The 111309-nt window shown below is 33.5% G+C and overlaps 17 protein-coding genes and 4 non-coding genes across 21 annotated transcripts; 12 read left to right on the top strand and 9 right to left on the bottom strand.

Moving 5' to 3' along the window:
- Positions 1-4324: 4324 nt before the first annotated feature.
- LOC122579868 (probable methyltransferase PMT5) lies at positions 4325-8148 on the top strand. The gene is made up of 8 exons (XM_043752130.1): positions 4325-4862; positions 4944-5079; positions 5179-5419; positions 5549-5753; positions 5838-6001; positions 6125-6428; positions 7408-7540; positions 7656-8148. The coding sequence occupies exons 1-8, from the start codon at positions 4351-4353 to the stop codon at positions 7803-7805; spliced, it is 1845 nt and encodes a 614-aa protein (XP_043608065.1). The 5' UTR covers positions 4325-4350; the 3' UTR covers positions 7806-8148.
- A 140-nt stretch (positions 8149-8288) lies between these two features.
- Positions 8289-9883, bottom strand: LOC122610821 (putative pentatricopeptide repeat-containing protein At1g26500). Its single transcript, XM_043783777.1, has one exon. The coding sequence runs from the start codon at positions 9881-9883 to the stop codon at positions 8384-8386; it is 1500 nt and encodes a 499-aa protein (XP_043639712.1). The 3' UTR covers positions 8289-8383.
- Positions 9884-11031: 1148 nt separating this feature from the next.
- Positions 11032-13678, bottom strand: LOC122579525. The gene is made up of 5 exons (XM_043751708.1): positions 13255-13678; positions 12776-12848; positions 11685-11736; positions 11496-11565; positions 11032-11278 (listed from the first exon to the last, which is right to left on the bottom strand). The coding sequence occupies exons 1-5, from the start codon at positions 13372-13374 to the stop codon at positions 11192-11194; spliced, it is 402 nt and encodes a 133-aa protein (XP_043607643.1). The 5' UTR covers positions 13375-13678; the 3' UTR covers positions 11032-11191.
- A 1989-nt stretch (positions 13679-15667) lies between these two features.
- Positions 15668-18674, top strand: LOC122578556 (PLASMODESMATA CALLOSE-BINDING PROTEIN 4-like). Its single transcript, XM_043750536.1, has 4 exons — positions 15668-15899; positions 16558-16800; positions 16885-16918; positions 18185-18674. The coding sequence occupies exons 1-4, from the start codon at positions 15845-15847 to the stop codon at positions 18531-18533; spliced, it is 681 nt and encodes a 226-aa protein (XP_043606471.1). The 5' UTR covers positions 15668-15844; the 3' UTR covers positions 18534-18674.
- A 930-nt stretch (positions 18675-19604) lies between these two features.
- LOC122578653 (uncharacterized hydrolase YugF-like) lies at positions 19605-25620 on the bottom strand. The gene is made up of 10 exons (XM_043750661.1): positions 25206-25620; positions 22479-22573; positions 22017-22114; positions 21869-21918; positions 21544-21639; positions 21162-21251; positions 20413-20505; positions 20232-20327; positions 20064-20129; positions 19605-19974 (listed from the first exon to the last, which is right to left on the bottom strand). The coding sequence occupies exons 1-10, from the start codon at positions 25389-25391 to the stop codon at positions 19798-19800; spliced, it is 1047 nt and encodes a 348-aa protein (XP_043606596.1). The 5' UTR covers positions 25392-25620; the 3' UTR covers positions 19605-19797.
- Positions 25621-27781: 2161 nt separating this feature from the next.
- Positions 27782-33057, top strand: LOC122578155 (erlin-2-B). Its single transcript, XM_043750053.1, has 9 exons — positions 27782-27982; positions 29736-29859; positions 29972-30039; positions 30143-30202; positions 30292-30450; positions 30747-30893; positions 31812-32026; positions 32117-32225; positions 32632-33057. The coding sequence occupies exons 1-9, from the start codon at positions 27860-27862 to the stop codon at positions 32710-32712; spliced, it is 1086 nt and encodes a 361-aa protein (XP_043605988.1). The 5' UTR covers positions 27782-27859; the 3' UTR covers positions 32713-33057.
- Positions 33058-35041: 1984 nt separating this feature from the next.
- Positions 35042-35115, bottom strand: TRNAN-GUU. The gene has a single exon. It is a non-coding gene; the product is annotated as a tRNA-Asn (tRNA).
- Positions 35116-35905: 790 nt separating this feature from the next.
- On the top strand, positions 35906-37356 carry LOC122610820. Its single transcript, XM_043783775.1, has 3 exons — positions 35906-36722; positions 36838-36894; positions 37132-37356. Exons 1-3 carry the CDS (start codon positions 35906-35908, stop codon positions 37164-37166), a joined length of 909 nt encoding a protein of 302 aa, XP_043639710.1. The 3' UTR covers positions 37167-37356.
- Positions 37357-38711: 1355 nt separating this feature from the next.
- LOC122578563 (probable inactive purple acid phosphatase 1) lies at positions 38712-43217 on the top strand. Its single transcript, XM_043750544.1, has 13 exons — positions 38712-38797; positions 38964-39143; positions 39764-39855; positions 39945-40011; positions 40091-40213; positions 40297-40389; positions 40547-40676; positions 40829-40910; positions 41110-41242; positions 41322-41527; positions 41656-41781; positions 41870-42179; positions 42623-43217. Exons 1-13 carry the CDS (start codon positions 38795-38797, stop codon positions 42926-42928), a joined length of 1851 nt encoding a protein of 616 aa, XP_043606479.1. The 5' UTR covers positions 38712-38794; the 3' UTR covers positions 42929-43217.
- A 1294-nt stretch (positions 43218-44511) lies between these two features.
- LOC122578267 (LRR receptor-like serine/threonine-protein kinase RPK2) lies at positions 44512-47996 on the top strand. The gene is made up of 2 exons (XM_043750187.1): positions 44512-44906; positions 45702-47996. Exons 1-2 carry the CDS (start codon positions 44690-44692, stop codon positions 47825-47827), a joined length of 2343 nt encoding a protein of 780 aa, XP_043606122.1. The 5' UTR covers positions 44512-44689; the 3' UTR covers positions 47828-47996.
- Positions 47997-48080: 84 nt separating this feature from the next.
- On the top strand, positions 48081-52343 carry LOC122578268 (ABC transporter G family member STR-like). The gene is made up of 5 exons (XM_043750188.1): positions 48081-48641; positions 49362-49765; positions 49849-50028; positions 50274-50542; positions 50627-52343. The coding sequence occupies exons 1-5, from the start codon at positions 48611-48613 to the stop codon at positions 52206-52208; spliced, it is 2466 nt and encodes an 821-aa protein (XP_043606123.1). The 5' UTR covers positions 48081-48610; the 3' UTR covers positions 52209-52343.
- Positions 52344-53018: 675 nt separating this feature from the next.
- TRNAC-GCA lies at positions 53019-53090 on the top strand. The gene has a single exon. It is a non-coding gene; the product is annotated as a tRNA-Cys (tRNA).
- A 669-nt stretch (positions 53091-53759) lies between these two features.
- On the bottom strand, positions 53760-56374 carry LOC122579034 (ninja-family protein AFP3). The gene is made up of 2 exons (XM_043751118.1): positions 55587-56374; positions 53760-54396 (listed from the first exon to the last, which is right to left on the bottom strand). The coding sequence occupies exons 1-2, from the start codon at positions 56155-56157 to the stop codon at positions 54023-54025; spliced, it is 945 nt and encodes a 314-aa protein (XP_043607053.1). The 5' UTR covers positions 56158-56374; the 3' UTR covers positions 53760-54022.
- Positions 56375-69452: 13078 nt separating this feature from the next.
- TRNAT-CGU lies at positions 69453-69524 on the bottom strand. The gene has a single exon. It is a non-coding gene; the product is annotated as a tRNA-Thr (tRNA).
- Positions 69525-74931: 5407 nt separating this feature from the next.
- Positions 74932-76492, top strand: LOC122578934 (protein SPIRAL1-like 2). The gene is made up of 3 exons (XM_043750985.1): positions 74932-75038; positions 75616-75916; positions 76121-76492. The coding sequence occupies exons 2-3, from the start codon at positions 75650-75652 to the stop codon at positions 76199-76201; spliced, it is 348 nt and encodes a 115-aa protein (XP_043606920.1). The 5' UTR covers positions 74932-75038; positions 75616-75649; the 3' UTR covers positions 76202-76492.
- Positions 76493-78419: 1927 nt separating this feature from the next.
- On the top strand, positions 78420-81489 carry LOC122580222. The gene is made up of 5 exons (XM_043752498.1): positions 78420-78766; positions 80144-80208; positions 80326-80501; positions 80591-80699; positions 80825-81489. Exons 1-5 carry the CDS (start codon positions 78466-78468, stop codon positions 81119-81121), a joined length of 948 nt encoding a protein of 315 aa, XP_043608433.1. The 5' UTR covers positions 78420-78465; the 3' UTR covers positions 81122-81489.
- A 1146-nt stretch (positions 81490-82635) lies between these two features.
- Positions 82636-89323, bottom strand: LOC122611111 (fructokinase-like 2, chloroplastic). Its single transcript, XM_043784078.1, has 6 exons — positions 89216-89323; positions 88312-88628; positions 87326-87954; positions 83769-84240; positions 83462-83682; positions 82636-82985 (listed from the first exon to the last, which is right to left on the bottom strand). Exons 1-6 carry the CDS (start codon positions 89257-89259, stop codon positions 82803-82805), a joined length of 1866 nt encoding a protein of 621 aa, XP_043640013.1. The 5' UTR covers positions 89260-89323; the 3' UTR covers positions 82636-82802.
- Positions 89324-89399: 76 nt separating this feature from the next.
- On the top strand, positions 89400-92074 carry LOC122611112 (folate synthesis bifunctional protein, mitochondrial). Its single transcript, XM_043784079.1, has 4 exons — positions 89400-89424; positions 89754-89816; positions 90255-90371; positions 90468-92074. The coding sequence occupies exons 3-4, from the start codon at positions 90305-90307 to the stop codon at positions 91922-91924; spliced, it is 1524 nt and encodes a 507-aa protein (XP_043640014.1). The 5' UTR covers positions 89400-89424; positions 89754-89816; positions 90255-90304; the 3' UTR covers positions 91925-92074.
- Positions 92075-92289: 215 nt separating this feature from the next.
- On the bottom strand, positions 92290-95107 carry LOC122579750 (peptidyl-prolyl cis-trans isomerase E). Its single transcript, XM_043751979.1, has 3 exons — positions 94970-95107; positions 94606-94869; positions 92290-92700 (listed from the first exon to the last, which is right to left on the bottom strand). Exons 1-3 carry the CDS (start codon positions 95004-95006, stop codon positions 92486-92488), a joined length of 516 nt encoding a protein of 171 aa, XP_043607914.1. The 5' UTR covers positions 95007-95107; the 3' UTR covers positions 92290-92485.
- Positions 95108-96370: 1263 nt separating this feature from the next.
- TRNAD-GUC lies at positions 96371-96442 on the bottom strand. Its single transcript has one exon. It is a non-coding gene; the product is annotated as a tRNA-Asp (tRNA).
- A 9887-nt stretch (positions 96443-106329) lies between these two features.
- On the top strand, positions 106330-108430 carry LOC122580418 (protein CRABS CLAW). Its single transcript, XM_043752684.1, has 7 exons — positions 106330-106457; positions 106735-106884; positions 107301-107412; positions 107567-107615; positions 107729-107804; positions 107990-108046; positions 108367-108430. The coding sequence occupies exons 1-7, from the start codon at positions 106338-106340 to the stop codon at positions 108391-108393; spliced, it is 591 nt and encodes a 196-aa protein (XP_043608619.1). The 5' UTR covers positions 106330-106337; the 3' UTR covers positions 108394-108430.
- Positions 108431-111309: the final 2879 nt, after the last annotated feature.

Genomic DNA, 111309 nt, shown 5'->3' with positions numbered 1-111309 from the left:
GGCCTTTGTGCAGAGGACGGCTCTTGTGGACGGCCTCTGCAGGACACAAGAGCCGTGCTCCTCTGTAATTTTTTTACATTTTTTTACCGAGGCTTCGTTTGACCTTTCCGGGACCTGAAACTCATACAATAGACTTATATTAACATTCTAAGGAGGTTCAATTTGTGATTTTTCAGATTTGAGAACTTTGATTTTGGCGTAAATTGGCTTAAATTTTCTAAGTATAAAATTGTCTAGCTTGTTTAACATGAGTTTTCAAATGATTGTATGCCTTTCGAGTTAATATGGTTTGGGGCGTTTCAAGTTGGTATCAGAGCCGAGGTTTAAGGGATTTAGGTATTTTATTATTACACGGATACCTAGACTTAAACCATAGATGTGACTTGACCTTATGTGCATAGGTTGGTTTCTAGTGACATATGGATGTATTTAGCGCAGTTCACTTGAGGTGTTATAATAAGTAATCATGATAATGACTGCAGCATTATTATGATCACATATTATAATAGCTCAAGTTAAGTCCGTTGAATATGGAAGTATGTTAGTGTGAAGCCATAGGTTGGAGACCTTATCTGATAATGTGAATTGTTTTATGTTTTTACTAGTTGATATCTAAGTATGATAGAATATTAGCTTTGCATGCTAACTGGTTTATTGAATGGTTAGAATTGAAAATTTGAGATTGGTTTAGGAGTTTAATATATTGTTTGATGATAGTAAAGAAGAAGACATGATAAATACATGATAAACGTGAAAAGTATGCGAATGTGATAGAGCATAAGTTTTGTTTGAATAATAGGCCATGAAGTCGTAAAAGTGAAAAGCTGAAGTGATTTATAAGTTTAAGAGATGGTTTGTCGCTTATAAAGAAAAAGTATGTTGAATAGTTGATGAATGTTGAATGTATGCGAATGAAGTGTGATGTTATTTTGTGTAAGACCATGGGGTAGTGAGACCCGTGGCATCATTATTGTGTTAAGAAGGCCATACGAGATATGGCGATGAAAATCAGTTGTGCGATGATATGATGTGATTTAAATTGGTTGATTAATGTTATGAAGGCACATAATGTGTGTTAATATAAGATTGTAGAGTTGGAGACTCATAGTCTAATTAAATTTGCGTAGATGATATGTTGAAGGATCATGCGAAGTATAATAAAAAGTAATTGAGTAGTAACATGTTTAAATTGGCAAGTCTAATGTAATGAATGCATGTTACATATTGGTATAAAGTCGTAGAAATTAGAAATTCTAATATAACGATGATTATTTATGTGTATGATAAAAGACCATACAAAGTATGGTGAATGTGATTTTGACTTTGATTGACCTGTTTTTATTGAATGAGTATTTGACTACTTGATGCATGATGATAGAAGTTAAGTTGGATTTGGCATAGTGAGAACATGAAGATAATATGGTAACAATGAATTCGTAATTGATAAGTATGGTAGTTATAAGAGTTAGAAACCTAATCGGAAATCCTTCGAGCCAAATCGTTTTTCTTTTCCTTCACAAGCGCGTAGTGCAATGCTTGAGAATAGATTAGTTAAGTGTGAACGATACCGAAATTTGTGGGAGGAGAAGGCGACCTAGTTGAATATCCTTATTTGAGTGAATGTAATTGTCTTTGGCGGTAGAAAGGAAACAGTCGACTTTTATTGGTGCTTTCGCCCATACGTATTGATAATCGTTGCATGATAGTCTAGTCTCATGTGTTTGGATCATCGACGCCGAATGGAAACCATGGTCTATGGAAAATGTTCTTATTGTTCAGGAAATTCCTCAATGTCTTTTCCATTGATTTTTATTCGTTCTAGTCATTTCCGAGTGGTATAATTATCCTTTTTGACGAAATCAAAGATGGCATTATGTGCGTGTGTTTATCTTTCGTGACTTCAAAGAGGTAACAGTCGAAGAAGAGTACCGTCGACAAGAATCATGTCCTACTTGATCTTCTTATTACTTTAAGATGAATTTTCGTTCCTTTTAATCATCAACTTAAGACGAGCGAGGAAGATGTTTCCGGAAATGCTATCTATACTTGTTTTGAGAAGTTTGAAATTGTAGTTATGCTCTTCGATTTTATCCATGATTTTGCAAATTTTTATGAGTCTTAAAGTATTTTCTTTTCGTGACAACTGCCGAGTAAAATGATTAACTCTTTCGAAAGATTATGTCTACGAAGTTTGGTGTCGCCCGAAGAGATTGTTGCAATGAGAACCTAAGCAAACGAGGAGTCAGATTACATGAAATATTTTCTAAAGAATTTTGCGAATTCACTAGATGTCATGAATGAACTCAGAATCCTCTCTTTAACGAATCCTCTCTTTAACTTAATGATCTTTGGATTAAAATATGAGACATATGACTTTTGATTTTAATCGAAATGTTCAAAAATTTTCAATTTGGCCACTTAAGTTTAGAGGACATCACAAAATTTTATCGTGTTAGAATATGGGTGGTAACACTGGTGGTACGATGATACTCCAGTCATCCGTAATAATTTTTACCAATTTTCAGCATAACCCCATAAAGTTTTTGTTTTTTAAATTTTGTCCACATCAAAGTTTTCGATTTTATTTCCTTGACATTAAATATTTTGGATTCTCATATTAACTTTAACACAATTACGATTTTACTTTTTAATGGTTTTAATTATATAATTACTTTCATAATCGTTAACGATGCATTTAAAGCATTAATATAGTTATTGTATATGTTTTTATATATCTTTTTTTTTTCTATTTTTATTGCTACATGTTTAGTCGTATTTTTTGGGGGTTCGGAAATTTAACGTAAATTTGAATCCAATACTTTATCGTGTAAAATGCATATTCCGTAACAACACACGCGAAATAACTAATTAATTTCTAAAATGGCTTCTTGATAAATTTAGTACTAATGATTACGTAGAATTACTTTCAACATCAGAAAAAACACATACGTTATCAACTTATCATTATCCCGTCGACCACCAACTCCAATAAAGGGAAAAAAAGTGCAAAAGCATTAGACAAAAATATTCCCATCATTTTAAGTACATTTCTTAAAAGAAAGTTACACTTTACAATTCTAAATATCTGTTTATAAGCTCTTTCTGTAATACGATTGAATTAAATAATTAAGAATATAATAAAATAAATGTTATGTATTTCTTAAAAATATTTAGGCATCGTTTGGTCTTCTAATGTATGAAATTTGATAAAATGAACTTTGAATATATATATAATGCGAGAACGTCTAAATTTCATTTTACCAAAACTTAATACATATTATAACCAGACGATATGTAACATTTTTAAGACTAAATGCTGCTAAATGAGAGAGATTGGAAAATATTACGGAGTCGTGTACGGACTAGAGCCAAGTGTATCCGGTTTTCTATTTAGATGATACAGATATCAAAGTTCACTGCTTAGCTAACTAATCTAGCCGCACGAAGCTCATAGGTATTTTAAGTCACTCTTAATCCAAAGAAAACTGAATAACATATCTGCCTAAAAACACGTTAATTATCGATAAAAGCTACTTACTTCAAAGATTGAAACTAATTATACCAATATTAAGGACATATCTAAAGGAGGCTTTTGTAAAGTTTTTTATAAAGCATTATATTATTTTATAAAGCTTTTGTTATATAATTTTATAAAGCTTTTGTACAAGTTTTTTTGCCGTTAGAGTGAAAAGCTTTATTGCAATAGCTCGAGAGATTTCTAAGTCATTGCTTGATATTCTCTCTTCATTGTTTTTATAATAAACAATATTTAAAAGATTTTTTTTTTTACGTTTATCATTAGAACCATCATTTAATAAAAGTGTTTAAAAAAAACTTTAATTAATAACTTGACCATTAAAGATGTTTTGATATTGAATTTCCTTCCCATTCAATCATCACTGGTTTGTTTTTTTTTTTAACAGCAATCACTGATTGTATACTTATGTAGGATAGCATAAGATTTGTTGTTGTAAAAGAGGTAAAAAAAAGAAAAAGAAAAAAAAAAAGAGATAAATACGAGTAAATAAGAAAAGAAAAGAAAGATAACTATATCAACTGTAATTCCTGTTTTCTCTTTCTATAAAAGCTGCTCACTTTCTTTCTCTCTCTACTCGTCAATGGTGAATCATTCTTCTTAACTGTAAGTATCTATAGCTTCTCCAAATATTATATTTATATACTAGATCCATCTATATTTAAACTAATTTTCTAATTCTGTTTCTTTTCTTATATCTTCAGGTTGATCCAAATACATATAATTTAAGCTGGAATTCTGTTACATTTGGAAATTTAACTGTCTTTTTTTTTTTTTATAAGTTATTATGTTATAATCTACATTAAGCTTCAGTTATGAGAATCCCATTGTTTAACAAACTTCTGCTATTTTCGTCAGGCCATAAACCGCCACGAAATTGGCTACTGTTGTGTCTAGTTAGTGTCTGTATGCTTATCGCATTATTCGGTTCGTCGTCTTATGGCGGTTTGGACTATAGTGTTAATAGTAATGCAGAACCAAGAGTGTATACTAAGTATAGAAGATTAAAAGAGCAAGTAGAAAGTGATTATACAGAGTTAAAGAGTTCTAAGAATGGTGTAAAGGGGATTAAGTTATGTGGGAAAGAATTAGAGCATTATGTACCTTGTTATAATGTGTCTGCAAATTTGTTATTTGGGTTTAAAGACGGTGAAGAGTTTGATCGACATTGTGAAGTATCGATGATGGATGAGTTGTATTGTTTGGTTCGTCCTCCACGGGACTATAAGACTCCATTGAGTTGGCCTGTTGGTAGAGATGTGATTTGGAATGGTAATGTTAAGATTAGTAAAGATCAGTTTCTTTCTTCTGGAAGTATGACGAAAAGGTAATTTCTTTTTTAGTTAAGACTTAAGAGGTTGATTGGGTATGAGTTGTTGTTTATTTCTTTTATATTGATGTTTTTAAGGTTAATGCTGCTTGAAGAGAACCAGATTTCTTTCAATTCGGATGATGGGTTGATTTTTGATGGTGTTAAAGATCATTCGCGACAAGTTGCAGAGATGATTGGATTAGGGAGTGATGCAGAATTTTGGCAAGCTGGTGTAAGATTTGTTTCATTTTGTATATCTATTTTTGCATTATATGGTTCGACTTGAATTACTGATCTTCGGGTCTGATTTAGTTTGTATTGTTATCAACAGGTGAGAACAGTGCTTGATATTGGTTGTGGTTTTGGCAGTTTTGGTGCTCATTTGTTATCACTGAAAGTAATGGCTCTCTGTATGGCTGCTTATGAGTTAACTGGTAGCCAAGTTCAGTTGTCTCTTGAAAGAGGCCTTCCAGCAATTATTGGCAATTTCATTACAAGAAAACTTCCGTTTCCAGCGTTGTCATATGACATGATTCACTGTGCACAGTGCGGTGTTCTATGGGACAAAAAAGGTAGTTATTATATATATGCGATTAACTTTAACTGGTTTTCAGATTTAAAGCTAGTTATGTTCCTTTGATTATAGAAAGTCATGTGCTTTCATTCGACTAAACTTTGTATTAATGTTTTTTATAAATCAGATGGAATGTTTCTTATTGAAGCTAACCGGATACTAAAGCCCGGAGGCTACTTTGTATTACATGGAACTTCCTTAAGTACCAATAAAGGAAGCATGCCTAGCCCTATTGAAGAATTCACTCGGAAGATCTGTTGGACATTGATGGCTCAGCAAGAAGAAACTTTCATCTGGCAGAAGACTACGGATGCTCAATGCTACTCTTCTAGGTAATACTACTTATCCCAGAATTCGACTCTGTGGCATATTTGTCAAAATTTGTTTTCGTGACGTTTATTTGCTTTTAATTGTAGCACACAGGGTGCCATTCCTCTTTGTAAAGATGAACATGAGGATATTCAATCGTATTATCAGCCACTTGCATCTTGTTTAGTGGGAACAGCCAGCAAACGCTGGTTTCCCATTCAGAACAGATCTTCTGATTACAGAATAAGCCCTGCTGATTTGGAAATTCATGGAAAGTACTGTTCTTTTGCAACTTTAGCCTTTTATTTTGATTTTCTAAGTTGCCTCTTGTTCAATGCTTTCTAAATTCATGGAAATCCAGTAGTAAATTACTGATACTTGTTTGTTTCTGCAGGCATTCAACAGCATGAGTTCTATGAAGACTTTGAATCTTCAAGATCAGCTTTAAGAAATTATTGGTCTTTGCTTACACCTTTGATTTTTTCCGATCATCCTAAAAGGCCTGGTGATGAAGATCCATCACCTCCTTATAATATGATTAGGAACGTGATGGATATGAATGCACGTTACGGGGGTATGAACTCTGCATTTCTGGAAGCAGGAAAAGCAGCATGGGTGATGAATGTCGTGCCAGTTGAGGCTCGTAATACACTTCCTCTGATACTTGATCAAGGTTTTGCGGGCGTGCTACATGACTGGTAAGAAACTTAATATTACCCCCTTTGAAACTATTAACAGCCAGATTAATTAATATAACTAACATTCAAATTGTTACTACTCTTGTGGTCCTTCAATAATTTGATCAAATATAGTATATTATTTTTTTTCCCAAAAATGATAAAGTTGCAGATTAAAGTTAAACCCCTAAAAGAAATGTATCACGGCTCTTGTGAATGGGGGAAACATACAAATTCAGATATAAATAATCATGATTGTAAACATTTCAAATTGGACCATATATTCGTTTTAATATAATACTCAAAAGATCGATTTGAAGGACCCAAACCTGTCCGCCCTGTTTTATGGCAAAAAAACAAAACAAATAAAATTATCACAATGCCATGTGATAGTCTGCAGAATTTCCAATTCTTGATGAACTAGAAGTTAGGATGTGCAGCTGAAAATGTTTCTTTTACTACATAAATGAATGGAAATCTTTCAACTTACCCACTAAACTCATGTATGTCATTTAATGGTTGATTTTTATGGAAAGTATACCTTTTCTAAAGAATAAAATAAAAAATGGCATTCTTCTAACTTACCCGAAAACGTCACGTTTGTTACCTCCTCCACTCAGTTTTACTGCCGGCCAACAAAAAAAGTAGTTATTAATAGATAAGTTTCAATGCGATAGTTGGTTAATAAAATAAATCTACTTTATATTCAAGTAAAGTTATATCGACTTTTTTTAAAGGGAACCTTTGAAAAGAGGCCGAGACTTGTTTAAGGATAAACAAATATGCTAAGATGGACGATAAAATGAGACGGATTGTTTATAATGTAAAATAGTACGAGTAACATGGTAGGTTAGGCGGTAATATTTCGTATTTGGCACTATTTTGCCAATTTTAGGATCAGACAAATTCAACTTCTAGTCATGTATTTGTTCTTAAATATTGCAATAACGCAAACGTTTGATCTATATTCTCATTTTTTTTTGCGTTTTTTCAAACGTAGGCGTGAACCCTTTCCTACTTACCCAAGGACATATGACATGCTTCACGCAAATGGCCTCCTATCGCACCTTATATCTGAGGAATGCAGCATTACAAACTTACTTCTGGAAATGGACCGTATTCTACGCCCTGAGGTAAATTTTCATTTTTCTTTTAATCTCAAGTTCTTCATTGAACAGCTAATCCAAGCATACTTGTATCGTATAATCTTTCAGTACTCATAACGGGATCATATCTGTTTCTTGTCAGGGATGGGTTGTTCTTTTGGATAAATTAGGTCCCATAGAAGATACACGTATGCTTGCTACACAAATACGATGGGAAGCAAGGGTAGTTGATCTTGAGAATGACAGTGACCAAAGGTTACTAGTTTGCCAAAAGCCATTTGTAAGAAAATGATCACTTTCAACTACCTAAGGCTTGATTAATCTTCACCGTGAACCGTTCTTCTGTATAGAACTCTGGTAATTAGTCAACATAATTCACACAATAATGTCCGCGCTCTCACTATATACATCAATGGCGATGCCAGATTTCCAAGGATGTTCTATACACCCAAATTGGGTTTCTTGAGATTGAGAATCAAAAGGAAGTGTTAAAGCTGTAAATTACACAAGAGTTTTTGTTGCCACATATCCTTAGTTCTTTTTCTTATTCATGTTCTTTTGTCTTTGCAAAGGAATTGCAGCAATTCTTTCAAACTCATTTGCTTGTTTCTTTATTAAATTTTGGTAATTGGAAATTGGAACAATGTCTTCGACCTGCAGTTACTAAAATATGTGCTGCAGATAATTAGTCTCATTTCATGATGTCTCTTTTCTTGACCCTCAACTTCTCTCAATTTCCTTGACCTTAAAGTCTTCATTGTAACAAGAGAACTAATACTAAAATAAGTACTCGTATATCATATTATATCATGTCAATGTGATTCTGTGACGAAGTCACACAATAATCTTTGAATTAAATTAGATTTTACGTCACCTCTCTCTCCTTCTATCTCTAGTAGACATTTTCTCACCATATCTTTGAAATATGTCTCCCAAATCAAACAAACCAACTTCTCTCAATTTCTTTGACATTACCTCAAACATAACAACACCTTCTTCATTCGAATAGTAATGCAAGAATCTATTGTAGTCAAATCTAGGTACCTCAAGTCCTTGATTTGTCACTCTCTCGACATACTTGGTTGCTTCTAACGACTTTCCTGCCTTAACCAACCCTCCTATGAAAATAGTATCAAAATTGATTAAAGGGTCATCACCCTTTCTCCCTCTTTTGCCTAAATGTCCTTGCAACAACATTACATAAGTATGCATTGTAGGTTCACAACCTCTCCTAATCATCTCCCTAAATACTTGTGTTGCTTCACTTGCCCTTTTCAACCTCAAAAGCCCCTTAATCAAACCATGATAAACATTAATGTCAGGCTTCTCCATCCCTTCCACAAGCTCATACGCTTCACGAATCCTGGCTTTGCTCAAAAACCCATAAATCAACGAACCAAATATCACCGAATCCGGTTCTATCCCTCTCCCACACATCTCATCAAACATTGCCCTTGCTTGACCAAGCTTGTCCCTTTTACACATCCAACCAATCACAAGCCTATAAGTCGAAACCCCCAACTCATCAATCCGATTAACTCTAACCGATTGAAAAAGCTTCATGGCTTCATCAAACAGGTTCGCCTTAAAAAAGGCATCCATCATTTTCTCAACACCATCAATCTCAACCTCAAAACCTTCATCCACCATCAAATTCCAAATCTTTGAAGCTTCAACTAAGTCACCCACATCACAAAAACCACAAATCAAATACTTATAAGTAACCCCATTTGGTTTTACAAAATCATTCAACTTAAAAACAATCCATTTAGCTTCATCAACAAGTTTACTCCTACTCAAACACTCAACAACCTTATCCAAAGTCCTCAAATCATACCCATATCCAAATTCATTCATTAAATGAAAAAAGTCAACACATTTCTTCATCTCCCTAGCAGAAGCCAAAGTTTTGATCACAACCATATAAGTCTTGTCACTAACCAAACGGCGTTGACCAAATTCTTTAGTCAACTCCCATAAAATGTCAATGTTTCTTGCTTTACCAACAACATCAAGCATTTTGTTAATGGTGATGGGTGTGTGATTGAAGTTCTGCGTTTGTGTAAATTTGTGAAATTTGTAAATGGGTTTCCATGAATATGGAAATTTGTTGCAGATTTGAAGGAAAAATTCATGGGTGAGATGGAAGTTGCAATTCGAGAGGGATTTGTGAAGTCTTGATTCCGGCGAGTCTTGTTGTTGGTAGAGGATGGTGGAGACACGGAGGAGATGGGTGGGGTTTATTGGTGTTATGGGGTTGAGTGCAGCGGCGGGTGGCGGAGGAGAGGGTGTGATATGATCGGCGACGACAACGGTGGAGTAAAAGAGGCGGAGTCGGTGGCGGAGGACATGATACTGAATTCGCATCATTTTTTGGGGGTTTAAGATATTTTTTGGGGGTTTTGTAAACATTATTTATTTACTTTAGATGCAATTAGGGGGTGTTTGGCATGGTCCGAATAAAAACTTCACCTGTATTATCTACTCGTAAATATTAAGAGAAAAATGACTACCAACCTAGTGCAACTTGCACTAGGTTTCGAGTTTGAGGCAGCATCGGAGTAAGGTTTCGAGTTTGAGGCAGCATCGGAGTTTTACCATTAATTTGTCATCATGTTTACGAGTGGACAAGTAATGAATATAGCTCCGTCCGGCTGGATTGGGCCAGCTGGCGACAGTCATTAGCCATCGGGTTACCTTGAACGGTATTCGGGCTATGCATCTTATTAGGTCGCTTAGAAAAAAACAAAACAAATTCTCTATGGTGAAACATTAAGGCACTAAAATTATAATATACTTAACTAAGAATTAAAATTTTAATATTTAATTTGAAATTTGGTTATATTATCTGGTCGATAATTACACAGATATAAATAAACGTAATTTTGGGACCTCCAAATTTTGGAGTCAATGTCATATCGATACAAGAGTTGTTATGATTTCTTCTCTAAAAGTGACAGAGAACTCGAAAAATGCATAAGCCAAACCAGCTGAACAATAATAGGTCAATACTGTACTTATATTAGTATTTATGTGTGTTTTTCTTGAAGAACCTTAGTTAAATTGGGACCCTCTTGCGGAAGCAGCAATATAGGAAGATGAAAGAAAGCCCTTGCGACCATTTTCTGGACATCATCTGGACAAGTTATCACGGTCTGCTACAATTACACTGTAGAATACATTGTCACTTGAGACCATTTTCTGGACATTTGACCTATTATTCACGATGTTATTAACAGATATACACAACCACTACATAGATGTCGATAAACAATGCTTAGACGATCATAAAGAAACTTGATTGATGTATTTTTTCTTATAAAAATTACTAGTTTCTGCCGAGGATTGTATTCAAGAATCAAGGGACACGACTTAAGCCAAGCCAAACATATACTATCTTGCCAGACATTTTACTTTATAGGTCAGGTATCATATGTATTGGATGTAGTAGAATTGTAATTAGTAAATATACTCGATACGAAAGTTAGACACTTGTCCAGGTCCATTGCAAGCCATGGTACAAAAAAATGCATTTCAAGCATAATAGGATCATATGATATGATAAAGATAGCAAAATTCAAGATCCCAAACAAGTCTCTATATAGGATCCTAACTCTAATAGAAGTCGAGGAACAACTTGATGAGAGAAGATGTCTATTTACAGAGGGTAAGTTGTGTTCAAGATTCTTCCTTCGTAAAATAACTTGGTGGCAAACTAAATTCTTCGACTTGATTCAAGATACCGATCTCCTCATCATCCGGCTTCTGCATATTGGTGAAAGAGATGCATGATGAGATACATTTTCACTTTTCCAGTCAATGAAAGTAAAAATGATGAAGTTATCCTTGTGCTTTTCAAATATATTTTACCAGTTTGGTATCAATGCTAGATCTCAGAAAATTGGACAATTTGCAGAGAAAATCAACTGCAGATTAAATTTGGTGAGGGAATAATGCACATATTCATGAGCACCAAACTTACCAGCATTTCCAAGTTATAAAAACGATCTAGCATCTGTAGGACATCTGATGCAGAAAACTGCCTATTGAAGCTGCAGTGGAGATATGAATAACACCGTAAAGAAACTTCGTGATGATTGAGGCATTTTTCTATTTTCACATAAACTGTACTAGCGTCTAGCGGACTAGCAAAGATAGGGAAGAAACGAACCTTCTCCGCATATATTCTGTTAGCCCATAAAGAACAAAGTGGCGGTGTATTCCTGAAGCAAAGAAAAGTATTAAGGCCATAATCTTGAAGCGATCGAAAAATACTGAATGTTAAATGGTAACAGGAACCAGATAAATGTCTTCTAAATTCGATTGCAATGCAACCAGATGCTCAAATATGATAATCCACATTGACTTTTATATGATATGGAAAATCAGCCAAGTCTGCCCACTTCATAACTTTTAAATCTATATCACATACAAAAACCTAATACAATGTGGTGGGGGCCAAAAAATATACACATTACTTGGTAAAACAATCAAGCTTTAATTGCATATAAAAGCAATTATACAAATAAATTAGATTCAAAGATGTCAAAGGCGTGGCTTCCTAAGGGCTTTCAAACTTGATCAATAAGTGCTAAAAATAAAGATCATAATTGACAATTCGAGTATTAGACTATTAGCTATTAACTTTTTAGGTATCCAACACAACACACTTTTGACCATATTGCTAGTCCCCCACAATTTCTCCCTCTATTATACCATATAGTCTGAAGACTTCTTCATCAATTAGTACAATGATACACTACCTATAACCCCTGAAGTGACAGTGTTGGTAAAGATATACAAGATTAAGATATAAAACACACAATCCTCTATGACCATTACACTTCTACGCCATATATATTCACTATTTAGCTTTGGCATTTCGGTCATGCTTGTCCTTATTTACATAGATAAAGATCTCTCCTTATATGCGTACAATTAAAAGAGAAACTTTAAAAGTCATTATAACCAATCCCTGAATCAGTTATACAATTCAGGCTTTCCATGAGTTTACAAGACTTGAACAACCCAAAAAAGAGAGTAGCCAAGTAAACATGCAGACAACATAACATGCAACTTCATTCCCTACATTTATTACAAAAACGAAAAAAGTGAACTTTTAAAAGAAATTAATTTCAATGTTACTCGATATTATATACATTAGCAAAACAACTAGCATTGATTTTGCATAACATTATGTATCTCAGAACAATCAGACCAAAAGTTGAGCCTTTCTCGAATAGTCAAACTGATAAAAATTACCTCGCAATTTCACAGGTGGATAAATTTCAAGAGCTTCTAGTAATTTAAGCTCCAAATCAACCTGTGATTGCTCCTAATATACGAAGAAAAAAAGCCAAAAAATAAAAATAAAAATCAGAGCATAGTAAGGTGAACAAAAACTATAAAGCTCAAATATTGTTGAACACAAGTATACAGCTACACTACACCGTATAATCTGGAAATATATAATCATCTAGTACTACACACCTTAATAAAAACAAACAAATGAGATATATATATAGAAATGATACATACATAAATAAACGATTGTATGCATAGCACAGTTGTACACTGGCCAAAAGTTAGCCGTTTACATATTACTCCCATAATATACAAGTGAGTTAGAAAAATGAAAAATACGCATATACAATTATACATAAAACTAAACACATACACATGTGTCAATGTATAATTGCATATATAAACACACATACAAATATAGAAAAAAGGGAAAGCACCTTGCGAAGAGAAGAAGCAGAAGAATTGGGAGGTTTGCAAGGAGAATGAACCGACAAACCATCTTGTTCTTCTTCTTTACCCCCACTTTTCTTATTATTATTATTTGCCCCACCATTCATCCTTTTTTTTTTTTTTTTTACTTTATAAATTACAGGAAGCTAAATATTTAATGGGTGTATATATTATCAGTATGAATACATATAGATATAGATAGATCACGTAAAAAAGGAAAGAAATTTATAAAGATTATAATGACCAAATTGAAATTGAAAGATAGTAGTAATATTTTGGGGGTTAGGGTTTGTTTTCATGTGTTCAATTTTCCAGGTAGGGATGGACTTTTGGTGTTTGATCTAGATTTACTTCGCTACTTTTCATCTGGGTTTGTTGTTGGGCTAACTTTTTTTTAGTGGGTTTCTGTCAATGGATCTGTTGGGTTTTAATGTTTTTATACCCTATGATTATTTCTTTCTAAATTTTTCTAAAATCATACAATATGACAAGTGTATCCTATTTAATTTTTTCATAATGTTATATTTTCATTTTTCACAAGTCATTAATCTATATTTTAAGAAATTTTTAGGCTTAGGAACATGTCACAAACATGTCAAATGTCACTACCTTGTCTTCTCGTGAGTTGTGACATTGGTATCATGATTTCTTTACTGTCATAAGTGCATCTTTTTGGAGTTCATCATAGAGACTAGGGAGGAAATGATAAAGATTAGAGAGTGGGTTGGGATGGTCGCCGCGTGATACCATTGGGCAAGTTTGTCACAATGGCGACATGGTGAAAACGAGGTGTGAAGTGTGAGCTAGGGCCAAGGACCATTTCAATCAATTGAAAAAAAAAATAGTGTTGTTTTTATTGAGTTTTGTTTTACTAATTGTTGGAAAGGTAAGGAAGATGTGTCATTTACTACTAGTGTGTCATGAAGTGTATGAATAAAAAAAAAATGATGTGGCGACCATGAAAAGGTTAGAAGATATTCATTGTTCGGGGAGCCCAATATATAGCAAAACGAAAAAGTGATGATATTCTTTATATGGACTTTGTACCGTATAATATTAAACTTATACTTAAAAAGCCTTTGGCCTCAAACCCTCGTTGTAAGTTATAGCCCCCCACCCCACCCCCCAACAAAAAAAACCACCCTTAAACATAAGTTCAAATCTAAAGATACATAATCCCATAAAAACTCAAGGCTTTTAATATGTGAAGGCCTTAAGCAACTGCCTAACCGATGTATTTGTAAAGCCGACCATGAATATGCATTATTTATAAAATCCAGTTTCTAGGATGCAAAACTCAAATCCATTTTAGAACACAACATTATGATTAGCTGATGACGTTTAAACAGGGTCTATGATGTTCGTGTTTTTGAATCGTGATGCATCGTAATCTATCTATGTACAAATACAAATTAAAGAATGTATGTCAAAAACACATGCCATAAGGTCCATGCAACAATTGTGTTATGGAAGATACACAAATACGTATTCATTATTCATTAGGGATATGACGATTGACGAATGGCTATGAGGATCCTAGAATTGATTAGCATTACATGCATCGCATCTATCATCTATCTCGTTTATGAGAGAGTTATTGTCATGCTAAAAAACATAAGGTTTTGGATATCCAATTCTTGCTTGTGTGTTATGCAAATGGATTACTTTTTGGTATAGGCTTAAACCTTTTGAAGGTTATGAACCAGATCATCTTTTTGGCTTAGGTTGCTATCATACAAATTAAAGTAATTAATGAATGAAAAAAACGTAACTTTACTTATATTGTAAAATTACTAAAAAAAGGTATATAGGTTGATAAAAAAAAACCAATAAAAGTGACTTCAATACAAGTTTTATAATGGTACCTCGTCTAAAGTCTGAACGCTAAGCCTACTATTCAAAATATTAAAACCCTGCATAAAAACAATTACATAGTCAATAAAAACTGTTGAGTATTATCGGATCTCATATAAAGTATGTAATACATAATTTTAAAGCTTTTAGGATTATTGCAAAAGAAAACAAAATTGATATCTATAATTCTATATCTATTTATATTACATAATAAAAAAATTACACCCCTTGTTAAAAGTTACACAGAGAACATTATCTAAAATACCCGTCCTCATAAAACAAAACATCAATTTTTATTTGTTATCATTCACACACATGAAACTTTCTCTTTATATTTATCTCTTTCTTTCATTTACAGCCATTAATGATATTTACCACAACACGCGGATACCATCTATATTTATAGTTAGATGAATAACTTACTTTGGTTGAATTATGTGATAAAATATGTTTAAATAGATTTGTTATATAGTTTAGTCGATCGTAATCGTATAATAATAAAAATTTAGTCTGTTTGAAAAGTAAAATAGCCGACAATAGTTGTAGAATATTATACCTCGGCCTCAGCCACCGTCGATCTGGCTTAGAACCCTCCATTCTCGTACGCCTGTCTTTCTCCTTTCCCACTCTACACATATACATACATACACACAAACACTTTCTCTTTCTCTATCCTAATTAACCATTTTACAACTTGCTACAATTATCATTTATCAATCAAACATGGGTTATCTTGCTATTTTCATGCTGGTTTTCTTGGCTGTTGCTGGTTATTCAAGTAAGCTTTTTTTTTTTTTTCCTTCTCATCTGGGTGTTGTTTTTTGGACCTTTTCAACTTGGGTTCTCTTAAAGTTCATCTTTTTTACCTTTAAATTTTACTACTTTATGTATACTTTTTTCTTCTTCTCAAGAAAAAATAGGTTTAGCTTATAGTTGTGCTCACAAGATTTCATTCTTAAGCTTTATTTTAAGCGAATGAGCTATTTTTATCACTTTCTACTGTCTTTTCTCAAGTGGGTTTCTTTTAGATTTTTAATTTATGATAAAAGTTCAAGGCTTTTATGCTTATGTATACAGGACTTTTTATCCAAAACAACACTAGGAATTAAAGTATGTACCAAGATTTAAAATTTCTCTTTTTCCAAATGGGAATTTGTTCTTTTTCCTTTCCCACTTTTTGTTTAGATTTCTCTTTTGGATCTTTATCTTTTTAGATGTTATTTTAAAGCAAGGTGCAACTTCTAGATTACGTGACGTGATGATAATTAATATATTTATTTTGGATTTGGGCTATGGTTAACACTCAAAAAAATAATAAAAATGTTCGCAATATTCTGTTTTTGTTATTCTCTTAGTTGGGTCTTGTAAAACTCTCATTTTGATCTCTTATATTTGATCCATTTCATGTGTATTTTGTTGTTGGTTTATAAAAACAGATGCAGCTTATTGTGTATGTAACACAGCACTGAGTGATCCAGTGCTTCAAAGGAACATTGATTATGCTTGTGGTAATGGTGCTGATTGTAGTCAAATAAATCCAAATGGGGCTTGTTTCAATCCGAACACTGTAAAAGATCATTGCAATTATGCTGTTAATAATTATTATCAAAAGAAAGGTCAAGTTCAAGGAAGTTGTGATTTTTCAGGCACTGCTAGTCCAACCCAAACACTCCCTTCAGGTAAACATGACTCCATTTGAATTTCTCATTTTACGCTTGTAAGATTTCTCATTTTGTACGTGCGTGTATTTTGATGGTTTACAGGTGTAAATTCTGCTTGTTTTTCTGGGAACCCTAGGTATGATCTCACTTGCCATTTTTATTGGATCTTGTCTTTGTCCGCATTTTCATAACTGATACCTGGTTAAGGGGCTGTTTGGGGTTGCTTATCTTTAGGTGATTATCTTGACTTATATTAGTGTTTGTTATCACTTATCTGCCATAAAAATAAACAATAATCTGGAATGCACATAATTAGTATTCCCATATACCGGCTAAGTTTCTTAAAGATTTGATACTTATTGCTGTTTTGGCCTTTTGGGTGTTGATTAATTTTGCAATAATTTGGTGCATAACTTTAAAGGTAAATGCTTTTTACAAGTATTTTTACACTGATGGAATTATGGAATTGCAAAATCCAAGAGAAAAACTGTGGTAACCTGTACGATAGGCGTTCTTAGCAGATTTTGATCCCAAGAAGCTCATTTTATTTGATCTTGTCGGTAGTTGTGGTTTGGGTTTTAGGTGGACCTCTCACTTGGCTTGAAAGTGAACTCTCTATATTGGTGTCAAAAGATTGTGGCTAATAAGTGTATGCTAGATTCAACATGATAATGATTAACCTCTCTTTCCTACCTAAAGAGAGTTAGGTTTTTGTCAACCTGATGCTGACTTATACTTTTATGATCTATCAAGTGTGTTGATGTACTGATAATGAAATCTATCAGGACATCTTGCAAATAAATTGCCTGTTGATATAATTGCTATTTGTAGATAGTACTGTTACTCCTTACAATGTTTTGCAAGTTTCTATTCTTGTCAAGTTAATTATGTTCGGGTCATTTATCCTATGGGACATGATAGACAAAATCTGTTCTTTGAAACCATAAATCAACAAGAAAGATTTAAGTAGTTACATCATCTGTTTAAACATCATCTTCTCATGGTTTTCTGATGAATAATGCATCAAAAGCTAATTGTATTTGCCTATTTGGAAACGATTGAGACTTGAGAGCATACTTTAGTTTAGAAAGATAAAGTTGTACCATCTACTTTCTTGACCATATTTCGTGACTTATACAAGTATGAAGGTATAGTTTATATAAATATTTTATGTGATGGCTACAATTTTTTGGTGATTCTTGCTGGTATAGTTTTTACAGAATTGCAGCAGTCAACTTTTTGAAATCTGATTATCCACTGTTGATGTTTTTTTGTCTAAAATTGTCAGGTCTTTACATGCACATGCTCTTTTGCCTTCTTTCTCAAAGTGGTTGATTTGAAATGTCTGTGGACAATGATCTGAAAAATTATTAACATTCTTCTTCGGGTTTTAACATTGCAGCCCTACAACTCCGACCCCACCAGGAACCGGAACTGGGACTCCTCCAGGAACCGGTATTGCTACCCCGCCTCCAGGAACCGGAACTCCAGGCACCGGGACTGGAACAGGAACTCCGGGGACTGGGAATGGAACAGGGACCGGAACTCCAGGTACTGGGACTGGAACTGGAACTCCAGGTTCTGGGACTGGAACTGGAACTGGAACTGGGATCAATGTAAACCCACCGTTTGGAATGGGACCTACAACTGGCTTTGACAACAGTGGCTGCATGTCTATTCACAAAATTACCAACCTTTTCAATCTTGCAACCCTTTTGGTTTCTGGGTTGATCTGGTCCAGGCTTATCTAAACAGGGCTTATATACGACCTGTGGATGAGACATTCATGTTGTAAAGTAGTGTTGTATTAATTATATCGGTTGTATCCTATGATGTATGAACCCCCCTTTTTTTAGTATGAGATAGAAGATGCATTCATTACCTTTTTAATATATACTAATAGTAATAGACATTGGGATCTAATTCCTTTCTCTTCGGGAGCATTAGATTCCTTTTAAGATCGGCTATACTTTCTTTTCTGAGCTAGTTACCTGAATATCAAAGAATATACAACTTGTAATGTGTGTGTTATATTCATTCTAGAGAGAAATGATGTGTAATTGGTTTTTGTGTCTTTGGGGAAATGAGTTACGTGTACTTTATGCTAGTTGAAAACCATAAGCTGAAATTGCAATGTCCCTCATATGGACCAGAATGTTCATCATTTGCAGTGAATATGATGATGAAAATGTACTGATGTAGTATATAACTTACTGATCGTAGACGTAGCTAATAGTGTCAACTAAAGATGTTGAATTATGTCTAAGTCGATGTAAAATAGTTGCTATTTCTTGGGTTCATGATGGTCACGTGTGACTCTTTTTTGATTAGGAATATTTTCTAATCCAAAAGATTATACCCTCAAGAAACGCAACTATTTTCTGATTACGGATATTTCTAGATTACAAACGATAAGACTCGTAAAGACGTATATCAAGTTGGATGCCCCAAAAATATTTCTCGTTATTTGCTAATTTATTTGATTCCAATAAAACCACGTGTACAAACAAGGGATCTAACAATCAATATTGGAAGATAAAAGAATTTCTTTTTCATACACTAGCAGTGGAACTTGCACAACCTCAGAGGACGGTTGTGATTTTATACGACTGCTGCAGTGAAAAGAGGAATGACAGACCAAAACTCTACAAATTGACATACCTACAGCGAGTGAAAATTTCAAATTTTGGGTAACGAAATTGATAAAACAGTTACAATGTTTTCACACAGATTGATTATAAAGTCATCCGTTTGAGTAGTCAGCTGAACTGTTTGCGTATATATCTAATGTCGATCAAATATATCTTGGTACAAGGTTCAACTCTACAAGTATTTGCTAGCAATTAAAGGTAGGGTTGAATGATTTACCACAACTTTAAGGATCTGAAAAATGATTAAAACACAACACAGATTCTCTTATTTACAGGATCCCAAATTAATATCTATTGCTTCAACAAGATCAGAACGAAGCATATCTAGCATGCTATGAAAAGCTTCAGCTTAAACGCGAAAATACTAGTCAAGTTGACCGACCAATGCCTTCTCTTCCTGCTTCAACAACAATGGAGGAGTGCGTGTCTCAATGAAATCTTTGATCAACTTTGTCACGGCATCTGGTTTTTCAACATGTGGGATATGACCGCATTTTGGTATTTGGCGAATTATGGCATTCGGAAGTTCACAATGTAATTGCTGCAAGATATTGTACACAACTTGGGCCATATGTAATTTTGTCATAATAAGTAGGGAGTTAATGAAATTTGAGGCCACTAGGGACTAACCACTGCAAGTTTGCTGTCAATTATTTGATCATCTTCTCCCCATATTATGAGCGTTTTCTTCATAACCTAGAGTGCAACCATGAATATAAACAATCATATGTTACTAATTCAATTTCAATATAATGCAAATTTTAGAGAAATGTTTATATATCAAGAAATAAAATGAACCTTATAAATCTGGGCAGTGACGTTGTATCCCCCGCTATTCATAAAATCGACCGTTGCTTCCTCCCACCAAGGTAAAAGACAATGTAATCGTCCGATCTAGAGCAATAACAAAAAGGAGTATCATTTTTGTTACATGAAAGAGGTACTAACTGTAGAAACTGTTCAAAGTGAACGAACTTACTCGAGTCCAATCTAAGCATGTACTGAATGGGAGAGATGTAAACGTCAGGTTAGTAGCAAAAATACGCAACGGGAGGCTCTTTAACAAAGATACCTGGTCAAATTCGTCATATAGTTAACTTAAACAAGTCATGTCATTCACAGAGAGTATTTGGAACAAAAATTCTAAATAGTAGAAGTGAGTTTCAGCATTAAAAATTGTTTCAAATTTCCTTATAGTTATTGCTGATTAGGAAGGGTTTTTTTTCCTTTCCGCCATGGTTTTGGTTTCTTGCTAGTCTTGTAACTCAAGCCTATACACCATACTATAATGTAAGGAAAGACATTTCAGCATTTGGCACACACTTGATATCCAATTGGTTCATTGTGAAACTTCTTTTTAAGATTACTGAAAATTCTTCATGGGTGTCATGGTTTCATCCACCCGACTTATCCATCTTGCAACCTCTCATAATTGTTTTATAATTTGATCATTCATGTACCTTAAACCTTGAGATATTTTTGTTTAGCCACTTATTTTATATATTTATATTTATATTTATTGGCCTTACAGACACTCCTTATGTTTCTAAGCAGCATACACTTGGACTTTCGGGTTCCAACTGAAACTATACCCAGTTTGATCTTCCAAAATTGGAGTATAACTTTCTAATAGAGGGAGTATTATAAATCCTAAACAATAATTTGACCATGGAGCAAGACATGAGGGACAATTATTGTAAGTAAAAAAATTCATATGAGCATACTCACACCAGCATAAGCTACAAATTTTGGTAACCTAGATAGGCTTCCTGTGCCTTCTGCATAAACACTTGCATCAATCAAGATCAACTTATCAACCTGTAAAGAACAAACACCCTAATCAAAAAAAAAAAAAAATGAAATACTTTCAGTGCAATACATAATATTTGGAAACGGGTAAACTAAAACAGATTAGCTTATTAGAAAACGGGTGAAATTCTTTCAAGGCATAATTTAATACATAGAACCTCTAAATCATTTTAGTCAATACATAATATTGTTTCTGACACATTGTTTCAGGCCAACTTGACCCATCTTGACACATACAAAAAAGTAGACCTGCTCATTTTACCAAATGTTTTATGCCATATATCCACCACTCAGTACTTACAGCTTCTGGATGATAGGTAGCAAAGTCAATGGCAACCGCTGCTCCAAGACTTGGTCCGACTAGCAACATAGGCCTTCCAATGTAGGATTTCCAGAACTAATCAATAAAGAGAAACCAGTCATCATATGAAACTATTCCATTGTTTCTTGACCCACAATTTCAGTTTTAGTATTTCGCATACCATATGAATGGGCCACAAAATGAAAACAAAGAATGCTCAGAGTCTCAGACAGAACAACTTATATGCATATCCAAATTTCAAGACTTAACAGGGCAACACAAAGCGTAGATCTGGAGAACATTTTGTTGGCAAGTTGCTGCATACCTGATAGAGGTGATCACGCTTGGATTCTACATTACATAGTGGAAGCTTTTCTGATGTAACCAGAAAATGATAACAAGAAAAACAAAGTTAACCAGAAAGTTTATATATGATCCAGTATTAGAAAATAGAAAAAAGAGTATAAGGCAACCCAAGTCAGAGAAACCCCATCCTAGAATATCAATTGCCCAGGTCTCATAGCCAGCCTGCTCAAGAAGTGGAAGTGTGTATCTCCATTCTAAACAAGAACTGAAGAATAAGAGTTAAGGTGTTAATAAAACTGGACCTTTTGACTCAACAAGTCTAATAAAATGCTAGATAACGATTATTAGAATTTATGATCTATATTGAGATGAATACATATATCTAAAGTGCCTTTCAAAGCCCAAAAGCCATGGAAAGAATGACTCACAAGAACAACCATGCTTAAATATGAAACACAGCTTGAAAATTTTGCCAAAAAGGGAGTTTTATAACTTTCAAAGATACTCTGATATGGGATTTCTTGTAAATTTCATTGGACAGTAAAACAACATGCGTGATGCTACTAAACTTTTACATTATTGATAAGTTGAAGTTGTATTTAACATATACAAAGTCAATAGCTGGGTACCTGTCAAATCCATGAAGTAGAACAAGCGGATTGGTCGTGTTTTGTATTATTGGCTTCACACAACTACTCATTATACAGTCGTTTGAGATACTAAGCTGCAAATAATACCAACAGCAACACAACATCTATCTATCAGACTTGGAATATAATTTTCGCTAGCCAAAATGATTAAAAATAGAAAAATTAAATTGAAAAAGAAAAAAATTAAATGATGTCCATTGACAGACTAGTAGAGCTGATTGGAGAGAACTCATGATATTTGAAAGTAATAAAATAAATAAATAAGTTCCATATAAGGCTATAATTATAAAAGAGAAGAAGCAGAGATATGATCACTTGGCATTGTATTCTATAGTTAAAACTTAAAGGGTTCTTTAATCTTGGAGGTAACACTGGCCTTCACATATAGCACATTGTAATTATATGTTACTGAGCTAATATATGGCAAGTTTTTATAACATATATCAGCTAAATAGATTGCGGACAGATGGCACAAAAAGTACGAAAGTTTTTGAAATTGCCCTTTTAACGTACTAAACTAGTTGTTTGTTAATTAAATGTACTCAACTTGGATTTGTCACCCTATAAAAGGGTCCTTGACCTGCATTGACCCAAAATTGGCGACAATCAGTGCAAATTGACCCACATTTGGGTTGTGATTGGCAGACAAAAAGGCAAAGAGGAGTTCTGAGTTCCTGACGACGTGCATCTACCGGTGGTTTGATGTGATGGCTATAAACTCATGACCAGGCTATATGCTCAACATGCCACAGTGGAGCAAGAATTATTGTTGAGTGGGTTCATTACCAAATTTATCAAGGCATATAGATAAAATCAGGGGGTTCAAATAAATTTTTACATGAAAATTTCATGAAATTACACTAGAATTATGGAGAAAAGATTTATTCAACAGGTTCAAGTACACCATATATCTAGCCTCGCCCATGTCAACAATTCAAAAAGTCTTTTTTGGATGTCAATATGAAGTTTGATTCCTCATATTAACAGAAGCAAACAATTAAAATAGTACACTGGACCCCAAGTGGGAATTAAAGACACTTTAGTATATTTTCATTTTGGGTGCCCTTATTAGTTCACTAGACTTATGCCCACGCAATGCGGCGGCGTTGGGGTAGTGATGGCGAAGGTGGTGGTGGTGACGGTGATGGGGGCGGCAATGGGGACGGTGATGTGGGCGACGATGGTGAATGTAAAAGTAGTTGATGTTGAAGGTGGTATTGTAGTTATTTTAAGTGTTGGGGGATCTATACTGTAAATTATTTCATTAAGGGTATTATAGGTATATATAAGATGAAGATGTGTTAAATTAGTGAATAGAGAAGAAGGGTATTTTGGGTTTTTCAAAGGTAGAAATATTAAGGAAAAATAAGGGTGATTTATTTTATTAGATAGTATATATCTACTAATATACTAAAGGAGAAGTAACAATGTCATAAGAAAAGCTTATGTGTCAACAATCTAGCCTAGCCAACAATGCTTTTCTTATATCATGCTTTACAAAGGAGAAGTAACAATGACATAAGAAAAGATCCCATATATCGGCTTTCTTATGTTTAAAGGTTTTTCTTTGGTTAGAGTTATCCCGGGATGACAAACTATGTTTGGCTCTTTGTGATGGTTCTAACCGAGTTTTGCCCGTCACGACGTCACCCGTTCCAGCCATTTCTCTGGCCCACATAAAATTACTTGATAGTGTGACAAAACAGATACGAGTATGAAGTACCTATCTATATATCTATTTATTGATCTACCTACTATTGTATATTAATAAGGGGATATCAAAATTGATGTAACAAACCATATGTCATTCGATTGGAGTGTCCATACCGATCTTTTATAATTAGTTTAAGTGTAGCATTAATACTATTTTCATTTACATACTTCAATACTTATGTTTATATATAAACATTCTCATCATTCAATAAGTGTAATCTGTAGCAATTAATTATACTATCATAACATTATTACATTATCTAAAATTTGGTTACAACGTTGTTAGCCTTAATTTTGTAAGCTCTAAGTAACACGCAAATAAATAACCTAGTAATATATTATAGAAAAATCCTTGAAATATTAGCAGAAATTTATTATTATTATTATAATTAGTGTATTAAACAGAGCCAACAAAGTACCCTATTAACATGAGAAACGCATTTTTCCAAATAATCAGGCTATGGTACATCATTGTCTAGAAACCAACATAATTCATCTACTCCTTTTTGGTATACAAGCATTACAAAATTGTCAAAAATAATATAAAATTTACCTCCACCTAAAAACAAATTCAATATAAAAAAATTTTCAAAGTAAAAAACTTTAAGATAGATATCCATCATTGAAACACTTCCAAATTAGTTAGATGTGATAAAAACACTCCCAAATTAGTAAAAAAAAAAAAAAAAGAGTGACGTGTTAAAAGTCAAAGGCAATGGGACCTATTTTCTTTCCCCCACAACAAAAAAATACGAACACACATGTAATAAACAAACAAAAGTGAGGAGTTAGTGAGGATAGACAGAGAATGATGATGATATCGTTTCAAACTTTCAATATAAATAAAAGGTTATGAAACGGCCACGGGTATAACCCGGTTAGGTCAAGCGGGTTACCCTGATAACCCGAACTAAGAAAAACTTCATTCATTTTATATTTTTAGATAGATATAGATAGGTAATGAGAAAAAAAGGGAATATATATTAGATTAACCTCCACAGGTAGTCTTTGAATTCTTGAAGCTAATTTTCTGGCAAATGGGTCTTTCACTTTATTAACTTCTTTGGGCAGAAACTCCGGGAAAACCTCCGCCGAGACTCTGAACACCGGCAGCCGTCGCGCATGAGAGGTGTGGCAGGTGGGTGAGAAAGATGTGGAAATGGGGGTGGCGGTGAACATTATGTTTTTAGCCAGACAGGAAAAAGGTGGGGATTCTATATGTATATGTTAATGACAAGTGATACAGACGTCAATATGTAATTAAAATAATAAGGTCCACCACCACCACCACCACCACCACCGAGAAGTTGTTAGTTTTGTATCTTAATGCAGGAGGAGGTGGAGCATCATCTTACTGCCATTTGCTGCCCTGCCACAACCTTTGTCTTTTTTTTTCTTTGCTACTTTTCCTTGTTGTATACCACGTATATATATGGAGCGTTACAATTCGACAAAAGAATAAATGAATAATACGGTGAAGAACCATGATAGTCTGAACCCATATTTATCATCTATCATTTCTGATATAATAATTAATAATAACTAAAATATTATAAGATTTTTTATTAAATGATTGGGACTATGAGAACTAATATTATATACATTAAACACCAGAAGGGTTGAATATATAAACACTCTCATTATAAATGGAGAGCAATTAACCATAACTTAAGCTTAATGAAAGAATCACACATAACACACATAAATCCCTCCTTAAATTCGTGTGTCTTCCTTTTCAGATCCGTGCATCACCTTACAGACTTACAACGGAATCATCATTTCATTATCACTCAATCATAATCATATTGTTTTGAGAACCCGAAATCAATAGCAATTATATTTAATGCTCTTACAGGTTCCACATGACGATCGGGGATGTTTTATCACTCGAATCGAATCATGTTTATTACAACATAATATTTGCAAGGGCGGGCAAACTATTAAAAATGTATCAACTAAGCTAGTCCATATAAAAAAAAATTAAATTTTTACTAAATCTCCTTTTTAAATTCTTTTATGAGTAATCCTCTTATTTAGTTTAATTTGAGAAGAATAAGTGGTGAATATAGGGTTGTTTCTTATCTATAATCACTCACATACCAATTTTTTAATATTTGTTGTATAATAAATAATGAGTCGAGTCTCATGAATTTAATAAATTAAAATATTGATATATGATGAGTTCGTCATCTAAGCTTAAACGATGGACAGTCCCATATTTACTTTCCTCATGTATTATATAGAAATATAGATAATTACCGGTAATTAACTAGCCTAAATCTCACGCATTGCAGCAAAATTGTTATAAAGTGGTCGTTATAAAGAGATGGTGATATAATGTTTTTTGTGAAGAATCAACGTAATGAAATTTTACTTTGTTAAAAGAGTACAAATGATAATTTATTGATGTATTGTATAGAGGATAGTTTAGACAAATCATTCATCTCCAAAGTCAAAACATGTAATATATCAACGGAGTTGTTTTTTTTTTTTTTCTTTTTATATGAAGTAGTAGATATAATGTTTTTGAGATAATAAGATAATTAGATCGAAGGAGAAAAATTTTATAGCAAAGTTAACCTTATAAAACAATGAACTAATATAGTAATATATGAATCTGCATTCACATTTTGCACAACTTGTGCGTTTTGGAGATATTTCTGTTAAAATGAAGTCATATCTTTTATTTATATTCGAGAATATGTAGTAGGGCCATCTCTGGAAGTTTATAGATCCAGACCGAGCATGAAAAAGGGTCCGTAAGCTAGGCGTAAGAAATTATATTATAAACCATATTCTTTAAAAACAACAGTAAAAGTTACATCAATAATATTAACAAAAGTTAATGTTAATAAAAATTAAAAAAACAACGCAAAATTATACTATTAAAATAACATATCGTTATATCTGAAATTTTTTCTTCATCTACCATTTAGTATTTCATATTCTCGTAATCTCATTTATATAATATCTATTTTTATTTGTCATAATATGATATGATAGTAACAAAAATGATATAACATTATTTATAGTGTAGGTGACTTATCAGCCTTGGAAAATCACTCAAGTTTAAGTCTCATTTAATATATATGTCGGAGTAGATTAATAGAGGTATTTCAAGAGTTTTGAGTTATATCTAAGTCATGTAACTCATGTCTGTAATTTAATTATTGAATATAAGGTTTCATAAAAAATATATAATATTTATATAATTAAAAAATCAAGAGTTGGAAAATGGTTAATCAACCTAACCAAATAGCCTAATAACCCTCGTAATTATGAGATGATAACATTTAAAAAAATCGAGCATTTATCATTTTCCTAAATCATTTACACAGTTTTTTACATGAGTGAGTGTAGCACCCGGAAAAAAATACATCAAAACCGGAATTACTTTGACCCGAACGATACATATAGTTCACTAGGTTACGTTATACGCGGTAATTCTCAAAAACCCAAATAGCCTCACCAAAGTAACCCGAAAATTCGATTAACCTTCCCGAGTGTTATTTATAAAATTCCAAAATTAGAAATAGAAAAAATATATAAAGTACGGCATAATTTATTCCTTTCTTTCACATCACATTACCAGAGTAACCACCTCTAAAAGCTAGGCAGTTGACGAGAGTCAGAGACATCAGTAAACGATGGACGCCGGAACTCAACCGCCACCACGGCGACCGCCGATGGAACCACTCCGTCAACAAGGAAGCGGAGACTTCACCGCCATTATCACTGTCCTATTTGCCTTCATCGTTATCTGCTCATTGGTAAACACACACAGTCACACACACACACAATATCATTAATTGTTTGTTTATTTATTTAGTCAATGATTTTGTTAATCGTTAATTCTTAGGGTTTTAATTTATACTACTGATCGTGCTTGAAATTAATTATTTATATACAAATCGTATATCTATAATCGGATACATTCGTGCGGATTACCGAGCTTTAGGTTTACTTAATTACAACTGTTAATATGTGATAACTTGATGCGTTTATATTTACTTATAGAGTTAAGTAATGTATCCAACTTGTGACGTTGTATATCGTTCCGTTTATCTGGGTGGTTACCTTTTCATTAGGTAATAGCTGTTTTTTGCTAGTCATATAATTTGCCAAGTCATCAAAACCGGTGCCGCGTCAGTGTTTTACAAGCTATAAAAGGTCAAATACATACAATAACAATGAATTATAAGTTTAATACTCACAACGGAAGGTTTTGAAGTTGTGTACATTCAGTTGCAAATGTTTAGTTACTTTGTAGTGTTTTATAAGGGTACTTTATAAGCTTTAACCAAACCAGTAGTACATGTTTGGAGCAACTTTGCGAAAAGAAATCCGAGAAGTTTAAGTGTATGGTTTGGACTTTGGAGTATATCTAATTTCCAGGTCCTTTAACAAAATTTATACCGTTTAAATGTATTCGCTCGAACCTTTAGTAATTTGTATTTTTTATTATCTGGGATGGGTAGTTGAGGGTAATTCATATTTTCAGTGTATAATGCTTCCCATTGAATGCTGTAGATCAATTCATCTTTTTATGTAAATGGAATCCTTCTTTGGGTAAACACATTAAATGCTTACTTAATTGGGTAAGCCTCCTTTGACGGATCCAATCTTAACGCCCAAGATGCTTCTAACCAGAAAAATGAATGCTTGTACTTGAGAAGCTTGTGGTCCAGTGAGTTCTACTTACTGGCTGCCTGGCGTAGGCCATTATATTGAACCAGACAAAAAATATTAATAGTAAGGAAAGAAATGGAAAAATCTTCAGGCTCGGCCTCCTGTCCATAGATTTGATTAGGAGCTTTCGGGGTCCTATGGCTTTACTAGTTATCAGATAGATATTGGAGGTGGGATTATTGTCTTTGTCTTACTCACTATGTTTTCATAAATAAGACCAAAATCGTGAATTTAGGGGTAAAAAAACATGCATCTTATTTACTAGTGTAAATAAGTTTCTCATAGTTCACATTTTTCAAGCTGGAATGCAAGATTGTTTTCAAGCTGACAAACTTCAAGTGCCTTCCCTTTATGGAAAATATTTCTTAACATAGATAGCATGGTGCTAGGATATATATATATATATACTTGACCTACCTCTGCAGAGGCTTATGACGATTAGCAATCAGCAAACTGAAGCGTTGCTTCTTTCCTATAGAACAAGATACACCATTTTCCAGTTTATGTTGCACATGTACGGATTTTATAAGCTTCAATATTGCTTTTGGTAATGCTTATTATCGCAGAAGTCAGTTCGTTTTTGCAACTCAGTTTCATGTGTCGGTATTCTAGGTCCCTGTTATCTAATCGTCGAATCGTCATTCATTTTGCACTAGTTTGGGATAAAAAGCTTGTTCCTGTATTAGTATAATATGCTTATTTTGCTGACCATGTAATTTCTAAGCAATGACAATATAACATTATTATTTTAAGATTTAAATGGTGAAAAAAAGTGCGAGTTATGACAATACTAATTTATTCTACTCAATGCATCTTTGTTTCTTATATTTACAGGTTCTGCTTCCGTCTTCATCACCAAACTTAAAGAACAGCTTGACAATCTTACATCAAGTTCCTGAAGGTCATGTTGGGGTTTACTGGCTAGGGGGTGCCCTCCAGAAGACAACTACCACTCCAGGTTTGTTAGCAGTACTTTGGAAGTGATGTTTTTTCACACAATGAAGCAGCCTCGCTTTTTTCTTTTTCTTTTAACATATATGTATAACTTTGTTGTACTATGTCATATACAGGCTTTCATGTGAAGCTACCTCTGATAACTCATTACGAGCCTGTCCAAGTGACCCTTCAGACAGATCTGGTTAGATTTTTTTTGTGTTTTTATTTATTCTAAATATGATGAAGAATAGTTGCGTTACTGAACTACCTAATCTTGGACTATGGTCCTTAATGATAATATATAGGTTAGGGATATTCCTTGTGGGACAAAAGGGGGTGTTATGATCAACTTCGACAGGATTGAGGTAAACATAAATAATAATACTGACATTACTGCTTTATGAGTTATAATTCAAAGTACTTCATTTATATATGATTTATTTTTGGCTTATAGGTTGTTAACCGCCTAAAAAAGGAAGCTGTATATGAGACCCTTCTCAACTATGGTGTAGAGTATGACCATACTTGGATATATGACAAAATTCATCACGAGATCAATCAATTTTGTAGCGTTCACTCCCTTCAAGAAGTTTATATAGATATGTTTGATCAGGTATTAGTGTGATTCTATTAGTAAGCCGTTATATCATATAAGTGAGAGGTTACACTGATACACACATGGTAAAAGAAAATATATATATATATATATATGGTTTTTATTTATTTTGTGTATGCTTATCTAGAAGAGGCATATCCGCAGCTGTGAAGCATTTACTATGATGGAAGTTGTGTTTTCGTTGCAGTGTATAACAAACTAAAAATTATTAGTTTCATAAGCTGTTCTTTTCTTTGTTTTGTCATTGATGCAAGTTTTTTGCATATATAAAACAGAAAGTTTAAAATTTTCAGATTGATGAAACAATGAAAGATGCTCTTCAAGCCGATTGTACGCGCTATGCACCAGGTATCGAAATTATCAGTGTTCGTGTAACAAAGCCTAGAATCCCAGAAAGTGTAAGGAGGAATTTTGAACAGATGGAAGAAGAACGCACTAAGGTACATCACCTTTCCCTTATGTGATTCTTAATGTGCTTTATCTTCTTTAAGTCTTTTATTATAATATGCATACTTACCCACTTTATCAATATAATAAGGATCGCTTGATTCAGTTACTCTAGATGTGGCAATTTTAACCAATATATATAGAAAAGTGAAAGGTCCATTTGGGTTATGATATATTGCCAATGAGTCAGACATGTGAAAAGTATAGCTTAAAAGAGAATGGTCAAATAAATTGAATGGGTCAAAAGTAGCTCGATGTGTATAGGCAATTCATAAAACCTTTTAAGTCAGTTTAATGAAAAAGTTGGATTACTGGAGTTATATGATTACTTTTTCTTTTTGACACACTAATTATTCATATAATGTTGAAGTTTTTGAACAGAAAGTGTTTCATGTCAAACCAACGACCCTTTTAACCTTTTCGACCGAAGCCCCTTTAATTCATTTTACAACCAGCCCATACCCCCCCCCCCCCCCCCTTCTTTATTTTCGCTTTTAGATTCACAACATTTGACCCAGCATATGGTATCAATTGAAACTGCAAACCACTTGTTCTTTGTGTACATGCTATTGAAATAAAAACCCCCCAGCTATCCCATTTTTCCACCTTTAGTACCAGATTACAACATTTTGACCCAACACATGGTAGTATTAGTTCAAACCACTAATCATGTATCTAAATGCTATTGAAATAAAAATAAGGAATCTTGTGGGCTCGGATTAGTACTGTAAATATTTCTGTCATGATCAAGATGACAATCGGGTAATGTTACTATATAACATTTTTAAAAGAGAGACAGTTTATTCTTCATGGGATATCTGAAACTGGAATCATTGTGGTTTTTGTACAAACTACGAAGAAGTACGAGTTATCTATGCATATTTTAATGACTTATTAGTGACCATATATAGGTATTGGTATCAGTGGAGAGGCAAAGAGTTGCTGAAAAGGAGGCAGAGACACAAAAGAAGATAGCTATTACCGAAGCCGAGAAGAATGCTTATGTTAGCAAGATTGTGATGGAACAGAAGTTGATGGAAAAAGACAGTTTGAGAAGGCAAGAAGAAATTTCTAATACAATGTATCTTGCTCGTGAAAAGAGTTTGGCCGATGCCAAATACTACCAGTGAGTTCTACCATTCTTGTATATTTCACATTTTCACACTATTACTTATAAGTTTATTAAGTATGCAAGATATTCTCTTTTCATGTACAGGACCATGAAAGAGGCTGAAGCAAATAAGTTGAAACTTACACCCCAATTTTTGGAGCTTAAGTTCATTGAGGCAATTTCCAATAACACCAAAATGTTCTTCGGAAACAAGGTTATATATTTTCTCTCTTTGGAAATTAGGTTATTTATTACATTTATATGATATAAGAAACCAAGCAACTCAATAGTAAATGTCATGACACTCGGCAGACACATGTTAATACAACCATATGCTTAGTAAATGTAGTATCTGTTGAAGTTAATATTAAAAATCTATACCATCAATCCATCATTACAAACCTTTCTTAATAAAGTTATTTAGGAGGTATGCTCTAAATATACATTCAAATGCGGGCTCTTCCCTTGTTTGCTAATTATTTTTCCTCATTTGAGATAAAACAATAACCTACCTCTCTCTCTCTCTCTCTCTCTCTCTCTCACACACACACACACACACACAAACACAAACACAAACACAAACGGAGTTTGAGCATTGTACTTTAAATGTAACCTTACAGGTACCTAACATGGTGTTGGATCAAAGGTTACTTGGAAACTTTCTGAAAGAAATGGAAGGAAAAAGGAACTTGGAAGCATAGGCTATAATTTTGTTACTTTTTGCCAATGGTTGATACAGTGGCATTACAGAAGCAAAAGAGTTAGAAACTTGAAAGAAACCCAACTACATTTCCACTTCGGATTGTTTTGTTTTTGTACTTCTGCAGCTTCAAGGAATACCTATTATTTCTATTTTGAGATGTCCAGAAAAATTCACGTTGGTGATTAATTTCTGCAACCGTTGGTCTTTACTCGTTAGCAAGGATTTACTAGCTATAGTTGCCTATCACTGTTTCCATGTCGATTGTAAAAACTAACATGTTAGCCGCTCCTATGGATTGAATGGTCAAATATATGGTTTGTGCAAACATGCAAGGTTTATATCCTTTTGGAATTTTCTTGGTTTAGGAAGGAGAATATACAACAGAATGGTTACCTTATAATTTAAAAGGGACATTGTAATGAATTTATCCTAGTTTATTTATACCCACTTTTGATACGGGTAATTGGGTAAGTAAACAATGTGACATATCGCTTTACAGGAAGAAAAATTAAATGTCGATATGTCACTTCAAAGCTGGATTGTCATCTATATCTATATATCTATACATTATGAAATATTCCCCATCATTTTTTCAACTAAATAGTTGATAACTATAAAATGTCTATCTTTTTTTGTTTTATTATTTTAAACAATTCTAATTAAATGAAATTAATTACAATAAATAAATATATATATATATATATATATACTATTAAAATAACTACACTTACACCATTAACATCAATTACTTGCACATTAATAACAACACTGTTACCGTCACCACCACCACACCGTCGCATCGTGCAGACATATGACTAGTTGCGCATTTGGTATGGACCTTTGGTGTATGATTCTCGTTTAGCCAGGGTTGAGAGGTCCCAGAGTCCCCGTGCGGAGACTTTTCTCCATATTCCTACTTCTATTTTGAAATTAACTTTTTTTTGAACAACGAGTTATTAGTTACCATTTGAGACACCAAAATGACATTTAATTGGGCAGTATGCGAAGCTCGAACCACACATACCTAGGATGAAACCCAAGATTCTCAAAAATAGCCTAATAATCCACTTACACAAATGTAGAAAGTGGGATTTGAACCCTGATGTATTTCCTTAAAGATAGCCCAATAATATGGATATTATGAGCAATTTATCAGTAGAAAGGAAAATATGTTAATGTCAAAATAGTCAATGAGTTGATGTTTCATCGGTAAGATATTGTGTACATATTTTAGTGAAGGTAATTGATGGAACTTATTTATTTAAAAAATATTAATGAAATAAACATTCATAATCGTTGACGATAATTTGTCAGTTTTTCAAAGATTATATGGTTAGTGAAATGTTCATCTCAAAGCTAAATTTTTTGTGAAAACTAAAAAACTGAACAAGACACACTGTGATTTGAATATAACACAATGCGTTTTAATTGTGTTTTCTAAAAACACAAATGTGTTTTTATTGTGTAATTTAAAAACACATTGTGTTAAGTTTTAACTCACAGTGTGTTTTTGATAAAAACGTGTGAAAATCAGAAAACTGTTCAAACACCGTGATATAAACTTAACACAATGTGTTTTCTAAAAAAATAATAAAATTAAAAGCACATTGTATTAAATTCAGATCACAATGTATTTTGACAAATTTTCTAATTTTCACAAAAAATTTAGTTTTCAAATAATCACACCCCTATATGGTTAATCTAAGTATCATTATTGATCTATTGAAAGACAACTAACTAAAGTCGAATAAAATAAGGTTTCTTAATAAACGAATTTTCATCAGCTAAATTTTAATATAAATCACATATAACATGTATGAGGTGCACAATACATCTATATTTATATTATCTAATAAAATAAATCATTTTTTTTTTCTTTAAATTTTCTGTCTTTGAAAACCAAAAATATCTCTCTATTTTATTTACTACTCCATCTAATCTAATATATATATATAATACAATTAATGAAATAATTTACAATATATATTCATAAACACTTAAAATAACTACATTTCCACCTTTAACATCAATTACTTTTACATTCACCATGATCGCCGTTCTCACCGTCGCCTCACCGTCTTCCCTGTTGCCGCCCCTACCACCGTCACCACCACCTCCGCCATCACTACTCCCACCACTGCCGCATTGCGCGATCATAATTCTAGTTAAGGTTAGTATAAACATGCGCGTGTTAAAAAGTTTATTCATAAATGAAACATATGTGTATTACTGTGTCTTACATATTTTTTTAATCGTTATATTCACATTGTAATCCTTTTTAATTTTGTGTTATGAGTTAACTAAAGTTCTTTAAAAAAAAAACAAATCGCTAGAAGGAGGGCTTCAACCTCCGACCTTGTGGTTAACAGCCACACGCTCTAACCAACTGAGCTATTCCAGATTCTTGTTTGTTCTTCTGTTCTCTAATTCTTTGAACCACTAAATGTATGTTTAAGTTGTCAAAAAGGGTTGTCTCTTAGTCTCTAACCGCGAGTTAGTTATTTGGTTATGCATTTCTATTTGGTTGATGGAATACGAGCATAATGCCCGCGCATCACTGCGGCTAAAAGGTAATGACAATATAAAAGGGAGGCGGTGGTGGAGATCGAGCGAGGCGGTGGAGAAGGAGAGCGACGACGAAAGGTGTTTGAAGATCGATGAGAGTGTGTAATAATTAGAGAGAAAGAGAGAAAATGGGGTATATAATGGTTTTATATTTAATTAGGGGTATTTTGGGAAGAAAAAAAATGATGAAATTTAAAAAATCCAATACTATTTATAAGGGAGTATAGATAAGAATATAAAAGATGAAATTCTACTTTTGTATTTAAACTTTACAAAAATTTTGTGAAATAATTTACTTCTATAAATATAATAACAATTTTACTAAATCTTATTAGAAACAAATTAAGTATAAAGAAACTATACTTTTGTTATACTTTACAAGATAAAAATAAAAGAGAATATTGAGTATATGTCTATTCAAGTGTTACTATATATTAGTTTTGAAATCATGCATACTACTGTAATACTAAATAAAGGTAAAAACCCATGATTAGCATTGCATCCACTTTTCAAAAATCTTGAAAAACTTTCAATCCCACCGAAAGAAACCCACCTTTTTTTCACTCATTTAAATCTTTTAGCACTATTTTACTTGCACAAATTAAGTTTCACCCAAAACTCCAATAATGTCTACTAAAACAAGCTCATGGGCATTTCCATGGCTTCTTCTCAACATATTTCTTATTCTTCACATAGTACTCTCATCCCACATACCACCAATAGTCCCTACATGCAGGGACAAATGTGGAAATTTGACTATCAAGTATCCATTTGGGTCGGATTTCGGTTGTGGGCATCCAGACTTTGCCAGATACATAAAATGTACCTCAGGTGAGCTCTGGTTCTCTTCTGGAACCGGAGCTTACACGGTCTCAAACATAGACTACACCACTTCCACCCTTGTCCTTACTGACCTTTTCATGTCAACATGTTCTTCCATGCAAAATTCTGGGAGCTTTCGCTTGGATCGGGCCAGCCCGTTTAGATTATCATCACAAGATATATTTATTTTACTAGGGTGCTCAAGGACATCTCCGGTGTTTGACCCAAATGAGGATTTGTGTGACACGGGTTCGGGCTTGCATCTTTGTAGGGGATTGTATTCTTGTGAAGGGATAAGTGGTATTGGATTGGAGCCAAATGGGCCTGTGTCTAGCTGTTGTGTTTATCAGCCCATTATTCAATATGGGTCAGGATATGGGCTGGACCTACCAAAACTACAATGCTCGTCTTATGCATCGATGTACGGGTTTGGTGGGGATGAGACGGATCCGATGAAATGGCAATTTGGTATATCTTTGGAATATAATGACTCGTATTATACAAAAACGTGTAAGGAGTGTGAGGCGAGTGGTGGTTTTTGTGGGTTCGCTGGTTATAAACAGTCTTTTTCTTGCATTTGTCGTGGTGGTGGAAATTCTACCACCAATTGCTATGGCCGAGGTAAATATAACTTTTTCTATACATTGCATACAAGTGTTAATAATGTTTTCTTTGTTTAATGACTTTGGCTAGCAATGAATCATATATTGTTTTTATTTGGATTTGATGTGGTTAGCTTATGCGTGGAGTGGGGCATGGAGACACAAAATTCAAACCAAAATAACATTTGGAGGTAAAATCAACGACCTTTTTACATCTCGTGGTTCAATAGTTTCAAGTTAGTAAAAAAAAAAGAAAAAGTTCTTTTTGTGTCATTTTATATGTTTGAAGCTCGAGTTACTTTGTCAAACATGTCAACAAAATATAAGTTTCGATTTGCAACTCTAAAAATAAGCACTTGTAATTTTAGCTACCAATTACATGCAACATATCCTATGTTTCTAAATTTGAATTTCTCTTCTTTTTGCAGGAAGTTTACTCTTTGGGTTGTTACTTCTCCTTTGAAATTTTTAGGAAATTGGTTATTTTATTTTGTTGGTTCAAGAAAGACAAATGTTTTGGGAGCTAAAACTCTTATAAATCAACAACAAATGAGTTTTTTTTTTTCATCACAATATGTACTTTAGAGTACTTTATATATTTGGATTTCCGTATGCTATATATAGTAGAGTATGGACTATGGTCGATAGATTCATAATTTCATATAATGTGTTTCAAAGTACTTGGTGTAACAGAATATACAGTATACTTATTTAGGAGTAGTATGAATGATGAATGAATATTTTTGTATCAACTGTATTTAGCATATTCATTTTGTAATATCTACATAAGCAACATTAGTTGATGGATCAGGTTCGCAATCATCTAGGATGACCTTTGTCTTCCAAATGCTTGTTTTGGACACTACCTCTCCCAGCCTTGTTACTTGACAAAATGATGTGAGGATCTATTTTGTGGTTAATAATTCATTCTTGGAAAAATATACCATCCGTCTATTTCCATTATATATGCCGAATACATACAGTTTACTAACATGTCTTTCCCTATTATATTTTTGTTTTTAGATGGGGTAAAAGATATATAAGGATGTTTGTATAGATGGAGATAAAATTATAGGATTTGAAAGATTTATAAAAATGTATAAAAATCTGTAAAAATATGATTTGACAAGTCAAAAACTCTTAAAAAAGTCCTTAGCATTGGAAATAACCTAAGGTCAATTATTAATGTATAACACTTTAAAACGCATTATTAATAGCCTAGAAAGACTATGAACAATGAATTTTATTTTATTTATTGCTGTTCAAAAAAAAGAAACTTAAAAATATAAATATTGGATTTTGCGTAGTGGTATAAATAATCTGCATCTTATCACTTTGTAGTCTCCATCTCATTTTTGAACATTTATATGGTTAAAGTCCTCCTTTTCCTATAATACTATGGTATCTTTTTTGGATGATTTGGTGCCGGAATTTTCGTTTTAAAATAATTATATCTATAACATTTTCATTATCATTTTGCTTTACGGAACGTGGGAAATCATCAATGTTTTAAAATACCGGTAAATACCGGCCGGTATTATCGATACCGGAGACTACGTTGGTATTTTAAGTCCGATATTTTTTCGGTATTTTCACTATTCAATACCGGCCGGTATTTTTAAAAATTAAATTTTGATTTTTTTAAAAAATTATTTTTATGATACTTTAATGTTATTTTTTGTTATTTGTGAACTTTAAAACCTATATTTTGTTATGAAATACATATTTGGTATTATTTTTGAGTAAATTATAATTGCATTTCGACTATTTTTGTTAAATTGTAAGAAGTTTTATAGGATTTTTACACAAAAAATATAATAAATTAAAAATAGTCGTACCGGCCGGTATTTCCAATAATACCGGAAAATTTTTTCACGCCGGTATAACTAAAATACCGGTTTTTAAAACATTAGAAATGATTAAAGTTGCTCTGCTCTGCAAGTTGACCTCCTTTTTTTTTATTTGTTTATTTTAGCTTGTATTTACTTACACTTCCCCTATTCATCATCACACCCTCTCTCTCTATATATATATATGAGCCCATTCTTATATAGAGTTCATTAATGGACTAATCACACCTCAAACATTATAATGGTATTCCCTTAACTTGTTACTTTATTTCTTTCTCAATTTTAAGTTCCGTGTTTAATTTCATTATCTGGGTAATAAACAAGATCCATTCTTCTTATTAATTAATTTATCTTGTGTTGTAAAGATTATATATATTTTTTAGCTAATTATATGTAAATTTTGCTTTTAGGGAAAAGGGAGTATGCAAATTATTTTGTTAAGATTGGGAATAGCTTTATGGGGTCTGTATATCATTGGAAGTGTGTCATCACATGATCAACCATTTTCAAAGATTTCAATACATGAGACTGTTTTTGCTCTTAATGATGCTGCTTATGCTAAAGCATCTCCTTTGGTTCTTGGATTAAAGGTAACTGTAGATATTATTTAATGTTTGATTAGTCTATCCATTCAATTTATAAAGTTATCTTTTTTGAACGGAATTTATAAAGTTATACTATTCGAATTATTATGATCGTATAGTTAGGATACATGTTTGGTTTCTTGTATATATTGTGTAGCCTAATTTGATTAGTGCAAGTTATTTTACCATGTATTCTTGAACTTTACATCCTCTGATATGCGAGATGATATGTACACAACAACTTCTTGCCATATACGATAATTGTATACTGATAGTTGAAGACTGGGCACTTGGGCAGAATGTAATATGTCACTAGTATATGTTGCGTATGGCCTTGTTTGGTACATACTACATATTCCCTCCCTTTTGCTATGTATGTATCTGACCTCATGTAATGTTGACATCCACGTCATAAAATAGACATGTGACCGGGTGAAGTTTAATATGTCCAAAAGGAAGTTTGTAAGTATGTACATACAATAGCAAACTAGCAAAGGCTGTAAAGTTTAATTCGCTGCTAAATAATTTGCCTTTTTGTTAATTATATACATAAGGTGTTAATTTTTGTATTCCTGTCAATTAATTTTATTTTGTGTGTGAATGTTGATGCTTAAACTATGTTCCAGGGTCAAACCTCTGAATGGTTGACTTTAACATTGCACAATCCAAACCCATCAGTTGATGACTGGGTTGGAGTATTCTCGCCTGCCAATTTCAGGTAGTTAACATGTAGCAATGGTTTTCTCAACATATATTTAGTGTTTTACCCGAATGTTTTCTTAAAGCTCTTATTTTCACTGTTTTTAGTGCTTCAACGTGCACCCCTGGCAGTTCGATGGTGGCTCCACCATTATTATGTACTTCACCTATTAAGGTTTGTTGATTTTCATGCCTTCATTGCTTGTGTATTGAGAAAGTGCTATGGTTAAACGAAATGTCGTTTCTTTTATTAGTTCCAGTATGCCAATTATAGCACTCCTAACTACAAAGACACAGGAAAAGCATCATTGAAGTTTCGATTGATAAACCAAAGATCTGACTTCTCTTTTGGATTGTTTTCTGGTGGATTATCAAAGGTTCGCTTTTGCTATCATTCCTCTTTTATTCCAAGTTTCTCCTCTAAATCCCTAACTAGTGGTTTAAATTGCTTGTGTAACAGCCAAAACTTGTGGCAGTTTCAAACTCGGTTGCTTTTGCAAGTCCAAATGCACCAAATTACCCTCGTTTAGCACAAGGAAAGACTTGGAATGAAGTAAGTTTACTTTCACATCACCTTATGTTTTGGTTCGTTTACTATAGAAAATAGCATATTGGTAATCACCTTACAGAGTGTGTAGTGTACATTCAAATAGTTCTTTAAGACATTTGTCCCAACATGTAAAATGTATAAATTCTTATATGCATTTTAGATGACTGTAACATGGACGAGTGGATATGGAATTGATGCAGCGGAACCTTTTGTTGAATGGGGTCGTAAAGGCGAGGAGAAGCAACGTTCTTTTGCTTCGACACTGACTATTGACAGAAGCAACCTGTGTGGTATGTAAATCATCTGCATACGTAAAACCTGATGTTACTTTGATCCCCTAAACTACAATGTTAAGAATGGAAAAAGCAATTTCTATTTCCTTACAATTCTTTTTTGAGAAATAAATTTATGCTTGATCTGATTAGGTTATGATCGCATGCAGGAGCACCTGCACGAACTGTTGGTTGGCGTGATCCTGGATTCATTCATACGGGATTCTTGAAAGATCTGTGGCCCAACTCAATGTATGTTATACAATGTTTCCTGTTTAATGTCAAAAATGGAACATTCTTGAAATAGCAACAATGGACATTTAAGTAACTTTGGGTTAAGAAGTTATCAAAAACGAAACATTGCACTTCTGATGGGACACAAAAACGGGAATTTGCAACTTTCACAGGATGTATCTGTATCAACTCCTTTTTGTCAATCTTCATCGTGCAGGTACACCTACAAACTAGGCCACAAGCTTTTGAACGGTTCGGTTATTTGGAGCACAGTTAACCAGTTCAGATCATCTCCATACCCTGGTCAAGCCTCTTTACAACGTGTGATCATTTTTGGAGATATGGGAAAGGTAGGTTACTGTTTCAAAATTTTAGTTTAGCTGTTTTCTGATTATTTGGTTAATCTTAGTACGATGTTAATTTATGAAGGATGAAGCTGATGGGTCAAACGACTACAATAATTATCAACACGGTTCACTTAACACAACCAAACAACTTATTGGAGACTTGAAGAGCTATGACATAGTCTTCCACATTGGAGATATCTGTTATGCCAATGGGTATCTCTCACAATGGGATCAATTTACTGAACAAGTGGAGCCAATTGCCTCTGCAGTACCTTATATGATAGCTAGGTATGTTTTCTTATGATCAATGATATGATTCTTGCTTAAAAACCCAGAAAACCGAGCATGGTATTTGGACATTTCAGTTTTTAGAAACCATAGTTCAGACCACTGTAATATTCCAAAATGTTTGGCAGTGGTAATCACGAGCGTGACTGGCCCAACTCAGGGTCTTATTATGAGAACAACGATTCAGGAGGAGAATGTGGTGTTTTGGCTGAGACTATGTTTTATGTTCCTGCTGAAAACCGAGCTAAATTTTGGTGAGCTATGTTAAGTATTTTCGGGTACAGAAAATTCTATGTAATCCTAAAACTTTAGTGTAATAAAAACTGAGTTGGTTTGCTATAGGTACTCTACAGATTATGGAATGTTCAGATTTTGTATTGCTGATACCGAACATGACTGGAGAGAGGAAACTGAACAGTATAAGTTCATTGAGCAGTGTTTTGCATCTGTAGATAGACAAAAGCAACCGTGGCTTATATTTCTTGCACATCGTGTGCTCGGTTACTCATCTACTTCGTTCTATGCCACGGATGGAGCTTTTGGGGAACCTATGGGGAGAGAGAGTCTTCAAAAGCTCTGGCAGAAGTACAAAGTTGATATAGCCATTTATGGTCACGCACACAATTATGAAAGAACTTGTCCTATTTATGAGGTACTTCAGTTTTGCACACGAATAAATCTAATTAACTTGAATACAATTCTAGTTATCGTCTTAGATACTTTATTGGACAGAAAAAAGGAGCAATTGGAGTTTTACCATTAGTAGTTGGTTTTTCATTGCAAATAACCACCATTTTGTGAAAATGCCAAAAGACACGATAGAAATTATATGTAAAAAGACCCTCGTACTGTTTCATCAAAGTGCAGTGTTCTTTTTGTATTTTCACGTCAAAAACCACAGAACAATGGTTTGAAAAGTTGAGCACTTTAGGCATAATTGTCAGCTAAGACATTTAAAGCCAAAATTAGCAATGTTTCCGAGGTTCGGAAACTTGGGTAAAGCTACCTGGTTGTCATGAAGCCCTTTGTTAGAAAAATCTTAATACAGGGCAAAACCGTAATTTAAACATTATTTAAATCCGTTTCTATGATCAGAATACTTGTACGAGTAACGAGAAGCACACTTACAAGGGAAGCTTGAACGGGACAATCCATGTGGTGGCAGGAGGTGGAGGAGCAAGTCTTTCGAATTTCGCCAACATTAACACTACTTGGAGTCTAGTGAAAGATGTCGATTATGGGTTCTTAAAACTCACAGCTTTTGACCATTCTAACCTTCTGTTCGAATACAAGAAGAGCAGTAATGGTAACGTTCACGACTCCTTTACAATATCTAGAGATTACAAAGATATCTTGGCCTGCACAGTTGATAGTTGCCCAACCAAAACTCTGGCAACTTAGCCTCAAACTTATGCTTCAACGGACATTTGACTTCAAATTACTACCTTATCTGTTTAATTATGTTTTTTGAGTGTACAATTCTCAGTTGGCCTCTATTTTTCCGAGCACAAGCTTTATATAAAGCGATCTTTTAAAGTATGGCATTTGATTGTACCTGTGGATCCAGTATAGTATGATGAAGAGATAGAATGATTTAAAGCTAGACTAGTTGCATAATGTTAAAACATTCGGTTGACATTTTGATTCTTAATTTGAGTGTTTGGAAACAAACTGTTATAGCTTTTTGATATTATTTTCCTCTTCCCAAGTAGACTTACGTGCTGTTTTTTTTTTTACTTAATAGACTTAATAATTAAAAATTTAATGTATTTAATCGGATTTCATATTCTTTTTTTGACTTAATAAATAAAAATAACCGTCAATTATTTATTTTTAGCTTAATACATTTAGACATTGAAAATCATATAATAAATTTCAGTCACATATTTTTCCCTTCATTTATTTTCTTTCACCGTCACCATCACAACAACTTGGCTCAATTTCCATATCCTAATCTTTTGGCTCAATTTCCATACCCTAATCTTTTTAAAAAAAATTATGGGATCATGATTCTTTTTATATACTGATGATACATGGAAATAAAAACCAATCGGATGATAAGTTGCGTCGCTAAGTCTTTTTGTATAAAAATGTAACACTTAAAAAACTATATTCACATACCTTGAAGTCATAATATTATTGTGCATCACCAATTTGACTTGCCAAGTAAAGAGTCACAAGTGTGAGAAAACTAAAAGTACTGAATGTAGATGATATAAATATGCATGTTTCTCGTTATCCAAAACAAAATGTTTAGTTGATTTAAATAGGGATTAATACTTCAAAATGTAAGCAGCTTTACATAGTTTGTCATTGTATATATGAAACTTAATCATGTGCATTATATGTAATGAACTTTCAAACCATATGTATTGTATATATATTCGGGGTATATGTGTCAATCACATAAGCTGCCACTTGTAAGTTTTTGATTAGTCGAATACATATAATGCACAAGATTTAAAAGTTCATTACATACAATGCATAGGTAAAGTCCGATACACATTATGATAATTCGAGTGAAGTTGTTTACATTTTGAACTACTAATCCCATTTAAGTATTGATCTTTTTTTTCAAAGGATTAATATTTTAAAATATAAACAACTTTACATGAATTATCATAGTATATATCGAAGTTTGATTATCTGCATTGTATATTACAAATTCTCAAATCATGTTCATTGTATGTGTGACAATCACATACAACAAATGTACATTTTCTCAAAGACTAAAAAAAGTACGAGTAGTAGACTAAAAAGTGAAGAAGTCATTCAACAAATGTGATCCCACAACTGTACACGTCACTTTAGGAAACCCACATGGACTACTACTGACTTGTCAACAAGCTAATTATTCATAGGTTGCTCCTTCTTCACCACTGATATAAAATCCACACATGGCCGCCATGTTGACTCTTGACTGTCTAACATCACACTCTGTGGGTCCCAGCCCTGACCCTACAACACCGACTATAGTTATTTCTATCACACACACCCATAACAGAAGAACCAAAACACCATAAAATTCAAACTATCAAAAATTTCTCCCAAGCAGAAGTCTTTATCAATTGTATTTAATTTCCAACACACAAATATCATTAAGTTTACATTCTTATATCTGGGCTTCCATATATTAAGAAAATCAAGTGGGGTGTGTCTGCAATGGCAAGAATTGTTCTCATTTTGTTATCCTTGTGTATAGTTTCTGCAAAAGCTGGCGACTTTTTAGAGAAAAGTCAACTCTTGGAGCTGAAAAAGGCCATTTTTGACCCACATAATATGCTTTCAAGCTGGAAATCAGAAAGCACAAATCAGTGTTCTTGGTATGGAGTCACGTGCAACTCACGTGGCAGGGTTTCTGAGTTAAGAATCTCAGGAGGTAACTTTGCTCATTCTGGCTCTTGCTTTAGTAATAAATACTCTCATTTTGCATTGCATGGTTTTGGGATTGTTAGGAATTGTTCCGTGTTAGAAAAAGGTAAATTTATAGGTGGGAAACTGTTGAATGTGTTTGGGAATTTTTCAGAACTTAGGGTTTTATCATTGCCATTTAATCGGTTTAGAGGTGCTTTGCCAAGTTCGATTTTCGGGTTAAAGAATCTTGAAGTGATTGATTTTGAAGGGAATTTGATCACTGCAAATTTATCTGTGATAAATTTTACTAGTTTGAAGAATTTGCAAGTTGTTAATATTGGGTTCAATAGGTTATTTGGAGAAATTTCTAGTACATTGTCAGAATGTAAGGATCTAAGTGTTTTGAATCTTGCTGGAAATAGGCTTGGAGGGTTTGTTCCTGATTTTCTTGGGAATTTTGTGAAGTTAAAAGTTATTAATTTCTCCTTAAATCGATTTACCGGGTCATTACAGGGTGATTTTTGGAGGAGGTGTGATTTTCTTGAGCATGTTGATTTTTCGGGCAATTTCTTGAATGGCAAGATTCCTAAAAGTTTCGGGAAGTGCAAGAATATAAAAACAATGTTGCTCTTTTCTAATAGATTTTTTGGTGGTCTTCCTTTTGAGCTTGGGAACCTTCGTGTGCTTGAAATTTTAGATGTTTCTAGAAACAGTCTTGTGGGTGTTATCCCCTCAAGTATCGGGAAATGTGTTAAGCTATCGGTTCTTGTTTTGTCTTCCGACTTTATAGACGATCATAAAGATGGTAACTTTTTTTCAGGCTCAATTCCTTCGGAAGTTACAATGTTGCCTACTTTGAAGCTAATTTGGGCACCAAGTTCGAATCTTGATGGTGAGTTTCCTAAAATCTGGGGAAAATGTCGAAGTTTAAGCATGGTGAATTTAGCTGCTAATCATCTGAAAGGAGAAATCTCGGGTGTTTTTGAAAATTGCCAGAATGTTTATTTTCTTAATGTTAGCTCGAACAGAATCAGTGGAGTTCTTGATGGAAATCTTCTGGTCCGTTGTATGACAGTGTTTGATGTTAGCAGAAATCTCATGTTTGGATCCATTCCTGAATTCAAGAATATTCCTTGTGGGAGTTTAAACAACTTGGAACAATTTGATCAAGGCGATGTTTATCTCTTCCATTTTGCTCATAAAACTCGAGTTGAAAGTCGTCTTCCCTTATCCCAATTTACGATTGCTATGATCCATGATTTTAGTGACAATAATTTCACAGGCTCAGTCCCATTGCTTCCCATAGTATCCAGATTAAGATCACATGAAAAAAAGGTGAAGCAGATCGATTATGCATTTCAAGCCGGTGGAAACAAGCTCTCAAGAGGTTTATTTCGTGATAATCCGTCGATAAACTGCAGTGATTTAAAGGGATTATTCATAAATGTGAGCAACAACATCATATCTGGTGGAATTTCCTCAAATGTTGGTGTGAACTGGGAATGCCTGAAGTTCTTGGATGCATCAAAGAACAAGATTTCAGGTCATATTCCTAAGAGTCTTGTTCATCTTAGAAACCTGACGGTTCTTCTTCTCAACAACAACAGATTATCTGGGGAAATCCCTTCTGGTTTTTTCAATCTTGAGTCTCGTCTGAAGTTCAACTTTTCTTTCAATAATTTTTCTGGATCAATAAAGATAGATCGTGATGCGGTGAACTGTAAAAGCATTATTGGTAACCCTTTACTTCATCGTTGCCAGTACTTTGCTTTGTCATCTATCCCACCACAAGAACCATGGCCTGTGGGTTTTGAGTCGCTAAACAGCACAGTATCATCAGATTCTGGTGGAAAAAAGAAGGGTATGAGTTCTTTTGAGCTAATACTGATTATAGTTCCATCAATCATTGTCGTGATTCTGGTAGCTCTTGTTATTGTTTATCTGTACTTTAGAAAAAGGAAACCAACATCAGAGGTTGCCTTAACCTCGCTTCCTTCTCGTCCTCCTGCTCGTCCTCATGGTCAACAGGAACCAGTTGTGGTTTTCAAGGAGATAGGGGTACGGTTGACTTTAGACTCCGTCGTTGAAGCAACCGGAAATTTTACTTCAAGAAACTGTATTGGTAGTGGTGGTTTTGGATCGACTTACCGGGCAGAGATCTCTTCTGGAACCACCGTAGCTGTAAAACGACTTACAGTTGAAATGTGCCAAGGGGTTCCTCAGTTCAACGCTGAAATTCGGAGTCTCGGAAGAATCCGGCATCCCAATCTTGTTACTTTAATTGGATATTATGCTAGTACATCGGAGATGTTCCTTATCTACAACTATCTTCCTGGAGGAAATTTGGAAAGGTTCATCCTTGAAAGACCTGCTAGGGATAAGGGATTGAAAGTTCTTCACAAGATTGCTCTCGATGTCGCTAATGCGCTTTACTTTTTGCATGATCAATGTAGGCCACGAATAATCCACCGTGATGTTAAGCCGAGTAACATTCTACTAGACGAAAATTTCAATGCGTACTTGGCAGATTTTGGGTTAGCTCGTCTTCTAGATGACTTTGAGACGCACGTAACCACAGGTGTTGCCGGAACGTTTGGATACGTGGCACCAGAATACGCATTGACATGCCGGGCATCTGAAAAGGCAGATGTGTACAGCTATGGAGTAGTGCTTCTTGAGTTGATATCCGACAAGAGAGCTTTAGACAAGTCTTTTTCGACTCAGAGAAATGGTTACACCATAGTCTCATGGGCGTTAATGCTTCGGCGAGAAGGGCGGCAAAAGGAGGTTTTCTCTGCCGGATTATGGGAAGCAGGTCCAGAAGACGTTCTTTTGGAGTTGTTGCACTTGGGGTTGCTTTGCAGTGCAGATTCCGTCACTGGGAGACCTACCATGAGACAAGTCGTTCGGAAACTGAGGCAAATTCAACCTGCTAGCGATTGTTGACTTACTGGTTCTTCATTTATGTTAGTTTTTAGTGCATATCTGATGAGTTAGTGCAACATTTATTAGTAATTTCTCAAATTTTAGTAATTTTGGCGTGTAAATGATAGAGTGTACTGATATGAAATCATCTATATGAAATTCAATGTGTAAATGGTTATGATTTCATTGATTTATCTGAATCTTGAAGTCAACTCCAATTCTGACCTTAAGTTTGGAGACTTTGGACTAAGCAAACTTATCAGGGTCCAAAATTCATGTCAACGGAATGATCGCAAAAGGATAGTCTGTGGTATTAGTCACATCATGCCTGTCTAATTATATGTCAACTTTAATCATGGACAGTTATATGGCTCCTGAAGTCTTCAGGCACCGTATCTATGCTTAGACATTCAACGTTGCTACTAGACTACACTGGGTAATTCGTCCTGTACTGAAAGTTGTCATAATGGATCTAAAATAGATAGCAAATAAAAGGTGTTCGAGCATTATCTATTTGAGCTTTCCTGCAGATGCTTAAAGGGAACCCCACCACTGTCTAACTTTGAGCGGTGTGTAAAAGCAGAGCTTGCAGCTGAAAGGGCTTGGTCTAATCTTCGACCTAAAAGTTACAGTTCTGAGCTAGAAGATCTTAAAGAGGCTGAAAGAGTTAAAAAGACAAATGACATATGAACAAACATTTTTTAATTAATAATTTCTCAGTTCTGAAAACCTCTCTGTATGTGGTATCCTGCTCTGAGTATATTCATGTCAAACGATTGTCAGCATTGATGAAAGACGCGAACAATGAGCACGTGTCTTGAAAATCATGCAACAGGTTTTTTCCTCTCTTCTCTTCTTCCTTGCAACTCCAGTGTATTTTCACTTTCCTGCAACGATACACTTTCCTTGTACATTGCTAATTATAACTTCTTTTCTCCTGAAATCCATGTTTAATGATTGTTAACCTATCACTTGTTTTTCACACTAGAGATACATTTGATTACTTTTATGCCATGTATTCCCACTTTGTTGCAAACTGTCTTAAATAATACAGTAGAAACATTCAAATAGATTCTTGATACAATTCTGAGTAAATGAGTTATACTTCTATCTCTGATGGGTCAAATGGGAAAAACAGAAAAATAAGTAAAGTAAAAACTGGCCAAACTGGTTGAAAGTCCATCAAAGTGCACTCACCATTCATAAAATTTAAATCATTTGATTCAGATATTTTAGATTCTTATGTTAACATATAATTTTTGTTATTGTATGCAATGCAATAACTGTTTATCATTGAATTATAATAAAAGTTTAAAGTCAAACTACGAGTTTTTTAGAGCCAAATTGTTTCCAGGTTCGGGTCACAGAAACCGTCTTTATGTAAAACCAGATGTCTTAGATTTATCACATGAAACAAAATCCAGCCATGTCTTACGGCACTATCAAAGAAATGTATCTTAAGCTTTGCCGCCTTCCAAATCAGTTTTGTCTTTACTTCCAGCATCTATTCTCTTGTAGTTATAAATCTATCATTCTCTATTCTTGAATTTGAAAGCTTTAAAGAAACAAAACAAGTCGAAAAGACTGTTTCTTTCCAAGATGGGGACGAGATATGCTAGAACTGATAGCAATCGGAGCCTTGAGACGCTGCTCGATTTGGACAAAACGAAAGCCAAGTCCATCAAGGGTGTGGGCCAAACAACTCACAAACTTGAACCAGGCCATGGCCTTGAGTTCAGCAACCTATCATATAGTGTGATGAAGAAGCAGAAGAAAGATGGTGTTTGGATTACAAAAGAAGCTTATCTTTTACATGATATATCGGGACAGGCCGTGAGAGGTGAAATTATGGCAATCATGGGTCCTAGTGGTGCTGGAAAGTCAACCTTTCTTGATGCACTGGCGGGCCGGATTGCTCAAGGAAGCCTTGAAGGATCCGTCCGGATTGATGGCAAGCCGGTAAATACCCACTTTATAAGGACCGGATGAGTATTTAATTTGGATCTTGTATTTCTTACTTAAGTTTGTTTTAATTGGTACAGGTAACAGCTAGCTACATGAAGATGGTATCGTCTTATGTTATGCAAGACGATCAACTCTTTGCTATGTTGACAGTTTTCGAGACGTTCATGTTTGCTGCAGAAGTTCGTCTTCCACCTTCGTTATCCCGATTGGAGAAGAAAAAGCGGGTCATCGAGTTGCTGGACCAGCTGGGCTTAACTGTATGAAATCTCCATACCTCTTTTTTTCTTAATAAAAAAAAGTTTGTTTTGACTTTTGATTATATGGTATCTATTTTTGAGTGAAGATATTTAACACATACAGTTTGATACACAGTTTCATGTCAGTCCAAATTTAATTATTATCAATATACACTAATTATATTCAGACACCATGATTGAGAGAACTAGTATATTGCTTAACGTATTTTATTTGTTATAAACTGACCTATGTTTGATAAATGTAGAGCACTGCACATACATATATTGGTGATGAAGGAAGAAGAGGTGTTTCCGGCGGGGAGAGGCGTAGGGTGTCGATTGGGATCGACATAATCCACAAACCGTCACTTTTGTTTCTGGATGAACCGACATCAGGGCTTGATTCTACTAGTGCATTTAGTGTTGTTGAGAAAGTTAAGGATATAGCTCGTAGTGGGAGCATAGTTCTTATGACGATCCATCAGCCTTCATTTCGGATTCAAATGCTTCTTGATCGGATCACAGTTTTAGCAAGGCAAGCGATATTTCCCTTCATTTAAACTGTTGGTTTTCTTCTTCTTCTAGATCCGCTGATGTGAATTATCGATGGGTGTGACAGGGGGAGGTTGATATATCTAGGTAGCCCGAATGGGTTATCTGCACATCTTGAGGGATTCCAAAGACCCGTGCCTGAAAATGAAAACAATCTTGAATACCTCTTAGATGTGATCAAGGAATACGATGAGTCCACCATTGGTCTCGACCCTCTCGTGATGTACCAACGTGACGGGCTCAAGCCAGATCCGGTAGCTCAGACTCCGGTTCCCAAGCCGAAAGCAACACCTAAAGGTCCACATGGAAAAACTCCAAACAACCAAAAACACATCGCCCTTCGAAGCATTCAGTTTCAGAGTGGCAACACAACCTCTGGAGCCAATTCCAATACATTTGATTATCATGAGAATGAGTCTGATGACGAGTTTGATAACTCTCGGGAGCGTAAAGTCGCCCACACCCCGATGCACATGCAAAGCGGAGTGTATCATCCACGTTTAGCTTCACAATTCTACAAAGATTTCTCCGTATGGTTATACCACGGTGTGAAAGGTACTCCACAACGTGCACCATCATGGACTCCTGCAAGGGGTATGATCACCCCTGGCCAGACTCCAGTCGGAGTTACACCAAGCATAAACCGCCACCGTATCAAGACTCCTCAAGTATTCAGCCCGGCTTCAGAGTCATACGTATCATATGAAAACGCTTTAGAACCGGAGGTTCTTGATAAGCCTGACCTGGGACCGAAGTTTGCAAACCCGTGGATACGTGAAGTAATGGTCCTCTCATGGCGAACTGGACTAAATGTGATTCGGACCCCTGAACTGTTTCTTTCTCGTGAGATCGTATTAACTGTTATGGGTCTCATTCTAGCTTCTCTATTCGAGAAACTAAACGATTATGACTTTAAAACAATCAACCGTCTTCTAAACTTCTACATTTTCGCAGTTTGTCTTGTTTTCTTTTCATCCAACGACGCTGTCCCTACTTTCATCCAAGAACGGTTCATATTCATCCGCGAGACTTCCCACAACGCATATCGTGCATCCTCTTATGTCATAGCATCTCTCATCGTTTACCTTCCCTTTTTTGCAATCCAAGGGTTCACATTCGCCGCCATCACACAATTCATCCTCAGACTACACAGCAACCTGTTCCACTTTTGGGTCATACTATACTCGTCGCTCATCACCACAAACGCCTACGTTATGCTTGTGAGCGCACTAGTACCGAGTTACATCACTGGCTACGCAGTGGTCATAGCCACCACGGCTCTCTTTTTCTTGACTTGTGGTTTCTTCTTGAAAGCGTCACACATACCCCCCTATTGGCTGTGGCTCCATTACATATCGGCTATCAAGTATCCTTTCGAGGCATTGTTGGTGAACGAGTTCAAAAGCAACCACTGTTACACGGGAGACTTCTCGGAGCTATCACCAGGTCCCCTCGGTGAAGTCAAGATTAAAGACCCCTCAAAGCTCGGGCCCGGTTGTTTGTTGAGGGGAGAAGACGTGTTGAAATCGATGGATATAAAATGGGAAAACGTATGGTACGATATCGGGATCCTGTTGGCTTGGGGAGTCTTGTATCGGCTGTTGTTCTACGTTGTTCTCAGATTCTATTCCAAGAACGAGAGGAAGTGATCGAGAACTTCATGTTTTATAGTTTTATCTATATCTATTATATATATATATATAACACGTTAATTAACTAACGTGAGGTAACGATATTGTTTTATCTACTTATTAAATAAAAAATACATAGAAGATGTTTGTTTAGTTTTACATGTTTTTCTTCTCTTATAAGTGGTAGCCCACTATATTTAGGATTGCATAAGCATACTTAATTAAAACCAGTTCTTGTGTACTACTGAGGTTCTTAATAACATATTGTAGATTTTTTACTTAAATGGTTGAAAATTATAATTATGGAGATTCCTTTTATAACTTAAATGCATGAAAATGTAATATTTTTATTTATGTTAAATTGAAGTTTGATTTCTTTGTAAACCGAAGTTTCTTATAGACCTACATCGTGTTTCAAAAATAAACTTAATTTAAAAGATGTACATGCACTTATATTAAAACTATAGTATTTCCTTAAAGAAAAAAGGATCATTTATAACACATTGTAGTTTTTTCAATTAAATGGTGAAATGTTTAAAATATTGAGAAGATTTATTTTTAAAAGTTAAAAAGTTTGAAAGCATAATATTTTTGTTTAAGTTAAGCATTGGGTGAGATTGTTCTTTTCATGTAAAGCTATAAATGTATATTAATTTCTTTGTTTATAGAAAAGAAAAATGTAAATTAATGTTAAAATTGATTCTATTATTCAGTAAAAAGTACTCGTATGTTATAACTTCTCCTTATATTAAGATTACTACAAATTCATCGTTACAGTTGGAGTATTATAAACGTATTAATTAAGAGCAATCGAAAATATAACAATAAGGGTCCATAGCTCAGTGGTAGAGCATTTGACTGCAGATCAAGAGGTCACCGGTTCGAACCCGGTTGGGCCCTTTTCAATTATTTTTTTTTCCCCAAACTTGTGCAACAATTTTTTTTTTGAAAGGTACTCGTGTAATATCTACATACTCATTCTTTATTCTGGCAACGGTATCCAAAACGACTTATAATAAACATGGTTTGGGGGCTTGAATAAAATTAAATAATACTCGTAACCAAATTATCTATTTAATAATGTTGTTAATTTGTTATGATATTTCTTTTATTACTTTTCAAAATTTAATAAGCTATTATCGACACCGCATATCAATTGATTCTCTAGGATTCATATTCATGCGATAGGGTTGGGTATTGTAAAACAAGTACTCGTATTAAAGTAAAACAAATAAGACAAGATCTTAACCCTTAAATCATTGTTAAATTGATGCACGAAAATTCACAAAACAATTTATGTACGATAATTTTCATGATGCACGGTAATTATCACTGAAGAAAAACCTATTGTTTTATTTATTTTACTTTAATAATTGTTTTATTTTACCTAAAACCTTCATACTATATTACTAACCATCATACTTTTAATATTTTTGATAGCAAGAACTATCCACCAACAAAAACTGTTAAAAACACGCCAACAAAAGAAAATTAATACTCGTAATAAGAAGGGAAAGAAATTGTATACCGATTTGTGGTCGAAAGTGTGATGTATGAACACATACAAAACAAAGGAAATGTTAATTTTCATTCTCAACATCAATAAACTAACAAGCTCCGTATATTTGCGGATGGATGGATTATTCATCATCCAAGCCTCTCGAGCTCTCTCACTTTGCATTCATATATCCATCGATCATCCATAATAATACAGTAATTAATAACACTATACAAACAAACATGTTACTCGTAATAGAAAACAGTGATCAAGGAATCAAGATTCCAATAATGGCAGCTCGATCCGATCGATCAATAAACATCATCACCATCCTTCATGATAATGAGGGACTAGCTTTAACTACAATGTGTTTCAAAGGGTGAGCAATGTCGGTTCCACCAGCATGTTTCACAAACTCCGCCGGTGACAAAAAGCTTCCATGACAAACACACATTATCTTCACTTTTTCGCCCTTGCCATACTTGTATAAAATTCCTTCGATCACCCTTCCATCAGGACCATCTCCTTGAGTGAAAACACAAGGCATCTCCTCTACTGAATCCGACCCAATCTCTTTCATCCGAGTCTTATCTTGGCTCTCTCGCTCCATACCAATTGGTGATTCGTTTTTTCTTGACAAACCACTACTAATCTTGTTCTTTCGTTCTTGTAGCAACGTGCTTGTTTGGCCAACACTGCCACTTGATCCTGAATTGGTTCTAACACTAATTAGCTAAACTTCAAGTACTACGAATACAAAACCAACATATCTCGAAAACACACTAAAATGTTACTAATAAGCTCACATACTTCATGGACTACTTATACTCGTAGTTTGTCATGGCAAAACAAAGACATAGTTAACAAAATTCCAACTTAATTCAATCAATCTAAACCCTGGAAAAATTGACAACTTATTAACCCAACAATTAATATTTTAGGACAACATATATAAATAAGCTCATAACATGTCACGAAATAAACACACCTTGTATATATTGTACTAGTCCTAATACCCGTACGATGTATGGTAGATATATGGATTATTTTTTTGAAAGGCAGCAATGGATAAATGGCTAACATCCCCTACGCGGATGCGCCCATGCCGGTTCGACTCCTGGCAATGCCCTAAAGTGTTTGCTCTCCATGTGTTAGATGGGTATAGCATTGCTAATGCCCCTCACCACATTTGCATGCGACAGGATTCAAACCTGTGACCCCCAGGAAGAAACCACATTGTGGAAAACCCCCATATCATAAAGAAATTTGAATATGTCACATACATGATTCGTGAGTATAAAATAAAATGTGTTTAAAGTAAACCGATGATTGAAGCTAAATTATAATAAACAGTAATGATAAATATCAGAGTATATGTTTAGTTAAAGTTTTAGATTTTCCTTAAATTTTAACAATCACATTAAAATTGAAACTTGTAAGCATAGTAGATGACAACAAATAGCCCTGTGATTTCGGATATGAGAAATACAAAGAGACAATTTTATTAATGAAAATACGATAAATCAAATAAGGTTATAACGTGTTTTGTATCTATAAGCCGAGAGGTAGAGTTTAATTATAACTTTTAATAAAATAAATAAATAAAAAGGTCACGTATCAATCAAAGATTACGCGACGTGTCGTTTTAAAAACATCTCAATCCTATTTTAATTTATCGGTAGATTAATGAAAGTACAAACACCATTGCATAAAGTATGAGAAACCAACCCGAAAACAAAATGTGTCCATACCAAATATTGTTAGTCCACCGTCCAAAAATACTTGTCTACATGCAACCTCTTTCGATAAAAGATATATTTAAATTATAAAATAAGTGTCGCGCTGTAATAAGTGCGTTATATTAAAACGGACGGAGGGACGAAAGAGTATTTCAGTACCTTGACGTTGACGACTTCTAGCGTCAAACTCTGACCATTTATCAGACCCGAAACAAGGTCCAGGAGAAGACCCAACCCGACCCATAGCTGCCACATAATCATCTCGCTCACCTTTAGTCACATTTCTTTGTTTCTCCGAACGACGTCGTTTCGCTGCAAGCCTTCTCAAGCTCTGAAGATCTTTTCTTTTTCTCCATTCTTCCTCTGTTTCCACCGGCAAAGAAGAAGTCCGTACAAGACCCGAATAAGCCCGACCTGGACCCGAACCAGGATTCTTTAAACTATCCAAAACGTCTTCGTTTCTTACCACAGGCAAAATTGTAGCAATTGATGATGACCTTATCAATTTGCTATTACCTCCTTTATCTACACCAAATCTTCCACCTAATGACAACCCGAGATTCAGTTCAATTTCATCACCCGAACCCGGATCCTCATCCGGGTAGGAACTTCTCGGGGCTCCGATTCCGGATATGGGTATTGTAAATCTTTGTAATAAATCTCTTGGGCATCTGTTTTTTGCTTGTAAAGATAGATTTTCCATCTCATTACTTGTTTTTTCTTCACTCATAATTTTTTTTCCAAGAAATAAATAAAGATCGGATTTTTATTCAAGTGTAATCAGATTGAAGTAATTGATGATCTGATTTTAAAAAAAACAGATGGAGAAACTTCATTTTAAGTTGCATATTGTTTGAGCTTGGAATTGGGATTAAAAATGATAAGAGATTGAAAAGAGAAGGACTAAAAGTGAAAAACAGTAAAACACCGGAACAATGGTGAATTAATTTAAGATATAGGAGAGAGATTTTGTGGGAGAAAAAACAGAGAAAGAGATAGCAAATCAGGAAGAGATTCGTGGGGAAGGGAAATGAAAACACAGGACAATCAAAGAAGAGGTTTTATCAAGTTTACCATATGGGTCCTTCATGTTATCTATGATTGTGTTTGCTTGATTCATGATTTGTTATATTGGCATTGTTTGTTGGATCTTATTAGAGTTGTTGAAACTCCATGCTTGTTTACGACGACACTAAGAATTCAAGTGTTCAGTTTGAGTCGAGAAAGAATATGTCTTTGGTTTTTAAGGAATTCAAATACATAAACAATTTTTGTTATAATTAATATTTTATTTTAAAAAACGTATAATTATAAATTTTGAAAACTTTACATTATAATCAAGAGGATATTTCGATACTTGTTTAGGTTTGATAAATTATTTGACTCCTTAATCAAGATATCAACTACGCCGCAAGTTGCAAATACATTTCTACGTGATAATGTGTTCATGTAGGTTAGTTTGTAAGGCCTAGCATACATATTGACTACATCTATGGTTCATTAGGGAAATGCCAACAAGGTAATGGGTTGTTTTGTTCATTTTTGAATTTACAAGGATGACCTTTGGAAACCTAACAGTAGTATCAATGAATGGACAATAATACCCTTTTGAAGGTAGGCAGGGACATTAAGAAAGGACATGTGGCAGAGACAAGAGAGTAGTGGTGACACGTTGGGTCTTGATTGATCATCACAAACTTTAAAATCATTGATGATCGTTTCATTTAATATTTGTTACTTGTGTTGTACATAAGTTATATTTCGTATACTATATGTGAATAAGTAAATCAAATATATGTCTCGGTACAAATAAAACGATAATACAAAACGTCAAAATATATATTTTATAAGTAAATAATAAAAATCATCGGCATCTCTTATTATTTTAATCATTATCACCAATAAAAATTATAAAACATATTGATCTCTTCTATTTTAAGAAATTCAGCATTTTTTTATACTCAAAATACTCTTATTTCTTAATCTTAATTCTCTTATACACCTGATCTATACTTTTATATCATTTAATAAATAAAACAACTCTCTCTTTAAATGTTATGAAGTAATTATCTATAATACCATTAATGATTAAATTACAATATCAGTCTTATCCAAAATATCTCAATTAACCTTTTACACCAATTACCTTTACATCAATTATCTACACCACTCGACGTCACCTCCACCACCAACAGTCGCCTCCACCACCACACCTTGTCGCCACAACCACTGCCGCATTGCGCGGGTACCGTGCTAGTCACCAATAAAAACAAGACTCAATCTTGAATGGTATCTAAAAGAGGGAAGAAAAAAAATAAAAGTATCAACATTTGAAAAGTCATATGCATTTTTTAATATTTAATCAAAAAGACTCAGGGGGTGTTTGGTATGAGAGAATCATAGAGAATGGAAATGTAATAGAAAATGAAAATAGTGAGAAAGAAAATGAGTATTTGGAGAAAAGAATGAATTCCGTTGTTTGGTACCCACAGAGAATGAATATATATATATAAAATAAAATTTTAAATAATAATACATTTATTACATATAACATCTTCAAAAAAAAAAAAAAAAATTTTTCATTCTCACCCATTCTCTACAATTTGTAGAGAATGGAGAGAATGAAATTGATTCTCTTTTCTCCTTTCTCATTCCCTTTCTTCGTCGCAAACAAACAGGGAAAATCTTTCTCATTCCCTTTCTCTCATTTTCATTCTACCATACCAAACACCCCCTCAATCTCTGAGCGGAGTACGGGGGAGCTAAGATGTATAGAATCTTATCTATACCCAAACATAGAGGGACTAGTCCTTATAGAAACAGTTCTACCTTTTGGTAAAGGTAAAACTGTTTACAACTTACTTTTCCCGTATCCTCCTTAAAATTTGGGTAAAATCTTTGTTTTGTTGTTGTTGATTAAATGATAAAAAGATGCAGATTTTCATATGCTAACATTTTCTATTTTCTTTGTTAACAAAAGAATGGGTTTTGACATAAATACTAGGTAAACAAAATTTTGAAACCGAATAATGTTATTAATGATTTCAAACTTAAATGATAATCTTTTATTAATTTTGTTTTAACTTATAACAAAGGTACAAGATAGACAAGGTGAACAAATCTTTCACTCTTACTCTAAATTCTAGATTGAGCATATATGCCTCTGTGTTATGAGTTCCGAGTCATATTACGCAATGCGGCGGTGATGGTGGTGGCAGCGACAAGTAGCAGCGGCAATGATGGTGAATTTAAAAGTAATTGATGTTATAGAAGGTAGTGTAGTTATTTTAAGGATGCATAGATTTATATTGTAAATTAATTTATTAATTGTATTATAGGTATATTAGGTAAAGATGTTTAAATTAATGAACAAATAACAGACATATTTTATAGACTTTAATTCTTTAATTGAGATTTAAAAAAAAAAGAGTTGCTCTTTTATATAGTGTTATAGATAAGTTGTAGTGTATGCAAGTAAATTCTCTTTAAATAATCACTAAATATACTTGATTCTTATTAACTATACATCTGTTAAGTATTATTATTATGTTAATCTACATATGTGTATAAAGTTATAAAAAAAAATCATCATAAGTGTATAATATTATACTTAAAATAAGTTAAGTATATTAAATGTACTTTTTGTCCTTGAAGTCGGTAGCTTTTGCATTTTTCATCCTTAACGTTTAAAAGTTACAGTTTTAACCTTAAAGTTGGCAACATTTTGCAATCAAGGTCCTTCCCCTAGACGGCGTTCATTTTTTGCCGTTAATGTACGCACGTGCTTAACACGTGAGGGCATTAATGTCATTTTCTTGTTACACCTGAGGGACTAAAAGTGAAAATTGTGACATATTTAGGGACGAAAGTTACAAAAAGTCTAATCTTTTTCATTATATCAATCCATAGATAGATAGTTAGATAGAAGTCATGTAGATATATCGAAATCTGAAAATAAAAATTCAAAAAATTGGACGACCATATTGTCATCGGAGTAAAAGAGAGCAGATAATTGCGGTGGTGACTTCGAATTCGAAAAGAAGAGCAGGTAGTTTATTTCTTATACATAAAGTGTCTTAGTTTGAATTTCAGCCACAATCACAAACTCACAGCCGACACAAGCCGGAAAACCATACCTAATCTATATCTAAATCTTATATATATGTGTGTGTGTGTGTGTGTGTGTGAAGAAGCATATATCTAAAATGAAAGTGTTTTGTTGGTAGGTTTTGTTTTGATCTGAGGTGGTGGCAGTAGGTTATGAGTTTTGATAACACATAAGATGATAGGGAAAGAAGTGGCGGCATCGCGGTGGCGGGACGCTGCTGTTGGTGCTACTCCAACAACTGGGAGGGGGTGTTTGGTGGTGATGGTTGATGTGGTGGCCGACTGTTTTACAGCGAGGTTCAACACAACGGTTTTTCCGGTGAAGTAGGTGGCTGTATGTATATATTATCTTTTGGGTTTCAAATCTTTTGATTTTTGATAAAAAAAAATTTAGAAAAGAAGCGGAAGTTAATAAAGAAATATCAAATATGTATGTGGATGTTTAAATAAAAAAGATTTGGAAGTTAATAAGAAAATATGTATTTATATGGTATGTATCATAATTTATTGATGATGGTGGTTTTGGTGGTGCTGTGTGTTGCATGAACAAAAACCTGAAAAAGATGAAAGGAAAAAGTAATAGGAATTTTATAAGAATATCAAGGTTTGTGTTTTTAGAGAAATTACACGTTTTTGCAATTTTCGTCACTAAACATGTCATGTTATTCACTTTTAGTCCCTCATGTGTAACAACGAAATGACATTAATACTCTCACGTGTTTAGCAAGTGCGTACGTTAATGGCAAATAAAAAGAACGGCGTCTAGGGGAAAGACCTTGATTGCAAAATGTTGCCAACTTTAAGGTTAAAATTGTTATTTTTAAACGTTAAGGACGAAAAGTGTAAAAGCTGCCAACTTCATAGACGAATAGTGTAATTTACTCTAAATTATATTTTAAAAATATAAGTTAACAGAAAGTCCGAAAGTCATTGAATACTAGTGATCACCGTCCGCATGGCAAGACACTCAAATTATACTCACAAGACGGGGGTTCGATTGCCTTATGATTTGACATCTCTGATGTTTACAACTAGGCCCGCACTGGGTTGGACCTGTTAAACGATAAGCTTTCGTCGTTAGACCACCTAAGCCAATGTTGGTGCTGGCTGTTGAAAAGAAACAATACTCTTATATTTATTTTATGGAGTTTTTTTTATCTAAATTATATTTTCGGTTAATTAAGTGGTTTTCGCTTATTCTAAGATGTTCAATGAAGTCCAAATTAATATTGTCCTCCAGTTTTGGACAAATGCTTTATCATTGTGTGTTTCTGTTACACATAAATTTAAAAAGACTCAACAACTTGTTTACGTTTATAAAGAAGACATTTGACTAAAATTAATTAAAATAAATTACACTTTTCGTCCCTGAAGTTGACACGTTTTTTACTTTTCGTCCCTTAACTGAAAAATTACAATTTTGACCTTAAAGTTGGCAGATTTTTTCAATCATCGTCCCTCGCCAAACGTCGTTAAGTTTCAGCCGTTAAGTCGGACACGTGCAAAACACGTGAGGGACTGAAACTGCAAAAAATGACAAGTTCAGGGACGAAAACTGAAATTTAGTTTTCTGTTGTCATCATCTTCATCTTCTCCGGCTAACTTTCGTCGAAAAATTCGTCAGAAAACTTAAAATGCCGATATCTCACTAGTTTCTTCGAATTAGACCACGAAACCACCACCAAACTTCTCAAAATTAATTTCCGCACGAATGATAACCAAAAGATTTGAGTTGCAAGGGCTTGTTAGGCCTCCTGGTCCTTTCGTCCCTCTTTGCTCCCTCTTTGTATATATTTCTAATTTTTCGATCTTATGTCTTTGCCTCATTAACAAAAACCGAACCCACATGAACGTCTCTCCCCATTTTGTACTTTTCTTTTTGGTGCAGGGCTTATGAAATAATAAATGAGGCACACCATTGGTATCTCAGTGAGGAGCACGTACACTTAATCTAACATGGACTTATTTGCGAAAACATAAATATTGCATTCTTGGAACAAGCTAAATCGTACAGAAATATTGCTCAAAATCCATGTTATGGGTATTTTGAGTTTTCCGGCAAGTGTTGAATCTGAAATCTTTTGGTTAGGATTCGTGCGAAAATTAATTTTGAAAAGTTTGGTGGTGGTTTCGTGGTCTAATTCGAAGAAACGAGTTAGATATCGGCATTTTAAGTTTTCCGGCAAATTTTCCGACGAAAGTCAGCCGGAGAAGATGAAGATGATGACAACAGAAAAGTAAATTTCAGTTTTTGTCCCTGAACTTGTCATTTTTTGCAGTTTCGGTCTTTCACGTGTTTTGCACATGTCCGACTTAACGGCTGAAACTTAACGACGTTTGGCGAGGGACGATGATTGAAAAAATCTGCCAACTTTAAAGTCAAAATTGTATTTTTTTCACTTAAGGGATGAAAAGTAAAAAACGTGACAACTTCAGGGACGAAAAGTGTAATTTACTCAATTAATTATTTCCAATTGTTGAAGTACGTGTCTCCAAGAAATAAGGACAAGTCTCCTTTTTGCCAAACTATGCAATATACAAATGAAAAGTTGTCCTCTAACAGTGACTTTTTTATTTTCTGGTATAAAACACGTGTAAACAACCCATTCAGGGGAGCAATGACATAGACGACGTGTTAAATTACCAATACTATTCAAAACCAAGCCTCTACTGACACCTTGCTTCTTTCATTTATCGCCTTGTCCTACCTCTCTACGTCTTTTTCCTTTTCCTTTTTCTAGCTAGTACTCTATTCTTTCTAAACTAACTAATTATTTTTCTGTTTCAAAATAAATATCTATTTTTCTACATTAAACTGTAAACACTTTACTATAAAATAACGTTAACACACCAATTTTGTTTTTCATAACTATTAGAATTTTTTTTTTTTTATTAAAGTAGATCTGTAAATATAAGAAAAAAAACAAGAGAAATATATATCTTAATCTTGCCATTATAAATATGCAACAATTAAATGTCTACTATCTAAATATATATGTTATTTTTTTTATATAGATATAGATACTTATTTTGTGGTAAAATAATTATATTTATTCCTTTTTTCTCAAAATAGCACTAGTATAATTTGAATGATAAAATTTACTAAACCAATCCAGCAGTTATAAAATAATATTCCAACATAGTGATTATTCACATTCATATTTCAATCTAGGACTTACTCATCTTCAATGAAGTACTCGAACAAAAAATCATTAATGAGAGCATATACCTTTTGTTAAAAACATATGTATAGTTGTCGTTTTAAGAATGGTTAGGTATTGGGTCATTCGACACGAGGGTCTCTTATCATGATGCATACTTCTTGGCCATTGTTTGCTTTTACACATATCTTACTTTTGACGATTCAGATTGATACCCATCAGAATTTCCAAACTTTAGTGTTTTTTTTTCCAAACGTTTATACGAGATATGACATCAGGAAAATCTCATCGTATAATAGTGAAGCCTTACATGTATCTTAACGAGATGTTGACTATGGACCGTTACAAGTATTCGAATGGAAAAACCACAAGACCTATCATCTTTAAGGATCGAACTCAATATCGTAGGTAGGACCGAAAATGTTGGGCTAGCAGCCTTACAATCATTGGCCAAACTTTAGTGTGTTAATTTTTTCAACTTTTCAAGAGTTTTGTTACATCTTATCGGGGATGGTTCTGTATTACAATAATGTAGGTTTTAGGACCTTTGTTAGAATCAAATATGTATACTAGTCATCAGATCATATTGTTGCAAAATTACATTATTATTTTGGAAAAAAAAAAAAAAAAACAAGTTGACAAACAATAAGCATATTTATAAAACTCATAAGAGTGAGTTTTTGATCATCTATCTTCATATTAAAAGATATAGCACTCTTTTATATAAAAAAAAAATAGATAAACTTTAAGTAATTTAACTTGGACAACTTTTATAAGAATGTATATATAGGTTTTAGGTAAAATAAAACAAATATTAATGTATATCTAATACTATCTTATAAAGCATTTTGTCATTTTTTTCAAATCTCAAATAAGTAATTGAACTACCTAAATTACCATTATTTTTTATACACTAATTTAAACATCTATCTAATGTACCTATAATACCTTTAAATCTCAGCAATTCATTTTTCTCTCTCCTCAAATCTCAACCACTTATTTTTTTTTCTCTTCATCATAAATCATTTTATTTTTCTGATTCATTCAAAATCTTTATCTCAAATAGTGTATATCGATAAATTATAAAAATTGTATGAGTGTTCTTAAAATTACATGCTCTTTCATTAGAGATTTCATTCGATATACTTTCGACGATTTTATAAATCTGAGGGCAGAGCCCGAACGGTTAAAGCATTTGGCCATCGTACTCTATGACTTGACTTATCACCCCACCATCTCACTGCCGCAACACGCAGACACTATCCCTCGTATAATAAATAGTAATAAATTTATAGTCATTTTTTTAACTCAAAAAGGTTTAATAATTTGAACCGATGTTAAGATGTGGCCCGTGTGGAGATGTGGCCATCAAAGATATAGGGCCTTCTATTTTATACTCTTTTGTCAGTTTGTGTATGTATTGCCGTATTGCTTTAGCTATTTATTCTGCCCACGCAAATAACCCAATTACCCAACAGAAAGGCCCAGCTTTTCTATTTACGAAGCTTTTAAAAAACAAGGCTTTTGTACAAGGGTCTTGGACACGACAAAGAAACAAAATGGCTAGGTGACATTTTGTTTTTCGGTAGTTCATTATTATTAATTTATTATTATTATTTTGGTTTTATCGTTAAAGCATAACGGTTGGCACTTCAATACTTCTTTGTAAAATAAACTCCTCTTCACCCTCTTTAATTTTAAAAACCTGAAATGACATATTTATCCTCTATCTTAATACATATTTATTTTTATTTTATAATCTGTGACTAAAATGCCTTTAAAAAAGTTCAACCTCTATCTCTTCTCACGCAAAAACATATAGCAAAAATCCAAACTCAAAATTCGTCTCACTCCTCCCCCTTTCATATCCCACGCAATAATTCATCACATCTCCGACCGCAATGAAATTACTTTTATGTCAATAACCACACCATCATCGTCGCCATTACCGCCGCTACATCGCGCCGGGACCAATATATTAGATTTTAATGATATTACCTTGATATGTTGTTTGCAATATTATGTTATATTATTTAACTTATATTTACATATCTCATTTGGAGTTTCAAATAAGCACACACATAAATAGCAAGATACATTATGTTTTTATGCACTTAATTTCTTAAATACCAGGAAGAGTATGAACTGAACAGAAAAATTTAACATAACGTTTAGAAGTGAAATTGTGATAAGTTTGTGTCGGGAGAGTCACAAAGAAGTTTGTGTGACATATATTTAAGAAGTTTATGTGAAAATGCATATTTTATAATGAACAACTTTAGTATGTTCCCATGAAAAGAAAAAGAAAAGATATTATTATAGCTACCAAATAATTTTTCTTTTATTTATTTTTTCAATAAAAGAATCTGATAAAAACATTAATAAGTGTAAATGAATTACTGAAAAAGTAATGGGCTGTCTTGTAACATGTGTAAATGTGAATGATTAGGTTTCTCTTTCTTACTTTGATTAACTAAAAAAGTATTTATTATATTTATTGTAAGACAAATATAAATCATCTTATTTATTTATTTATTAAGTCAAAAAAAAACTTTTATAATTTTATACTTTCGATACTTTTGCAAATCAATGTCATCTTATACATTTATTATAGGTTTATTTACTGAAATGGTACCTGGACTATCCACCATATTACTAATTTCATACCTATAACTTTAAAATTACTCTCATCATACCCCAACTTATCAATTTTTCACTCGGACGATACCTGACTTGACGGGCGTCTGTTTGACCGTTAAAGTAGGGTATGACTACCGTAAATTTTAAAGTTTTAGGTATGAAACCAGTAATATGATGGATAGTCCAGGTATCATTTATGTAACCATTATTATTATTATTATTATTATTATTATTATTATTATTATTATTATTATTATTATTATTATTATTATTATTATTATTATTATGGTTGTTATTGTTGTTTTTTTAATTACACAAAGTACATTGGTATATTTTTATAAATATTTATATTTATTTTATAAAAAAAACTTTATTTTTATAAAAAAAAATTATTGTAAATATTTATTTTTTATTAAAAACTATTAATATATCAAATACTATTATTTATAAAAAATAAAATTAATAAAATAATATTTTATTTTATAAAAGATCATTTTTAGTACAGAGTTTTTACTTTTATAAAAAAAAAATTTCAATTTTTTTTTTAAAGCGGTAAACCGGAAAAATATCATAATTTCTTGTATTGCATTAGTACCTGTACAACTACTATGTAAGGTTTGAATCAGTTTAAAACAAATTTAATCAACTCCATGTGATGGTATCCATTCAAGACTTAAAGTACATTTATCAATGCTTTACATGAAATTAATGTACTGCTTCCGATTAACTTTTTTTTTATATATAAAAAATAAATAAATATGAAACAAATAAAATCATCATGGATCTATAATTTGATAGATTAATAGTTTTTAATAAAAAATAAATATTTACAATAGTTTTTTTAAAAAAATAAAGTATTCTTTTATAAAATAAAAGTAAATATTTACAAAAAGAAATATCAATGTACTTTTTAAAATTATTTATTCCTAAATAATACTTTGTGTAATTAAAAAAAACAACAACAACAACCATGATAATAATAATAACAATAATAATAATAGTAATAATAATAATAATAATAATAATAATAATAATAATAATAATAATAATAATAGTAAAAACATCACTTACATTAGAAATTAATAGGATTTACAAGAAATAATAATAATAATAATGATAATAATAATAATAATAATAATAATAATAATAATAATAATAATAATAATAATAATAATGGTTAATTACATAAATAACACATGGACTATCCACTATATTACTGGTTTCATACCTAAAACTTTAAAATTTACGATAGTCATACCCCAACTTAACGGTCAAACTGACGCCCGTCAGGTTAGGTATCATCCGTGTGGAGAATTGATAAGTTGAGGTATGATGAGAGTAATTTTAAAGTTATAGGTATGAAATCAGTAATATGGTGGATAGTCCAGGTACCATTTCAGTAAATAACCCTTTATTATATTTATATATATGTGAAGTTTGAATTTTTATTTGTTAATATTAAATATAATAAAATACTTAAAATTTGAAGGAAAAAAAAGACTCTTATTGTATTTACTAGTAAAATTAGGCCCCGCTTCGTGGGGATTCAACTATCCAGTTGAAACACCTGTTATTCTAGTGAAAGTAAGTTGAATATTTAATCGTTTAATCAAAAAGCATTATGTCATTGATAGGTTTATTAAAGAATGAAAAAAGTTTATAAGTTTAAAAGTTTCGTGGCAGGAATAGAAAAATTTGACGAAAATTAAAGAAATAAAAGTTATATGGTGAAAAGTAAGATAATGAAACTTTCGTGGCAAAAATTAGAAAAATAAAAGTATAAAAAGTTAAATAAAACAAAACTTTTGTGCGAAAAAGTAAAAAAGCGAAAGTGATGTGGCAAAAGTAAGGGCGAAAACTTTAGTAAATTTATGTGATAAGAAGTAAATCACAAATGCATTCAACTAGTACCACTAACGAAGAACACACATGCCACCAATATCAAAATAACATATATATATATATATATAAAGGAATTAAATCATCAAGATCTCGACACAATGATAATTAAAATCAACTCTTTGAATTAAAAAATATAACAATAACATCATTCGTCTAGTTTCATCAAGGTGGATGATTAAACGTTTAGTCACTCATGATCAATTCAAAATAATGATTAAAATGAAAGAAAAACATGATGTACCAATCGTTTGAGAAATTGAAATTGCAAGACAATAAAAGTAGATACGATCTAGATAAGTGCTCGTGAATCTTCAATGAATCGATTGAAGAATATCTTGCTCTTGATCCTTGAAAAATCCCTTATAGAACAACTCCTAGAAAGAGTTTTGATAAGTTGGGAATTAGGCTTTGTTTTCTATTTATACTTCTCAAAATCTGGTGCAAAAATCGTCCCAGGGCTTCAGCTCCCGTGCACCCACTGCGGCGCAATGGGATGTGCATTCCCTCACTGCGTCGCAGTGAGGAACCTCGGCTTGATTTCTTCTTTAGGTTACTGCGGTGCAGTGGGCTGTGATGTCCCTCACTGCGGCGCAGTCCTATTCCACGGTCTCGTTTGTCCCTAATGTAACTACGACGCAGTGGGCTCATGCTTTCCCCACTGCGGTGCAGTCAAGACCTGATGATCAAAAACACCCTTTTTACTTGTGACTTTACTCCAACTTTCTATCTTCTCAACCTTGAACAACTCTCAAACTCACAGATCAACTTCTTGGCCTCAGAAATCATCTGAAAATGTGCCAAATGATCACGTAACCTATTTAGCACCTGAAAACACTAACAAACACCATAAACGCGCCAAATGCACATAAAATCAACTAAAAACACTTAATAAAATGACCAATAACGATGTGGGTGATAGGTATAAATTGGTCACATCAATGCTAAATTACTTTGAAGGAGGATTTGCAAATCCACCATATTGGATGATTATGCCAGACACTGGTTACTCATTGCTTCAAGGTATAATATGGTGGTTGTTTTTTGAGCAAAGAAGGAGATACAACGTGCTTACTGCTTTTTACTAGCCCACCAAGTTCACAACCACATAATATTTGTGTATTTGCACGCTTCAATGGTAATCATTTCGTGAGACTGATGTTACAAGGAGATTTTTTGATACCTCTTATGCATCCACAATGGTCTAGTCACGCATTTGATCGGGCATGAGAAAGCCTTTTTTTGCATAGACAAAATGTGTACAACCAGATTAAATTTTCTAGACGTAATTCAGTAGGTGTGAGAATTTGTATTAATATTAATTAAGAAAATAATATAAAATATTTTCTTATCTATTATTATTTATATCTTCTACTATTATGTATATTTATATAAGGTGAGTGTGACGGACTTTATTATATTTGTAGTCTTTCAATTGCAATAAAAAGTAAAATGTATGATATTGTAAATAAAAATAATCAAATACAATAATATATTTAAAGAAAAAAGTAATAAGAAATCATAATTACTATGTCATTATTATTATATTATTGATAACAAAAGTCAAATGTAAAAGATAGTCTAAAAAGGAAAAGACATCATGATTAGTACATTATTATGTTAACTTTAGTTATTTTAGTGTGGATAATATAAAAAATTGGTGTCGATAATGAAAAAAAATGGTGTAAATAGTGATTCCCAAAAGAAAAAGAAAGGAGACAAGAGTGGAAGAAGTTTTGAGAGCCTACACGGCTACACTATCATATATTCAAATTATAAGGGTTAGGTCAGCTCGGCCGACTTGGGTTAGAGGTATCCAACCACATTCCGCCCCATATGGGGTTGTGCAAGTTTGGATTGGTTCGGGCTTCCAACATTTGATCCTGGGTTGATTTTTTATCTTTTGTCTTGTATGTTTGGAGAGTATAGATTATGAAAAAAATAAAATAAAATATGGTCACTTATGTTGCATGTCGTGGTGCGTCGATAACAAGGAAAAATAATCAGATGCGGCACAAAAAAAAAAAAAAAAATTCATCCGATACATTACGTATTATACTTCAATGATGCTACTCTTGAAAAAAAGTGAGATAATTTGCAAATCAAGTCAAGTGTCTTCCAAATTTTGGAATGTTGAAGGGCGAGTCGAGTGCTACGTGGATAAAGGATGATTATCGTTTTAGAAGAGTGGTGTAAAACTTGAAATATTGGATAACAAAGCCCCCGGCGAGGATCGAACTCGCGGCCTTTCGCTTACGAAGCGAACGCAATACCACTATGCTACGGAGGCATCTGATGCCCAAAATCTTTTCAAACTTTTATTTCAAAAAATCCTTTTTAGGTTCTCATTATCACAAATATAAAATTTAATCTCAACCATATTAAATTCTTAAAATAATAACATGATAACTTATATGTCCATTAATGTAACAAAAAGTAATTGAATCTGTATATATTAGATTTTTTTATCTCATGTGACATGCTAAGTAATTATACATAACAAATAACATGTATTGACTATTGTTAAATAATAGCATATATTTCTAGTTATATTAATCTTTGGGATAAACATGCTAACAATTGATATAACTAATTAATTACTTGTAATGAGGAGACACTTTGCAAGGTTATTAAATAAACAATTAGAAATAGGATGATGACTAGAGTGAAGAGGTATGAGAATGTAATTTGAATGTCACAAACTGGAATCTATGCTAGAAGAACAACTCTTTGGTTGCTAAATGAAGGCAAGAGGGTATATAGATGACTCAATAGTATAATGGGACTAGACGATCGTTTTATGTCCCAAAATATTTAAGGTCTCAATATTTTGTATATTCAACTTAATATTTGGACTTTGAGATAGATGCCATATATAATTTGCATTGTAATAATATCTTTTTGGTTTTGCATAAACATCTGCATTTTCTTACTACTAATAATTTAATAACATAAATCGAACTATCTCTTTTTTGCTTTTTTTTGTTTGCTTTATATATATACTAATGAAATAGGTCTCTAAAATTAGTTCTCACTTAAAACATCCAAAAACCTTAAAACCACACTAATGTCAGGGTATAATGTGCCTGACTGAATGGGGGTACTTTGGATTTTGTTCGTATGTAATGAGTATAGGTTTTTAGGAATATAGAAATGTAGAGGTGTACAGTTGTTTGTAGTAGTTGGGTCTGCCTAACATGATTGCCTTGTTTTTATCCTTGTAAATGTCTTTTTAAAGAAATAATATATTCACACTTGTCGCTAAAAATAAAATAAATAAATTACTTGTAATTTATATATCGTAATAACTATACCCCAAGTTGGTTATTAAATATTAAATATATACACTAAAAATCACTAACAATCATTAGAAGGTTGTAAAGAAGAAATACGAGTATATTTTTTTAAAGAAGAAATGCTCCAGATACAATGAGAAAGAATGATACAAACAATTATAAAATGGTATACATATGTTTTGGTGTATGTTTTGTAATCTCACTCTTTTACAAAGCAAAAGTACTATTTTTAAATTAAACTATTCTGCCTTTGAAATACTGGATTTACCCTTGACATTTTATATTATCTTCACATATATCTCATACTCCATCAGTGTCTTTCTACAGAAATAAATGCTCTTCCATCTGAATTAAGGTTTCATTAGCGAATCACTTATACTTTTACATTAATTACCACAATGTTATCGTTACCACCGCTAACACCACCCGTCGCCGCTAATGCCGTCGCATTACACAGGTACCTACTCGTAACTCTACAAGACCATTCTCATCTATGAACATTTGGTCTAGTCGGTGATTAAAAAAAAAAATCTTCCCATGGAACCCATTTAATAGTCCAACCAACTCGATCGCTTCATTTTCTATTATCTACTTGTAACCGGAACAATAAAATGTATGTATGAAATTTTGAGTTTAGTTAGATTGTACATATAAAATACAAAGAACCAATCGGATTCCATTAGATAATTTTTACTTATATGTACGTATGTATACATATTTGTTTTCATCTAATAGAGGCTTGGATTTATGCATGAGTATGTTAGGTGATATGTTTATTACTCCTCTTTACACTTAATGGACGTCAAATATGGTTCCTAAACTCTTTTCACCTCTCTGTTTTTTACTATTTTGGTCGGAGATCCTTGTGAAAATAGTCTCTCTACCATTGATTAGAGGCAAGATTGTTTACGTCTCACCTCCCTCAATCCCTCATACCTGATGGAGAGATTAGATTATGTTGTTGTTGTTAACTATTTCACTAAATAGCTGGGTTGAGCTGAGTTTCGTCGTAAATGAGGTTTAAATGTTAGATAGTTTTTTTTTTACTGCAACTTGTTTGATATGTTGATAACTTGATTCTAGAAGGGATCACATTCATTTACATTCTTTTATAACATTGCTAAATTGGGTTATTCGCATAAATTTGTAATGAATTTTGAAAATCAAATATAAAAATTAGTAGGGAAATTTTATTTTTAATATTATAAAAGTAGAAGTTTCAATGTTGGATTAGTACTAATCTCCAAAGTACTATTAAGTGTTAAATGTAGATATTTGGTTGATTAAAATGAATCATTTTTTGGTAAAAATAAGTAGAATTTTCAACTTGAAATACTATACTCGTCTCATTGTAATTGTTTTGTTTTAAATTCTTAAAGTTTTTATTTTTAAATTTTGATATTAAATATAAATTTTTGTATTATATAGGATGAGCATACAACTTAGAAACCCAAAGATCGTCTCAAAACTAACCAAACCCGGCCCGGATCGGATCGCCCGGAAGTCAATCGGTCCGGTCCCCGGTTACCCTATTTGGGATTTTCGGTTCTTAGTCCGGTTCGATCTAAACCCAGGAAAAGACTGAGACCCAAACTAAGACGGGAATGCGTGTGTTTTGATGGTTAATTTCTTTATTTGGATTTGAATATACATGGATTGGAGTTTAAAAAAAAAACTAGAAGGTAGGTTAATCAAACGTTGCCTCTAGTCTCTTACTGTATCACACGATTGAATGCAAGCCTGGAACTTCTCCAGCCCAACCAAAACCTAACTCCGATCTCTTATTTTTCATCGTCGAGTGCACTCAAATTCTAAGTAGTTAAGGACATAAATTTCGGAGTTTCGGTCATAGACTGGTATACGAAATATCGTTTTTTCGGTGGTATTTTGGTAATTATAATATTATATATATATTTAGACACATAAATAAGAGTAAAAGATAAAAACTGAAAGTGCTGAAACAGAATTCACCAAAATTTCGGAAACTTCGGTCAAATTTCGGAAATTTCTGATGTGTGAAAATCTAGTTAAATTAAATTCCTTTAAAATACTCTGAATCGAATAGCACACACAATCGGGCAGTGGACCCGTTCGTATGCAATATAGATTAAAGCAAGTAAAGGTTCGTTCCACGGAGACTACAAAGAGCTAACGAGTTTTAAGTAGTTAAAAAGATTTTGGTTTTTAAAGACACCACGTCATCTTGATTTTATATTAAAAGTTAGTTAATTGAAAGAGTTAGAAATTCCTAAGAATTTATCGAAAAGAAAATTGTTTTATATCAAATAGGATGAGAAGATCATCCACTTCGACTCCATGACACACATTATTTAGGTTGCACTTAAATGAAGAACCAATTCGAATATGTTGATTAATAACCGAGAACTAAACAAAGACTCACCCCGTACCCGTCAAGTTTGTTACTTTATTCAATTCTCTTAATTCACTAGTTCCATTACTAAGACCGGTACCCCAAGACGCTTTTCATAACTTTCCTAGCCAACGAATTGTTTTGGTTATTTAGATAACAATTGTGTCTCTTGATTGTACTCAACCATTAACCCGTTAACTCTTATTAACTATTAATTACTTTCTACCGTACCCGTCATAGAAACAATTGCTTCTAACCAAGCAATCAAAATAACTTTTACACAGCCTAGTTACCACTAAGATCATGCAAAAACTATCCGCAATTAAGAGTTAAATAACAAAGAATTAATAAGCTAAGATTACGACACAACGTTAAATCAAATCAACTTGAATTCAAAAGATTATGCAACCATTATTCAATGCGTCACTTCATCTCAGTGGATGACGAATTATTTAGCTACTCATAATCATAAACAAAGCACAAAGAATAAAAGTATAAGAGAACATATTGTACCAATGTGTAGAAAAACAAGTAAACGCTAAGAAAATCGATAAGCGAATGCCTAGAAGCTCACGAACAACCCTTGGACCTTGATGGACGAAAAAGCTGCTGAGTATTGCCCCAAAGAACCCTAAAATCGACTAGAGGTGATTGTATATCGAATGAGAGGGCTTTGGTCTTGTATTTATAGAGTTTTCAAAAAGTCTTCACAAACCGACCTATAGGTGCAACGCACCAAGCATCAGGTGCGACGCACCTAGCCTTGTTTCCAAAAATCCTTCTGCCCGATATGCGACGCACCACAGGGTTGGTGCGCCGCACCTCCCTGCTTTCTCACATCTTCCAACTTTCTGAGAAGAAAATGCTCCGCACCAATCTTTCAGGTGCGACGCACCTGCTCTGTTTTCAGCCAAAACTTGTAGTTTTCATTCCGTCTTCACTCGTATGCGTCCATGAACCAACCTAATGCATCTTCTAGTCATCCGAAAGCTGTTTCTAACCATTTCACCTACTTTAAGCCTGCAACCACTAAAAATACCATAAAAGCATCGAATATACATGTAATTTGCTCATAATTAAGCTTAAAACGACTTAGAAACGATATGAAAATGTATATATAAATGGACATATCAATTTCAATGGTATTTTGGTCAAATTTCGGTCAAAAGTACCAAAAATTTCGGAAACGATATCAAAACCGAAATTCAATACCGAAATTAAGTCCCACCACCAAAAACCGGTATACCACCAAAATTTCAACTAATTGATAACATAGCTTAAATTAAACACTTAAAATTTGCATAGGATACTTATGGTTATGCTTAAATTATGCATTTAATTTTTGAATAAGAATGCTGCTTAAATTTTGTACATAAGAAGGAACCTAAACATAAATAAATTTTGCACTTAAGATCATATTGTGTTGCGCTCAAATTATGCAGGTTATGGAATACGTTTTATATTATGCAATTACTTTTAATTTTATAATATATGTGTCTGTTTTTATATTATGGAATGCACAGTTTGGGCCTTATGGGGTTAGACCAAAACCGAACCGATTTAGATTGAGACTGGCCGAACTGAATCAACCTCTAATCGTTCTGGTCCTTGTTTTTGACTATCAGTCATTTTTAGGTTTTGGATTTTGCCGGTTCAGTTCGGATTAGGTCCATGCTCATTTTTAGTTATATAATAGTTGATGAATATTATATTAATGTAAACACAACTAAAACTCAATCGATTCATATAACTTCGATCAGGTAATATATAACAAAAACAAAAATGTCTAGAGTCAAAAATGGAAAAGAAAAATTTTAAAAATTTAAAACATAACACTTTTAATAAGACGGAAAGGCGGAACAATTATATTTTTAAAATAAAATAGAATAAATTTTTTTTAGCTTCCAGTATCCAGCTCGAACCTTCGACTAGTTACGTAGCCGAAGTGATAGTGATCAAGATAGAGTGGAATCCGGTTGGAGAAAACTACAAAATATCTGGGTGGCAAAAAAGGCAATAATTCGAATTTCAAACGTTCCTCATTTCTTCTTCTTTTGCTATAAAAACCTGTTTTAGCCTCTTTCTCTCTCCCTCTCTCAAGCCTAGATTTCTCTCTCTGTACCGACACCACTCCAAGGTAAAATTTTAGTGTCAACATCCTAAAGCCGTAGTAGATCTCTTCTTCTTATATTATTATTATTACTGTTACTACTATTATTATTACATTTCGTGTAACATCAATCACAATTTATATATATGTTTTAGATCTAGACCAGATAGATCTGGACTGAAAATCCACACTTATTTATTTGTTTATTTATTTATTATTTATGTGTTGTTATTGGAGATGTGTAAATATTATAAATGCTATATATATATATATATATAGTAATTGTATATACATTCGAGGGGTGTTTGTTCGGGGATTGATTCTTTAGTTCTTCATTTCCTTATTATTGCTGTTTATATTTACGATTGATTGTTAAGCAGTATCTGAATATTTATTTATATTTGATAAGAAATATATATATATGCGTGTTTATTGTTTAAGATAAACACCTTCCATTAAAATAAATCCATAATTGTCATATGTAATCAATCATGAGAGGTCTTCAGCCTGTTGTTTAATTTTTCATTTGCTTATTGCTTCTTTTGTTAATTGTTTAGAAATATCTAGATATATATTATTGTTGACCCTTAAGAATTATGTGCAGAATTCTTATTTTTGGTCACTAAACAAGCAAAAGTATGAATCGAGGAGTGAGCAGTGGTGGAGGGCAGAGTTCTTTGAGTTACTTGTTTGGTGGCGGTGACGCCCCAAAACCGGCCCCAAAGGCTACTACACAAGCTGCTCCATGTGAAGCTCCTCCAGCAGCGAACAATGTGCCAGCTGCAAAACGCGATCCTGTTTCTCCCCCGGTAGATGTTACCAAACAGATTCCTGCTGGTATCAATAGTAATCCCTCCAACAATTACTTCAGGGCCGATGGTCAGAACACCGGCAACTTTATTACGGTATATTTCTTTGTCCAATTATCAATTTCATTCATATCATACTCTATGAGAGTGTAAAAGCTAGACTGAGCCTTAGGACTAAAGAGTATACACATTGTTTTCGACTAGTAATAATGTTATTAGTAAAGATACAAAGATTTTTGCACATTAATTAAGATTTAAGTGTGTGGTCGTTTCAAATAATATATTCTTTTTATGGTGCAGGGACGACCCTCGACTAAGGTTCACAGTGCACCTGGTGGTGGATCCTCTCTTGGATACCTCTTCGGCGATGGTAGCAAGTGAAATGTGTGCTCTAGTGATTTAAGCTCAATGGTCTCAACTGCTATTTGAGTTTGTAACCACAAAGATAAAATCCATGTTATAGAAATGATGAGAACTTAGCTTCATTATGACATGTTATCTATTTTGTTTAAACCAACTTTCACTTTCATGAATCAGCCAGCACCAGGCTATATGAGGTGAATCTGTTCTCTTTTCCTTTTTTTGTTACAAAGTTTGTGGAAAAATGATCAGTTGGGTTAAATTGTCAGTTTTACACCGGATTATTGGATACTTTTAGCGTTTTATTGTTCACTTCTTGACACTTCAGTCTCTCTTAAAAGCAATGTTATGCTCCTATTTCTCAAACCACCAGGTTCAAAAATTTGCTTTGAACATAAAAAACGTGTATATATATGGTGCCAAAAGTCATGGACCTCATCAAGAAACCCATCATAATCACCATTATTAGAATATTAGTTGATCTCCCCTCTTTTTCTTTCCTGCAAAAATAATTCATTAGCTAGTCCGTTACGATAAAAACAAAAAAAAACCATCACAGCATGAAAACATTCAAATCCACTATTCACTGCAACATCATCACCAACTTTTTTTTTTTCTGTCTGCATCTTCCAAACGGGTTTGTCGTTGATAAAATCTCCAAGTGTTGTTGGCAATAATATTCGTATGCGTTTGTGTTGTACAAAAAGTCACAAGTGCGACACTTCCCCTTAATTTCTTACATCAAACTTTCGATCTTTGCACACCAAAAGGACGTGGTTCATGCTTTTAGGTATTGCCCAGGTATATCCATTTCAAGTACGAGTAATATGGTTCGTGCTTTTAAGTATTGCCCAGGTATATCCATTTTAAGTAATGCTCATTTTCCTTTTAAAATTGATTATTACTCGTGTTTTAAACAATATATTTAAAAGTTTGATGTGCATAAATTGAAGTAATGAAAAAGCACATGGATTCATATTTAAATAAAATGTAAAACCTTAATGACTAGCTAGTTGGCTATTATGTTGAATAAAAAAAATATGTATGAACATTTTAACGATAAGTGAATATTTTAGGTTTACACCTTGTTGAAAAAATGTCCAATTTTAAGTTGTGCACTATTTAATTTTTTGACGTTCTTGATACAATTTAGGGGGAAGGAGTCCAAGCGGGTTTCCATTGGCTTGGTCTAGCCCGATTGGATCCATCGTCATCACCTAAGAGAGTTGAATGAGGTTTGGAGTTGGAACAAAAGAGAGAGAAAAAGAATGCAAGGGAGAGAAGGAAAAAGAGAATGGGGATATGAGAGCAAGTATGTGAGATTGGAGGGTTGGAAACTCAGGCCCGTCATTGAAAACGGTTGGAAGAGCTAATTGGGAGGGTTGTAATGAGTTGACAAGATCTTATTGGTATAGAAAAGAAATTATGGAGATATAGGCAAAGAAAAGTCCCAATATAATCTTTCCATGTGTGCAAAAATAGAATGGATAAACATTTTAGCTGAATAATAGGAGTAATATGTTTGGCAAATTGCTTATACTGTTTCAAAATGTTCATCAATATGCTCCATGATAATGCTTCCAAGCGAGAAATGCTAGATTTACAAAAATATTACAAACAAATGGTTACAATTCTTTAATATATACATTGAACATGCACAAATATGAGTAGATAACATGCAACAACAATTTAATTACAAATAATTTGACATAAAAAAACTAATATGAGTAGATTTCTATAAAAGTAGTCCTAGTGCCCCATCCTCCACTCGTCCCTGACCCGTCCTTTTTCGAGGGACGAATGCATACCGCTATGTATGTATAGGTTTTGATTTGAGTTTGTTTGTTTTTGGTATAAATTCTTGTCTGGAGGTCGAAGATGAAAAATTCTCGTGAGTTTGTTAACGGTAAGGATAAAAACTGCAAAAACACAAACCATAGGAACGATTTTTGCAATTAACTCTAAAAAACTTCTAGATATGTTGTTTAAAGAAAATGAAGATAGGTGAAAAGACATAAATTCCTCTTACACATGAGAAAGTTAACGGATCAAGAGACAATGCAAACCACATAAATGATTTTGGTAAAAAATGAACAAATAAAAAATGCAAAAACGAGAAACCATGTAAACAATTTTTTCACTCAAACTCTCAAAATAATTTATTTCAAAAAATTTCTATTCATAATTTCCCATAATAGTAATACAGTACATAGTGAGCCTACCTCCATAAGTTCCTCCACCCCCCTCATTCTTCAAGTTTGTATACTGCAATCTCTTGAAAAATAATGATGAACAAGATGCTTTTAAACCCTAAATCAGCTCACAAATTGCTCAACCTGCTACCATCCATTCACACCTCACTCCGTTTCACGTCGTCGTCATCATCACCATCTTCACCGGCCATCACCTTTCACTCACACTTCCATCAATTTAACTCTAATAAAAAAACATCTGAATTACCACTTTTTTCAACATCTCTTAAAACCCCATCAAGTTTTTACCTTTCCTTTGCTAAATACTCAACCACCACTGACAATGTTTCATCTGAAGCTACCCACATTGATAATCCCGAAGATTTATCTCACTGTAAGGCTTCTTGTGTTTATATATATATATATATATTTATGTATGCCTGCCAAGTGTTTGATGAAAGTCTTGTTTAAAGTTTTTAGCTTTATGATATTTGTTGTTTCATCGTTATAAGATGGGGTGTTTACTTGTATATGTTGAATCTTGATACTAGTTAGAATAGGGTTTAGAGGTTCGATCCTCATCCCATGCAAAGGCCGGAGGTCCTTTTCTACTATTTAGGTAGAACCTGGAAGCACCCTCTTTACCTAGGTAGATGTAAGGTTTGCCTATATCTTAACCTCCCCTATACAATGTTGAGTTATTGGGGCCCAAAACGCGTGGAAGACGTCAGTGGGAACTTCCTTTTCCTTTTAGTTAGAATATGGTTTAAGGCTAGAGAAACGGGCTTTCCCTGAAACTATTTGTATAGTTGGCCTGCATTACGATGCTCTAGGTAACCATACAACCAAAAAGATGCGTGTTCAAGTCTTGTTTGAAGTTTTGGCTTATGATGTTTTTTATTTCATTGTTATGAGACGTTGGGTATCTACTCATTTAGTATTGTCTTTAGAACAGAGTTAAGGTTAAAGAAAATATCATTTTAGACTAGTAGCTACTTTAACAGGTCATATGGCTCGACACTATACGAGCTAAAACATATAACCAAGAGGTTTTCGGTTCAAGTTCCATTGTCTACAAATTGTGTGTATACGCGACATCTTGTATGGAACAAATTTGTCTTTCAGACTCTTATGGCTATGTGTGGATAATTTTCTTTTAGAAAAAGAAGAGTTCAATGATATTGTGGCATTCGGGTGATTTGACATGTGGCATTTTCCAATGACGTGATGTGACATGCCACGTAGCATTTTCTTATTACCAATAGTACCAGACATCTATTACCAAAAGTATGCTATTTTGAGTATTGGAACTTTGATGACCTTACCTGTAAACAAAAAATACGTGTACCATAATGTTCTCTAAAAGTTATCATATATTCTTGTTGAAACATAAGTTGGAACTTTTATGGCCATGTGCGTATGCATAGAAGAAATGTATGATAGATTTATTGTGTTTGTGGCTTTGTGCGATGCCATGCCTTAATATTTACTTAATATATACATGATAGTTGTATTGTGTTTGTACCATAAAGATCCATTTCTCTAAAGTCTATCTGAGACTGGAAGACCATATGTGTTTCTTGGTAGTTGGAGAACACACCCCCCGTAGGCACATTTACAATGTGTAAGGATGAACACTGCACAATCTTAAGTGTATATTAAAGAGCTACATGGAGAAGGATTTAGTAGTAAGTGTGATTAGTCATATGCATAGTGAACAATTGTGTTTGTATTCATGCATATGTGTGTATTGATTTGTGCAATCTTGTAGCTGACTCAAATGATGAGGTAGAACCAATTGACTTATGGGAGGAAGAAGATGAAGCTGAGCCTGAGGTGTGTTCACTCAGCTTTAATTTTTGAATTTATTCTCCTTGAATATATTCTTGTTGAGTATACTTGAACTTGTTATCTCTTTCTGTTAGTTAATTATGATGCTTTGAAATTTTATAGATTGGAGATGGTGCTGATGGAGGTGGTGTTGTTCTACAAAACTGTCATTGGGGTGAAAAAGTACTATCTATTGCCCAAGATGTGCTGAAGCAGTTTGGTGATGACATAGAAATCTTTTCTTTTAAAACCTCCCCTAATGGATACATTTATGTCCGACTTGATAGACTCTGTAATAAGTAAGATTTTCTATTAATCTCATTTCCATCATATTGTTATTAAACATTCTTTTTGATCTCTCTTTCATCATATGGTCATTTGTGATTAGATACGGGTGCCCCAGTATGGAGGATATCAAAAGCTATAGTCGTGAATACAAGAAACGGCTGGATGAAGCAGGAAATGTTGGAGACATTCCCACTGACTTGGCTCTTGAGGTAACCGTTTTTAGAAAATGAAAATGCATTAAATATTTTCTGATTTATGTATATAACTTGGAACGTGTTACATCATTATTTACATTGAGTACAAAAGGTTCATATCTTTTCTTTCTTCTACAAAGGTTTCCTCTCCTGGGGCGGATAGGCTGCTAAGAGTTCCTGATGATTTACAACGTTTCAAGGAAATGCCAATGCGAGTTAAGTATGTTGAACAGGAGAATTCTAGATCCCTGAAGGAACAGATATTGTTTTTGGATTCCCTTGAAGCTGAATCAGGGAACTGTGTGTGGAGGTTAGCTGATGTTAAGGAAAACCGAGACCCTGCAGCTAAAGGAAGGCCTATGAGTCGCAAACAAAAGGACTGGCGACTCAAGCTGCCATATGAAATGATTGAGCAGGTAAGCTTGTACCTTGACTAATGAAATGACTTGAGCTCCATCTTTTGTGAATTTCCAAGGCCTGTTAATCTGAAACAATCAGAGAATGTCGATTTCTTGTTTATCGTGGTTTATTATGATATTTAAAGAAACCCCATCGGCATATGCTATTAGAAAGTTAGGCTCATAGGCTAGATGATGTTATCTATGCAACCTTATGGAGAACAAATACAGTTGAAAAACCGGAAGTTGAACTTCACGGAATTGTAAGTTATAAAACTGGTTCTTCTATGTGTCTGGTCCTTCGCTATAACCGGTTTTAGTTTGAGCTGTGACATCCGGCCAACCTCAAGGCTTGTGTTCGTCTTTTCAGTTTATCAAAAGTTAGCCTCCACTTTTATTTTTGGTTCTGTTTTTGATGCCTCGTAAAATATCATCTTGAGGTTCATTTTCATAGTTTATGTCTTTAGTGTTTATGTTATTCGTGTGATATCATTATCTAGTGGCATCTAAGAGAATGGTTAAACAGTTTATACACTTAATTCAAAGAAACATATATAAATTAACGGTTATACACTTACACTGAAATCTTTAAGTAGCAGTTCTAATAAAGATATGTGGCTGCATATCAATTGCATACATATGCTGTTATGCTTACCATTTACCTAATTTAACCTTTCTGGTCATTATAATTGACTAATTGGTTTAAAATTTCTAGTAAAGAATGTGTGAATATATCTTTTTTTCATTTTGTCAATAATCAGCAATCATATCGTCTTCCTAAAAATTAGATGTTACAATGAAACGAGTTTCAAATTTGAAGCTGCATTAATATATGTTTATCACTCATTAGCTTGATCAATTGAATGAATTCAGTATTCCTGGTGTTCTTTGTAAACATCACTATGATAATCTTACATTGCAATTCGCATAGAAAGGACAAGGCACCAATTGGCTGTAGAAACTTGCCAATGAGGGGAAATGGCTAACATAAAAGCTAGTGGAGATGTTAAACGGAGAAGCTTTGACACTCTTCTTTTGCGTGCAGTACAACCGACATGAACAGTAAAACGTATTGGCTAATGTATATAAAATATAATCAAATGATAAAGTAAGGTAATATGAAAGGAATGCGTTTAAATAATGAATGTAATAAAGGAAGAGAGTTAAAAATGGGAACTGGTAGATTGTAATTTGATACCAAAGTGGTTCATGGATAGAACGATGTAAGCACATATTTCATTTTCATACATGGAATTGAAATCAGCAAACTTGTTGAAAGTTTATCATATTACAATCTACTACATTCGACTATTATATAGAACATATATATATGTTTGCTAAGCGTTGAAATATAGAGTTGACACTTGATAACGATAGTTATTGAAACGATGAATCCTGTATTTTGACGAATGTATCCAAGCATGACTGACTGAATGGTTGTAATTTTCTAATTTTGAAACTTATCCGAAATGTATTCCTTCAACATATGTATTGTGCACAATGCTAGTGAGGTCACAAACTTGGATAAAGTCCACAAGCAAGAACCAGGCAAGTTTGTAAATGACTATGTAAATATCATTAAATAGATGAAACTACAAAATTGCATATCCAACAAAATGCAAAAATATCACTCTAATCCCCATCAAAGGTAGCATTTAGTCTCAAGTTTAAGAAAGATTGATGTGAAATTATGAAACCAAAAGACCCATGAAACTCTTGTTTAAGCACCAATTGCTGACCTTACTTTGCGTACAGGTTCCTCGTCATCTAATTCTGTGTCACCTATATCCTCTGAATCATAATCATCGTGTCTCTCCACATTAACATCATCTTCTTCTTCCGAATCATCACCCTCATGTCTGTTTATGGTAATATTTACATCTTCTGAATCATCACTCTCGATCTATACATAATTAGATAAGAAGAGGAAATGTAAGCACTCGAGAATGCTAACTGATGATTTTCAAATGGTATAATTATGCCAAGACAAGTATTTGTCTATTTAAGCAATTGAAAGATCATACAAGTTGATTATATACCATTTTATCTACATTTTCAATTAAAAGGTGAAAAACCCATGGCATTGATATGATTCATATATAGTTGGAAATGGATGGGTTGTGTAATAGGTCAGATACGATGGTCATGATCAAAGATCAGATTATCTCAAAGAAAGTAAGATTGTTAGCATTTGAGGATGCTTCGTATGATCTTTAAACCGTAAAACCCATTGGACCTATTTTTCTTAAGCTTAACTATTCAATACCATTGTTAACAAATTAAATATAACTCAAGCTGAACCATGACACATCAGTAATTCCAATTTCACCATGATTCTATATAAATTAAAGCTCTAAAGAATAAAGATGTTGAACTTACAGGAAAGAGTGTTCGGTATGCTTTTTCTGTGATGGTTTTAAAACCATTAGGGTCAGGGAAGAACTCATCATCTTCCATACCCGGTTTAGGAGGGTAGCCTCGTGTTCGAGCCTGCATCCATTGTTCTGAGACCCCACGGTTAATAGAATAATTAATGCTGTGAACCAAATACTCTTTATCGGTCATCAAGTGTGGCTGAACTATCAATTTACTCATAAGCCCTGAATCCATCATTTCAAAAAAGATATCAGAAACCAGACTAACATGCCATTTCACAAACAGACAAACCCTAAAACACACAGGTTACCTGCAACAATGCCATTTCCGGATGCAGACATGTCAGAAGTGAAAGGAGTAATGGGTACATCCTCTGTTCCAAGAACTGAACCGTTGTGTGTTTTTGTGTAATAATGAATCTTAGAAGTCCCATTTGTAACAAATAAAAGTTCAAGATCGTCATGTAAAACTGGAGCAATAACATCTGGGTCATAATGAACAAATTTTGATTTATCATTATCTTTGGTGTCAAATCTTTCAGAGGGCTCGATACCACACAAGAACTCAAGTTCTTGCTTGGTAACCTCAATTATATCTGCAAGTTCCAACGCCTCTTGAATGATCGAGAGAGTTTCTTCTCGAGAATGCCAGAGTGGTAGAGGTAGATTCACATCGAAAAAGATAACCCCTCCAAACTGCTTGGAGATCTTGATAGCTTGTAAAGCACTTGTTCTTGTTTTACGATCAAGAAGAGAGAATGAATTGAAGTAAAAAAACTTTGCCTGCACAATAATGTGTGAAAATGAGTGATTTTAGCTTGTATTTTGTTGGTATTTTAGTGTAATTGGGTTAATTGTTCATTTAAGTCATAATAATACATCATATAAGTATGGTGGTGCGGAGTGCACGCTTATATGAATTTATTATGATTTTAGGGGCGAAGCCCCTAAGGGACGGGGGTCCGGGGGTAGCGCCCCTGGGAGCGGGGTCCAAGGGGCAGAGCCCCTGGCTGGGGTCGAGCTTAATATTGTTATGGCAAAAACGTCTCAGAAAATTAATTTTCGGTAAATGAGGGACTTATTTTGCCAATTTGGCAAAGTCAAATTTAACTGCATAAAAGCAGTTACGGGCCTGGCGACATAGATTCTGAAATACAAATTCTATTGAATTCTCTCCCGTTTTACAATTTTTCTCTCAAACACAAACATATAGAACGTTCTCGAATCTCTAATTGTATCCGATTGAGTAATTTGGGGTGAACCACCGAAATTGATTCAATTTGATAGTGTTCCACACGCCTTCGGAGATTGAATATATATCCTGTTTTGTTCGTAATTGTATACGTATCCCCAACATATTTTACTGGTCAAATGGGTACAGTTCACAATATCTATATCTAAATTTATACTACATTATAAAGCATTTGTTCCCACCAAATTTTTTCAACTTTTAACTTTTCAACCACTCATTTTCATCTCTCTCCACTCAAATCTCAACCACTCATTTTTTTCTCTTTCCTCCATAAATCATTTTAATCCTCTAATTCAGTTAAAATCTTTTATATCAAAAACCGTACATCAATTAATTATAAAAATTATATGGGTGTTCTTAAAATTTCATGCTCTTTCATTAGAGATACCTGGGATCAGTGATACACAAATCGGGTGGGATAGACGAAGACGTGACACATCGAATCCAAGCCGGATGGATGAAGTGGAGAGCAGCTACGGGGGTCATGTGCGACAAGAGGATCCCGCTAAAGCTGAAAGGGAAGTTCTATAGAGTGGCTATTAGACCGGCTATGCTATACGGGTCAGAATGTTGGGCGATGACGAAAGCCCAAGCGGCTCGAGTAGAGGTGGCTGAGATGAGGATGTTAAGGTAGACTTGCGGGAAGACCTTAGCAGACAGGATCCCAACGGGAGTTTTTAGAGCGGAACTTGAAGTAGGGACCATCATTAACAAGCTAAGGGAAGAGCGCTTGAGATGGTTTGGCCATGTTAGGAGAAGGGATGAAACTGCACCACTAAGGACAGCGGAGTCTATTCACGTGGACGGCATACGAAGAAGGAGACGACCAAAGATGAGGTGGGGGGATCGATTAGCGAAGGATCTAATTGAACTTGGCCTGTCGGAGGACATGACGTCGGATAGGACGGCATGGAGAACTAGGATTAGAGTAGAATAGTAGGTTAGGGTAGGACTTTTGGGTGACCTAGATAGTCTTCTTTTCCCATATTGCCTTGCCAAAGGAGGTTTGTGAGGGTTTGGCCTAGAGAAGTGGCTTAGCTACGCTACAGAGGACTTTGACGTGACAGGAAGAGTGGTAGGTAGATGGAGGTGAAAGTACGGAATTCCGAATGCGTTAGAGGAGCTTCCAGGTAGAGGTAGTGGAATGCGAGGGTAAGGCATATGGGTTTTAGATTAAGTAGACTTTTTATTTAGACTTTGGTTCTCTGTGACCTTTCGTAGGGGTTTTTGGCCTTGAGTCTCGAGAGGCCTAAACCGAGGGGGGAGGTTACTCTTGTGTTTGTTTCCCCCAAGATGGCTGTCGGAGGACATGACCAATGAGAGTTTATCTAGAGGACTAGGGGTTTAGGACTAGTTTATTGGTTTAGAAGAGCAGGTGAGAGGATTAGGATTAGGATAGCTAGGTGGCCTAAGGTCTTTTTTTCTTTTTTCCATAGGTTGTTTAGAAGTAGTTACTACCTTGGCTCAATCGGGACCCTTTTCAGGTTTTGTCATTTCTTATTTATTTGTATGTTTGTCTTGTTGTTTCTCACTACTTGTTCGAGTTACGTATTAGTTTGCTACTTTTATGTTGTTTAATATGCCCAATATGATTGCTTTCGTATTTGTATTTGTATTGTCAAACTTGTTTCTAAGATATCGGAAGGACGCATGAGTGATAAACGTTCGACCCGCATAGTAGCCGGACCCAGCAGACAGGTATTTTTTCTTTTCAGATTCTCGGCAGACAGGTATGATTTTCTAAACATTTCTCATTTTCCGTCTTGCACTCCTTTGTGGCCGGAGGTCCCTATGGAAGCAGTCTCTCTACCTTTGTGTAGAGGTAAGACTGTCTACAGCTTACCTCCCCCATACCACGCGCAGGGATTGGGTCCTGTTGTTGTTGTTGTTGCTCTTTCATTAGAGAGGTCATTCGATATATACTTTCGATGAATTTTTAAATCCGAGGGCGGAGCCCGAACGGCTAAGGCATTTGGCTATTACACTCTATGACCTATCACCTCCTATGACTTATCACACTCTATGACCTATCACCCCCACAATCTCACCGCTGCAACGCACGGGTACTTTCTCTCGTTAATCAAAAAGCAAACAGGTTATTATGTTGAATGCTATGTAGTAGCCATGGTATATACAACTGTTTACAACCGTCTTAAAGAGCTATAATCAAAAACTTAGACATGGGATTATAAATTTATAAGAAAGAAAAGTAAAGTGTTTGCTGGTCAATTAAACTTGGAAAAGCATTCGCATCTAACTTAAATCGATTTTGCAACTTACGATAAAACGAAATAATACATAGTCTGTCTATAATGTTCTCCCACGAGTCTTTAGTGTAACTTGATTCATATTACATAACAATCCTGTGTTAACTAAAGCACCTTGGTTAATATGTAGTATATTAAAGGTGGCAGAACGGGAAGTTTGGGCAACAGGTAAAAAAAAAGTAGAAACTTTTTATCCGAATAACATATTGGGTCTGATTGACCAGAAATACCTTTGTCAAAAGATTAAAAATTTGTGTAAATAGGTAGTATCATATATGATTCCAAAATTTTATACTGTAGTAAGAAAACGAGAAGCACAATTATTTCAAAGTTTATGAAGTTTTCATACCTCTTTTAGAACATCGATGTTGATTTCTGACTTCTTTAGACCATCCTCAGCACACGGGGTGATAGATGTCATTTTTAAATTGCCTCTTTTACTCATTTTCATCCGCGAGACCGCGGTGGTTCGCTTCGGATCAATCCGCACCGATCGAGTCTGCACTCTACTCTCATTCAAATGATACAACAATGCTTGTCCAAAATCATCATCTCCAATTTTACCCATAACAGCTGCATTACTTCCAAATCTAGCAAGACACAATGCAACATCGGCTGCACAACCTCCAGGAGCCCTTACAAACTTCTCCGGGGTCCACAACGCGTCCTTCATACGTTCGTGTGATTCATGGTCTATAAGTCTATTGGCCTGTCTTCCTGATGGCACAAACGCATGTTGAATCGGTCCGAAACAACAAACTAAAGGAGGCCATGCGTATGTAAAACTAATATCGTTTCCGTCAATGGCATCAAGTTCTAGATCTTTTTCATTATCAGTATCTTCTTCGGGCTCACTAAGTTCGGTTTCGCTACCTTCATATGTTGTTTCCTCAATCTTTTTCTTTGTACGCCTCCGCCTTGTCACCTTCTTTTCCGGTTCTTCGTCTAAGCTACTTGAAGTAGAGGCAACTGCTGTTTCTGAAAAAGGATAGTATGTGGTCAAAAGCAAAATATTTTACAATATAGTCCCAAGCAAGGGCTTGCAGATAAAATCAAAATCCTTTCGGTCAAATGCTTTCAAAAATCAACATGTTATTAGGTTATCAGTTATAACCAAAGAACAGGCACAATCATCGGTCAAGGGAGATAACGCTAACCAGGTCCATTGTTTGATTGGAGGTCCTAAAACACTAAGTATGAAAGTAAGTTCACTAACATATCTTCTCTTTAGTCTTTATCTTTTAATTTTACAAGAACAATTGTTTCTTTCTAAGGAAAAGTAAAAAACTAATGTTTCATATTTAGCCAAATCATTTTTCATGAACACAAGCAGACCTTTTTTCCGCGTTCTTCTTTGAGGTTTCTCGGGCTTAGCTGACTCAGAAGGCAATGATGTCCCTTCATCCATGTTACTTATACTACTCTCTACTATCTGGCTCTCCTCCGAAACTTCTAATTCTGTTTTTTTTCTTCTTCTAGTTGGAGCTCTTTTACGTGGTGTCTTCTTTTCCGAGTCATCTTCTTCCCCATCAGATGGATTTTCTGCAGCCTTTTTTCTACGAACTGCTGTAATAGCAAATGTACTACGCAATCTAACATCTGGGAATTGTACAAAGTTTATTGAAGATAGTGAAGGCAGATTCGACTGCCACCTACACATATAAGAAACCATTAACTTCTATACTTAACTCACAATATAAAACATCATTTGCATGTTCGTCAAAAACAATACCATTTCTTATCTTTGCTCAATGGATATGAAATCTGCCAATACAAGATTATTCATTTGACCTCAATCTAGCATCTGATGTCTATTCAAGGTATCGTTTATAATGAAGATTATTGTACTTCAAAATACTTTCTTGTGTAGTGGTATCAAATTTTGAGTTAAAGTTACTCCATTTGACCTCAAAAGCCAAATAATGAGCAACAAACAACACAATTTCACCTCCCTTATACCCTGCGACTATATTTTATCTTCAAATCAATCCATTTCCATGTTTATCCTCTCCATACAGTTACATAATAAGTTTTAGGGAAAAAACAAAACTAAACTAAACTAAGTTTACAGAATTCCCATTTCTTATCCTAAAATTTACAAGCAATTCAACATATATTCTTTATTTACAACTATAAATAGCATATGGGTATGTTGGTATATAGATATAGATATAGATATACATATGTAGATGTGTATTATATGTGTGTAAATGGGGAGAAAAAAGGAAACATATATTACCTGTGTAAAGAACAAAATTGAGTAAAAGAAGGCAAAGAAGCCATTTCTAACCACTAAAATCTTGGGCTTTCAAGAATCCCACTTCAAAGCTACCATTTCACATACCAAACCCCCCTTTCTATGGGTTTAAAGATGAGGGCTTTACATTTATCTCTTTTACAATCCAAATTTTCCAAAACCGAAATAATGTACGACATTCGGTGCACAAGGTACAAACAGAAAAAACTACTTTTGTATTTTAGATCTCAAGAAAGGAGTGGCCTTTTTGGTAATAACATACTTTATTCAATTGCCACTTACCTTCAAGAAATTAACAAAATTACCCACAATTAAAAAAGGGTTTCCCAGTTTCACTCACACTTATTCAAGATTGATGCAAAATAAACCCATAAATAAGAAGGTTAAAATAGTGTTAAAGCCTTAAAGGTGCTTGCTTTTTGTGTTTTTTGTGATGCCTATAAAAAGATTCTTATTGTTTTCAAATTTTTTTATGTCAAGTTTTCGTTTTTAACAGTTTATATAGTTATATAATTTGCAGAAAGCCATAAAGCTCTGAACTTGAATGTTTTATAGCAGCTCTTTGCAGTAATATCTTGTAGAGGTAAACCTGTTAACCCATATTTATTAATTTGTACATAAAATTGTTGAATTGAATAGAGCTACCACTGGGACTTGTGTAGTCAAACTGTAGAGCATCCCTGTAATGCTGGAAGCTTTATGACCTAAAAGGATTTGTAGACTTGTTATCTGTGGATTGGTATAAAGATTTTCAAGTTGTTATTTTGAAACTTTGAATAGTATATTATGCTCATTACTGAATGATACAATAGGGAGTCGCGAATGTTAGAATTGATAAGAATTGGGATGAAGTTTGTGTTTGAACGTTCCTTCTGTTTATAATCTTCATGTCACTTCCATAGTACCATAACCCTAGGGCAATACGAGCCTTTAGATTATGAATGGGCACACCCAATTGTTTAGACCTTGTATAAATGAAGTGAATATCATTGTTATAAGCATTCTGGTGGTGGTTTTGCAGATTTACCTTTCTCTATCTAATTTGAAGGTTTGTTGATTAAGGTGATACAAATGAGTGTTTTCAAGCAGCTAATAGCTTCAAGATTAGTACGCACTCATGTCTGTGGATCTTATAGAGGTACACTTCCTCGAACATTCATATAGCGATGTTATTGTTAAGTTTTGAATCTGTAGCAACATTATATATAATTTTTTTTGCATTGTTTTCCTGCAGCATCCTTTTCACTCTTTCATTCGTCCTCGGATACTTCAATACAAGTGCATTCTCCAGAACAAGAAGTAGTAATTGCTTTAGGTAGCAATGTGGGTAATAGACTTAATAACTTTAATGAAGCCTTATCCCAGATGAAGAAATCGGGGATAGAAATAACAAGGCATGCTTGTCTATACGAAACTGAACCAGCTTATGTGACGGACCAGCCTCTTTTTCTCAACTCTGCCGTTAGAGCCACTACAAAGCTTGGCCCTCATGAGCTACTGTCCATTCTCAAGAAAATTGAAAAGGAAATGGGTCGAACCAAAGGGCTTAGGTACGGCCCACGACCCATTGACCTAGATATATTGTTCTATGGTAAATGCAAAGTTAACTCTGATATTCTAACTGTTCCTCATGAAAGAATCTTTGAGAGGCCATTCGTTATGGCTCCATTAGTTGACTTGTTAGGATCAGATGTAGACAATGATACGGTTCTATGCTGGCATTCTTTTTCAAAAAATGGGCTTTTTGGATCTTGGGAAACATTAGGTGGTGAATCTTCCATAGGAAAAGATGGTTTAAGAAGGGTTTTACCTGTCAATGATCGTTTATGGGATTGGTCAAAGAAAACTTCCGTCATGGGTATTTTGAATATAACTCCTGATAGTTTTAGTGATGGAGGGAAGTTTGATTCCATGGGGTCCGCTTTATCTCGTGTTCAGACCATGATATCTGAAGGGGTTGACATAATTGATCTAGGAGCTCAATCCACACGCCCAATGGCGACCAAGATCTCAGTCGAAGAGGAACTAGATAGGCTAATACCCGTTCTTGAAAAGATTCTTGAATTACCTGAAATTGAAGGAAAGTTGTTGTCTGTGGACACATTTTACTCGGAAGTTGCTTCAGAGGCAATCAAGAAAGGGGCTCATATGGTCAATGATGTATCGGGTGGAATGTTAGATTCTGATATGCTTCATGTTGTGGCTGATCTAAATGTTCCATATATCACTATGCACATGAGAGGGGACCCATCCACAATGCAAAACAGTGAGAATTTGAAGTATGATGATGTTGTCAAAGAAGTTGGGGAGGAATTGTATGAACGTGTAAGGAATGCAGAGTTATGTGGTGTTCCCGCATGGAGGATGGTTCTTGATCCAGGGATCGGGTTTTCAAAGAAAACCGAAGATAATTTGGAGATATTGATGGGACTAAAGAGGTTTAGAAGTGAGATTGGACAAAAGAGCTTAGGGGTGTCTCGTGCACCTTTGTTAATCGGACCTTCAAGAAAAAGGTTTTTGGGTGAGATTTGTGGTCGGCCTTCTGCTGTTGAGAGAGATCCAGGGACTGTAGCTGCTGTTACCAGTGCGATTTTGGGTGGTGCCAATATCGTTAGGGTTCATAACATTGGACATAATGTGGATGCTGTTAAGCTTTGTGATTCAATGTTGGATCGAGCTGGTAGATCTTAGTAGCTTAAAGTTATTTGACATCTTGTTTTTTATTCAATTTTCTGGACATTACTTTTTGTATTTCTGTCTGGCAAATGATTTTACAGGGATATCCTAGAGGCTAAATTGTATATTACATTCTTGATTTTCTCACAAAGTTTTACTTTTTCAGTTTTTCTTGTTCAGTTTTGTTTTTGAAAATTTGCTAGATCAGATTAAATTGTTGCTTTATGATCTTCGTGTCTTTTTTGGGACGCTGCGAGTTTCATTTAGTGGTATTGTAAACTCCTTTTAAAGTTTGTACACACTTGGTATTTATGCTTCTAGTTTTCGTCTATGTCTGTCCTATATTGTGTATAGTATGTTTAAAGTTCATAAAAAGAGGATAAACGAATAGCACATAAATCTTATAATTCGATTCCACAGAGTGCAAGTTATGCTTTCCTAAATGAAAGCAAGAGTCTAGACAGTTTGGTCAACGTTAACATGAGACTATTGTAGAATACAACACCACAAGAAACCAAAACTGTCTTGTGCATTTCTCTCTTTTCCAGGTTTAAAACTCAATACCAAGACTTGAAATCAACTATTATTCTGCTTCAATGATTCAGCTTCAGCTATAGCCATAGGATCATCTTTGGTGTCAGGTTCATCCTTCTCACCATCTCGTTCCTCTGCCAGTTTTTTTCTGTGCAATTCCTCTGCAACTTGCTTTGATGCTTGGTCTTCTTTTTGAAGGCGTTGCATCTCTTCTTCTTGTTGCTGTCGTTCAAACCATGTATCCGCATCGGCCCAAACTGTAATTGAGAGCCAAAACAACATGATTAGAATGCAGATTCCAGAAGCCAAATTCAAACTGAAAGAAAAAAAATGTAGTGATGATTTAACTCAAAACAACTCACACAGCTCCAAAATGGATGGGGGTTCAAATTAGAGGATAGCCTAATAGATAGAAGCTTCTAATTATGGGGAAAAAAAAAACGATCATGGCAATGTATTACACAATCTAAAGCAACCACTATGAATAATAAAGATAAATCTTTCCGAGAGTCCACATGCCTTGATATTTCATAAGATAGGCTTTTTCAGAAATCAGAATCTTCTTGGCAAATATAACACTAAAATCAGTCTAATGCATGTTATTAAGTAAATCTTTATTTGTCCATAGTATAATGCCATAGATTATCGTCAATTATCCACATCGTCATTAAATATCAAGTAACCACATTATGAATTGACTTGTTTAATCAAAGTTCATCTTACTTCTTCATAGATGAAAAAGAGCTATGCAAATACAGAACACATCAGTTGTTCTAACATATAATTACTGCTAGCTGTAGGAAGAAACCAAGATGAAACTTATCTAGGATTCAAATTCATGGGGATCTGTTATTTAGATGAATTTAGAGAAATAAGAAAATAAGTTGAGTGAAGTCAGTTTCGAGGTTCCAAATTTGTCTTTATTAGTTGAGCTAACAATATTAACCTCTGAAGCATGTATAGTGTACTTGTATGAACCACTTAAGGATATAAATGAAGCCAAATCAGTTTCATTCGCTAATTGAGCAAATGCACGTTCTGTTTGTTAGTATTGAAATTTCTTTACAGGATTTCTTTCAACTAAAAGCATCACATGTCCGACTCTCGGTTTGATATTTGTGGCAAGTCTAATTGGTTCATCAGATGTACTTATGGCTAAATTTCGAAACTTGAAACAACAAGAGCTTAGCACTCTTAACCATAAAGGGTTGCTGTTAATCTTACTTGTTCTTGAAAGCAATTCCACAGTGAAGCATTTGTTAATTGGGAAGTTTTGCAATGTTTCTAAAGCTTCGATGATATTTTATATTTTCAAACATTTTTCATCACATGTGTTAACAAAAGCCATAAGAATACCGGGGTAATCAACTAAAGTCTATTTAAAGTTGCATGCTCGAGAGCAAGAAAAAACCATCAAATTTACATAAACTGAAGGGCAAATGTACGATATGCATATATCCATTTGGGAAATGCTTAAATTAAAAGAAGTTGGAAGTCATCTACAATTCTAATTTATCGCTACAAACAGATAAGGAGCAACATAAATAACAATAAGGGTTCAAAAGGCTTTTGACTATAGTAACGTACATTATTCTAGGTAAAACTAGCTAGGTTTGTCCATTTTGGATAGTTAACATAACCGTTGGTAATCCTTTCTGATAGCTAACAACCAGGCCTCAAAGCAACTCCTAAACTTTGTTTTTATTATGTCTCCACACAAAAATATAATAAGCATTATATATTTCTCATCCCCAGAATTTGACCATTATTACATCTGGAACCTAAATGCAATCCTCACACCGTGCAGGGCAGCTTATTGGTTAGGGGAACATAGCCCAATCTACCTCCTTAATTTTGGCCAAAGACACGGCCAGAACCTAGATGTCCCAAGTTCGAATCCCAGGAGCAAAAACAATATAACCCTATGGCCATGGTCACCAACAACGACTCCCGGCTACTTGCAAAGCAAGTGGTCGCCCTGGGACTACTCGGCACGCAAAGCACGTCAGATACCTAGGTTAACTAAACAAACGACACAGCCACTGCCTTAAACCCTATACGCTAAACCTAATCACCTAACATTATTCTTAAATCTAATAAAACAAATTTCATATATAGAAAACAACAAACACACAAAAAACTAGGGTTTAAGTAGAACATACTAGGTTGAGCAGCCCAGCCTTGTTCACCGCCCTTGATCTTTTCTGGCAAAGCGTAATTAACGGTGAGGACACGGCCGAAAAGCTCGGCACCATCCATATTATCCATGGCGGCCGCTGCATCTTCTCTTTCCAAAAACGTGACGAACCCAAAAGACCTGTGCTTCTGTGTGGCCTGATCTAACGGCGTTTTCACATCTTTTATGTCTCCGAATGGTATGAATGCTGAATGCAATATCGTTTCATTCACTTCCTCTGCTAATCCACCTGTTATTTTTATATATTTAATCAAACACATATTATAATTAACTAATTAATACATTTATATATACGTATATGAAATTGAAGCTGAAATTGAAATACTTACCGACGTAGAGTGTGTTCTTCTGCACTTGTTGATTCATTCTCTCGAATTCGGTAATGGTGGTTACTGGAGGCCAAGTTTTTATATTACTGTCCGGAAAGAGGTTTTAGAAAGTAATGTGTGAAAGTTATTATCAATCAAACTTGAAGGCGGTTAACAAAAATATCAAGGGGTTTTAGATAACTTATACCACTTCATTTGTTAGTTTTGTCTCATACTTGTTATTTTAAATTTTGATTGCAAAGTTACACAACTTATATTGTAAATTGTAAAATATGATTTTGTTATTGGAGTTGAAAATTTTTCAAAGTCGATCAAACCGATTAGATTTTCTCAATTGTTTCTTAAAGTTTTTCTTTATAAAATTAATGAAAATAATCAAAATAAAATTACAGTTTACTTAGAAGTAATAACAAATAGTTATATTAATATATAAGTAGTGTTATTTTCAAAGTTCACAAGAAACCGTTAATAACATAAAAATATACATATCATTAAATATAATTTTTTAAAAATCACAAAATCTGTTTCATCAAAAAAAACCGGCCGATTCAAAACATGTAAAAGTTCGACGTCCAACAAACACCAAATCGAACCAATTGTTAAAACATTGGGCACAACACTACCAATGTACAGGCTAAGCAACCTAGCTAGCTAGCTGTTTGTTTGAATTTGTTTTTATCGCTTTTGCTTTCGGTATTACTCTCTCTTGATTTGTTATGTAATAAAATAAAACATCTTTATTTTTTTTCTTTATATAATTGCATATACAATATGTGTTATTCTTTTATATATATATATATATATATTATTGATCAATATATATACACACACTAGATAGATGTACATGATGTCGTGATAATGGTGGTGGCGGCGGCGATATGTGATGGTGGTTTGTAGGTTATTGATGTAAATGTAATTTTCGTAAAAATGGTAGTGTAGTTATTTAAGAATTATTAAATATATGTTGTAAGTTAATTCTTTAAGAGTATTTTTAATAGACCATGTGTTTTTGTTGTTAATCATCTTAGATTTGATCAGGAACATTTTAAGGAAATTAAAGTTGTAAGTTAAAAAGGGAAGTGAGGAAAACGTTTTACAAGGAAGTGTAAAGATGTAAGAGAGTATAATGCATTTCTCAAATAATTCACATAAGTGTGGTATCATTGTTCACTAAACAATACTCCGTGGTGCTAGCCAAATTAACAATATGAACAAGTTTTTACCGGGTATATATAATGTGATCTACATAGCTAAAGCCGGCAAAACATTAACAATGTGTTGTTATTTACAATCTTAAAAGAAAAAGTTAAATACGGTTCACAAGAAAGTTTCCATCCTTAAACTATACGACTTACCTTATTAACATGTTGAAGGACAAAGGATACACTTCAAAAAACAAAACGCCGCTGCCGGGGATCGAACCCGGGTCACCCGCGTGACAGGCGGGAATACTTACCACTATACTACAACGACTTTGTTGCCTGTAGACACAATCTTCCAAATAATAATTCTTTGTTGAAACTTGAAAGGTTCTCAAAGGTCAAATTGCGAGGCTTGAAACGAAACTTTTTGATTCCGCAACTTCTTATATTTTTTAGATTTTATATAAAAGATACTAAGTTCGTTATTAGGGAAGATGTATTAAACTTGGTTTTTTTTACGTATTTAAATGTATTATATTTAAATTTGTAACTTGTTGGTAGGTTACTTATCTACACATTTGAAAGGCTTAGACTTGATGTTTTATGGTAGAGGTTGTTACATTTCCATATGTATTGTTTGTAAATGTTGGCTTGACATTAAGCCATTCCACTAGAACCTTATTTAATTTGTTTACGTATAACATAAGTTAATATAGTTTTTTTTAAGTTGATAAAAAAAAATATTTTTATGACTTGATGGATTGATTAAAGCCTTTGTTTATTTTTTTACTTAATAAACTTAATAGTTAAAAACTTAATTATTCAGTCGAATTTCATATATGTTTTTTTACCTAATAAACAAAAATAATCATGAATTACTTATATTTGACTTAATACATAAAAATATTTTTAATGCATTTAAAGCCTTAATACACTTAGTACTTATTGAGTAAAAAAAGAAATGGGCGCTAAGTTTGTTAAATTCCAAACAAACAGGACCTAAATATTATCGATGTTAGCAACATGGTGAATGATGATATCAGTCAAACATAAGATAAACTATTAACTGTTTAAGCGTCTTAATACCACTCGTCGGTAGGAATGTAAACAAGACGATACAGTTCGGGAGTCACCCGAATTTGACTCGTAAATTATTTGAAATCGACTCGGTCTTAGTCGAGTCGAGCTCGAGCTATCTGAGTAGAATTACGAGTCGAGCTTGAGCCTCAATATACCCTACTTGAAAAGCTTGCGAGCTTAATCGAGCTTGTACTTATTTACAATAGTACCATTGAATATTATATATTTTACATAATTTATATTATATCGAGGCGAACTTAATCGAGTCGAGCTTGAAATTGTCGAGTTTATAAGACTAATCTGATTTAAAGCTTATTTTTAATTTTAAATCAAGTCGAGCTCGAAAGTGTCGATTCGTAAAGCGAGCTCGAGCTCGAACTTGAAAATAAAGGCTCGGTCGAGTTTAGAGCTTCGAGTTTTACAATCGAATCGAGCTCGAGCTTGGTATTGTATCGGCTCGACTCTATTCGATTACACCCTCCTCATCGCTTTATGATCAGAAGTTTTGCTACGCCACATTTTAAAGTAGTTATTTTTGTTACGCCAATGGGCAATAGTTAATTAGCTATTTATTCTTCTTACGCCAACTACAGTAATTATCTACCAATAAACTAAAACAGGATTGACATATTCTTGAAACGATACGTAGCGTAATACTTGATCGACATGTGTCTTTTTAATTAATTTATTTTGTTAAATTAGTTTTTTTAGTTGTATAAAAATTCAATTTCTTTATTAGACTTAGACTTAAACTCCAACTCTTGGCTTATTAATACAAAAGATATTATAACATTATTTGATTGATCATTTTTTCATTAATAGATTGTCTATTTTCTTTTCTCAATTCTTCAAATACTATTATTTATATTAATTATAATAAGTTATTAACATGAAGACATCAAAAATTTGAGTTTACGATCCGAAATCACAAGGCTATTTGTCATCATCAATTATGCTTACAAGTTCTGATTTTGACGTGGTTCTAAAAATTTAAGGTAAATCCAAAATTCTAACTAAACATATATTATATTTATATCAAAACTGTTCATTATATTTTATCTTCGATCATCGATTTACTTTAACCACAAGTTATTTTATACTCACGAATCATGTATGAAGCATATTCGAATTTCTTTATGATACAATATATATAGCTACTGTACATCGTACGGGTATTAGGATTAGTAGTTCTAATATAAGATGACAATTACAAGGATACCCATTAATTGTTATTGTTTAAATACTTGATTCTTCTACATTTATCTTATGGGCTTGAGATTGTATGATACATGTTAAGTAGTCCATTGATTTTGTAATTTTAAAACAGAAAATGTTAATTACAGCCCTAAAGATTGTAACGTACATATAAAAATAAATATTTCATATAAAAAGTTTAATCTCTTAAATTTTATGTTAAGTGTATATAGTAGTATTTCATGTATATAAACTATAGTCTTTAAAGTTGTACTTTGTTTAAAAATTATGTATACATATATACACATATACATATGCTCATAATAATAATAATCTGTTTGATAATTTTTTTATAAAATACTCAATAAAGATCTATAAAGTAAATCCAAGTTACAAATTACCTAACATCCTAGCTAGTGTCAATTTGGTAGCCCTATAAAAGAGTGGACAAGACTAGTTAGACTTAGAGAGGGGGGAATCAAAGTAAATTGCCTACAAGGTAGGGCATTTGTTTGTTGGTGACAAGACGAGATATATATCATCATCATCTTTCAATTTCAATTCAAAGTGGACAGACAAAATAAACCAACCTGCTGCCTGCGCATTATTCAAACCACATGTACGTATGCAGAAAGACATGCATGGGCTCTCTGTGTATTAGGAGGATGAGTCTTATCACACTTGCCACAATTGTAACAATAAAAGTGTATGCATCGAACCAATCATTACACCCAATTCCGTTAATCATCAAACCAACTTCACATCTATTCAATTCAATTCAATCCAATTCATTTCTCTTTCTCTGTGTATATGCATATGTGTGTTTTTGTGCGTTTGTGTTTTGTACGAACCTTCATTCATAATTAAGGCAACTTTAATTTCAGGATCATCCCTGTCTATATGTGTGTGTATATATGTATCGTACGTATATATATACTAGATCGAGTTTAATTTTCTTAGATCTATTATGTACGTACGTAGATTTCCAACGAAAACTAATTAAATTCAATCTATACTCGTTATAAATGTGCAAAAAGTAGTGTAACCTTACTAATTAAATTCTATTATCTTGTTTTTTCTGAATCAAAAGTAAAACAAGTTAATGTGTCATCTGCTAGCTAACTGCTAACATATGACCAATAATCTACTTTTTTTTTTTTTTTTAACGGTCGATGATCAACATATGATTGATCTATTTATATATGCCTTTAAAACTTGGTTTTTGATTATATAAAAGTTTATATATAGATGTTATATATATATATATACTAGCTTTCTCATGCCTCATTATATCATATATAAAACAGTAAATGTTATTATTAACCTTGAGTGGTCTAGGTAGTTTTTCAGTATGGCAAAGTTGTTATACAAACAAGGAAAGGGGTAGGAATATGTGAGAGGTAATAGGGTAATTACTATAAAAGGAAAGCCAGGAAGAGTCTTATCCATGAAGGGACACTACCTTCTTTTTCCTGTCCTCAAATTCTGACCTTTGCTCCCTTCCATTTGTCTTACAATTAATTCAAACTTTTTTGCTCCACACATTTACTATCTAATCCAAGACTGAATATATATAATATTTACTTTACCATATATATAAAAATATTTAAATTATAACATGATAAAAAAAAAAATGTGGAGTGGTCAATTTGTAGAATTATATAAACGTAATACTTACTAAGAGTGGACAATTTGTAGAATTATAATTTGGGAACATTGTATGTGTCGATTTTTTTTCTAATTGCATTGAAACACTTTGGAGTATAACAGAAAATTTCTTTCCGGGCACTATTATATATCATAGCCATTATTAGTAATTTACATATGATATGATGTACTTAAATGATTTTCCATTTGGTTCACAAGTTTAAAATTTGTCTTTTATCACATGCATACCAATAAAATTAATATACATATAACATTATTATAAAAATTTTATTTGAGTGAGTGAAATGTAAAACAAACATTCCCCCTTTATTGTTTCGATTTGTCTAAGAAATGTTGAAGTTGTCATTAACAGTATGTAATCATTACATTACAGTATATATATAAGAGATGAGAATATAAGTCTGTCAGGTATTTAAGCTTACGTGTGGAATACTCACATATTATTTTTTTAATCCATAAGTATCATGGGGGCCCATGCATTTATTCATTAAACAAGAAATAATAAAATATTAGTATGTGAGGGGTTTCACACCTAAACTTAGGTGTCGGACAACCTTATATTCCCTTTTTCCATATATATATATATTATAGGGTGACAATCAAATGAGAACGAAATTAAAATGAGAACACTTAAAAACTACATTTTGATGCATTAAAAGTCCACAAAACTGACATAGTGTATAACTAATTATCATTATTTAAGTGTTTAGCAACACATTGATCCGTCTAAATAAAAAAAATCTCGTTTTTTGTTGGATGCATCATATTGATGAATATGCATCCAAGATGGATGCACACAAAAAAAACATGATTTTTTTCTATTTTGATGGATCAATGTGTTGTTAAACACTTAAATAATGATAATTAGTTAAGCACTATGTTAGTTTTATGGACTTTTAATGCATCAAAGTATTGTTTTTAAGTGTTTTCACCGTTCTTATTTTAAAAGTGTTCTCACCGAAATGTTACATATATATATATATATATATTTGGATTCTTTTAGTTTCCTATTAAAATGAAAATAAAATACAAAATACAATAATATACATAAAACATTCAATCTAGAGATATTCCAAGATCAAGAAATTTGACAAATTTAATTAATTACTACTCTTAATTTACATACAAATTTAATAAACAATCTTAATACAACCATCAGAACTATTGTTGACGTATATAAAAAAATTGTATTTTTCATATAAAGAACTTCTTAAATTTTATGTTAAATGTATAATTATTTTATGCATTTTCAGAAGGATATTGATTATATAATAATTTGGATAAGATTATATATATATATATATATATATAGGGGGACAATCCACGAGATCATTAACTTCCATATGACTTAGGGTAATCATGGATTCGTTGATCAGGCTCCTCTATGATTACCGAATGTCATACTTCCGCTAATGCCATCGTTTCACGTTGCAAGGGACAAATGACAAATGGTTCCAGGATTCCACACATCAACATTCATCACAACGATCCAACAATTCACGGTGTATCCCGACACTATTACGATCATCAATTAATAAGTTTATCAAAACCCTACAAACTCCGTTCAAACAAATTTCACATTCCAACCAATCACATTGCACACAAAATTCCCCTGTCATGCAAGCTAAATATGATGTGTTTATGCAATGGTCATAGTCTAGGTCATTCCACCTAATTCTCTACAACCACGGCTCTGATACCATTCTGTAACACCCCAACTAGGCGGAAACATGGAGCATTAATAGAAAAGCTCAGCACGACATGAAAATTAAGTAGAGACGACTAAATGCATTCAAGGATTAGAGCAATCTATACATAATTCAAATACGATTACAAGTTTCGGATCAAATAATGCACGAGGAGCACAACACCATCAATAGTTTACAAAAGATAGTTCAATGATGGCTAACAATCCTAGGCATAACCCATGAATGGTGCAATGAATCACGGATCCATAAAAGTCCAAGCTCAATCCTATCACATGCAATGCAATCATCCATCACGTCTTTGATTCACTTGATTACCTGAAAAGTGTACTAAAATGCGTCAACATAAAGTTGGTGAGTTCGTAGGTTTTGACTATAAGAACCAAGTGTCGGGATAACAACCGTTTAACCTTGATACGAACATAATTAGATCATTAAATGATCATAAAACCTTGAAACCTTGATTTGGATCGATAAACGATCACACACCTTGAAACCTTGATTGGGTCATTAAATGATCTCATAATTGGGATCGTTAAACAATCACCAAGCCTTGAAACCTTGATTGGATCATTTAATGAACCTCATAACCTTGATACGAACATATACAATCACACAACCTTGATTCACAATCCAAACGAGCACCTAACCTTGATAAACTAGCTAAACAATCATACGACCTTGATTCACAAAGCAAACAAACACATAACCTTGATAACTAGCCAAACATTCATACAACCTCGATCCACAAAACAAACAAACACATAACCTTGATAAAATAGCCAATCATTCATGCAACCTTGATTCACAATTAAACGAACACATAACGATCAACAAAACGAGTAAACACGTTGTACACTTTCCACCCCAAAATCATATAGAGAAAAGGGGCTACGAACTCACCTTAGCTTTAGAAGTTCGGATAAGCTTAAGCGGGTGAGCGGGGAGCACAACGATCACAAACCTATTACATCAACATCTTATCGTCACATTATATCCTACACTATGCCACAACCCCAAGAATGGTTTATAAGATGGATTTAGAACATTTGGTTAAAGATATAAATGTTTTGGTTAAACACGAGTTGAGGTTTGACACTAAATCTTGACGGAGAAAAATCAAAGTGTTACACGCGCCTTGTTAAGGATCATTAAGATATAAGAATAAGTTTGGGTTAAGCAATAAAGGATGAGACACTTTAGAACACAAAATATACATAATTAGCAAATATGTGGCACGCAGGAAATGCATGTGGTACATATTTGGCTTTTTCAGATTTTTGGGCAAATATGTGGCACATGCATACATGCATGTGGCGCATATTTGACTCTGTTGAGACTTTACACAAAAACTGTGGCACATGCATTATTGCATGTATCACACATTTAGCTATTTCGGATTTTTGTCAATTATGTGGCACAGGCACACATGCATGTAGCCCATATTTGACCCTGTTCGGAATTTACACAAAAACTGTGGCACATGCATGCATACGTGGCACATCTGGGCATGTTCTTGTTCAAAACGGGTTTTGACACTAAAATTGACCAAGTTAAACCTCAAATCAAAGTTCCAAACTTTACCACAACTCATTTCAAGAATAATCACACATGAGAAACAAGTTTTTACACAAACCTACTTCCAAAATCATTAGATATGACTCACAACACATTTTTGAGCTAAAACACATATATTACGCCCCAAATCGACCACCACAAGTTTAGATTAATAACGGGGAAGTATTCCACAATGTACAAAGAATATTTCAAGCTATAAAACACTTACCAATTCTTCCTACAACCTCAAATTCGGATTTAGGGCTCAAACTTAGATGAACACCTTAAAACTTGGAAATTCTTGGATATTGGATGATTATTATTACTAGGGTTGTATGATTAGGTTATTTTAACATCAACAACACAAAATTTTGGGATTAAATGGTGAATTTATGATGATCTTGGATGGTAGATGGGAAATTTAAGAGAGAAATAAATGAGGGAGTGAGAGAGAGATGTAAGAAATGAGTGGATGGTTGGGAGGGTGAGAGGTGTAAGACTTTGGTTGGGTCATGGGTATGGGTCTAGGATATGGGTTGACCCATGGATAGTTCATTTACTTACTCAACCTAGTTACACCACAAGTTAGCAATCGACCATTACATTAACGACCATTCGATCTCATAAAACACCTTGAATATCATGCAAACACAAGTTGACTAAAAACGATCATTATATATATATATGCATATTCACCTTGAACACAATTAAATCATAGCCAAACTCGATCATATATAGAGTAAACGATCATCATTAATCAAATGTACACAAAACTAACGGGTCAACAAAAGTCAAATTTCTCGAATGTTACAAATTGCTAACATAATACTAACACTACTAACAATTAGCCGTTCAAAAAAAAAAAAATTTCTGAGTCTCACAAAAGAACGATTTTTATCTCATGAAGAGAAGAGACGTCTTCCCCTGTATATTTGTTTTTTCTTTGCATGTACTTTCTATTCACACCATTTTTCGAATATTATATTATGAATTTGAACCCCTTATTTTGTGGAAGTTTGACTTCACAAGTAATTAGACAAGTCGAACTAAAGCATCATAGCTAGACACAATTAATTAGTCGAACTAAATCATAGACACAATTAATAATATTCGGTCTCAATGGTACAAATTAGGATTCGTGACTTTTCACTATTTTGAATTGCGTAACGATTTATCATTAAAGGAGATGAATTACTATGACCAACGTATTATCCTTTCTCCTTATTAGAAGGTTCATATTATCTATCTTTGACAACTCTCTTTTTCGTGTCGTTGTTGAAATTGATGACAAAGTAATATGCGTCTCCTTCTCATATATCGTAAGGATCGAAATGTTTTTAGAATAAAAGGTAAAGTACGTACCTTTGATCCTTGTTCTTAATTTGATGGGACTTGCCCATATATATTCTAACTACGTATACATCAATTGTGTATATGAACTACGTACAATCTTTAGATCAGAATCTTTCTTTTCCCGTTTATTATTGTACTTCCTTACAGCTAGCTAATTAACAGTGATCTTGACTCCATCAGTTTGTGATCATTTTTATTGCATGATATATATGTTTCGACGACTGATCATGCAAAATGATGAGTGATTTAGAGTCTACGTACTACTGTCCAAGTTGATTGGTCTCTAGCTCCATACATGCAGTTTGACCATTTATATATATCTTCAACTTTAACTTTTGACCTGGTTGTTGACAACACAATTTGATTACGTACAGTACTTTTTCAAGCTTAGGCATTTTCAAGCTTAATTAATTATGATCAGGATACTTTTTGTTTTTTACAGACGACTGCATTCGACATATCATAAGCTAATTAAGGAAATCAATATAGTAAGCTTACCATGCATAACGAGTCAAGTTTTGAGTATTATTCCTCCAGATAATAATGTTTTTGAAAGAATATAATAATGTTTGATTTATTCCTCCAGATGGACTCGAGCCCAGATTATTTTGCTATACAATATTGTCAACATAGACTTGAATATTTTCAGCATAATTAACATAGCTTATCGGCCTTTGAATATTCTCACATGACATTACAAATATTTGCATTTATTGCTCAAATTCCACTACTTGTACAGATGAATTTTTTGACATCCATCCTTGGGAATATACCACACACACACATATATTGTGCTACCTAAATCTTCATCTCAATATCGAACTCATTCATCTATGCATGGTTTAATATGCTACCTAAGCAACCTAGCTAGTGTAGCTAATGAGTAAGAAATTAGCTTTGATAGGCCGGGTTCAATTAATAAATAAAAAGAGGAGAAAAAAAGGACCATATTCAATTCTCAGTCAGCTGAGAAGAAAAATATGAGGACGGGAAAGTAAATGGATCTTTTTTTCTTTTACAAAAAGATAAAAATAACTTGAAACACATTTTTTAATGACTATGTCCCAAAACCTAATTTATGTATCTTATTTATCTAATGAGATCTGAATCTTATTGTGAAATTAAAGGTACCATCAAGAAATCTGATAACTGCCAATGATGGTCAGCCCAGTAGAAGCACTCTAAGTTTTACTCAATGTTTTGAGTTTGATTCTGAATACTTGTAAAAGTCCATGGTCAACATCTTGTTGTTTAACGTACGTTGAAAGGCTTCATCATCATACGGTGAGATTTTCCTAATGTCGTATGACGACTGAATATTTGGGGGAAAAAATATCTGACAACTAGGCCACCTTGTTTTTCAAAAGCTTGTCAAAACAACCATCATATTCAAACATATATGTAAAATGATGGAACATAAGTAAATCGTTTGGAAGCCATAAATGGGATGTACTACTCTTGACATTAGTTGTAGAAACCCTAGAATTGTCTAACCAACTAGCTTCCCTAGCCCTACGTTTTACTCTTTATATATCTCTCCCTTACACATTAAAACCCTAATAAACCTTGTTCATATGCCATCTTTGATATATACATATATATACACAGTAATCATCTTAACACAAAACCTATATCCATTGATTAAACCTCACTATTTCAATTCATCACATGATCATGAACTTTGAAGTGCAAGCTGAGAGGGTGGTAAACATGGATCCACCGGTTCAAATTCCTCCGGATCAACATCTTTGTTACGTTCGTTGCAACTTCTGCAGTACCCTTCTTGCGGTATTTCCTAGCCTCAATTTATATACTCATCGATAAGATAAAGATCATCTCATGATGAATATTAAACATGCATGAATAATTAAGTAATTATAACAAGCAAATAATAAAACAATATATACACACATGAGTCATGACACATCTATATATATATATATATAGATCAGTGTTATATACTTATATATGTGAAATACTCGATCGTAATAATTAAAGTATATATATATATATAGATAATGAGATGCTGGATGGAGAAGTTGAATTAATATATATAATTGCACAGGTAGTGATACCATGCAGGAGGCTGTTGGATACAGTGACTGTGAAATGTGGACATTGTAGTAATGTATCATTTCTCACCATAAGGACTACCTCTCCCCCAGCAGCTGATCATCCTCCTCCTGTTCAACCTCCTCTCCTTCCTCCTTTCCAGGTTTATTTATATATATATATTAATTTCCTTTAATTCATAGCTAGTATACATGTTTGTGTTCTTAATTTGTAACAATAATAATTAATTCACATATATACATTGAATATAATTCTGTTGACTGACCGGTCTAAAAAGAGAGCTAGCTAGCTACTTAACTTTTTATATATAACATTATTATGTAAAAGGTTACTCATGGCTAGCTAGCTAGATATTACTTTTGACTCTTTTTTTTATTTATTTCTGGAGTCTTTCTCTTTGATATACATATATAAAAGTACAGCTAATGAACCTAATGAACATGTGAAACGAAAATTACAAACTATCTCGATCTACTGTCTCTAAAAACCTAATGAACCATGCTAGAAATTTTATTAAGTCGATCATCTAATTTGTGCGTGTGTGTTGAATGCTTGCAGGCTGGTTTCTCCAATAATGATGTGATGAAAAGCAGGGGCCAATCTTCATCATCTTCATCGTCCGTCACATCTAATGAACCAACCTCCCCAAAAGCTCCGTTTGTCGTCAAACGTACGTACTAGCTAGTCTCACTTCCATTTTCTTCAATTCATCAATATATATATATATATATATATATCTAGGTGGTCTTAATTAGTTTTCTTCGATCAGTGTATATATAGTAGCTAGCAATTAAACATGCATATATATATTAATTAATTTGCAGCACCTGAGAAAAAACACAGGCTCCCATCCGCTTACAACCGATTCATGAAGTGAGTTTAATGAATTTCAACAAACTATATATCATGTATATATCCTCGACTTACATAGCTTTCCATTTTTAAGTTTTTAATTATTGAATGTTTGAATAATATTATTATATTAGAGAGGAAATACAACGCATCAAGGCTTCGAATCCTCAGATTCCTCATCGAGAAGCTTTCAGCACCGCAGCAAAAAATGTAATTAAATTACGTACATATATATTTTTCGATTAATTATCATGAACTAATCAATCTTCACATATATATCGATAGATGATCTTTGAATCAAATGAAATTAATCCGCGCGCATTAATTAGCTAGCTTTTATAAAGTCATGTGATCATGCATATTGTTAATTAATGTTTGCAACGAACTGAATGCAGTGGGCAGGGCATGTACCAAATGGATCTATCTCTGCTGCTGGGAGCCTCTGCACTTCTGTAAGTAGTAGTGTTCTACTAATTATTCTAGCTGCTAGCTATACATTAATTATAATTACTTGTGGTTAATTAATATATAATAAGAAAACTTACGTACATTATTCAAATGATAATACAATTAATAATCATTAGTACGGTTTGCCCCCATACAGATCAGTAGTTAACTTACTTTATATATATATATATATATATAACGATGTATCAAATTTTGTTAATAACTTTTGGACTCTTTCGATATCTGTGATCAAATTAACCGTGCCATCAAACCTCTTTTAAGGATCGATCTTAATTACGTATATATGTTTTTGTATGTATTGTAGGGTTTTGATCTTTCAGGATTGAAATAATAATTACCAAGTATGGCCGGGTTCTTTCGAAGCGCTACCTTAATTGAAGAAATAGTTGATTTAATGATCTTGGGTATTTGCTTAATTGTGTTTCCAGTACTATGTAGCATTTAATTAGCTACTTATATTGCATTTTAATTTTCGTATCAACTTAAGAGACATGCTTGTTTAATTATTATTTAGGTGTAAGAATATGATCGATCGAGTGGCAGTCGATCTAGCTTAGCTACAAATCTCGATCGTCATAATAATTATTATCTTATTATTAATTAATTAGTTCTTTGAAAAATCGTATATATGCATGTACCCTTGACGACTAGAGTGTGGTTAATGTATCTTGTGTGTGGTTAATTTCTTTGTAAATATGACTTATAAGAAAGACGAGTGGAGTACTAAACTTTCTAAAAAATCGTGATAATTAACTCATGGAATTTATAACTGTACGTACTATTTAAATTTCTATATAGATTTAAACTAATATTTTTAAAAATCGTGATAATTAACTCATGGAATTTATAAGAAAGACGCAACAAATTAATACTGTACTATTTAAATTTCTATATAGATTTAAGTTAAATGTTTATATAAGTGAGTTGCTAGCTTGAAGAATATATGCAATATCAATTGCGCCAGCTTAAGGTTTTTGAGGGCCTTAAACGAAATCATTTTTGGGGGCCTTTTTTATTAACATACAAAACTAAGATAACAAAGAAAGAAAAAAAAAAGGGTACAAAACTAAGTCATGTACTGCAATTTACACTACCAGATTAAATAACGAATAGAAAGATAAATTTAAGATTATATAGTTTGTATCTGATAATGGTGGTGAACTGTAAACAATTGCAAGAGATGAGAGAGCTATGAATTACAAAAACAATAGACTAGACAACAATAAATAAAGTATTGAAAATTAGGATAATAAGCATCAGTATACATTTTATAAACTTGAATACCACAATAAGCATATTTATATTTGAATTTCTCTGGTTTCAAAGAAAAGTGATGATGGTAGAAACGGTTCATTGTTCACAAATAAAGGATATGTTTTCAAGCCTTAACTATAAATACTATTAAGCTTTAGGATAAATATTGTGGCAGACGCGTAGTCATGGGCTAAAGTATTGAAAATTTGAAGGCCTTTGTAATTGGTGGGTTTTAGGCCCATGCCTAAACCCAAATAATTATAAAGCCGGCTCTGATTGAGAGTGTTTTTGGATACCACATTTACGCAAGAATTCTTGCATCATTTAAAATAGATGAACTCGTAAATCTTTGAAAAGAACGACATGCACAAACAAGACTTGTTGTAAACTTTATATCAAGGATTCAAGCTAGTCTCAAATAACTTTCAACTTTTCAGGAGAAAGTGATGATCACGAAGATTTATTTTTCATCTTCTTCATGTAAATTAATATGATTACGATGCTTTCAAGAAAATATATATATATAAATTACTCGAACAATTGTTACTTTTAATATTAAATTACATTAAAGTATGTATAAATTTTGTGTTACTAAAATTCTTGACTTTGAAGTAAAAAAAAATGTCACTTTATCCGGTCTAGAAAAGGAAAAGAAAATCACATTAGTCTATCTAGGCATCACTGCATTTTAACCAGGAAACTAAAGACCCGGCCCAAAACCGATCCGGACGGGCCCAATTAGTCACTAGCTCTTAACCCCTAAAATCCCCGCCACACCGCCATTACTCAACTAAGTCACTCACTCTTAAACCCCTAATATCTCTGTTTCCGTTACAACCATCGCCACACCGCCACCACTGAACGCCAATACCCATAAACCCTGGCTTTTGTAATTTCACAGGTATTACGCTTCTACTCTATTATCTTCTTGAAAAAAACATTTGAAAATTTATATCCTATACCCCTTTTGCGACTAATTGTGAAAGTGTGATCTTGGAGTGCTTTATTTTCTCTAAAGGCGAATACTTGACACACACACACATATATATACACACACTTTTCGGTATGGGGTTTAGCAATTGTGATTCTGTTTGTCATCATTTTAGCTGCAATTATGATTTTAAAACATACTCCGTATTACTGAAAGTAATTTTTGTAGTTATGGATTTATATGTTGTGGCTATCTATGTTTTTTTTTTACTTATTGTTGGCATATATAGACGGAAAGATCGATACCTCAATAACAATGAACCATCTTCATTAACAAGAAATAACCCCAATAATATAGAACGACCTAGCTCTACATTTAAAATTGAATTGGGTGATGCTTCTTTCGACTCTTTTATAATTTGTGATATAGAAAAGTAAGTTCTTGCTAGAGTCAAGATTGAAGATGTAATGGTTTGGTTCTAAAAATTAGGAAAACGTTAAGTGGCGGAGCCAGGATTTAGATTCAACAGTTTTCATAATACTAACACGTATAAAATTATACAAAATTCAATTACTGGGTTTGCCAATTAACTTAAAACTAAATAAATACATAAAAATAGTACTAGAAATAGAGTTTTATAAACATTGTGGGATTGCCTTGGCCACCACCGCACCACATAGCTCCTCCACTTAAACGTAGATGTTAGTTGTAGGCTTTGGTTTTTTATCTTTCAAAATACCGTAAAATCCTCATGGGGCCTTGACTAAGTTTTTGTTGACATTAGCTCGTCATCATCATCACCATTTTCCTTTTTCTGTTTTTAATTTGGACTTGTCTTTATAAACTGAAGTGTAGAGATTCTAAAATAAATGCAAAACAAATCAAGTAATCACTAAACTCCTATAAACAAAATCGAATTTTAACTCAGTTGCCCAAAATGGATCTATTTCAATCGTAAATGAAAAATGCAACATTGGGCCAGGCTTTGATTGTAGCCGACATCTTTTCATGTTGTTCAGTTGGGTTACACTATAGTTTGCAACCGAGAAACCATAATTGTCA

The sequence above is a fragment of the Erigeron canadensis genome, chromosome 8 (assembly GCF_010389155.1).
Source record: "Erigeron canadensis isolate Cc75 chromosome 8, C_canadensis_v1, whole genome shotgun sequence".
Lineage (NCBI taxonomy): Eukaryota > Viridiplantae > Streptophyta > Magnoliopsida > Asterales > Asteraceae > Erigeron > Erigeron canadensis.
The sequence above is the reverse complement of the archived record's forward strand: the minus strand, read 5'-3'. Positions and strand labels throughout refer to the sequence as shown.

Bases quoted from the DNA above. Each gene is read 5' to 3' on its own strand.
- LOC122579868 (XM_043752130.1), top strand. From the start codon at position 4,351: ATGAGAATCCCATTGTTTAACAAACTTCTGCTATTTTCGTCAGGCCAT. The intron at 4,863-4,943 runs GTAATTTCTTTT...GATGTTTTTAAG, and splicing joins TCTGGAAGTATGACGAAAAG to GTTAATGCTGCTTGAAGAGA. The intron at 5,754-5,837 runs GTAATACTACTT...TTTTAATTGTAG, and splicing joins GCTCAATGCTACTCTTCTAG to CACACAGGGTGCCATTCCTC.
- LOC122610821 (XM_043783777.1), bottom strand. From the start codon at position 9,883: ATGATGCGAATTCAGTATCATGTCCTCCGCCACCGACTCCGCCTCTTT.
- LOC122579525 (XM_043751708.1), bottom strand. From the start codon at position 13,374: ATGAATGGTGGGGCAAATAATAATAATAAGAAAAGTGGGGGTAAAGAA. The intron at 12,849-13,254 runs GTGCTTTCCCTT...TTCGTATATTAG, and splicing joins CTGCTTCTTCTCTTCGCAAG to GAGCAATCACAGGTTGATTT. The intron at 11,279-11,495 runs GTAAGTTTGGTG...ACCAATATGCAG, and splicing joins TTTATAACTTGGAAATGCTG to AAGCCGGATGATGAGGAGAT.
- LOC122578556 (XM_043750536.1), top strand. From the start codon at position 15,845: ATGGGTTATCTTGCTATTTTCATGCTGGTTTTCTTGGCTGTTGCTGGT. The intron at 16,801-16,884 runs GTAAACATGACT...GATGGTTTACAG, and splicing joins AACCCAAACACTCCCTTCAG to GTGTAAATTCTGCTTGTTTT. The intron at 16,919-18,184 runs GTATGATCTCAC...TTAACATTGCAG, and splicing joins TGTTTTTCTGGGAACCCTAG to CCCTACAACTCCGACCCCAC.
- LOC122578653 (XM_043750661.1), bottom strand. From the start codon at position 25,391: ATGTTCACCGCCACCCCCATTTCCACATCTTTCTCACCCACCTGCCAC. The intron at 21,252-21,543 runs GTAAGTACTGAG...TGTTCTTTACAG, and splicing joins CTACCTATCATCCAGAAGCT to GTTGATAAGTTGATCTTGAT. The intron at 19,975-20,063 runs GTTAGTCCCTAG...AATATCTTGCAG, and splicing joins TTGACAGCAAACTTGCAGTG to CAATTACATTGTGAACTTCC.
- LOC122578155 (XM_043750053.1), top strand. From the start codon at position 27,860: ATGGACGCCGGAACTCAACCGCCACCACGGCGACCGCCGATGGAACCA. The intron at 30,203-30,291 runs GTAAACATAAAT...TTTGGCTTATAG, and splicing joins TCAACTTCGACAGGATTGAG to GTTGTTAACCGCCTAAAAAA. The intron at 32,027-32,116 runs GTGAGTTCTACC...TTTCATGTACAG, and splicing joins GCCGATGCCAAATACTACCA to GACCATGAAAGAGGCTGAAG.
- LOC122610820 (XM_043783775.1), top strand. From the start codon at position 35,906: ATGTCTACTAAAACAAGCTCATGGGCATTTCCATGGCTTCTTCTCAAC. The intron at 36,723-36,837 runs GTAAATATAACT...TGATGTGGTTAG, and splicing joins CACCAATTGCTATGGCCGAG to CTTATGCGTGGAGTGGGGCA. The intron at 36,895-37,131 runs GTAAAATCAACG...TTCTTTTTGCAG, and splicing joins AACCAAAATAACATTTGGAG to GAAGTTTACTCTTTGGGTTG.
- LOC122578563 (XM_043750544.1), top strand. The intron at 39,144-39,763 runs GTAACTGTAGAT...ACTATGTTCCAG, and splicing joins CTTTGGTTCTTGGATTAAAG to GGTCAAACCTCTGAATGGTT. The intron at 41,528-41,655 runs GTATGTTTTCTT...AATGTTTGGCAG, and splicing joins GTACCTTATATGATAGCTAG to TGGTAATCACGAGCGTGACT.
- LOC122578267 (XM_043750187.1), top strand. From the start codon at position 44,690: ATGGCAAGAATTGTTCTCATTTTGTTATCCTTGTGTATAGTTTCTGCA. The intron at 44,907-45,701 runs GTAACTTTGCTC...ACTTTTTTTCAG, and splicing joins TGAGTTAAGAATCTCAGGAG to GCTCAATTCCTTCGGAAGTT.
- LOC122578268 (XM_043750188.1), top strand. From the start codon at position 48,611: ATGAGCACGTGTCTTGAAAATCATGCAACAG. The intron at 50,029-50,273 runs GTATGAAATCTC...TGATAAATGTAG, and splicing joins TGGACCAGCTGGGCTTAACT to AGCACTGCACATACATATAT. The intron at 50,543-50,626 runs GCAAGCGATATT...TGGGTGTGACAG, and splicing joins CGGATCACAGTTTTAGCAAG to GGGGAGGTTGATATATCTAG.
- LOC122579034 (XM_043751118.1), bottom strand. From the start codon at position 56,157: ATGAGTGAAGAAAAAACAAGTAATGAGATGGAAAATCTATCTTTACAA. The intron at 54,397-55,586 runs GTACTGAAATAC...GAACCAATTCAG, and splicing joins TAGAAGTCGTCAACGTCAAG to GATCAAGTGGCAGTGTTGGC.
- LOC122578934 (XM_043750985.1), top strand. From the start codon at position 75,650: ATGAATCGAGGAGTGAGCAGTGGTGGAGGGCAGAGTTCTTTGAGTTAC. The intron at 75,917-76,120 runs GTATATTTCTTT...TTTATGGTGCAG, and splicing joins ACACCGGCAACTTTATTACG to GGACGACCCTCGACTAAGGT.
- LOC122580222 (XM_043752498.1), top strand. From the start codon at position 78,466: ATGATGAACAAGATGCTTTTAAACCCTAAATCAGCTCACAAATTGCTC. The intron at 78,767-80,143 runs GTAAGGCTTCTT...GCAATCTTGTAG, and splicing joins TCCCGAAGATTTATCTCACT to CTGACTCAAATGATGAGGTA. The intron at 80,700-80,824 runs GTAACCGTTTTT...TCTTCTACAAAG, and splicing joins CCACTGACTTGGCTCTTGAG to GTTTCCTCTCCTGGGGCGGA.
- LOC122611111 (XM_043784078.1), bottom strand. From the start codon at position 89,259: ATGGCTTCTTTGCCTTCTTTTACTCAATTTTGTTCTTTACACAG. The intron at 88,629-89,215 runs GTAATATATGTT...TTATATGTGTAG, and splicing joins CAATTTTGTTCTTTACACAG to GTGGCAGTCGAATCTGCCTT. The intron at 84,241-87,325 runs GTATGAAAACTT...ATTATTGTGCAG, and splicing joins ACATCGATGTTCTAAAAGAG to GCAAAGTTTTTTTACTTCAA.
- LOC122611112 (XM_043784079.1), top strand. From the start codon at position 90,305: ATGAGTGTTTTCAAGCAGCTAATAGCTTCAAGATTAGTACGCACTCAT. The intron at 90,372-90,467 runs GTACACTTCCTC...GTTTTCCTGCAG, and splicing joins TGTCTGTGGATCTTATAGAG to CATCCTTTTCACTCTTTCAT.
- LOC122579750 (XM_043751979.1), bottom strand. From the start codon at position 95,006: ATGAATCAACAAGTGCAGAAGAACACACTCTACGTCG. The intron at 94,870-94,969 runs GTAAGTATTTCA...TAAAAATAACAG, and splicing joins GAAGAACACACTCTACGTCG to GTGGATTAGCAGAGGAAGTG. The intron at 92,701-94,605 runs GTATGTTCTACT...TCTCAATTACAG, and splicing joins AGGCTGGGCTGCTCAACCTA to TTTGGGCCGATGCGGATACA.
- LOC122580418 (XM_043752684.1), top strand. From the start codon at position 106,338: ATGATCATGAACTTTGAAGTGCAAGCTGAGAGGGTGGTAAACATGGAT. The intron at 106,885-107,300 runs GTTTATTTATAT...GAATGCTTGCAG, and splicing joins CTCTCCTTCCTCCTTTCCAG to GCTGGTTTCTCCAATAATGA. The intron at 107,805-107,989 runs GTAATTAAATTA...AACTGAATGCAG, and splicing joins TCAGCACCGCAGCAAAAAAT to TGGGCAGGGCATGTACCAAA.